Source organism: Rhinoderma darwinii, chromosome 13, assembly GCF_050947455.1.
Source record: "Rhinoderma darwinii isolate aRhiDar2 chromosome 13, aRhiDar2.hap1, whole genome shotgun sequence".
In the NCBI taxonomy this organism is placed as follows: domain Eukaryota; kingdom Metazoa; phylum Chordata; class Amphibia; order Anura; family Rhinodermatidae; genus Rhinoderma; species Rhinoderma darwinii.
Window position 1 is genome coordinate 41408405 of NC_134699.1, and position 120969 is coordinate 41529373.

The 120969-nt window shown below is 41.3% G+C and overlaps 3 protein-coding genes across 3 annotated transcripts in view; all 3 read left to right on the plus strand.

Annotated features, from left to right (window-relative positions):
* The window catches only part of LOC142665800 (protein-glutamine gamma-glutamyltransferase E-like), an 18049-nt gene extending 910 nt beyond the window's left edge, over window positions 1–17139 (plus strand). Inside the window, exons 2-12 of the mRNA XM_075845577.1 lie at window positions 895–1134; window positions 3159–3277; window positions 3473–3601; window positions 4320–4497; window positions 7354–7489; window positions 8673–8776; window positions 9783–10025; window positions 11598–12134; window positions 13412–13569; window positions 15717–15850; window positions 16992–17139. Of these exons, the coding sequence (XP_075701692.1) occupies window positions 895–1134; window positions 3159–3277; window positions 3473–3601; window positions 4320–4497; window positions 7354–7489; window positions 8673–8776; window positions 9783–10025; window positions 11598–12134; window positions 13412–13569; window positions 15717–15850; window positions 16992–17139 (2126 nt within the window). The remainder of the gene's footprint in view (window positions 1–894; window positions 1135–3158; window positions 3278–3472; window positions 3602–4319; window positions 4498–7353; window positions 7490–8672; window positions 8777–9782; window positions 10026–11597; window positions 12135–13411; window positions 13570–15716; window positions 15851–16991) is intronic.
* A 9212-nt stretch (window positions 17140–26351) lies between these two features.
* Window positions 26352–55725, plus strand: LOC142665802 (protein-glutamine gamma-glutamyltransferase E-like). Its single transcript, XM_075845579.1, has 12 exons — window positions 26352–26520; window positions 26701–26943; window positions 27551–27669; window positions 28431–28559; window positions 29553–29730; window positions 39769–39898; window positions 43011–43114; window positions 43187–43429; window positions 43682–44047; window positions 49997–50154; window positions 50489–50622; window positions 55402–55725. The coding sequence occupies exons 1-12, from the start codon at window positions 26370–26372 to the stop codon at window positions 55703–55705; spliced, it is 2259 nt and encodes a 752-aa protein (XP_075701694.1). The 5' UTR covers window positions 26352–26369; the 3' UTR covers window positions 55706–55725.
* A 4503-nt stretch (window positions 55726–60228) lies between these two features.
* LOC142665526 (protein-glutamine gamma-glutamyltransferase E-like) lies at window positions 60229–107589 on the plus strand. The gene is made up of 14 exons (XM_075845235.1): window positions 60229–60468; window positions 75780–75831; window positions 80524–80697; window positions 85042–85284; window positions 87835–87953; window positions 89111–89239; window positions 89328–89502; window positions 92739–92877; window positions 95118–95221; window positions 96089–96331; window positions 100372–100692; window positions 102486–102643; window positions 105748–105881; window positions 107439–107589. The coding sequence occupies exons 1-14, from the start codon at window positions 60229–60231 to the stop codon at window positions 107587–107589; spliced, it is 2382 nt and encodes a 793-aa protein (XP_075701350.1).
* The last annotated feature ends 13380 nt before the right edge of the window (window positions 107590–120969 follow it).

Below are 120969 nucleotides of genomic sequence, written 5' to 3' on the forward strand. Positions count from 1 at the left end.
TAGTTAGCGCAGAGAACAGCTACAAAGTGTCTCTCTCTTTGTATGACTTGGCACTTGTATACATTAAACAGGCAGCCCTTAATTTCAATGGACACCTTGTAATGCTTAATTTCACCTGTAGCGGCACTGCAAGGGAATTGAACACTTGCTGCCAGTTTCGCATTACAAGCAATCCCTGTGACGCGATCTAGGTACATACCTTATATGGGCAGATAGCTCAGGGTCCATTATCAGTACCCAGGCTAATGTACTGGCATATAGATATATGCCATTAAAGTTTAAAAAATAAATACAATAAATCAAAAGTAAAATCCCCCTATGGGATTTTAAAAAAAAGTTACATTAATTTAAAAAAAGTAACAAATTTACTGCATCATTTATGATGATCGGTGAATGTTTGTAGGAAAAAAAAAAAAAGAAAACTTCAGCAGAACTGGTAAAATAAAAATGTATAGAAATGAAAAAATAATGTGAATGTAGCAGAAAATGGCACCCACATAAAGTACAACCGGTCCCGCAAAAAACAAAGTGTCACACAGCTACGTCAAATAAAAAAGATATGAGCACTGGGATGCAAAGAGGAAAATATTTAAAAAAAATTGTTCTGTCCTCAAGGCCAAAATTGGCCCAATCCGTAAGGGGTTAATAGTTCAGAATGTAGTTATCCAATTTTGTCAGTCTGGTGCTTTTACTGTATTTTTAGATGACTAGATGTCAGTCTAATAGAATTTTGCTGTAACCTTTTTCATGTTCACGCCAAAAATAACAAATATTAGCAAACATGAATAAATTATTTTGCTGTGTGCTCTATGTTTCTAGATATCACCATTATTTTAATAAATTTGTATAAATCATTCTTTATCATTTTTTTTTTTCTATTTCGGTTTTACTAAGGCCCTAAGAACTCAGGATACAACACGAATATAGAATTTGCCATGTCCAGCTCATGGAGCAGTGGGATGTGGAGTGCAGTTTTGGAGTCCAGTCCTGGGAATTCTCTGCGCATCATCATGTCCAGCCCAGCAAACGCCATCATAGGAAGATATGACCTCAGTGTTCGTATAACCGTGATGGGACAAACATCCACATACTCACTTGGAAAATTTATTCTGCTCTTTAACCCATGGTGTCTAGGTAATACTCAAGTAAATAATGCATTGCAGTAGCCTACATATACTAAATAGAACACATGGACATTTGTATAGAGTAGCTTGACTGAATGCCATATTGTCCTATTTTTCTGTTGGGTAATTAAAATGGACACATTTCTGCCCAAAAACCTATATTCTGACATGTCAGACGAACGTATTATGTAGGTCTGGGTGCTGAGATCCCTACTGATTAAATAGTAACATGGTAAAGATTAGAAAAAACAGTCTATAAAATTCATCCTATTCCCTACTCCCGTCTGGTAATCAGAATAAATCCTTGGATCAACATGGCATCTCAAGCAATCTACTACACACAATGTGTAATATTATGCCATCTAAGATAGGTATCAAGACCCCTTTTAGAGTAATTTAACAATAACAATATTCCATGGTAGAGATCTATAGTCTTAATTCTATAGTCTTATTGCTCTTACAAGAAAAGATTGCTAGAACAAGGGAGCTGTGGGACTTAACAGAACACTTTGCCCCATTTATCTTCCATTGACCTATCGCTGCCTCACTCTAGGGAGACGTTGCATATACAATAAAAACAGTTTATGACCTAGTAGCATCGTTTGTGATTGAGGCCAAAAGAGGGTGACAGGAGTATAAGGGCACATTCACACGTGGCGGAATTGCTGCGGATAGTCTGCAGTGGAATTCTCCTGCGGCCGTTTTTTTACATTTGTTTCTATACATTCTATGGAAAGTTAGTTCAGACGTTGTGGAAAACTCCGCCGCGGACCATAGGCTGCTGTGCAGAATTTTCCCTCCGCAGCATGCACTGACTGTTGTGGAGAAGAAGCGGAATTTCACTGCGTATTTCAGCCTTTGCAATGCAAAAACTGAAATCTGTGGCAAGTCTGCTGTGCTTTCTGCAACGTCTGAATTACGTGTCAAATATGCAAATGTTGGTGCAGATTCGTTGCGTAATTGCCCCAAATCTGCACCAACATTTGCAGCGGAAGAACTCTGCCACGTCTGAACATGCCCTAAGTGGAACTGTTCTCTGACTGGCTCAGTCTCTTTATTATAGGAATAAAAGTGGTTCTCAGTGCTCAGGCCCCTTTCGCCCCTATCTTCTAATATCTCTGTATGTATGAACAATGGCTTGCTGATGGTTCTTATTGTAAGTGTCTTGGCACCTTGTATTTCTATGATCACCTTGGGTAGTATAGAGCCACTTTGGATATATTGGAGAATGAAGTTTATCATTCTTTCTTCTAACTGGAACACGTTAGAACTTTTATCTGCTAAATTGTAATCATGTGTTTAGTTTAGTTTAGTTGCATTTAATAACAGGTCTCATCTTTGCAGCATTTTAATTGGGTACCATAAATACCCCACTTCCATGATACAGTATATTCCAGTACTGTTGGCCCATGGCTGTTCACACTTACATACAAATAAAAGTCATGCGGCATTCATACCAGTCATTGTGGTCCTAATTGTCCACCAGGAATGTCGTAAGCATGTGGAAAACTAACCGTGACACATATATGAGCTTGTTGGACATCCCATTCCAAAAGCATGGCTATTATTATGGAGTTGGGCCCACTTTTGTGGCTAAACCAACTTCACAGGATTTTGGAGTGTGCCTGTGGAAATTTGTGCCCATTCAGCCAAAATAAAATTTGTGAGGTCAGGCATGGGTGAGAAGGTCTGGCATGCATTCTGCTTTCTAATTCCTCCAAAGATACTTGACGGGGTTGAGGTCAGCCACTCAAGTTTTTCCAAACCAAACTCACCAACAATGCCTTTAGGGACCTTGCTTTGTGCACAGGGGGACAGTCATGCTGGAACAGAAAAGGGCCTTCCCCAAACTGTTCCTACAAAATTGGAAGCATACGATTGTCCAAAATGTCTATGACCCGCAAACTGGGTACTGGAACCATGCTGTTTACCTATGATGAAAAGCTAGGATGGTCTCAGTGAAAGGTCAATGCACATATTGGAAGGGGCTCTCATGTGCATCCTGGTTTTCAAATCTGTTCCTTTTCTTTACAGATGATGAAGTGTATATGGCCAATGAAGAAGAGAGGAAAGAATATATTCTGAATGATCATGGTGTCATATTCATGGGGAATGATAAACATTTTGCTGGCATTGGTTGGAACTATGGTCAGGTAACCAAAACTATTATGACACATGTATAGAGCTGTTGCTCCTAGACCCTGATACAAAACATATATATGTTCTCTAATCACCAATAATGTTATGTATCGCTATATACTATGCAAATACGTATATCAATATCACTATGGGTAAAGAATCCATCTGTTTAATACCTGGGCCTAATGTGTACGTCTAACTTTTCCTAGTTTGAAAACAACATTCTTAATATTTGCTTGGACATCCTGGACAAAAGCCTGAATTACCAGAAAGACCCCGCAGCAGACTGCTCCCAGAGACACAGCCCTATCTATGTGGGAAGGGTTGTCAGTGCAATGGTAAGTAAAGGTCACAAGTAATGATTGACCCAAAGAGCAGAAGCAGAGCCATAGTGAGGAATCTCATATCCTGAAGCCAGATTTTTACAAGTATAAATTAGGAATCTACTGAGCATGCAAGAGAAAGCTGATATCACATCCTCACATGCTGTATACCCACACTATGACATCATGGTATATCTAACTTATAGTACATAAATGTTGTTTACTGAAGGGGTCAACTCAGGGGGTCAGACCAAAGTGTAGCAAGCTTTCCTAAACCTATGAACATTCTTTACATGTTTTATAGGGGTAAAGGCAAAAAATATGCCAACTAGATGCCATTTGAAAGAAAACCCCACAATGGTCACTGAAATAACTTAAAACTGACAGTAATAATACATTATAATTTACTGAAAATCAACTAATGTAAATCAAACATTGCTTTAGAATTGTGGATCAACAGAAAAATGTTAAAAAACAAACTAATGAAACTTCCCTGGACAAAAATGATGGTACCCCTAGAAAAGATTGAAAATAATTTGACCATAGGGACATGTTAATCTAAGGGGTGTCCTGTAATTAGCACCGCAGGTGTCTTCACACTTGTAATCAGTCAGTTTGCCTATTTAATATAGCATGTACCTGAATGTTTTTATCGAAAGTCTATCTTGTATTTTATAAAATGTAGCTACAAATATTACGGCAGTCAATTTTTCTGTTCTTCTAAATGTCTTAGGTCAACAGTAATGATGACTTTGGTGTTCTTGAGGGAAGGTGGGAAAATGAATTTTCAGAAGGTGTTGATCCAAATAGCTGGAATGGAAGTGTTGAAATTCTTTGGAAATGGTACAATGACGACTACAAACCAGTGAAATATGGCCAGTGCTGGGTATTTGCAGCTGTCATGTGCACAGGTAAGTAACATAACTTTGCGGAATGTGGACAAACTAAGGATTCTCTCCACAATAGTCCTTAAATCCTTGGCATCATTCAGGCTATTGATACATACAATAGAACAAAATCTGTTGATAATCAGCTATAATAAACATTAATGCATAGACTAATGGGCTGCAGCACATGAAAAAGGAGAACAACCCCTATGGCTTTTTTTTTATGATCGAGCTCTGGTTATTTACTTGAATAAAGCTGTGGTTGACCTCCACCGATCATACATTGTTGGCATATCACTTAAATTATCATCACATTATGTTGCGTAGAAGCAGCGGAATTTCACTGCGGATTTCAAAATGTGCATTGCAAAGCCTGAAATCTGCCGCAAGTCCGGTGTGATATCCGCAACGTCTGAATTACCTGTCAAATGTGAAAATGTTGCTGCAAATTCGCAAAGAATCTGCAGCAACATTTTCAGTGGAAAAATTATGCCACATCTGAACATGGCCTATGACTTTATTGGGGGAGGGGGTTGAAAGTAAACAGATTGATCCCCAACTTAATCAGATAAAGCATTTTAAGACTTTGCACAAATTATTGCTTTAAATGCTGTTCTCTATTATAAGACAGCAAGTTAAAATGAAATGGAATCAAATTGTGTTGTCAAAAGCAATTAGAGGCATAGCATTAGGGGGGTGTTAGGATCGCAGCTGCACCCAGTCTCCTCTTCCTCATGAAAACACACCAACATTATAAATGGAACATGGATGGTGGGGGAGGGGGACTTTGTTACAGATTTTGCATTGGGGCCCAGGAGCTACAGTTCCATTTTTATTATACTTTAGTAGCGTAATAGATTATGGATGTAAGGTGTAGCTTGCCTAATTAAGGGACTGTGGTTACATAAGAAAAATGGCGGTCCCATGAAAATGAGAGTCGGTTATTGTGCAAAAAAATACAGATCATCATCTCCAGAGAATGACAGACATTAATAATTTGAAACAAGCAGTTGACTTGTGCTCATACACATTAGGCAAAATCGCCGGGATCTGCTAACTATCCAATGTGTGATATGGTGTGATATATTGGGCCACCCAAGAGAAAGAAGAATCGGGCATGTTGGATTTCAATATAACTGATTCAGGGTTTTCCACAGAAGATAACCTGCTGCCTAGATGTGTCTGACAGCAGTTTATGCCCCTCTCCTCATTGATATAAACATGCATGTTCAGCCAACATTTATATCTGTGTATATTCGTACTATATTAAGACAGGATTATCTGAGTCACTTTAGTGCCTTTAGCTCATACTATACCTCCCATCCAGTCTGCAGGATTTCCGTGTCTACAGTAGTGTGTCGCTCCCTATAAGCTGCCTGCTCTGATTAGCAATAATTATATGTTTTCTTTTGATAATAAGATGCAGATCATTTTATTAAAAGCCTGAGGGTTAAAATCAGATTTATGGTTCATAATAAACATTTTTGCTGCTCTTTACGAAGAGTGGCTCCAAGTGAAAGCTCATTCCAATCTTTACAGATTTTCCCAAATCACCTACTTTTTATTATTATTATTTTTTAAATATTTTTGTTCTATTGCTAAATGCTCTTTAAGTCTTTGTTTCAGCTACCACCAAATATAAACTTATTGTATTTAAATGCAATATTTTACCCCCTCTATCCCAGATTATACTCACTTTACCATTTTCCTACATGTATTATATCACATAGGGTGGATTAGATGTTAGTAAAAGTATTCACGTAATGTATTTTTAGGTTTGGAGGGGTTTAGCTCAGTGGCATTCTCGTCCATGGGCTGTGTCTCATATTGCAGCTCAGCTCCAGTTCAATGAATGGCAATGAACTGCAATACCAGACACAGCCCATAGGCCTAACCTATTTTTTCAAGAAACTTGCGTTTCTTGAAAAAAGCTGACCTCCTTGTCTAATCCTCGGTTGAATTAAATAATTTCATTTTGGATTGGTGGGTGGTATTAGGGGCAGGCTTAGCCTATGTCTTTTTAAGGGATCTAGTAGCTAGGGCCAGTCCTTTCCACCTTTTTGCAGGCTGAGCTGCGTTGTGTGTGTGCAGAAGTGCTGATTCTCAGGGCCCAGGTATTTAAAATGGTGGATAATGGATCGTATGTTTATTTATTTATTTATTTAGTTGCAACACACACCCTTCCCTCCTGCACCCTAATGCCTTGTTGTAATTGCTGGCAGTTGAATTCCTTTTTTTTTCTTCCTCTGAGCTGCCCATACCGTCCGTCGCCAGGTGCTTTGCTGGCCGTGTTGGCCCTGCCTGGTTGGCAATAAAGCAGCAACAGAGCCAGCAAGGCACATAGCGAGGGGCAGTATAAAAAAAAAACTATCATTACCCTGGCAGCAATTACACCACCTTCAGCGTCCCTGATGTGCCTTGTGGGCAAGGAGGTGACCTTTCACCTGCCATGAACCACCTCCCTGGCGGGCCTGTCCCTCAGTCTTAATGAGACACCTCACTTGCCCCGAATGTACATTGCTCGCTGCCTTTGATGGAGCAGCACATCCACCCAGCATATTAGCGTTTACTGGGGGTGTTACTTTTGGTCATCAGATCGCCCACCATTGATGGAGACTCGCCCTTCTCCCTAACTGCCCCGCTCAGGAGCTGACAAGACTTAGAAGGAACATTATCGACCACCTCTTTGAAATAGATTCAGTTACAGAAATATGTGTGGGTTGCAGAACATACTCACTATATCTCAGAAACTAGGAAACGTTGGAACTCCGAGTTGACTATTTCACGTCTTCCCTTCCCTTTCTCTTTTCCATACTTAGATATTGCTATTCTACTCCACCCTCTGTAATTATATAATTCCTTGTTGTTTTTTTCTCCTAGTCTATAGGTGCCTTGGCATTCCAACCAGAGTGATCACAAATTTCAACTCTGCCCATAACACAGATGGAAACATGGCTATTGACATGCATTATGACACAGAAGGAAAATTTCTAGAGATCTCCAATGACAGTATCTGGTATGTTATTAATCTAAGTTTAATGAGTCAAATTGACGCCAATATTATATATAGGCACATGTACTATTTATATTGAATCTGATAGAAAAAAATTGTACTATAGAGCCCTAGGAACTCTGTTTGCTGCCGTACATGCTCCTCGCACACGGCACTGCCATGTGCATGACTTTTTACTCTTCTTAGGCTTTGATATTCCAAAGAAGTTTCCTAATACACAAGGCCTAATACCTAAGGCCTAGATCTCATGGAGTAATTTGCAGGCAGAAAAAAATCTTGCGCTTTTTTTCCGCGGCCTTCGCTATTTTTCGCCCGCGGCCGTTAAAGACCGCAGGCAAAAAAAATGCAGTGAAAACGCTTTTTCTGATTGATTTAACTGGGAGGTCAGAGGCGGAACCGCATCAAGAAAGGACATTACACTTTTTTTCCCTGCGAGCAGATAAAAGACGTCCCAGGAAAAGAAAAACATATGCCTCCCATTGAAATCAATGGAAGGTGATTTCGAACGTTTTTTGGAGATGATTTCGACATCGTTTCCGCAACAAAATCAGCGCCAAAAAACTGTGTGAACTGGGCCTAATTGTTCACTTTTAGTAGTCAATATAATCAAATTATTCTGACTGCTACAGTGTCTATGCTGTAGAGTGAGTTCAAAGTCACATAGCACCAGTGTCATATAGCAGAGCATACACACTACTTCTAGCCATAAAAGTCTTCATACAGTACTACAGCCATATGAGCCATATGGGCCAGAAAAAATGTGGGCGGTGGAAGTAGCGTACTCCTCTGCCTAAATAGATGCCCTATGTTGCCCGCTTCTCCAATGTGATCAACAGGAGAACGTATAGAGCACCCCTGTACATCGCCCACAAGGTAACAGTTGTCATATAGCAACCACTGATTCTTAGAATAGAAAATGTGGCGCCATACGTTCTAATATACGCTCTCCAGGTGAGCAAATCATGTCACAGATTTTAAGTAACTGTAAATTGAATATTACCATGTGATGGGACAGTTTAGATCCGAACACTTTTTGGCGTGACGTTTACAGTATGCCGGCAACTCTCTCTCATTTAACAACGGTTTGTTAATTCATAGTTTGCTCACATGTGTAAAACTACATCTGAATAGAAGATTGATCATTAGCGCTTGTGGTATAATTCACATTATGATATTTATAATGCAGGAATTTCCACGTCTGGGATGAATGCTGGTTTATGAGGAGAGACCTTGGTCTTTTCTATAGTGGGTGGCAGGTACTTGATTCAACTCCTCAAGAACAAAGTCAAGGTAAATAATCTATGGAAAGTTTATATAAATATAATAAATAGCAAACAATTATGATTTGCTATTATCAATTCTCTAGATAATAATAACTACCCATATTATGAGAGCAGTAGACGCCAATGGTATCTTTAAATGCAACATTATAAAGGTAATATAGTTAATAGGTTTAATGTAGTCATATTCTTAAGCTGGCGATACATTTGTGATTTTAGACGGCCATTTTCTAAGTACTAACGACAATTCGCAATTTCTGCATTGATCTGTATTCTGGTCTGGTCTTCTATTGATGGAATGCAAATCTGTTTGGCATGAACGGTTTTCCAAAGAATGCAGCCCACAATGACAAAAAAATCCAACATTGGAGATCAACTTTTCCACAACTTTCCTTTTTTGCAGCAAGTATAGCGCTAATTTTGCCATAACAAAATACTGGATCCCAGATGTAAACGTGACGGATCCTATAATAAGTCTATGAAGTTCATCAGGATTCTTTGGGATCTCTATCTGGCATAGCTGTCATGGCTCTAAATGGAATGTTATAAATTAAACTACTGTACACAGAGTCTTAAGGCCCTTTTACATGGGCCAATGATCGGGTTAACATGCTTCATATGAACGCTCGCTCCCAATCATTGTCCTGTGTAAACAGGGCAGCGATCAGCCGATGAACGAGCTGATCGTTTATCGGCTTATCATATCGTTTATTGTTGTTTGCAGCACATCTCCCTGTGTAAAGAGGGAGATGCGCTGCCAATATAATGAAACATGTGTCCGTATACATAACCAATCATTGCTCCTTGTGAAAGGAGCAAACGAGCGCCGATAAACCAGTTGTCTCATTGATCGGCACTTGTTATCATGGCCCATATCAAGACGTGTAATATTTCCTTTTCTTGAGGCTCAAGATAATAGTTCCTATGTTGTATTCTGCAAGTTTCATTATGGAAAAGTGTGTAAGACAGTATTTTACGCACATTGAGGATATAATAGATACATTGTTTTCTCTCAGGCGTTTATCGCTGTGGACCGACCTCAGTGATTGCAGTTAAAGAAGGAGATTTGCACGTCGGTTACGACACGCCCTTTGTGTTTGCTGAGGTGAATGCAGATCGTGTTACTTGGGTTATGCATAAAGACGGCAGCAAGGAGAAAGCCCACAGTGATAGCAAGTATGTTGGTCAAAACATCAGCACCAAGGCAGTGGGTTCTGATACCCGAGTGGATGTAACACACAACTACAAATATCCAGAAGGTAAGGAACAAGGAGCACTATAGAAAAAAAAAGTCAGATAACTTTTTGATGTCAACACTTGACGATTAAAGAAATAATTCTCCCTTTAGAATGTTGTATCCTAGAGGTTTTTTTTATCTTCCTCCTAAATATTAGTTTCTTTTTTTTTGTGGGAAAATGTTTTCTAAATTAGAGTTAATATATGTTTATTTGAAATGTTATGTTGAAAGAAACAGGCAGAATTATATATTTTTTTTAAATAGACTAGTTGGTTCAATCAATAGAATTTACCCAAAAATTAATTATCAGATTTATAGCAATTCATTGGACAATGTGAACATCATCCAATAAATGATGCTGGCATAGAATAAGAAAACAAAGATTGCTTTTTAGTCACCAATGATGGTGATATAACTATGGCGAAAACCTCCATATTTATTATAAAGGAAATTACTTTTTTGCCACCTTATACCTGTTAGAAACATTATTACGTAGTCACAGTTACGACCTGATTTACTACCTAAATACATTTTAGGGCGATTCCACTTTTATTCCCAGAACATAAAGTGATATCCTAGTGATATGCTATCACTTTCTGATGGGTTGGTGCTGAGGTGAATGCAGATCAGACTGCCGGAACCCCCACTGATCCTGAGAATGAAAGGGCCACAGGCCTGGTTTATTATTGCAGCCCCTTCACATTTTTTCCCTTCAACCCAGCTCCATTTAAGTGAAAATGTCAGACCCACACCCATCAGAAAGTGAGGGCATAGCCAATGTGGTGGGAATAACCAATCCCTTAAGAGCGTGAATCAGTGCAGTGTATTTTTCTGATTTTGCCTCTTTAAATTCCGAGAACTTTTTTATTTTTTCACTGATGCCATTGTTTTATTTATTTTTTTCAAAGTTCTTTAAATACCTTAAATTATATTTAAAATTTACTTTACTTTTTACTTTAAAATTTACTTTAATAGTTGTAACTAATTAAGGGATATAACATGTATTTTTTATATTTTATGACTTATTTCATAATGACTTTTTTTTACAACAATTGTTTAGTCTTTATTTTTTGTGCACTTGTTTTTTTTTTCTTAACCGATTATTTTATGAAACTTTATTTTATTTTTTGTTTGTCCCACAAGGGACCCATATAATATTATGATAATAATTATACATTTATATTTCAATGCATTTCTTCCTGTACATGTAAAATGTACAGGCAGCTGTTAGGGCATACATCAGGTATGCCTGAATACGGATTGTTACCGGACAGCACTGAGGACCTTTGCTAGGGCCAGAACTGATCCTTAAAACCGTCAGCTCTGGCCATTGCTATCGCCAGAGTTGATAATCAGGGAGCAAAGATATCAAATGGCCTTTTAAATGCCCTTTAAATGTTCCCTGATGTTTTAGTAGAAGATCAGAATAGTTATTTTTGGGTTTTGATTCTTTTACTCATCCAAAAATGCTATATCATTTGCACCAATGAATATCTTTTTGACTTATAGAATGGAGTATAATATTTGTAATACTGTAATTTTTTTTAATCATAACTTGAATAAGTAAAGACATTTAGCATGTTTATCAAAACAGGATCTCCTCAAGAAAGAGAGGTATTTGAGAAGGCCACCAGAAATATGTCATTATATAGACAGCCATCAGAAAATGTAAATGCAAACTACATTCCCATGAGAAACAGACCAAGGAATAATAATCCACTTGGACGACTTTCATCATCTACTCCAAATTTACTGACTTCTGTAAATGGAAGAGCAGCTGTTTTAAATGGAAGTGGAAGACCCCTATCATCTTCACCTTCCACAGGAAGCCTTTTCCGTCCACCGCATATACCATCAACAGGAAATTCTTTCCGCCCATCATCTCCTTCACCAATTCCTTCACGCCTTTCAGCACCATCATTTGATGGACCAGACATATCTGGGAAGTTTAAACTCCTCAGTCCTGTAGTGTTGGGAGAAGATATCAACTTAATTTTAAATTTACAAAACCTTACTCCTTATCACAGACCAGTTAAGGTGAATCTAAGCGCTTCCTCTATTCTGTACACGGGAAGGAGAGTGAATGACATCTTCACAGATCAGAAGTCTCTTATCATCAGTCCAAGTCAAGGTAAGTACAAAATATAGCCAAAGTGGCATAGCTAGCCGGTCAGCTAGTCAAAGGCTTTCTATCTTTTGTCATTAATCATTTGTGTGTTTATATGAGGACATCACCATAAAGAATACTCATACTTGATGTCAACCTTGATACAGCAGATTTCTTTTTATTTGCCTTTACATTTCCCTGTACAAAACACTACTAAATTAATTAAAACATTTATAAACTTTCATTCATAGCTACATGCCCTAATGTCCAGTCCTAGAACATGGAGGTATTGTACTTGAAATGATTGTACAAGACATTCAATCCCAATAAATCAGCTATATTGTGATATTGTGTCTTTTGAAAGGCTGTGTGTTGGGGTGGTGGCAGTATCTGGAGTCTTCTTACCTTCCTCCTAGTTACCGTGCCCAGCAACTACAGATTGCATAGTTTACACAGACTGGAGCTAATTTACAAGCTATAGATGGCCATAAAATGCACACATAGGCCACAAGAGGGCAGCATCAGTCTCAGTCCTCATGTAGATGATCGGCGCTCCATACATCTAGTAGCAGCCGCATGACTAATACTATAGTAAATGAGGACCTTGTGCTTACAGAAGCAATAAAATAATACAAACACTGCATAAATGCCCTTTTACACCGGCCGACACTCGGCTGGTGCAGCGAGCGCTGATCAACAAGACATCATTGATCGGCGCTCACTTGCTCCTGTCACACGGATCTATGGATGGGGATGAGCGGTCGTTACTCCGATCGCTCGTCCCCATACATTATTATCATGTCGGCAGCGCGACTCCCTGTTTACACAGGGAAATGCACTGCCGACAAGGATAATCTTTTACTTTTTTAAAACGATATGACCAGCAGATGATCGAGTGTTTGCTCGTTCATCTGCTGATCGCTGCCCTTTTTACACAGGGCAATTATCGCCAACGAGCGTGATTTGAACGCTCGTCTGCCCGATAATCGTCCTGTGTAAATCCCCCTTAAAAACACAACATTGTAAAAATCACAGCGCATATTGTGTAATATTTTATATTATTGTGTTATGTGTTTGTTTTATTTCTTTCTTTTCTAAACTGATAGTAGCTTATAGTAAATGCGATCTGACCATGACCACTAGGAGGTGCTATGTAGCTTAGACTTTTCATAAAACCATAAACTACAACTGTGAATGTTACATATATTAATTACAACCAAACAAGAGAAAATAATATGTAAAGTATAAAAGCATGTTCCTCTTTGGCAGATGTGAGTGTAATGACATACTGTATTTTCCAGATGCACACATCTCCTTGCAGATTCCCTACTCCCACTACTATAAATACATCAATGATGGGAATATGATACAAGTGGTTGCCCTTTGTGAATTACCTTTTGGAGAGAAAGTTGTGGTTACAAAGGATCTTGTCTTGGAGAATCCACCTATTACTATCAAGGTAACATGAAAAGACAGTAAAGATTCCCATGAAGGACTATAACACAATAACCTGGCTTGTCAGCTGGGATTCAGTGCAAAATATTTAAAGCGGCAGTCTCATAAAGACAACCCATATCCGTATGACCTGTTAGGGCATATGGACATCAAAGTGGGGGTTCCCTGCTTGGCACATATGTGAGGGTGGATCCTTCTCTGTTGGACAGCCATTCATTATAAAGGAAATGCCTTATTTTTTACAGAGGGGATGCCTTTGTGCCACCCCATATAATTATCATTGTTATGGTGTACTGCTCTTTATGCAAAAAATGTCAAGTTCTGACTTATTATGTGTCTCAGTCATCAAGATGACACAATAAATAAAACCTGATTGTCTCCACATTTGATGGCATGCAGCAACCAATATTTTAGGCGCTACCTTAATTTATTCTCATTGATGTGTTCGTGCTGCGTTTCATGAAGAAGTGTGCAAGCATGTGTCAACAGCAGATGACAGTCAATGGCCATAATATTAAAGCTATTAGAAGCCATTAAACAATTTAATATATAGACTCATCCATCTATAGTATCCATGTTTATTAAAATAATTGCCCTTCAGTTAGGAGATATGAAGTAACATATGGAATACAGTGACCGGATGGGGCGATTCACAGTTCTAAATAGGAGCTGTCAAAGATAAATTAAGGGGTTTTTAATAAAGCTTTTTTCTTGTATAAGGAACATTTTAATACGTAACTAACATTTTTCAAGATCTCTGCTCGCAGTAATCGAATAGGAACTCTCATTGTTTACTTCCAGAGGATGAAAATCTGCCCGTCATGTGACCAATTATAGTGCAAATATATAACTGGATGGTACAGAGATCTTTCTAATGATCTTTTTACACCTAGGCCTGTAACAAGGACAAGGGGGCATCCTCTGCGTCTAGAGGAAAAAAGGATTCACCATAATCATAGACGGGATTCTTTACTGTGAGAGCAGTGAGACTATGGAACTCTCTGCCACAGGATGTTGTGATGGTTGATTCTTTGAACAAGTTCAAGAAGGGCCTTGATGCCTTTCTTGAAAAATATAATGTTACAGGTTATGAGTACTAGATTCTGGAGATTGGACGTTGATTCAGGGATTTATTCTGATTTTCATATCTGGAGTCAGGGAGGAATTTTTCCCCTAAAGAGACAATTGGCATCAACCTCATGGGGGTTTTGCCTTCCTCTGGATTAACACTGTAGGATTGTAGGTTGGACTCGATGAACCTGTGTCTTTTTTCGACCTTATCAACTATGTAACTATGATATCCAGCTCATGAAAACACACAGTTCAGATAACTGTACTGTAACTGTAACGAGCCGTGCTTCTCTCTGTCTATCACATGACCAGGACAAATTTTTATCTCCTGGAAGAAAACAATGAAAGCTCCTAGTCATTGACAGCCAAAGGCGAGCTTCAAAATCACGTGGAAATGATCAATAGAATATATAAGAAAATTGCCCAGCTTTTCATTATACAATGGATAAGCTTTATTTGCTGACACTGGGGAACCACTTTATTGGAATTGTTGCATTTTGTCAACCCATCTAAGGCTACATTCACACGAGCGTGACAGATTTACGCGGGTAAAAAATGCGTGTAAATCTGTCCATGTGCGTTGTGTTTTAACATCAGTGTGCTTTGCGAGTGGCATGTGTTTTTCACGCACTTGCAAGCACTTTTTTTTTCCAGTGTAGTTGATGCGTGAAACACGGACAGCACACGGATGTGCGTTTGTGTGCTGTTCGTGGTTTTCATGCCCCCATTGACTTCAACGGGTGACTAGGTGTGTGAAAATGCACCAATATAGGACATGCAGTGAGTTTCACGTAACGGACACTCGCTGCATGAAAACTCACGCATGTCTAAATAGCCCCATTGAAATAAAATGGGTCCGTGTGCTGTGCGTTGTTTCAATGCACAAAACACGGACGAGATTCACGCTCGTCTGAATGAGCCCTAAGAATGATATTGCCAGAGGAAGTTGTCTCATAGTACTACATGGTGCTCCATGTGCCAGAAATCTCATCCGGCTTATTTTATAGATTAATATTTGAACCTTTACATAGAGATTTCATCAAGTTTTTAATTTGTTTCTTTGTTGTTTTCTACTTTTAGCCTCTTGGTAACTCTATACTGCACAGGACAATGGCGCTGGAGATTAGGTTTACAAACCCACTTAATATGGCCATCAATGACTGTATCCTGGTGGTGGAGGGCAGTGGTCTTATTGACAGGCAGCTTACCACAATGTAAGTATAACCCTTTGACAGGGGCCAAGTTGTGTTACCATAACCCTTGCCCAACAGGCAAAGCCAGTTCTAGATCCACTGAGGGAGGGGGGGGGTGATGGCAATAATAAATACTCATACCCTCAAAAATAACACTTGTTATTCATGGTCCTGTCCCATCTTCATTTCTCGGAAATGGGACTAGTCATTCTGTTAGGACAGGCTTGTGAAACATCTACCATACTGGTAGGACAGGTTGTTTGACACCCTAGGCAAAGACGCAGAACTGCACCCATGTCTAGAGATATATTATTACATTTAATTGTATCTTGATCGCCACTGCTAAACATTAGAACACTATAATTCACATTGAAATAAAGGAATCCTCATTGTTGACAATGGGCACATAAGACACCTCTATACATAATATTAGAAGTTCACCATTGAAGTTCAACACCATTATGAAGATGTTCTTCTTAGCCATTTGGGGCAGATATAAAGGGGTAGTCTCCTGCTGTCAACTCCTGTTCATATGCTCTACTAGGGCATATGAATGTCAAAAAGTTTCCCTGCTTGAGACCCTCTATATAAGCTCAGGCAGACTCCGCCTGGCCATGTATTACATGATTGCCCATTCATTTGAACGAGCGCCATGTAATACTACATCACCCATGTATTGGCCACTGCAAGAGAATTGTGTGGCCTGCCACATATAAACCAAGCAAACTCAGCTGTTTGCTGGATGTTTCAGATCGTCTGGTTGGCTACATTCGAAAAAGGGTTTTCATTGTGATACAACCTATTATTTTCCTTATGAGTAGACACGCAGTGGTCAAACCGAGATCATATGCATTTGACCAACAAGAGCATACATACCATATAGGCAGCCCATGCAGCAGCTATGGAGCCCCTGAAAATCGGGAACTCATTCCAGCTTGGTCATGTTCCCACTGGGGGTTGAAAACTGGCACACGTGGTGTCCACAGGTGTTGCAATTTTATAAATCAAAATGTAGAATCTCCACTTGCTGGTAGTTGGGAGCATGGTGGTGTCAAGCTATGGTGCCCCCTGTCAACTATTGTCCGCCACTGTTCACTAGAAATCTAATTTATTTGTTACTACTGTCATGGTGGTCACTAATATCATTTTCTGTCATTCACAGGGTGCCCTACTTGAAACCAAAAGAGAAAATAAGATTCAAGGTGGAGCTAACGCCTTACAGGATGGGCACAAGGCAACTTATAGTGAATTTTAAGTGTAAACATTTTTCAATTAAAGGCTACCAACTGCTGAATGTAGAGTCCTGGTAACCGACAGTCAATACCTGGCAATCATATTAGCAATGATATTTTTGTATTAAAATATGTACAATTTTAGAGCTCTCTAGTAAAGGCAAAGCAATGTTTTATAATAAAATTCCTTTGCAGTTGCCCAGTAATGGTGACTTAATGCCCATTTTAATGAACGTTAGATGTACAATAGTGTATAAATTAAAGTAATTGAGGTAACTAATCCCTAAAAATAGGATTAGCTAATGATTTATCCACATGGATGTCTGGGCAATATTAATGTAAGTCTACAACTATACTTTACTTCCAGGAGTGATGGATTTAACAGTAAATGTTCTGTCTCCCATTTATCACACAGTAACATACATAGTAAAACATTAATAAGGGTAGAGTATATGTATTCCTTATACAATGTACGGAGCATATATTAACAGATATACTGACATTGGCATTGCCCAGTCTGCAGATATATAAAATGCTCCGTTTTCCCACTACCACATATATGAGCCTCTAATACAAGGTATTAAAAGAAGCAAAATATGTAGCATTCAGTGATTATTTCATATAGTATCAGTCAAGAATCATGTGCTTTTTAATTATCATGTCGCCATCTCTAATCCTCTGCCTGGGTAGAAAGAAGGACAGCAGTAGGGAGCACCGTGCTGATGACATCATCCCAATGTATATTGTGAAATGATCATGTGATGCTCACAACAAGCTACAATGGAGTGACCTCGCATGCACGGTACAGCCGGCTGGTGTCTTCTTTCTAATTTCAAGTATTGGATCCATTATTGATATTCATTGCTTTTAAAGTACTTTTAGCAAACTGATTCATTTTACAATGTAGTTTATGTTTTTTTTTTCTACAATGCGTTTTTGTTTTATTGTATGTACCTTTCGGTTGGATTAGATTAGCGGTCTGACAGCGGAAAAATGCTGGTATCTAAGAAGATACTGGCATCAAGAGATCAAGGGGTGTAGCTAAAAGGGGAGCAAAGGTAACCATCACACCGGTGCCTAAGGGGGCCCAAAGGCCTTTTACCTACATATAAGGAGACCTACAGTATGAACCAAACATTATTTACACACATAGTATATGTATTGGGGCACAGGAACTTCCGGATGGATCCAACCACCAGTAAAGCTGTCTATACAATCGTTTAGATCTTGTTTTTTCATAAAGGAATTCTCCGAACAAAACTGGTACACTATGTTATGCCTAGTACAGGACCGGAGGAGGGAAGTGCATGTCACAGGAGTCTTTCTCCAGTTTGCTTTGTATCATTGTGTCGTGTACCGCCCCCTCAAGACCTGCACTGGTTATAACACGGTATATCAGCATTGCCGTGTTGAGTTCCTTTTATGAAGCTGTACTAAAAATGCTCCTAGAATTGCAGCCATGAAAAACAGCATTGTGGCACCACATCTAAGAAACATGAATGCAAAATGTGAATAAGAAAATCTTATTAGTGCACTGTCTGCAGAATAACTGTACAAATATACTGGACATCAAAAAGGACTTAAAAAGGTTGTCTTATGAAGACAACTTTTGGAAGCAACCACAGCGATCAGGGACTGGCTTCTAACACCCCCGATAAACAGCTGTATTTGCCGGGGAAATTTAACTTCAGCTATACATTCATCCCTGCAGCGACCACTACTGGGGAAATGCAGTATTACATGGCAACTATTCGGATGAGAGGAGAGCAGCTGTTTGTTAGTGGGACAACCCCTTTAATATGATTTTCTTAATATTGTGAGAATTCCTCAGTGGCATGGAAGAGTTTTGGTTGCTCTCTAAACAGAGATTGTATCACAGTAATGAAGAAAATAATATTTTTTGTATTCTTCTAAATGTTCACTTGCTGAATATGGATTTGGGCTTCAATATATCGTTATATAATAAACGGTCATTAAAACCTATTTTTAAGAAGGGAAATGCTCCCACATTAATGTTCTAGAATTTGTTAAATAGCTTTAGAAACACTGTATTCTGTGCAAACCATGTTATTTATATATTATTTATTATCATGAATGTATCTGCCTATTGCTTGTCCTGCTTGAATAAAATGAAATGTGTTCCTTAAGTACAGTGGAAAGAAAATATGGCCAATTGTTTTTCTTTATCAAGGAATGTTGATCAAATTAAGTGTAATAACTCCAGCATCAAGACAATTACTGTAGGTGTTCTTTTCTCGCTGTTGGTTTAGTAGCACATAGTTTATAATCATTTTACCCTTGCTGTAGGGGAAATCATCCCAATATGAACTTTCTTCAGAGCTGCAGGGTAAAGCATGGGGGAGGGACAGAGCAGCATCCTGAGCCTCTGACATGACAGGAGATAGATTTTAATCTACTGCAGACTACCTACAGTAAATACAGTGCTATGCAGTCATTGGTCATATGGGTAAGACTTATAAGTGAATGTTCACATGCCAAAGATATGTGGCAGAAAATCCATTACATACATCAAATGGGATTGTTTCTGCAGACGGAACAGTCACAGAACTTTCTGCAATAAATCTGCCACGTGTGAACTTACCCTAATGCTGCCAAGCAGACAATACTGAAGGCAGTGAATAGTAGGTTATCATTACCCATCGGGTACTGACTTATAATATCACTTTTAGACCCAGACATTTACTTTATGATTATGATATTATATAAACAGATTTTATAAAATGAATAAATTCTATTTAAGAAGGCAATAGGGGAGATTTACAAAGCAAAATGCGCCTGCACATGGGCCCAGGGGGGATGGGGACCCGCTCAGCTGCCCTAAACACTGTGCACATAGATCGACACATGGATCGGCACGGCCGTGCGGCAGACGAAGGGGGCCCCCTTCCCTCCCTGTGCACTTTCAGCAACTCACAGATCGGACCCCCTTCCTTCATGTGATGCCATCAATAACATATGTTAAGTTAGGGGGTCCGATCAGTGAGTTGACGAAAGTGCACAGGGTGCGAGGGCCGCGCCAATCTATTACTTAGAAAACATATTAGGAGGTGAGGGGCCTGCTCTGTATGGAGGTCTTCCTCACCTAGTAACCAGCGTCACTGTCAGATGCAGTGCAACATCTGACAGTGACGCTCACTAGGTGACCAAGACCACCAGATAGAGAGCGCCGCAACTAGCAAGCAGCATCACTATCTTCGATCAGTTATTGTTCTGGTATAGCGGCGCTGCTGAAATTAAAAATAATACTGGTTGGCTGAGCCTCTCGGTCAATCAGTGTTAGGGTTCTTCCTGCTCTACACCCTGATTTTGCCGGTGCTTTTACTGTAAGGTGTGTGTGCGGAGCATCGTGACGGGGACTGACTGAAAATAAAAAGAACTAGGAGGTCGTGGTTGCTGCCCTGTCTAGAAAATGTTTGGAGTGAAGTGTAGCTCAGTGGACAGTTAAAGGGGTTTGCCCTTTTTTAACATTTATGACATATCCACAGGATAAACCATAAATTTGCGATAGATGCAGGTCCTACCTCTGGGACCTGCGCCTTTCTGTGAAACGGGGCTCCCTATACCCCGTTCTGCCTTTCTCGGCTCCTGCATACTTCATGGCCACATTAAACACAAGAGGTCTATAGCTACATTGCCTGTGAGTTCATCCAGAGGCCGACACAAGCTGCAGAGGGCCCCGTTGCAAAGAATGTGCTTGGGCCCCCCATAACCTAACCACGCTTGTACACATATAAAACAACGCATATAGACCTCTGGGGCCCATACTATCTCTAGAACGGGGCACCCTAAACCCTGTTCTGCCTTTCTTGGCTCCCGATTCCTGATTAGATGGTCAGGAGTTACGAAAACAGCAAAGCTTGCTGAGCTACGCTGTTTCCGTAACTGCCATAGAAGTGAATGGCAGTTATGGAAGGAGCGTAACACTGCAGCTACGCTACCCAGAGGTCTATATGCGTGGTTTTATATGTGCACGGGCGTGGTTAGGTTATGGGGGGCCCAGGCACATTCTTTGCTCAGGGGCCCTCTGCAGCCTGTCGGCCTATGGATGAACCCACAGGCCATGTAGCTCTAGACCTCTTGTGTTTAATGTGGATGTTATGGCAAATCATCTACTTGTTTATGATGTTTTTATGTATTTTATGTCACATACTGAGTGTTTTTATATCCACATACACTTCTCACTTTATAGAAGTTTGTAATACGGGGTGTGTCTGCATTGACTCGCAGAAAAAGAGAAGGGGGACACCGCTGACTGGCAGGCACATTACTATCAAAGAGTACAACAAATCTGCGGTTAGGCAGAAAAGGGAAAATTTGCCCTTATTTCCAGCCAGCTACAAAAGTCATGGATAAAATAAAATGTAACTTTTATTAGATATAATTAAATAGGTAAATAGACCAAACAAACGACACACTGGTTTAAAAATAAGCCAAAGCTCACTGGCAGTAAGGGATCTGCATACTGAGGATGCAAAAAGTCAGCGTAGTGTAATTGATCAGCGTTTGGGAAGCGTCTGCAGTACGCTCAAGTTGCTGAATAGTATAGTGACAGTAGCTAACTGTCAGTGAGGCATTGCGTTAACATGTAACAGGAAGCTCCCTGGGGGCTTCCTGTTACATTTTAACGCAATGTCTCACTAACAGTTAACTACTGTCACTATAAAAGCGATCGGAGGATTGCATAGTGAAGTCCCCTAGTGGGACTAGTAAAAAAGTAAAAAAAAAAAGTTTAATAAAGTTAAGAAAAAAAATTACTAAATGCTTTATTATTAAAAAAACAAAAAAACTTGACACATATTTGGTATCGCCGCATTCGTAACTACCCCAACTATAAAGTTATTACATTATTTAACCTGCACGGTGAACGCCGTAAAAAATAAAATAAAAAAAACCCGCAAAAATAGCTGTTTTCTGTGAATCCTGCTTTAAAAAAAAATTGATATAAAGTGATCAAAAAGTTGCATCTACTCCAAAATGGTACCAATAAAAACTACAAGTCGTCCCGCAAATTTAAAAAAACCATCATACAATTGCATCGGCGGAAAAATGAAAAAGGTATGGCTCTTCAAATAATTTTGAAAAAAATGTGTTTTTCCTGTGTAAAATTAGTAAAAAACATACAAAATCTATATAAATTTAGTATTGTTGCAATCGTAACAACCCGCTGAATAAAGTTATTGTGTTATTTATACCACACGGTAAACGGCGTAAATTTAGGACGCAAAAAAGTGTGCCAAAATTGCTATTTTATTTCTACACACCCCCCCCCCCCCCCCCCAATTTTTTGTATAAAAGTTAATCAATAAATCCCCGCAAAAAACAAGGCCTTAAACAGCTATGTCGACGCAAAAAATAAAAACGTTATAGCTCTTTAAATGAGATGATGGAAAAACAGAAAAAATAGCTTGGTCAGTAAGGCCTAATATAGGCTGGTCACTGAAGGGTTAATGTAGTGTAGCTAAGCTAAGACATCATACATATCCATAAATAGCAAAACAAACAAACATAATAAAAAAAAATTAAAAACTTACTATTGTATTAATCTATTCTGAACTCCTCCCTTTCGGATTCCAGAGTGTGATTCAGAAATCTGTTTAAAGGTTCTTCCCTCTATGACCGTAACTCTCAAACCACCGAACCTGCCGAACAGGTAATTGCTAATCCACCAAATCATCATGCAAAGAGGAAAAACATATCGATGCAAATCTCTGCCAAAAATATAGGTTTCAGGAAGTCAATTGGGGTCAGGATCTCCTCCCACAATTGGTCACTGGCTGGTATCACTAGTGATATGTCTACATTCTGATGGGAAGGAGGTCTATGCACTTGTATGCCATCAATCGTCTTCTTCTAAGAACACATCATCATGGCCGGTGAGTAAAATGCAGCATCTTCTATGTCAATGCTTAGATTGTATAATTATATTTAACCCATACTTAATAGTCTGGCAACAGAACGATGATTATAGGATACAATGACAAGCGTTTTGTCAATGCGCATTACTCCCTTCTTGATGAAAGGTTGTGAAGTCTTTTTGATCATAGTGTAAAAAACAACTATGTCAGTTTATATTCTAGTACAATGGTCTACAACCTGTGGCTCTCTGGCTGTCTTGAAACTACAACTCCCATCATACCTTGACAGCCTTCCAGCATTACCTGACATCTGTATGTACAACTCTGCTTAGTACTTCAGCTCGAAATTCATTGAAGTGAATGGGGCTTAGCTACAGTACCAGGCACAGCCGCATATACGGACGAGTCACTATGCCTGGATACATATTGAACCCGCAGACCATTCGTTTGGAGAAGACCATGGTTCGTGGGGATCTGACTCTCTTCAATCGAACTTCGATGGCCTATCCTAAGGTGTTCTATATCTTTCTGTCACAAAGCGGATATAAAGAGGGCATTGTCTAGTTCTGAGTTTCCGAGATGGTGAGGCATATTTATCAATATAATTATATCAGGTTTAGGCAACTTCTTCTGCATTTGGGGGTTGCTAGGGAAACCTGGGATGTAATGGATGACATTATAGGGACACTTTGTATCAGAGAGGCTGAAGGGAATGTATAGGAGTCACAGACTTTGTCTTCTCTGCATGTTCCTGTTTATAGATTACTGGTAACAGGGGTCTAACGGGCATTTTTCATTAGAGAACTGTTGCTACTCATTTGTATTATAAGACATGCAGGGAACACAGAAATAATGTACATAATTTAGCAAATCTAGAAAAGTGAAAATAAATAAAATAAATATAGGGCAAAAAAATACAACAAAAAAAAAGTTTTACTCACCGCTTGCAAAAGAAAAATCATACACCTATCCAAAAATATACACACCCATATTAGACATTCTACATGATGTGGCATCAGTACGTTTATATCAGCCAGAATGTATGTTACCCCAAATACACAATAATTACCCACTGCCATCAATTTATGTCTGTTTGACCTATCTGCTCTTGCGCCTTCACAAAAGATGTCAGCACCTGGACGACTATCATCCATGTGTGACTGTGTGTAAAGCTAAGCGAGGGAGATACAAGTGCAATGTGCTGACATGCCGTGTCAGTATTGCGGAGCATTTCATTGGGCAGCCACAGGAGGTGGGAGGAAACAGCATTGTTACATTCTGTACGCTGTCTTCTCTTTCCTCACTCACAAGTAAATGTTGTACGAGGGGACAGGGCGGTGATGAGGTGGCGGGGTGGAGCTTTGTCCAGTAGCTCGGCCCGACGGCGCCATTATTAAACAGATTCAGCGATTCTGTCTAAACACAGAATCGTCAGAGGCCTCAAAGACTAATTAATCAAATTAATTTGATTAATTGTCCAGCCCTAATGTACAGTATGTATGTTCCAGTATGTGCCTGTCTATACATGTGGTTAATTTTTTATTTGTGGAGGGCAGCAATAGAGAGTCTCGCACAGGGCGCCATCCAACCTAAGGCCGGCCCGGAACATAATTACTGGTCTGGCAAAATGTGTATACAGTATGTATGTTCCAGTACGTGCCTGTCTATACATGTGGTTAATTTTTTATTTGTGGAGGGCAGCAATAGAGAGTCTCGCACAGGGCGCCATCCAACCTAAGGCCGGCCCGGAACATAATTACTGGTCTGGTAAAATGTGTATATAGCCACTGAATTGTTGGACATAATGGCTTAAAGGTGCTCTCTAGTTTAGAAAAAAAATAAAACTATTTTAATATACTCTATTAGGAAATTCTGCACTAATAGAAGGAGTCCTCTGTTCAGAATCCTTATTTCTTGGCCAGAGTGGAGAGCGGTTACAAAGAGCGTCTCTCTCTGTCTCTCTAGGGAAACTGTCCTGTCCAGCACTACGCAGACAGCCCATTGAGTTGAGCGGGCACTATGCGATGCTGCATTTCTCCAGTTTTGGCGCTGCAGGGATTTTGAACACTAATTGCCAGGTTTCCCCAGAGATTATTGCTGAATGGCCCAGCAAGGGACACTTTGTAACAAGCTTAATGTCAGCGAACCGTCTAACAAGTAGTGATTGTCCAAAGCGGAGAACCCCTTTAGTGCTGTCATATAGAAAACAGCAATTAACAAGGGGAAAAAAGCATTTGCAATGTTAAGGTAAGGAATACATATAAACTCTGTGATAGCCCATTTTTCGTTTTGGAATGGAAAGTTCCTTTATGTAACCATAGAGACAAACTGCATCATGACAGGAAAAACAAATGAAATAAAGCAGTTGATTGAGGATCTGAAAATGAAGAAAACTCTAACACAAAGTAGGAGAAGGCTATAAAAATAAAAGAAACCTACAGGCTCCCTGCTTAAAATTTCCACTGTTTGAAATGGAAGTTAAGAGAGATTTGCTGAAGACATAAGAATTGAAAGAATTTCTGACAAAACCATAGATCGTCCAAAACCTTCACATCACTGCCATGGACCTGCAGGAGCTTTTGGTTGTCATAGAAGTAGTGGTATATTGGTTCACTGTGCAGGGCCACATGCACACGACCGTATTTTTCATCCGTAATTACGGACCGTAGTTACGGACCCATTCATTTTTATTGGCCACGGACACATTTCTGTATTTTTACAGATGGGTGTCCATGCTGAAAAAATTATAGAATCTGTCCTATTCTTGTCTGTAAGTACGGCATGGACTCTCCCATGGAAGCCTATGGGCGCTTCCGTAAATACGGAAAGCTACGGTTGTGCATCCATAAACCGTCCGTATTTACAGAAGCATTGCTATGCAACTTGTTAGTAACATCATTTGCACCCTCCCTTTTTTTCCGTATATACGGATCAAATACGGATGCATTACGGACCATATTTGCTCTTACCATTCCGTATATACGGATAAGTTACAGGTGACTACGGATCCGTATTTACGGATAGATGAAAATACGGTCGTGTGCATGGGGCCTAATTGTCGTTACACAAAACTTTTATATGTCAGTGACATATCAGAAGATTTGATCGGTAGGAAACACTTAGGAAACACTCCAGCAAATATCAACAAATCTACTGTTATAATAACCTAGGGTTCTTCTTGCCTGTTAAATCAGAATAGTATTCAGGAAATACGTTTTTAATGATGGCCTCTGCTGGGAGGTAAAACAGGTCCAATAGTACCATGCAAAATATGAACCTTGCACTGTGGTCCTAAATGACTGTCTACAAGGTTCTTATTATGTTTACTTAAAATGTAACTATAGGAAACTCATCTATATGCTAAATGTACATAATCCTTGATTTCTTACGTACACAATTTTCTTTAAAGCCCTAAAACTGAAAGATTTCAATATGAAAAAGGCGTCAAACATGGAGGCGCACAGAACCAACTACTATAACAGCAGCAATCTTATTCTGAGAAGAGGGCAAGAATTTGGAATCAAACTCCACTTTAATAGACGTATCCAGAAATCAGACAAGATGGAATTCATCGCTGGCACAGGTAAGGATGCATGGCACGCTTTGCAATTTGAGGTGTTGATTCCATGTTGAGTAGCCTTTTTTTCATCATTGTTACCTAATTTCCTAATGCCCAGATAATTTGCATTTCAGTTATTTTGTTTCAACCTAAATATGTTGCTTGTAAATTCCAAATCAGCAGTTCTATGTTATGTTTTCATAGGCCCAGCCCCCGCGGAATCTGACAACACACTTACTGTCTTTCAACTCTCTGGACATAAAAATGACAGTTACTGGTCAGCCGTGATAGACTCCAGTTCCTCTGCTGAAGTGAATATCATCATGAAGACTTCTTCACATGCACCAATTGGTCATTACAAAATTAGTCTATACATCTCCTCTAAAAATAAAAAGAGTTATTTCAAATTAGACGATATTATAATATTGTTTAATCCTTGGGCTAAAGGTAAGTAACAATATATTTGTGATCAATTATTTACATAGAGGGGTTGTCTTGTTTTTTAAATACCACATTAGGGAATTCCTAGGTGGGGTGTGACCTGTTCAGCACCCTCATTGATTACTTAGAGTAAGAATTGGCTACAAAGAACTTCTCTTCCTCTGGAGGACCCAGCATCCCCTGCAATACAAAGAGATTGCTCAAAGTGGGTCACTAATTCAAAAGGGTTAAAAGGCCGTCCTTATACTACCTCGGTTTTGGCTTAGAGTGGGTTCCCAGAAATATGGGTTTGATAATTATTATATAACATTTATTCTGTAAAAGGCCTTTTTGTCCACAGCAACCAATCAAGGTCTATATTTATTTTATTTTTTTCAGGCCAAAAAAAAAAGTTCCTTCCCTTTAGAAACCATATAAGTTAGCTGTTAAGGGGGGTCTTACAACTGGGTCTTTCACATATAACACATACCATACAACTAATTGTACTAACCTACTATGGCTCACGTGTAGGCGCTGATATTGTGCAGATGCTATGTCAAAGATTTATCCTTCTCATGTGGTATTTTTGCTCTTCATAAGTAGGTATCTGAGCATGTACAGTATTTATTTTCAGATGACGTCGTATATATGGATGACGAAAATGAAAGACTTGAATACGTTTTAAATGACAGCGGAATTATTTATTATGGTACCGTAGACTACATTGAAGAAATGGGATGGAATTATGGGCAAGTAAGTGTCATTTTCCCTTACTTCTTTCTGTCCTGGTTGAAAAAAAAAAAAGTATTTTATACTATGATCAGAGCCACTTTCCCACTCCGGAATAGCTACCGCAGTAAAGTGTTCTATATTGATTAGGATTTATATCTATTACACCCTGTAAGTTGTAGATTACTGGGGTTGTCCAGTCTAGAAAACTCAAATTCAAATTCTGCATAAGAGGATTTAGCGTTAATAGTTCACAATCCTCATCTGTTAGCCAGAGCGGAGAGTGGCTACAAAGAATGTCCCTGCCTCTGGAGGATCTATCTTGTCTCTGTATTACAAGGACAAGCCATTAATTTCTATGGGAACTGTGTAATGCTTCATTTCACCTGTGAAGGCGCTGCAGGAAAATATAATACTTGCTGCTGTGTTTCCTCGCAGATTGTAGTTGATCAATAGGGAACACAAAAAAGATTCTGCAAAGTAGAAAAGAAGTAAACATTATTCATATTATTATTATTGAGATTTCCATATTAGTAGCATCACATAAAATATCATACTATAAGTACAGGGGACCCTCCCATCCCATATAACAGCAATCAGGAAATACATAAAAATGTTCTCATGCTTTTCCATTACGTACTTCTTGTTGGGGGTTTAGCATTGGAACCTTTCATTTAACAGATCTACTGAATGCCATTTGTTTATGTTGCACACAAGAATATTTTTCTTAGATTGCTTTTGCGCAGATGAAGTGAATGATAGATTATTTTTTTATTTTTTTACAGTTTGAAGAAGGAATTTTGGACATCTGTTTTCACATCTTAAATAGAAGTTTAAACTATCAGGAAAATAAAGAACTGGACTGCTCTAAGAGATATGATCCTGGATATGTGGGCAGGGTGGTTAGTGCGATGGTATGTATATTTGCAATATTTATAAGGGATTCACTAGACGACTTACCACTATATAAAGACTTTGTTTAGAAATAGATATAGCAGAGTAGATCTTGTCATTTAATATGTTTCTTTTGAGCACCATAATAACCTATTAAATTATGACAACTAAGGACATTTACCTGCAGCCCTATGAAAAGCACAGACAAGAAATTGTGGCAGATATAGAATATCTTACAAAATTTAAGTGCATAGGACATATTGATGTTAAGGAAAGAGGTCCACCACTCAAAATCCTATTTTGCCCTGTTCACTGGAGTTTTTTCATGCTGATTTTGACGCGGAAGCCATGTCGGAATCAGCATCAAAAAACGTCCGAAATCACCTCCCATTCATTTCAATGGGAGGCAAAGGCGTTTTTCCAAGGTGGTTTTTAGCCGTACACTGTAAAAAAAACAGTGGCATGCTCTTTATTGCTGCGGTTCCGCCTCTGACCTCCCATTGAAATCAATGGGAGGCAGAGTTCTTTGCAGCATTTTTTTGCCCGCGACGCTCAATGGCCGCATGCGAAAATCAATCGCTGCAAAAATCACGGCAAGAATTTGCAGGCAGGTCAAAATCTGCCTCAAGAACAGCTGATAGGGTAGGTTTCAGGACCTAGTCCCGGGGTGATGAGTTAACTGCTGGGGTGCTAATAGAAGGGGTTGCCTTCATGAGAGAACCCCTTATAGAGGACCTGCGGGAGTCACAAGCACAAGCAAAGTTGGAACCGTGAGGAATTTTAATGGTGAGTGTATGGCAAACTTGTTATTTGCTCATTTTACGTCTCTTGAAATGTTTTTCAGCCTCATAAGGATCAAAGTCTTAGTTATGTGAAGAAAATAACACTGATGTAGTACAGAGGTTATATATGTATATATATATATATATATATATATATATATATTACATGATTTTTTAATTATTCTATAAAAACAGCATTGAATGACAGTCCTACCTCTTATCTTATTGAAGATCAATAGCCATGATGATGATGGTGTGTTGGAAGGGAACTGGTCTGGTAGATTTCCACGCGGAATTCATCCTCAGGATTGGAATGGAAGTGTAGACATCCTCAACATGTGGCGCAAAGGAGGTTATAATCCAGTCAAATATGGACAATGCTGGGTCTTTGCTGGAGTCATGTGCACTGGTAATTTATATTTACGTATAATGACATAGATATTGAGATTACAAATACTATCCAGGTAATTCTCTCCAGCATTGATGGAAGCGAAGTCCTTGTACATATTATTTTTATTATCCATCTCATGTATGACACTGTATCGTCCTCTTATAAGACAATGAGAATCACTAGTCACATGGTATGACTTTTACTTGGCTTTGTGCAATGTTATGAGATATCTATTGTAAAGGTGTTTACTTGTGTTGAGTTGTTGAGCCCTGTAACATAGTAAGGTTGAAAAAAGTCACATGTCCATCTAGTTCAACCTAATGTCTTGCAGTGCCAATCCAGACAAAGGCAAAAAAAAAAAGCCCATGAAGCAGTAGTCAATTTTCCTCATCTTAGGGAAAAAATTTCCATCCCAACTCCAATATGGCGATCAGAATAAATCCCTGGATCAACGACCCATCTCCAAATTGTAGTGCAGACAACTCGTAATATTGTTACACCGAATAAAGGCATTCAGGATGTTTCAATGAATTAACCGTGACAACTTTCTCAGATAGACAATTCCAAAGTCTCACTGCTCTTACAGTAAAGAACCCCTTTCTATGTTGGTGTAGAAACCTTCTTTGCTCTATACGTAGAAGATGTTCCCTTGTTATAGTTACATTCCTGGGTATAAATACATCATGAGAGAAATATTTGTATTGACCTTTGATGTATTTATACAGTTAGGTCCAGAATTATTTGGACAGTGTCACAATCTTCATGATTTGGGCTCTGCATGCCACCACAGTGGATTTGAAATGAAACAACTGAGAAGCAATTGAAGTGTAGACTTTCAGGTTTAATTCAAGGGGTTGAACAAAAATATCCTGTGAAACGTTTAGGAATTGCAACCATTTTTCTACACAGCCTCCTCATTTCAGGGGCTCAAAAGTAATTGGACAAATTAACATTACCGTAAATAAAATGTGTTTTTTTTAAATACTTTGTAGAGAATCCTTTGCAGGCAATGACTGCCTGAAGTCTGGAACCCATGGATATCACCAAACGCTGGGTTTCCTCCTTTGTGATGCTTTGCCAGGCCTTTACTGCTCTGTCTTCAGTTGTTGCTTGTTTGTGGGTTTTTCTGCCTTAAGTTTTGTCTTAAGCATCTTAAGCAAGTGAAATGCAGCTCGATCGGGTTGAGATCTGGTGGTTGACTCGGCCATTGCAGAATATTCCACTTCTTTGCCTTAAAAAACTCCAGGGTTGCTTTCGCAGTGTGTTTTGGGTCATTGTCCATCTGTACTGTGAAGCGACGTCCAATCGACTTTGCTGCATTTGGTTGAATCTGAGCAGAAAGTAAATCCCTGAACACTTCAGAATTCATCCGGCTGCTTCTGTCTTCAGTCACATCATCAATAAACACTAGTGACCCAGTGCCTCTGGCAGCCATGCATGCCCATGCCATCACACTGCCTCCACCATGTTTACAGAGGATACGGAGTGCTTTGGATCATGAGCCGTTCCAAGCCTTCTCCATACTTTCTTCCTCCTATCATTCTGGTACAGGTTGATCTTAGTTTCATGCTGTTCCAGAACTGGGCGGCTTCTTTACATGTTGTTTGGCAAACTCTAATCTGGCCTTTCTATTTTTGAGGCTGATTAATGGTTTGCACCTTGTGGTGAACCCTCTGTATTTGCTCTCATGAAGTCCTCTCTTTATGATAGACTTAGATACTGAAACACCTACTTCCAGGAGAGTGTTCTTCACCTGTATAGATGTTGTGCACGGGTTTTTCTCCACCATCGAAAGGATTTCGCGATCATCCACCACTGTTGTCTTCCGTGGACGTCCAGGCCTTTAGGAATTCACCAGTGCACTTTTTTTTCAATGTTTGATTTGGCCATTCCTAACATTTGTGCTTTCTCACGGATGTATTTCTTCATATTTTTTTTTCAGCGTAACGATGGTCTGTTTCACTTGCATTGACGGCTCCTTTGACCTAATTTTGTGGGTTCACAGCAACAGCTTCCAAATGCAAATGCCACCCCTGGAATCAACTCCAGAGCTTTTACCTACTTAATTGATGATGGATTAACGAGGGAATAGGCCATGCAGCCCATTAAATAGCTTTTGAGATAATTGTCCAATTACCTTTGGTCCCTTGAAAATGAGGCAGCTACATATTAAAGAGCTGTAATTCCTAAACCGTTCCTCAAATTAGGATGTGAATACCCTCAAATTAAAGCTGAGAGTCTGCACTTTAAGCCCATATTGATTATATAACTGTATATTCAATATGTTTTAGTACAGCTAAAATGCCAAAACTTGTGTCACTGTCCAAATAATTCTGAACCTAACTGTACATAGTTATTGGGTCACTCCTCACCGTTTTGTTTCCTAAATAAATAACTTGATAATTTATCTTGGTACTGCAGTCTACCCATTCCATTAATTCATCTGGTGGTCCACTTTTGAATTTTCTCCAGATTTGCTATGTATTTCTTGTATGCAATATTCTATATGCAGTACGAATAGTGATTTGTAAATTGGTAAAAAAAAAAGCTGCCTTATAATTCCTTCATAAATTTTGAGACAGATTTTGTCCTGCCCGAACTCTCTTGCCGTGGTTTTCTCTGAGTTTTTAGCTTGCAAAGATTGAGCGTTGCGCTGCAAAAAATGCACCGAAAACTGCTTTCTCTGACTCCCATTGATTTCAATGGGGTGTCAGAGGCGTAACCGCGGCAAGAAAGAACATGCCGCTTTTTTTTCCTGCGAGCGGCTAAAAGCTTAAAGGTTTTGGACTTTTTTTGGCACTGATTCCAACTCGGTTTCTGCGTCAAAATCAGCACCAAATACTCAGTGGCACAATATCAGTCTCTGTGATAGGTGGATATTTGCAGACATAGGAATTTCCTCAGCTTCCACCTGCCACACTCAGTGAGAAAAGTCCCAGTAGTTCTTAGCCACACTCCTGTAGCTTTCTCAGTCTCCACAGCTCTCTCTGTAGACTTTTTTTTTATTCTCTCCTTCAAGAGTCTCTCTGTAGTCTCTCTCGCTTCACGCTCCTGTTCGCTCTGGAGCAGCTCCTCACAGCCCCTCCTTCCTGCCAGCACAGAGCTCCGCCTCCTGCTCCTTCCCTTGCGCTCTAGAGCTTTCCTCAGTCTCCCATGCTGGGCTTTCTTGGCATGCTTAGTACAATCTGCCAAATTACTCATTTAGTAATTATACTGTATGACTTCTAGACATATACAGTAACAGCACACACACAGTACATCGGAATACAGGTTACACTAAGCTCAATCATATCTCCCAGCTATGTTTACCACTCTTACAGAACTATGCTCTCGCCATGTGCATCTTTGCCACTTTTGATGCACCCCATGATCTTATTTTCCTGGACAGCAGCTACCTGACACTGGTTTCTACAGTTCAGTTTTCTATCCACTAATATTTCCAAGTCTTTATCCTATGCCTAACATTGTCAAAAGCACAATATTAGAGCATGATTCTGAGGACTATCTCTGGAACATATTATTGACTAGAATGAAGCTGATAACAAATATTGGCAGTGTATAAGGGTTAGCTTAAATCTGCGGACCCTTCTTCCATGTTCGCAGGCCTAGTTATACTTAATAGGATACAACTGCTTATTCTCAAAGATTTATATGACATGCTATGTACCTCTCATGCTTAAAATCTAAGCAATAATGTAACTCTCTCATATTACTTGAGAGCTAGGTGTATCCTTCATAAACTTTATGCTTTGATGACTTCCTTAGATTTGTACAATAAAAACACTATCATTCTATGGAGCAGCTATCCTAGTTGTGCAGTCTACATACCGAATAATAATCACAACCTCTTCTTACTAACTTATTATTAGTAAATGACACATGCAATGGCCGATTGTAAAAGATATATAAAATAGCCGGATTTATACAAAGCACATATAATTTCTGTTTGTGAAATGCTGAAGTCCTAAAATAAGCTTGTAGAACGCTGAAATTTATGGAAACAATAGCTATAAAGGGCTAGAAAAGCTAATAAAGGGCTTTGTGCCAAAATAAACTATTTCGTTATATAGGGGAGTGAAAAAGGGCTGGTATAATGGTGGGTTTCACCTACTTGTGTCACCCACTATTACTACCTCCTTTATATTCAGGGTCACTAGGGTTATGCCTAGTTCCCCTACCTTTTCCTTATACTAACATTAATCTGCTTGCTTTGCTTCTACTCAAGGAATAAGACCGTATAGTAAATAAAGGTAATATTTATTAACATACAGTAATCACTCTCATATATAAAATACAGTAACTAAATACAGAACACAGTACAAAGAACACAGTAACCGATTACCGTATATTATCAGTATACCTCAATACGTATAACAATTACTATACAGTATACTGAGTATACTCACACTATATGTAGTACAGTATAAACACGGTATCACAATCCTAATTATACCATCACCCACTTACCTAAACATACATAGAAGTTACGTTACAACACAATACACATGTACATGCTCACTGTTTCTGGTCCAAGGTTAGTGTGGTCTCAGGTGGGGAGAGCCATGAGGCAAGAGCAGACCAGGAAGGAAGGGGAGTCCGTTGGGAGCCGGGAGACGGAAATAAGAGAGAGAGAGGTGTGGGACTGTTTGTCCTTTTAAACCCTCCCATGAACATCTGTGTGACATCACACGCTCATGCACGTACAAAGAGGGGAGGGCATGGGCTTATGGCTACCTCATGGAATACCATTACCTGGTGAGGGGGGGAGGGCAGCTCGTGTGAATGCATTGGATGTCTTCTCCCCAGAAGGCAGTGATACACACCCAACTAATATCTGACATAGTAAACACTTCCCTTTACAATCCCCCTGTTGTCGGGAACATGACAATGAAATTTGTGGAAGTGTTTTTTCTGTATTACCCCCTCAACCTTGTTACTGGTAATAGTCGTAGATGGAATGAAGTGTAATTTTGAATATAGGTACTCATCACTTATCGCCTCAAGGACAACTTCCTGCCAGTCCTCAAACTCAAAAGTCCATATAAACGCAAAGCCCATTGAACTAACCTCAATGTCCATAGACAGAACCTCAAAAAGTTCATAGAAACTCAAAGTCTATAACCAAACTCATAGTCCTTTATCTTCTTTCTTGGATCTTAATCTTTCTTATGAATCTTTTCCTCTTTAGCGGCGTCAGCAGGTCTTTTTAGCGGCCGATCCCATTTTAGCATGCCGACCCGTGTAAGGCTACTTGTGCCCTCACACGGTTAGCCTTGGAGTGGCTTAGCCCGCCTTTCAACAACCTTTGTACGCAATCCGTTATCTTTCCAAATCATTTCAGTATCTTGATTGAAGACGCAATCTTTGAGGGCCGATATCCATGTCTCTATCACAGCAGGTTAACATCCCTGAGGAGGAGGTGAGGTCTTGGTACCTAGATCTCTAATTGTGGGGCGGAACATTATTCCATTTCCCCTCTACCTAACATTCAATCCATCATCTTATGAAACATACCAGTTCTAAGATTGAGGTGGCAATTACCTACCAGGGTGTGTGTGTGTACCTTACCTGTCCCTAAGGGTTCCTACACACTACCCAATCATACATACAAAATGTAAAATAATCAAACATACAAAAATATTCCCCCCAAACCATAGGTATATGTACATATAGAGATTCATGCTCAAACAGCATCTCTCACTACTCCTCCATAAACACGTGAAAGGTACACATGCAAATGGGGTGACTACAGGCTGTAAATATATGCCCGCCTACACGTACATACTCACTCGCTGTGGGACGGGCACGTCCTCACTTACTATGCCTATGTTGCGAACACATATCTACACCTAGAATGTCTATATGTACACCTTGAAAGTTTTTGTACGACACATTGATTGATATTACATTACAAAAATATATATATATATCATAAACTCGACAATTACGGGTCGCAGGACAGTAGTGGTATTATGTCCTTAGTCCAAGTTCATTATTTTACGCCTGACCTAGTTTATTTGGTCGGCAAGTCCTTTCACCCATCAATACTATCACAGGGTGGATGAGCAGGTTGAAGAAGAAAATTGCTTTGGGGTTGTACCCAAACAGAATGGGATGGAGGCTCGATTCTCAGACTCTTTAAGCTTCTCCACGATATCCTCTTCCTCACTGAACTCAGGATCATCTGGAGTCTTATAGGAGCATCAGTGCGGATATCGAGCCTCTACTCAGGGGTGACTGGAGTTCTTCTGTTCTGCTACATTGATACCTGTGATAATAGAAAAAGATACAATGCTCTTTGGAGGAGTATTCCTCTTCCGGTGCAATTAGTCGCATAGATGGTGTGGTAGACATATTGCACTCGGTACCAACTCCAATACCCTTGATCCATGTATCTTAAGCTTGAAGAGGGTATTGGGTTGACCTTCATCTCACAGGTCCCCTTTGTATCTCAACACTGGTGTCTAAGCAGCTGGTCCTAACTACCTTGGCAGAGGATCACATCCTCCTTCTTCCAACATCCATCTGTACAGACAGATATGGATGGCTTCACAATTCTCATGTTTCTGGAACTATATCCCCATCTTACCAAACCCATTATCTTAAAATCAAGATATGGGTGTAATGCCAGGGTTACCTCCCCCTTTCAACCTTTCCTAAAGGACCACTGCAGTTAAACACAAAAGAATCAGCCATACTGTTATTCGCTGTATTTAATTGCACTCGTATTAGGCCTCAGATGAAGTTGTGTTACCTTTCTGAATCCCCCAGGTCTAGGTGCACAGAATAACAAAAAACACTACACCGTGAACTTATGTTACCTTTGCACTGCTCAACCTGAGTTCACAGTATAATAACAACTTCAACGTTATCCTAATAGAGAGCAATTAAAACATTGGGCGCAAATACACCACTATTCATTTGCTGATTCTCCAGTTGTTTTTCTGGAGTTGCTTTCTTATGTATTATGAATACGGGCAACACCCATATAGTATAACTACATAACTACTGATAACCAGGAATACACCACAATAGAATCTGTGAAGGAACCACAAAAGAAAAAACAATGACAACAAAAGAACAGGGAACAAACAACAGACCATAAACACACCACTGTACAGACATCAAAGAGATAACACCTAACTGTGAACATGTAAATTATGGCCTACTTAAAATTCACAGCTGAATTCCAAACCAGTTGTGGTTCGTTCTTCAGATCTTTGAACACATGGTTTAGCAAATGTGTGGTGGAGATTCTCATGTAGCCATTTTGTCCTTTCCTAAATCCACCATTTGATGTAATATGGCCATTTTCTATTGCTTCATTACTAGGCTTTCCACGGTTGCTCATACCATGGCAGTTTCTAGCAATATGTCCCATCGGACCACATTTAAAATATTTAACAGGACCACATTGCTTAGTACCCAAAGACTTGCAGTACTTTGCAATATGGCCTGAGCCGGCACATGCAAAACATTTAACAGTACATGCTCTGCTGGACTTAGGGCAGTCACCAGTGTATGATCTCTTAAAGTTCTGCATGGCTAGGGACGCACTTCTGATTATCGTACGCTTACATTTCCGTAACACTTTCGTAACAATGTTACCTTCAGGTTTCTGGATGGGATCACGGTTTGGGACATCTGATCCATCACTCTTTCTACTCCCCCATTTTTGCCCTGTAGAGGGCAAACTTACAGCAGAATCAGGCCTTGAAAAAGACAAGGCCGGTAACATTTTTGAGAAATCTTTTATGATGTTTTGCATTCTGGCAACCAATTGTGATCTAGCAGCAAGCTCATCATTCAACTTGGCAATGATGGCATCCGTAGATGCCACCTTAACCTTAAATGCATTGATCACTGTATAAGACCCAGTCAGCCGTGCATCAATATTGTCACCATGATTTTCAAATCTATCACCTGCGATTCCAGCATGCAAATTTGCTTATCTCTATCAATTTTACATTGGGCATTCTCTGCCAGTTGTGTCTGCAAAGTACAAACCTGCTTCACATTGTTGACAAAACACTGGCAGTGAAAATTTTGGGAATCACTCTTCATTTCTGTGTTTTCAGGCTTCCACGTCTTCTCATTAACACAGATCAGTTTAGTGAGCATGTGTAGCCTTTTGGAGGTTTTGTTAAAAACACTCCTCTTGCTGATGCACATCTTGTCATGCGCATAAGCCTCGTCCAGCAGTGTCGACCACAGCAGTCCTGCTGACCTGTATGTAGTGGGGGGGGGTACTGGGTTGAATGTACTATGTTTAGAAAGTTGTTTAAGTGTGGAGAAATCCATACTCCCTCTATCAGAAGTCATCTCAGTCTGCAATGTCCTCCTTGTCCCCTGCTGCATGAAAAAGGTCCTTACTCCGGAACGCCTTTTCCCGACCAGCTGGACTTCACATGAAGGATACCGACATCGATACTTCCTTGCTTTTTCTATCTATCAGAAGTCATCTCAGTCTGTGTTGTCCTCCTTGTCCCTTGCTGCATGAAAAAGGTCCTTTTCTCCGGAACGCCTTTTCCCGACCAGCTGGACTTCACGTGAAGGACACAGACATCGGTACCTCTGAAACTCTTGTGTTGCTCGATCGCCCAACGATTCGTCACTGTAGAACAGCACACCGCAAAGCAAAATAAAAGACGTTAATACCTCAGAAAAGAAAACAAAAAAACAATAGATTCGCTGATATCAATTGTAACCTGTATCAAGCCTTAAATAAAATTGTGTTACTCGTCCAAACTTCAAGGTCTGGGCGCACAGTATAACACAACACTTCACCTTGTACGTATGTTATCAGTCCACGCCTCTCCGCCTATCTTCAGTTCACGTTTTGACACAATTTTATTGTACAAAAATACAGAAATAAATTGACAACAGTTCGGGCCTTGGTTCGCCAATGAAAAAGGGCTGGTATAATGATGGGTTTCACCTACTTGTGTCACCCACTATTACTACCTCCTTTATATTCAGGGTCACTAGGGTTATGCCTAGTTCCTCTACCGTTTCCTTATACTAACGTTAATCTACTTGCTTTGCTGCTACTCAAGGAATAAGACCGTATAGTAAATAAAGGTAATATTTATTAACATGCAGTAATCACTCTCACATATAAAATACAGTAACTAAACACAGAACACAGTAACCGATCACCGTATAGTATCAGTATACCCCAATACATATAACAATTAATATATACTGAGTATACTCACACTATACGTAGTACAGTATAAACACGGTATCACAATCCTAATTATACCGCCACCCACTTACCTAAACATACATAGAAGTTATGTTACAACACAATACACATGTACATGCTCACTGTTTCTGTCCCAATACCACCTAGCAATAACTATCCCTGTACAGTAAGGGTTAATCAGGTAACAGGAACAGCAAGGGTTAACTTAGGAACTCAGGAGGAAAAAGGGATAACAAGGGGAATGGGTTGCTGTATGCCAGGGGATAGCAGGTACTGCAGGGCTAGCAAGTTACTGCATGGGTAACAAGGTTGGTGTGGTCTCAGATGGGGAGAGCCATGAGGCAAGAGCAGACCAGGAGGGAAGGGGAGTCCGTTGGGAGCCAGGGAGCAGGAAATAAGAGAGAGAGAGTTCTGGGACCGTTTGTCCTTTTAAACCCTCCCGTGCACATCTGTGTGACATCACATGCTCATGCACGTGCAAGGGGGAGGGCATGGGCTTATGGCTACCTCATGGAATACCATTACCTGGTGAGGGGGGAAGGGCAGCTCGTGTGAATGCATTGGATGTGTCTAATGTCTTCTCCCCCAGAGGGCAGAGATACACATCCAACTAATATCTGACATAGAAAACACTTCCCTTTACAGTGAGACTCTCAGATTTCCGTAACTCCTATTAATTTTATTTGAGAATGACACCGCAGGCCACAGTGAGCTTGGTCTGAAGATCCATGGGGGTCCAAGAGCTTCTGGATTTGAAAGTGTATTTATCTTACTAATAGAAGCATGTAGTCTTTTAAGGAATATGCTAATTTTAAAGAGCTTGACACTTTTCTTTAATTAATTTCTAGCTCTCCGATGTTTGGGAATACCAACCAGAGTAGTCACAAATTTTGTTTCCGCTCATGACAAGGATGCAAATCTGTGTGTCGATAGTCTGTACAGTAAAAAAGGAAGATCGATGAGTAAAGACACATTGTGGTATGGAAGTTATTCTCTATTTCTGGTGTGGCGTGTGTATAGAGCATAAAGGTGTTGTGCTGCCAGTCGGCACCATATTATGTAAGCGTGGCACTAGATGATAATTAGTTAGTGACCAATATAACACTAATTATCTCTAACAAAATAACAAATCACACAGCTATGATTTTATATTATATTATGTTATATTAGTACATAAACTAAACACATACTGCTGCTAGACGTCACCTAAACTAAACTGCTATTGTAGTGATGCATTGCATTCTGGCAGATGTAGTATTGTCTACATTACACTCTATGGACTGGTATTAATGGGGTTTTCTGGGCTCAAAGATTTTTTTCTGGCAGCTGCTAAGGTGATAAAATATTTCCCGTTATTCCCCACAGGTTTCTGTTTACATTGCTTCAGTGAAGACGTGCCTTGCTTACAGGCGACCGCAGCTCCCAATCACTGGCTGCAGTATTGACACTTTGCACGCCATATCATATGACTACTGCAGCCAGTGACTGGCTGCAGTAGTCACGTGTCAGTGCGGCATGTCATTGCTAAAAAAATGTCATAAGAGACCTGCGGTGAACCATGTGACCAGAAGAGAATGGATTTATTTGTTATTTTATCATCTTACCAGCTGCCAGAAAATTACTAAAGATCAGCACAACATAATGTGAGGCAATGTGCATACAAAAAATACTAAACGTTCTATGTAGATATCTATATAATGTGTGAAAGTGAACTTATATTTAAAAATGAATGTCCACCATTTTTTTTTATTATTAAATCAATGTTTTAGGTGATTCTAAAAATTTTTTAAAAATGACTTCTGTTAATTAACTTAGATGTGATTGACATTATGGTAATCTTGTGCGTTAGACACACACAGGTCCCGCTCTTAGCCGAGCCATTGTCTTGCCTCCTGCTCCCTGCCGCCATGTACTTACCTGTCCCCAGCATCCTGGTCCATGCTGCTCTCCTCCTTTCTCCTCTGCGTCTGACGACCGCTCTCTTCACCGACGCGACACGCTGGGTCCTAGTCACGCTGACCCTTGGTTTATTGAAGGGCCAGCGCACGCCAAAATTCTAATTCTCAGCTGTCCCTTTAATAATGCCCTTCCCTCTCTAGACTCATTGCCAGAGCAATTTGGTTCCTACTGTTTCTCAGTGTTCCTAGTTCATCCCTGCTGACTTGTTTTTGATTCCCTTGTATTGACCTTTGCCTGTTTTTGACCATCCTTGCGTGAACCTCTGCAGCCTTCCCTGACCTTTTGCTCACCAAACTACTCTGCACCTGTTATGTCAGCTGTCACCAAGGGAGACTAGGAGTAGCGACCTGAGGTTCCCCTGCAGCGAATTCCTCATCGTGGCGCACCCGACAATTGCTAAAGGGTGAAGAACAAGGGTTCACTAAGGCTTCGCCTTCCAGATTAGCTCCAAGTCAAATCCCTTGGTGACAAGGTGGGTTCTCACCGCTCCGCTTGGCCAAGCGACAGTTTATTCCAGTGGCTCCGTGACAGCTATCAGTTCAGCTGAACTGATGGAATAGGCTCATAGCGAACAATACAACTTCTATGTATAGAGGATACAAAGAAGCTGTATAAGAAAAACTAAGCATAATTTTTAATAATAGCCAATTTAAAAAATATTTGAAATCATCTAAAACAGTGATTTAATAAAAACAAAAGCTTTATACAAAGCCTTTAACCCCTTGCCGCAGAATCACGTACATGCACGGCATATAATCCAGCCGTTAGCGCATTCCACCGTGCATGTACGTGTAGGAGATCGTGTGGGCACAGAAGCTATGCCCGCACGATCGCTGCGGGAGCCCGGCTGTGACTGGCCGTTTAACACCTTAAATGCCGCAGTCAATAGCGACCGCAGCTTTTAAGTTGTTTGACAGAGGGAGGGAGCTCCCTCTTTCACCGATCTGCAGCCCGCGAATACAATCGCCGATCGCCGACGGGTTGCCATGACAGCCGGGGGCCTAACATAGGGCCCCAGGCCTGCCCTGGCTGCATGCCTATCAGGCCGCACCAGAAGCATGGCCTAATAGATTTCCTGTCAGTTTTACACTGACAGGCAATAATGATTTGGTATACTGAGTATAATGGTAAAGTCCCCTATTGGGACTAATAAATAAAAAATTAAAACAGTTAAATAAAGTTTATTAAAAGATTACAGTAAAAACTAAAATAAAACAACTTTTTTCCATAAAAAGTAGTTTTATTTACTAGAAGTGCAAAAAAACACAAAACACACACGTATATTGTATCGCCGCGATAGTAACGACCCAAGTAATAAAGTTAACTTATTAATTAAACTGCTGGATGAATGCGGTACAAACAAACACACAAAAACGACGGCAAAAATTAAAAAAAATTCCATTCCCGCCAGCAATTTTTTTTTATAGAAGTTAATCAATAAGTCCCATGTACCCCTTAAAATGATACCAATGAAAACCACATCTCGTCCCGCAAAAAAACAAGTCCTCATATGGTGACATGGACTGACAAAATAAAAAGTTACAGCTCTTGAAATGCGGCAATGTACAAACAATAATTTTTTGTTTAAAAGGGTTTTAATTGTGCAAAAGTAGTAAAACATAAAAAAAACTATACATATTTGGTATCTCCATAATCGTACTGACCCATAGAATAAAGATAACATGTTATTTACACCGCATAGTAAACGGTGTAAATTTAAACCATGAAAAACAATACTGGAATAGCTGTTTTTTTTAATTCCTTCCCTAAAAAAATGAATAAAAGATAAGCATTATAATATATACACCCAAAAATTGTGCAATTGAAAAATACAACTCATCCGGCAAAAAAACAAACCCTCATATGGCTATCTCAACATAAGAATAAAAACGTTAGGACTCTTGGAAGGCGGGGAGGAAAAAAAAAAAAAGAATGCTTGGTCCTTAAGGCCGAAATAGACCTGGTCTTTAAGGGGTTAAACAGCACAAAATGTTAAACTAATTGAGATTTTAAAAAAAAGATGTTCAAGGACATTAACTTGAAGGTTACTGTAAGGACCTTCTTTATAATATTTTCTATGACTACTTGAGCAGACTATATAACGTATTTTAATATATTTTGCAATCTGCAGGAATTTCCATGTTTGGAATGAGAGTTGGTTCTTTAGAAATGAATTGGATTCAAGCTACGAAGGCTGGCAAGTGCTGGATTCTACACCACAGGAATTAAGTGGAGGTACGGGGTGAGGTATATTAGTACTTTCAACACACATGTTTCTTAAGTTACGGACTCATTTTTTTTCTATAGGAGTTCACTGCTGTGGTCCAGCCTCAGTCCGAGCCATTAAAGAAGGAGACATTGATCTTGAGTACGATGGACCATTCATTTTCTCAGAAGTTAATGCTGACCGCATAACATGGGTTTACTATGACAAGGATCTGAAGGAGAAAGTATACACTGACAGCGAATCGGTGGGGAAAAATATCAGCACCAAAGCTGTGGGAAGTGATGAACGGATAGATATAACGGACAGCTATAAATATCCAGAAGGTAACAAACTGCCCACAGCATCAAAAATTGCAACCAAACAATTACTATAATTAAACCCTAGTCTAACCTAAGGTCGGTTCCAATAACTACAATAAGAAAGACACTGGGCACAAGTTAGATCCATAGGAGAGTAATAGTGTATGGTGGAAACCATTGCAATCCAAATATTATCCACGTGGTAAAAAAACATAAATGTAAATTACATTCCACATGCAATATGTTATAATGATACTGTAACACTTTGTCTAATAGAGTCTGCAAAAGAAAGATCAATTTACTTGAAAGCTCGTAAAAAGTTAATAAAAATGGGCATTATCAACAAGGACAGCACTGAAAATCGAGGGATTGGAAAGAAACGGCGCAAAAAAAGAAGTGGTGAATCCGGGTTTGATGACCTAGATGAGGAGAAAGAAGAATTCGACATTCAAGGAAGATTTGAACTAAATTCATCCACCAGGTTTGGAGATGACGTTCAATTGACACTGCATTTAAAGAACATCAGCAAAAAAAGCCAAACTCTTAAAGTAAAGTTAAGCTCCTCTACCATTGAATACACTGGCAGGCCAAAATCTGAAATATTTTCTGATACTGCAACTCTGACTGTGCCTCCCAAGAAAGGTAATTCACTATTCAATCATAAGGTTCTATTAAAATGCCCGATTCCATGTTGATGTGGCAAACTTCTCCAAATCACCACTGCCCACACATTATCCAAATCAAATCATTACCCCGATTTGCTGGCCTGTCCCAGTGGTCCGACTATTTACTGTTTACACCTGGTGGTCAATTGCATTATTTTCTTCCCTGGTGATCTAGTGGTTTAGTGTTTTATTGTGATCCAGTGGTTCTTTCACCATCCCTCGTTATCCGGGGACTTACCTAGTGGTCCACTTGTTTGGTAATAATATATCTGGTGGACTCTGGAGTTAATATTAATGCAGTTGTTATCTATTGAGGCTTCTAACTTTGTCCATAGTAAATGGTCAGTTGTCCCTTTGATTTATCCTGTGTAAGTATGTCCTGAATTAGGAACATACAATATATTAGCAGCACTTTTGCATCCCTACTATGTTCCCTGTGCAGATATGAAAGTGCATGACATGTTCGATTACCGTGGCCATAAGCCACAATACTGAAAAATGTTCCTGGGATCTATGGAATAAAAAATAATACTTGTGTAATGTAGGGCTTCATACATATCCCTGGTGGCTTAGTGTGTTTTAGGGATTATTATTATTATTATTATTATTATTATTATTAATATCTTTGGTGTATTCCCAGGATATTCCTGGAAGTTTAGGTGGTATTTTACGAAATTCCTGACATGGTTAAATATTTTCATCACATCTCTTGTGGTCTAGAGTTTAACACATAATTATTTTTCTGCAATGTTAATATTCTTAATGGCCTAGGGACGATAATGGGTCTGTGTGGTGGTCTAAGGTGGTAAGTTCTAAATTTCCAGGTGCTACAAGTTTAGGGGTTACAAAATCATATCCCTGGTGCCCAGTGATTACTCACCTTTCATGCTTTATTATTGCTCCAGTGGCCCGAGACAGGAAGGTGACTGTGATTAGTTTGTTTTAGGTGTTCTATTTTTCTGTATGTTCTGCACTGATGATCGAGATTAAGATATTATAAGACAGTCACACATCTCTCTGTGATTGGACAGAGAACTCCGTTTACATGCTTTCTGGACAGTAACCAACCTGAGGGAGTCAACTGTACCCCATACGGTTTGCTTTTTCCAGCCTTGGGACACCAAGCAAAAGTTTTGAGTCACTTAATTAACCTGTCAATGATTATGTCTCTTATCAGTCTAAGACTGTGTTCACACTTTGTATTTATGGTGCAGCTATTAAACAATTTTTTTTTTTATTTTTTTTTTAAAGTTAAACCAGGCGTGACCCCTAAAGGGAGTATAAGGCCAGGATCACACACAGGGCCGGCTCCAGGTTTATGTGGGCCCTTTGGCGACACAGACTTAGTAGGCTCCTTTGCGGGGGAACTTACGGCGGCAGTAAAATGGCAGAAAACTTCACTTTGTGCCCCCATAGAGACGTTAAGCCATGTTTATGCCCACATATAGAAGTTAGGCCCACAGTTTGTACCCCCATAAATTTAGTTCCCCCTGTAGATAGTGCCACACAGCCCCCCTCCCAGGTAGTGCCACACAGCCCACTCCCAGGAAGTGCCACACAGCCCCCTCCTCCCAGGTAGTGCCAAACAGCCCCCTTCCCAGGTAGAGCCACACAGCCCCCTCCCTGGTAGTGCCACACAGCCACCCCCCCCCCCCCGCTAGTGCCACACAGCCCCCCTCCCTGGTAGTGCCACACAGCCACCCTCCCTGGTTGTGCCACAAAGCACCCCTCCCAGGTAGTGCCTCACAGCCACCCACCTGGTAGTGCCACGCAGCACCCCTCCCGGGTAGTGCCACACAGCCACCCTCCCTGTTAGTGCCACACTGCCCCCCTCCCTGTAGGTAGCGCCTTTGCGGTTCCCTCTAGGAGTGGAATCCCCAGCTAGAGCATAGCCGACGTTCTGGCTAAAGATTCCACTTCGGGAAAAGCCCCTGACATCATTGTCCATACATGGATAGTGTTGTCAGGGGCAACCCCAGAGCCATAGTCCTGGGTAGAGCACTAGTAGCACTCTGCCTGGGCCCAGGGGCGTAGCTAAAGGCTCATGGGCACTGGTGCAAGAATTCAGTTTTGGCCCCCTACCCCTCCCCAACACCACCAGACCCCTTCCCACGACTATGCCCAGCCGCCTTGCCCGACAGACAACATGAATGCCCCCACAGTATAATGCCACCACACAGTATAATGCCCCCCATAGCTGCCCCCCACACAGTATAATGACCACCACTGTAGCTGACCACCACAGTATAATGCTCCCCATAGCTGCCCTCACACAGCATAATGCCCCCATAGCTGACCATAACAGTATAATGCCCCCATAGATGCCCCAACATTATAATGCCCCCATAGCTGCCCCCCCATAGTATAATGCCCCCATAGCTGCCCCCAGAGTATAACGCCCATATAGCTGCACCCAAAGTATATTGCCACCCATAGCTGCCAAATACAGTATAATGACCCCATACAGTCTAATACCCCCCATAGCTGCCCATACAGTATAATGCCCTATCCAGTATGATGCCCCCATAGCTTCCCATACAGTATAATTCACCCATAGCTGCCCCATACAGTATAATGCCCCCCATAGCTGCCCCATATAGCGTAATGCCCTCCATAACTGCCACATACAGTATAATGCCCCCCCATAGCTGCCCCATACAGCGTAATGCCCTCCATAACTGCCACATACAGTATAATGCCCCCCATAGCTGTCCCATACAGTATAAAGCCCCCCATACAGTATAAAGCCCCCCATACAGTATAATGCCCTCCATAGTTGCCACAACAGTATGATGTCCCCCCCATAGCTGCACCATACAGTATAATGCCCCCCATACAGTGTAATGCCCTCCATAACTGCCACATACAGTATAATGCCCCCCATAGCTGCCCCCCACACAGTATAATGACCACCACTGTAGCTGACCACCGCAGTATAATGCTCCCCATAGCTGACCACAACAGTATAATGCCCCCATAGATGCCCCGACAGTATAATGCCCCCATAGCTGCCCCCCCCCATAGTATAATGCCCCCACAGCTGCCCCCAGAGTATAACGCCCATATAGCTGCACACAAAGTATATTGCCACCCATAGCTGCCACATACAGTATAATGACCCCATACAGTCTAATGCCCCCCATAGCTGCCCATACAGTATAATGCCCCATCCAGTATGATGCCCCCATAGCTTCCCATACAGTACAATTCACCCATAGCTGCCCCATACAGTGTAATGCCCCCCCATAGCTGCCCCATACATTGTAATGCCCTCCATAACTGCCACATACAGTATAATGCCCCCCATAGCTGCCCCATACAGCGTAATGCCCTCCATAACTGCCACATACAGTATAATGCCCCCATAGCTGTCCCATACAGTATAAAGCCCCCCATACAGTATAAAGCCCCCCATACAGTATAATGCCCTCCATAGTTGCCACAACAGTATAATGTCCCCCATAGCTGCACCATACAGTATAATGAACCCCATACAGCGTAATGCCCTCCATAACTGCCACATACAGTCTAATGCCCCCCATAGCTGCCCCATACAGTGTAATGCCCTCCATAACTGCCCCATACAGTATAAAGCCCCCATACAGTATAAAACCCCCCATACAGTATAATGCCCTCCATAGTTGCCACAACAGTATAATGTCCCCCATAGCTGCACCATACAGTATAATGCCCCCCCATACAGTATAATGCCCTCCGTAGCTGCCACATACATTATAATGTCCGATAGCTGCCCCATACAGTATAAAGCCCCCAATACAGTATAATGCCCCCCCATAGCTGCCCATACATTATAATGCCCCCATACAGTATATTGCCCCCCTTAGCTGTCCCATACAGTATAATGCCCCCATACAGTATAATGTCCCCTCAGCAGCTACCATATGAGCCCCCTTCCCATAACCAGTATAATGCCCCCATATGTATGTACCTAATAGAAAAATAATAACATAATTACTTACCTATCCCCGTTCCCACGACGGGTGGTGGAGATCCTTCTTTTCCTCTGCACTGTGCTGTGAATGGCTCGGTGCAGACAGTCGCGATGACGTCACTACATCACGCCTGCGTGCGCCGAGATGCTCGCGGCACAGTAAATGCTGGAGCAAGGCTCCAGCATTGAACCCAACTGAATGTGCGTCTTGCAGATTCATTTGGAAGCGGGACCAGCTCTGTTCGGCAACGAGGGCCATGCAGGCCCCCCAGGCTTAGGGGCCCGGTCGCAGTTGCGACCATTGCGACGCGTATAGCTACGCCACTGCCTGGGACACTGCTCTGCTCCTGACAACTGCTCTGCTCCTGACAACACTGTCCATATACGAACAGTGATGTCAGGGGCTTCCCCAGAGATGAAGTCCCGGAGCAGAGCCGCTTCTAGCGCTTTGCCTGGGACTCCTCATATTCTGACATCACTGTCCATATATGGACAGTGATGCCGTGACGACAGTGTAGCGGGCCCCGGCTCTTGCCAGGTTTCGCCCTAATCACACACACTGTTTTGATGCAGTTTTTGTGGCAGTTTGTGGCTTAATTTTTGAGCCAAACTCGGAAACGGACAAAAAAGAAAGAAGTTATATCAGTCTTTTCTTTATACTTTTCCTTCCTTTTAGATCCACTTCTGGCTCTGGCTCAAACAACGGAGCCAAAAACTGCATCAAAACTGTGTGTGTGATCGTGGCCTAAGTATAACGGAATGCTTCATACATTTTCTTTATTTTAGATTTTTATGGACTACTTTTGCGCCATTTTGAATATACTAGCAACATAGGCAGTGCACACCACACACAGCAGGGTTATACGTGCTCCATACATTCATATATAATTAAACTAATATCTCTCTACTAACTTAAAGGGGTTTTTCCTGTCCCTAAAATTTGATGGCTTATATCAGGCTTCTCCCATTCACTTCAATGGGAGAAGAAGGCTGTAATACTATGAATCGCCGCTACATGTGTGTGTACGATTCATAGTGAGCAAGATGAAATGAAGGGGAAGCAGCGCTCGTGCGAGCGCTGCACCACCTTAAAAAAAACAGCTGATCGGCGGGGGTCCTGGGAGTCGGACCCTGACACATCAGCTATTGATGGCCTAACCCGAGGATAGGCCATCAATTTTTAGGGACTGGAAAACTCCTTCAAATAAATTGCTAAATGGATGGCATAACAGAATTAATTTTCAGTTTAATGGTTCTACATTGCCGCCTTATGGTCATGAGATATATTGCAACTATGTGTCAACTATTCTGAGGGTATGTTCACACGGCAGCGTCCGATACGGCTGAAATTATGGAGCTGTTTTCAGGAGAAAACAACTCCGGAATTTCGGACGTAATGGCATGTTGCAAGCGGTTTTCGCAGCGTCCATTACGGCCGTAATTGGAGCTGTTTTTCCATTGTGTCAATGGAAAACGACTCCAATTACGTCCCAAGAAGTGACAGGCACTTTTTTGACGCGGGCGTCTTTTTTACGCGCCGTCTTTTGACAGCGGCGCGTAAAAAAAATGACCGTCGGCACAGAACATCGTAAAGCCCATTCAAATGAATGGGAAGATATTTGCCGGCGCATTGGAGCTGTATTTTCGGACATAATTCGAGGCTAAAACGCCGGAATTACGTCCGTAAATAGGGTGTGTGAACCCAGCCTGAGAGTCGCCTCACAGGTGCTGAATGGCACCGTATTTTTCCAGTTCAAATTTTACAGTGTAATGCAGTTTTTTTGAGTGACAGATTTTGGTTGCACTGCTACTACAATGTAAAGTAAGTTCTTTCAACTTGTTTCATCCGGTAAAAAGACGGGGCCATTCGCCACATGTAAAATGACTCTTGCCAAACACACACCTATATACCATTTATGCCAAATTCATCAATCTGTGACAATTATATAACCAATGCCCATGTGTTTATTACAGAGAAAACTCTTTCTTTAAGAATACCTGCGTCAGATTATGAAGCTAAATTGACGAACCATAATCTAATGGAAGTTGTGGCATTATGTGAAATGAAAAATAAGAAGAAAATGCTTGTTCGTAAAGTCATTGTTATTGAGAGGCCTCCTCTGGAAATACAGGTAAAATAAACTGCTCAAGATAGTGTACATGACATTTAAGAGCAGTTGATATGTACCTTATTGAGGGCGCTATCGTAGTACGAGATTGGAAAATCATGGCTACAGAAACAGTGCCACTCTTGTCCATAGGATGTGTTTGGTATTGAACTCAGCCCCATTTGATTGTCCATGTGCCACTGTAAAATCATAGGGTCACAGCTTGTAACATAGTGCTATTGAAATAGCTAAGGTCTGGTTCCCACTGTATCTATAGTGAAGCATGGTAGAATGCATGACCAAAATGAAAGCTAATAAAGACCCTTAACTGAAATTATCTGCAACATTTTTTTTACAGATCTACACAGATGCATTTGTCAAAAACCCTTTGGACGTGGAGATCACCTACACAAATCCTTTATCTACTGTGCTGAATGATGGGGTATTAGTCTTTGGTGGCAGTGGCTTGGTCAGGAACAAAATAAGGCGAAAGTAAGTAATAATTGGAACTTAAATTTGCTTATAAAGCCTGGAAATTGAGATATGAATGGATTTATGCACAATCTACCATTCACACTCATGTCATATATTGGCTTAGGAACAGGGCCGGCTCCAGGTTTAGGTGGGCCCCTGGGTGACACAGACTTAGTAGGCCTCTTTGCGGGGAACTCACGGCAGCAGTAAAATGGCAGGAAACGTCACTTTGTGCCCCATATAGGCGTTAGGCCCTGTTTATGCCCCCGTATAGAAGTTAGGCCCCCAGTTTGTACCCCTATAAATGTAGTGCCCTCTGTAGATAGTGCCACACAGCCCCCCTCCCAGGTAGTGCCACAGAGCCCCCTCCTCACAGGTAGTGCAACACAGTCCCCCCAGGTAGTGCCACACAGCCCTCTTCCCAGGTAGTGCCACACAGCCCCCGTCCCAGGTAGTATGACACAGCCCCCCTCCCTGGTAGTGCCACACCCCACTCCTTCCAGGTAGTGCCACACATCGTACTCCTTCCAGGTAGTGCCACACAGCCCCCTCCTCCCAGGTAGTGCCACACAGCCACCCTCCCTGGTAGTGCCACACAGACACCCTCTCCGTAGGTAGCGCCTTTGGGGTACCCTCTAGGATTGGAATCCCCAGCCAGAGCATTGCCGACGCTCTGACTTGGGATTCTTCTTCAGGAGAAGTGCCACACAGCCCCCCTCCCAGGTAGTGCCACACAGCCCCCTCCTCTCCTCACAGGTAGTGCAACACAGTCCCCCCAGGTAGTGCAACACAGTCCCCCCAGGTAGTGCCACACAGCTCCCCTCCCAGGTAGTATCACACAGCCCCCCTCCCTGGTAGTGCCACACCCCACTCCTTCCAGGTAGTGCCACACATCCCACTCCTTCCAGGTAGTGCCACACAGCCCCCTCCTCCCAGGTAGTGCCACACAGCCACCCTCCCTGGTAGTGCCACACAGACACCCTCCCCGTAGGTAGCGCCTTTGGGGTTCCCTCTAGGAGTGGAATCCCCAGCCAGAGCATTGCCGACGCTCTGACTGGGGATTCCGCTTCAGGAGAAGCCCCTGACGTCACTGTCCATATATGGACAGTGTTGTATGGGGCAACCCCAGAACCATAGTCCCGGGCAGAGCACTACTAGCACTCTGTGTGGGACTCCTGCTCTGTTCCTGACATCACTGTCCATATATGGATAGTGATGTCCGGAGCAGAGCTAAAGTCCGGAACACAGCGCTAGTAAAGGCTCTGCTCCGGTATATGGCTAGTGATGTCAGGGGCAACCCCAGAGCCAAAGTCCCAGATAGAGCGCTACAGTGCCTGGGACACTGCTCTACTCCTGACAACACTGTCCATATATGGACAGTGATGTCAGGAGCTTCCCCAGATATGAAGTCCTGGAGCAGAGCCGCTACTAGCGCTCTGCCTGGGACTCCTTCTTTCCTCCTGACATCACTGTCCATATATAGACAGTGATGCCGTGATGACTGCAGCGCCAGCATCCGGAGGCCGAGTGGGCCCCCCCCCAGGGGTAGTGGGCCCCGGCACTGACATAGGCCCTGCTTAGGAAGCAGAGGTATATGGAGCTGTTAGTGGGGTCCTCATATACAGTAAGAGCATTTTTTCATTTATCTCAGAATGCGTCCATTAAAAACCCACCCGTCAATGACAATACTGTGATGGATGGATTTCTAGAAGTTGTTACTGTACAACTTAGAAAATTAGAGGGTTTTGGTGGATTAGATTACAATCTGTCGAGGGTGGAGACGCGGAGCCTACAGACTTTGGAAAAGGACGATAGTATCGTTATAAATCCTTCTGATAAAGGCGGTAATATTGTCATAATGAATTTGGCACAATATAAAACTATGTGTTTAAACATTTTGAAAGACAGATTCTGTTATCGAATCCTAGCTAAAAACTCAACCATAGATTATGGAAATGAGCTAAAAAGTATCCTGAACGAGGCCCGAAGGGACAGAGTTATTGACGATAAGGAAATTACATTCATACTTGGTAGTCATCCACAATGTGCTACCTTCTACAGCCTTCCTAAGGTGCTTAAGGTACTAGTCCCCTTAAAGGGACGGCCAATTGTTTCTGGCACCGACAGTATCTCCCAAAATGCCAGTCTTTACATTGACAAGATTCAAAGACCTTTTGTCACAGCACTTCCATGGTATGTGAGAGATACGATGGATGTGCAGAGAAAACTGGAGGGGATACGATGTGAACCAAATGTCTTCCATGCCAGTCTTGATGTTGAGGCACTCTACAGCTCTATTCCCCACCAACTTTGGTGCAGGGCTGTAGAGAATTTCCCTAAAGGAAGAGGTACTCATTTTCAGACACATAATAGATTTGCCATCAGATTGCTATGGTCATCCTTGAACATATCTTCTTCATGTTTGATACCAAGATCTTCCACCAGCTCAGAGGAGTGGCAATGGGAAGTCCATGTACTCCTACGTATGCCAATCTCTTTCTGGGCTGGTGGGAGAAAGAAGTGGTATTTGGTGACAATACAGAAAGATGGGCATCTTCTATTGTGCTATGGATTAGATACATAGACGATGTATTTATTCTGTGGTCTGGTACTCAAACTGAATTTACAGAATTTGTCTCTGCCCTAAATGTCAATGACGTTGGTCTGTTCTTTACATCCGAGATCAAGAAGAATGATATCACATTCCTAGATATCAGTATACACAAAACGGATCTGGGATATTTACAAACCGATATCTTTAGAAAAGACACAGCAACAAATAACTTGCTCCGATGGGACAGTTGGTATCCAAAAGCCTTGAGAAAAGGTATACCAAAAGGACAATATATCAGAGCCAGAAGTAATTGTTCATTAATATCAAACTTTAAAAGGTCAGAAGAAAATCTAAAGGACAGATTTACAAGGAGAGGGTATCCCAAAGAGCTATTAAAAATGTCCTATCAGTATGCTCTTGCACCAAATAGAGATTCCATCCTAAACCCCAAAGAGCAACCTCATAAGGAGGAAAAAATTTGAGTTATTGTGACATATAATGCTGCACATGAGGAGGTCAGAAGGATCCTTGAGACCTATTGGGGGATTTTGAAGGCAGACCCTGATATAGGGGATCTAGTGGGGGATAACACCGCTACTACATTTTGCAAGGGATGCAACATCAAGAACAGAATTGTCCATAGTCATCTGGACTCTAGAGAAAAAACAACCTGGCTAACAACCACATTGAAGGGTACTTTTCAATGTGGTGGATGCAGGGTTTGCAGTTCTATATGTAAGAGCAAGAATTTTAAAAGCAATACTACTGGAGATACTTTTGATATAAGGTCCTTTATCAACTGCAAGACCAAGGGAGTAGTGTATCTGATCACCTGTCAATGCAAGATGCAATAGGTGGGGAATACAAAACGAGAATTTAGAAGGAGAATCAGAGATTATATTTGTGACATTGATAAGAAAGAGAATACCCCGATTTCCAGACATGTATAGGAATATCATCAAGGGGACTCGACGATTATTAAATTTCAGGGTATGGAACATGTTAGACCCTCAACAAGAGGGGGAAACTGGGATAGGAGGAACTTGCAAAAGGAGGCCCAGTGGATTTTCAGCATGCAAATCATCAAGCCACTCGGTCTCAATGAACACATCTCCTACACCTTTTACCTCTGAACCAAATCCAGTGACATATGTCTCAGCTATTGAGTTTGGGAATGTCATATCAATGGATTTGAGAATACAGACATAGATCTCTTATAAAGATGCCCACTACAGCGAGAATTTGTGATAAGATATATTGTATGCTGGAATGTTCCATATTTGGAAGCGGTTCCTTATTTGGAGCATACAGGATTGTATTTTGAGATATTCAACCCACACTATTCATCATCAAATCTGCCAGGTTAATGCCAATACCGAGAGAATCTGAGCCGCTTGAAGCTCCCTAGTTACTTGTAATTCTGCTGCATATTTACCTGAGTGGCCGCGCTGTCACAAGGGGGCCGACCGCACCAGCGGACGTCACTCTGACGCCTAACGTGCTGATTGGTCAACGGTTCCGTTGACGCGACCAAGGAGGTGGGACTAAATCTTGATAGCTCCAGCGTTCTCGCGGTGCATGTACGGCCAGATACCAGTGTCGTATACGCGCCAGAGAAATTAACAGCACATTTGTGCTGAACAGCAAAAATAACTATTATTTGTGTTACCCCTAAGGACGCTCCCCTAAGTAATCGGGGTGCAGAAACGCGTAGGGAACAAAACACATCAGTGGCAAACAGACCAGTTTAAATTTGCAACTGCTGATACAGGTGTTCACATTAAGAAATACAACAGCAACATTGAGCAAAAGCTCTGGACACATTGTATCAGTTGTTGGATCTGTCTGCCAATGCCTGTTACCAGATCTATTTGGGCATAAGTGCCTAGGTTTTAATATTTCTAGAATAATATTATTTTAAACGTTCATTCAGGCAGTTAAATATTTTCAATACTTGAATGTATACATTTACTTGGTTGTTTATAGATAATTGTTTTACATCTCCTTGGGCAGTAATATTTTTTTTTCTCCTGACTTTAAGCTGATCACGGGTTTTCCCTCTGCTGGGATCCCAGCGATAAGCTGTAATGTGTGGGGGAATGCTAAAGCACCACTACAGGAGATATAAAGTATTACACAGTTCCCATTGAAATCAATGCTGGGTGCCCTATGGCAAGAGAGGCTCTTTGTAGTCACTAGGTGCCATGCTGACACAAATATTAACCATTTATTGCTTATTACAGAGTACCAAAGTTGAAGCCCAGAGAGTCAGGCAGAATGATAGTGAAAATTACACCACATCAAAGTGGAAGAAGACAGCTCACCGTGGATTTAACGTCCAAACAATTTGTAGCTATTAAAGGATTTCACACAATAGAAGTGGTAGAAGAGGGTGGATCCCATGAGGCAGGTGAAGCCCATGAGGAGGAGGAAGTCCATGAGGAGGAGGAATCTCATGAGGAGGAGGTGGAAGCCCATGAGGAGGCCGAAGTTTATGAGGATGGTGAAGCATATGAGGAGGATGAAGCCTATGAGGACGCTATGTAATGAATATGTACCAATTGTCATTAACTGAACCATGTACAGATGTAGCAGAACTGTGTTTAATAATGTAATAGAGTTAATGTTGTCATATGCCACAACACATCATGACAGTCTAATATGTTATCTGTGGGCTTCCATAGGATTGCAAGTAAACCTTCTAAGTTATCCTAACTCTGAGTTATCTATGCATGACAGAACCCCTTAAGTGACAAATTAAGCTCTGCTGCATTTGTATGATATTATGTATATTGATGTGCCAGTATTTATATCAAATGTTATGTAAGGTAAACCTTAACGCCCTACATAAAAGAGGTGTGGCGTTGCTAGTTTTTTGCTAGTTTTTAGGTTTTTTTTCTCAGATCACATCCAAAGTTAAACTAAATGCCAAATCTCAAATCAACTAATCAAAAAATGCACCACACTGTGTCGTGTGAACCTGGCCTAATTAACTGTCATCTGAGCTCTCACAATGCCCTGCATTCTGTTAAAAAATATACTAGCAGAATTCTGAATTTAGAGGGGGCACGGAACAAGCGCAGTGTCACAGTGGACCCACTGGGCTGTACCTCCATAGCGGGATAGCAGCTGGCCAACAGGATACCAAGTCAATGTCTATAGTTCGAATAGCACGGCCTTTGGGGACTTTCTGCAGATCTGGCAGCAGACTCAATCCTCCATCCTGCTGGTGGTCGACCGCATGAAACGGAAGGCGGACACTAGGAGAAGAGAACCCCCTCAGTTTCTTCCTGGCACAAAGGTCTGGCTGTCTTCCAGGAATATTCGACTGAGGGTGCCGTCATACAATTTTTCTTCCAGGTTCCTCGGTCCCTTCGAGATCCTGCCGCTGGCATCTCGGACGTAACAGGGACCGGGAGAGGAATTTGTGAGTGCTGGCCATAGACAATAAGGAACGGTGTCTTCTGTGTGGACTCGCTGGTATGATTGTTGTAAGGGAACTCCACCCAGTCATCATGCTGCTTTGAGATGAAGTGGCATAGGTAGTTCTCCAAGATCTAATTGATCCTCTCGACCTGACCATTGGACTGAGGATGGTAGGCCGAGGAAAAGTCCCACTTTATACCTAGGAGTCCGCAGAGGGCTCCCCAGAACTTCGAGGTGAACTGAACCCCCCGATCAGACACAATATGCTGCGGCAAGCCGTGCAGGCGGAAGATGTGTGCTCCATGAGTCTTTAACGGAATCGGTCGATATTACGCATGCGCAGTTATCCAACGCAGGCGCACTAGGACTGAAAGCCGCCACGTTATTGAGGTACTGAAGCCCCTCTGGCTTCTGTATTCCGGACAGGCGCAATGGTATTGTTTAGACGCAAAATGAAAATATGTAATTTTTTCATTACCTTTAGCGGCCATGGATCAGTACACTCAGCGGTTGTGAGGTTTGTGGACGCCCAATATTACTATTGTCTATTATGCATGTGATAGAAATGAATAAATGTGGAGCTTGGGAGAAGCATACACCAGTGGATGGGATGTTTACTGGGGTTGCTAAGATACTAATGGTGACTAATCCGCACATGTGTTGTGAGTGCTAGATGTAGTGGGTGGCAGTTTCTACAGCGGAAGTAAGTGGCACTATTTACAGAGGGAGTATGTGGCACTACCTACAGGGGGAGTATGTGGCACTACCTACAGGGGGAGTATATGGTACGATCTATGGAGGGAGTATGTGGCACTATCTACAGGGGGTGTGTGTGGCATCATCTACAGGGCATGTGTGGCATCATCTACAGGGGGTCTGTGTGGCATCATATACAGGGGGTCTCTGTGGCATCATATACAGGGAGTCTGTGTGGCATCATCTACAGGGGGTGTGTGTGGCATCATCTACAGGGGGTGTGTATGTGGCATCTTCTACAAGGGGTGTGTGTGGCATCATCTACAGGGTGTCTGAGTGGCATCATCTACAGGTGGTCTGTGTGGCATGTACAGGGGGCTGCATGGCACTATCTACAGATGGCATTGTGGTATTATCTACAGATGGCACTACGGCACTATCTACAGGGGGCCATGTGGTACTATCTACTGGGGGCACTGTAGCATCATCTACAGGGAGCAGAGTGTGACACTATCTAGAGGGAGCAATGTGGAGCACCATCTACAAGGGGCACTGAGTCTGGCGCTATCTATGGTGGTTTTTACGCTACCAGTAGTGGTCAACACATATCGCTTAGCCCTAGTGATAAGGTGAGACATCACTTGCCTGTAAACAACCGGATAACCAGAGACATAGAAGTTGTCAGCCAAACTAGTGCAGAAATTTTGTTTGTTTCTTTCTTTGTTTGCAGAAATTCTGGAAAGCCACGTCACACTAGTCACACCCACCAGATAAATCACACCCCCATTAAACACACCCACCAAAGACGCCACACCCTAAGTGTTCCTGAAAAACAAATTCAAATGTTGGCAACTATGTGATACTATACCGTGAATATATTTACTGTGTTGTGTATTTTGTGTTTTATATCTTTACTATACAATTGTGTTTAGACTTACCGCATACACACACGCTTAGTGGCAAAGCAATTACATAAGTGTTATACAAGAGAAAAGGTAGGGAAACTAGGCATAACCCTAGTGACCCTAATAAAAGGAGGTAGTAAGAGTGGGTGACACTAGCCAGTGAACCCCACTAATTATGAGCCCCTTTAACAATAGTAATCGCAAAATAGTTTCTTGGAATGTTAAGGGCCTTAAGTACCCCAACAAACGGATTAAAATCCTGAGACATCTGAAAAGGCTCTAACCAGATGTGGTCTTTTTGAAGGAAACGCATCTAGCTACCCCAGATTTGAGCGCATGAAGAAGATTGGGGGGGGGGGTTTGCGCATCCCCACTGGTGGGAGGCAAAGCGGGGGTCATGTTTTTGCTCCATAGAAACTTTGCATATAATATCATATCCCAGGAAGTAGATCAGGACAGTTGGTGGATACAGGTGATCATAGACAGCAAGGGGGAGCTCTTGAGTTTATACAAGGTCTATGGCCCTAATGCCCTAATGGAGATAACGAAGTCTTCCATCAGTCTCTAGATCTGAAGATCCAGCAAGGCCTAAACCCTATGAAGTTAGTGGGGGGGGGGGGATGTTAATTCAGTTATCCATGTAGGTTAGGATAGGAAGAAGCGGTCTACCCGAGATCTCATCCCACTGAGAGGTTCTGACACAGTATTGCCTTCATTTTTTCAAGTCACGTCTCTGAGGGATGACTGGAGGGAGGCACAACTAGACGGTAGAGAATACACACATTTTTCACATGTACACCATTCATGGTCTTGAATTGATTATATTTTTAGTAGTGTCAGACTGGTGGGACGGGTGGTGGACTGTGACATCGGCGATTATATTGATATCTGACCATTCTCCAGTTTAAGTTTCTCTTCTAGACACATTCCCAAGGGGAAGTGACTATATATGGCAGTTCCCTTCTTTCTTGGTCAAAGATTATGGTTTCTTAGAAAGTATGAATTGGTGGTGGTTGGAGTTTGAACATACTAATGGGATACATAGAGATGACACTTCACTTTACTGGGCCACTGCAAAAGCGGTTATGCGAGGGAGATTGTTAGCATACTCGTTCTCACACAAGATAAAGGTGAATCGGCACTATCAGTGAGCATCTTCTAAATACATATACCACGTACCTAGCGTCATGTCTGGAATCCGATAGGATAGCTTGGAATTCAGCAAGGCAAGACTTTGAATTCTGGTTGGAGAAGAGGGAAATGATGTCTAGGGCTCACTTCGAAAATGAATTCTTCCGATATGGAAACAAGTCGGGTAGGCTTTTGGCCAGATTGGCCAAGGGTAGAATCTCGGTTTCTCACAACACAGCAATACGAGATAAGGAAGGCAAGACATGTCAGGATCCCAAGACAGTTAACTCGGTGCTATGTGACTTCTATAAAACCTTATACAAGGATGATAATCCGGATTCTCAGGGTGGAAAGGCCTTCCTTGACTCTCATACTTTACCATCTCTCACAGCTGACCAATTGGCCCATCTAAACGCGGATATCTCCTTAGACGAAATCAGTGGGGACATTAGGGCTTTGCATAACGTCAATTCTCCAGGACCGGGTGGGTACACGGGGGAATTTTACAAAGCTATGTTGGAGCAAATTTCTCCGGTATTATTGAGTTACTATAGTACGGTGTTGGCCACAGGTGCTTTACGGATGGGATCAAATCTAGCATACATTAAGGTATTGCCCAAACCGGGGAAAGATCTGTTGAATCCAAGTTTATACAGACTTATCTCCCTTATAGATCAAGACTTGAAGATCCTTACGAAAATTATGGTGGACAGATTGGCAATATTGATGCCAGTTTTGGTAGGATCGACACATGTGGGATTTATTAAGGGCAGGTCAGCAGTGGCTAATATCTGCAAGGTTTTGGCGGTCCTTGATAGGGTTCGGCATTATCCCCAGCCAGGAGAGTTGTCTGCTTTGTTGACTTTAGATGCTGAAAAAGTGTTTGATAATGTGAAATAGCGCTAACTGGGGATGATGCTGGATAAAATGAATATAAGGGGAATTTTCAGACAGCTATTGAGGGGCCTCTACGATTCTCCAAGGGCCAGGATCCATACTTCAGGCTTTGTATCGGAAGCTTTCACACTGGAGAAGGGGACTCATCAGGGGTGCCCTTTGTCCCCCTTACTCTTCGACTTAGCTCTCGAACCTCTGGCGAGACTGTTGGAAGCAGGGCTCATCTTTACGGGTATCACAATTGGGGAACAGGAGGTAAAGCTTACAATTTTTGCTGATGATATCTTGCTTGATCTTTCTGTCGGACCTGAAGGCTCACCTAAGTTCTTTGCTTGAGGAAATCACTGCTTTCGGATGGTTCTCGGGCTATAAAATTAATGTCTCAAAGAGTGAATTACTGGAATTGGTTCACCCTCAATCGAAGGGGTTTTGGTCTAACTTGGGGATTCCTATACAAACAGCCACACCATACATAACTTATTTGGGCATCAGGATCGGGAGGACACCCGATACCTTGTACAATTTGAATTATAAGCCCATTACAACTAAAATATCCCTAGAGTTACAGAGATGGCAGCACCTCCTGCTTACATATCTGGGTCAGTGCCACTTAATTAAAATGATGAGCTTCCCTAAGCTACTCTACCCATTGCAAACTCTCCCTATCTTATTAAAGCACATGGACACCAGGCAGCTTAACAAAGCTTTCACATGTTTTATTTGGAATGGCCAGCGACCCAGAATCTAAGTTAATGTTTTGCAAAGCGGATGGGGGATTTAATTTCCCTAACGTAAGAGGGTATAATTTAGCTTGTCTTTTCCGTCACTTATTGGATTGGTTTCATGGTACTAGTTGTTTTTCTAATTGGGACCTAGAGAGACAGCTAGCAGCCCCATTGGATCCTATAGCCTTACTGCATACTAGGTATGCCAAGCTTCCACACCATGTGAAATGTTCCGTTTTGCTTAGGGATCCTATAGCTTCATGGAAGATATTGAGAAAACGAATTCACTTACCATTCCTGCTGTCTAAAAGGATGCCACTGTGGGATCACCCGGAATTTACACAGGGTAGGGATAATGGTCTATTCAGAGAATGGAGGAAAAAAAATATTATGATAGCCCATTACATGATGTACACTGATTGCCCGCTATGGCTTTCCATGTCTGCAAACTCTCCCTATCTTATTAAAGCACATGGACATGAGGCAGCTTAACAAAGCTTTCTCATGTTTTATTTGGAATGGCCAGCGACCCAGAATCTAAGTTAATGTTTTGCAAAGCGGATGGGGGATTTAATTTTCCTAACGTAAGAGGGTATAATTTAGCTTGTCTTTTCCGTCACTTATTGGATTGGTTTCATGGTACTAGTTGTTTTTCTAATTGGGACCTAGAGAGACAGCTAGCAGCCCCATTGGATCCTATAGCCTTACTGCATACTAGCTATGCCAAGCTTCCACACCATGTGAAATGTTCAGTTTTGCTTAGGGATACCATAGCTTCATGGAAGATATTGAGAAAACGAATTCACTTACCGTTCCTGCTGTCTAAAAGGATGCCACTGTGGGATCACCCGGAATTTACACAGGGTCGGGATAATGGTCTATTCAGAGAATTGAGGAAAAAAAATATTATGATAGCCCATCACATGATGTACACTGATTGCCCGCTATGGCTTACCATGTCTGAGTTGAAGGAAAAATATGGACTTACCAGTAGACATAATTTCCTCATAATTCAAATTTTGACATTCTGTAAAAGTAGATTGTACTCTCTGCAAACTGAGGCGACTATTCATACTTTTGATGAAGTTATGGGTCCCAGAACGGAGAAAGCCTCGATTTCCACATTATATAATGTACTCCGGAATGGGGTCCTCAAACTAAAGCCGACTGACAAGGCCTGGGAAAGGGTGACGGGTGATCCAGATATAGCTAATGTCATACTCAAAGGATGGGAGATAGTCCGCAAAGAAATCATTCATGAAAAATAGAGGGAGTCTTATTTTAAGATGATGCATAATGCAATCTATGGATTTAATATCCCAGCCTTTATCTCTAATCCGGACAGGATCACAGCTTGTCTGAAATGCAACATGGCCAAAACTGATTTATGGCATGGGATTTGGTCGTGCACGACAGTCCAAATGTTATCTGGTCATATACCCTGCCATCGTCGCCACAATGTATGCTGTTTCATCAGGCAAGGCCCCCTGATGATGTAGAGGACCACCCCAATAATCCGAGGTGTAAGTCATGAGGCGCAACGTGACTAGCCAGGTAGAAGCCTATTTGTGACGCCTTGATAATTCATAGAGCGGGCTACCCTGCTTGCTAGGCCAAACAACAACACACCATGCTCTCCCAGCATCATGACTTACACACTATCCCTCCATGTTTCACACACTTGCATCCCATTATTCATTTATTATTTTTTAGGCACTTTACTCATTACTGCCCCCTATATTTCACTTACATTATTACACTTGCACATACACTATTCATTTATTATTTCTTACTACACATCCCATGCACCACATACCACTCCCCTCAAGACTAGTGGGAGTGGCTATTATTATTTAAAGCACCTGCTCACTCGTCTTCATCAGCGTTTCTGACCTGGCTGTGTCCATTTGTAAGTATGGCCTTTTTCGGTGTTTTTGCATAAATGTCCTTGTTTTTATCTGTTTTGTCTGTACATCAGGAGCTTTTCGCTCCAGTTAGGGACTCGCGAGTCTGGGGATCCTTGTCGTGGATTGCGAGCTTGCGTCCTTTTGGCCAAAATGATCACTAATACCCCATGTATTTTTCATTATTACTTATATTCGCTTCTTTTGGACACAGCCGGGTCTTTGATGCTGGGAGAGCATGGTGTGTTGTTGTTTGGCCTAGCAAGCAGGGTAGCCCGCTCTATGAATTATCAAGGCGTCACAAATAGGCTTCTACCTGGCTAGTCACGTTGCGCCTCATGACTTACACACTATCCCTCCATGTTTCACACACTTGCATCCCATCATTCATTTATTATTTTTTAGGCACTTTACTCATTACTGCCCCCTATATTTCACTTACATTATTACACTTGCACATACACTATTCATTTATTATTTCTTACTACACATCCCATGCACCACATACCACTCCCCTCAAGACTAGTGGGAGTGGCTATTATTATTTAAAGCACCTGCTCACGCGTCTTCATCAGCGTTTCTGACCTGGCTGTGTCCATTTGTAAGTATTGCCTTTTTCTGTGTTTTTGCATAAATGTCCTTGTTTTTATCTGTTTTGTCTGTACATCAGGAGCTTTTCGCTCCAGTTAGGGACTCGCGAGTCTGGGGATCCTTGTCGTGGATTGCGAGCTTGCGTCCTTTTGGCCAAAATGATCACTAATACCCCATGTATTTTTCATTATTACTTATATTCGCTTCTTTTGGACACAGCCAGGTCTTTGATGCTGGGAGAGCATGGTGTGTTGTTGTTTGGCCTAGCAAGCAGGGTAGCCCGCTCTATGAATTATCAAGGCGTCACAAATAGGCTTCTACCTGGCTAGTCACGTTGCGCCTCATGACTTACACACTATCCCTCCATGTTTCACACACTTGCATCCCATTATTCATTTATTATTTTTTAGGCACTTTACTCATTACTGCCCCCTATATTTCACTTACATTATTACACTTGCACATACACTATTCATTTATTATTTCTTACTACACATCCCATGCACCACATACCACTCCCCTCAAGACTAGTGGGAGTGGCTATTATTATTTAAAGCACCTGCTCACTCGTCTTCATCAGCGTTTCTGACCTGGCTGTGTCCATTTGTAAGTATGGCCTTTTTCGGTGTTTTTGCATAAATGTCCTTGTTTTTATCTGTTTTGTTTTTTGAAATGTTAAAAGTCTATTATGAGAATAAAATGTGCCTTTCCTTTTAAATGTATTGACTTTGTTTTACATTATAATATATGAATAAACTACAGAATGAATACACGTCACGTCCTGGCTGGAGTTAATGTATATTCATTGTCATGACACATGAGTAGCATTATAGTGTGTTTATGTGACTGCAAATAGCGATATAACTATATCGCTATCTGCAGTGTAAATGAATGGGGAGAAGTGTATGATGCTGATTGGTCACTGATTGGTCAGCGTCATACACTCCTCTGCACAACGTCCGCTTGGTCATATAGTAAAACACGCCCAGTTCTCCATTGAGAAACTCATTAGCATAAAGCTAATATAGGTCATAACTCCGTCAAAAATGATCGTTTTTCTAAATAAAAAACACTGCTGTAATCTACATTACAGCACCGATCACATCATGTACAAGATAGGCCACTTATAATGTGGTGACAGAGCCTCTTTAAAAACATGGGGTTTTCTGATGGTGTGATTTCAACTATTTCAAATAGCCGAAGGAAAGTCACTTCCAAGATATATCTAAGAGTCTGGCAGAAAGCCATCACCTTTTCCCAGCGTAGGTGGAATAGTTTGTCCAAACCTAGCATTGCATTGATCTTAGACTTTTTACAAAAGGGTCTGGAAAAAGGCCTAAAAACCAGCACTCTATAAGTGCATAAATCTGCTCTGAATGCCTTTTTAAACTGTAAATTAGCTGAGAATTCTTTCATTAAGAGATTCATAAAAGGTTATCCGTAGTTTCACCCCTTAAATGCTGCTGTCAATAGCGACAGCGGCATTTAAGTTATTGATACAGAGGGAGGGGGCTTCCTCTGCAGCCCATTGGCCCGCAGCAAAAAATTGTGGGGTGCCGATGGTTGCTATGGCAACCGGGAAGCGTAGCAACGACTTCCTGGTCGGCCAGGGACGGAAGACTATTAGGTCCTGCCAAATCATACAGTAGTTCATTCTACAGTCCCCCGTCCCCCCCCCCCGGGACTTAAACCTAGTATGCGCGCCCAACAACCAATCCAGAATGAGGACCAACGTCACGAAGAGTTCCAAGCCTGTGATGCCAGGATGCTCGAGAGCTTCTTGATTGGTCCATCAAATGGGCGATGGCCGCTACGCATCAGAATTGTGCTGTGCAATCACGGCAGTAGATGGGTTATTTAAAGCCCTGTTTTTAGCCCTGTTTTTAGGTCTGAAGACGCGCCGTCGGGCGCAAAACAGTATGTAACCGTACTTGTCTGTTCATTCTCCCTCCACAGTCCATGTTGATGCCAAAATAAAGGATTTTATTGCATCTGGGCGAGGGTCACACTTTTTTCTTTTCTAACTCTGATGCATTAATTCACACACCTGAGGCCGGTTCACACTGATATAATATAGCTGCATTTCAATATCCATTTTACAATGACAACACAAGTCACACTTTGTCTAAAGCCATACCCCAAAATTACACTCCTTTTGGCTGGGGCTTGCCATTATCCTTATCTGCGGGGTTGGTCCGGAGGATGCTGGTGCTCAGAGCAGTACCACCATTTGACCTTCTTTGAAAGCATAAGCTTCAGAACCTGCCCCTTCACCGGAAAATAGTTGTACACTGATAAAGGGACAACCCTCAATAAGAACCCAACAAACACCCACTGCCTTTGAATCGCTGCCTGCCCTGACCTGTATCTGTCTTTTTGTGTTGATTGAGCCCTGACTTTGGATTTGTACACCACCACTGCTGTTGTTTGATTGTACCTTCAAAAAATACCATCTACAACCCATCACTGGTTGCTATAGAAGACTACTCCGTGGACGTGACCTCGGGATTTCCTGCACGAAGTCCATAACCCTGTGAGGTTTCAAGGTAGAGATTGAAAAATACCTTAGACTCTTCTCCCAGTTTAGCCCTAGCAGAGAACTAACTATGACACTGTATATAGATGTGTAATAATATGCTATATTAAAAAGTATATTTTTTTTTTGCTCAGCCCTAAACATGTATAAAATAATCTCAACCAAAGATCCGTACTGAAAAATATATTATATTATAATTGTTTGCTCAAATAAAGCTCTTAAGACTTATTCTACAGCAAAGTGACTGTGACAAATGTCTTTGCTACCTGGGCTACAAGTTGGGAATTGAGCCGAGCCAACAGTGAAGTGGTTAATGCACTATTCCATTCTTTTTTGCTGCTTGTCAGCATGACTTATTTTTTCCCGGAGTTCTGACTCAAGAATGCTAATTATTATCCTATTAGCATGGACTAAACTTGTACATTTCCTTGTATCAGTCACACTCCTTTTTACAGCTATGAAAGTATGAATGATAAAAGTAATCACTTCAATTGTGAAACAAGCAGTAAAACTCATGAAGATACTTTATGACGTCGGACCATGTAATCAAGCTACTAATTTATAATACACTTAAGTTTTCTTAGTTTTCAACATTTCCAAAGTTAAATCTATGCCTCCTTTGCAGATGTAGTCAGTATTTTGAAGCCGAAAAAAGAAATGTATACATTTTCCATTATATTTGTAGTCCAAAGGCCCTTTTACACGGGCCAATTATTGGGCAAGTGAGTGTTCACAGGACGCTCATTCCAGATCATTGCCCGGAGTAAAGAATGAGCTCGATCATCGGCCCATTGTACCGTTTTAGCAGCCTAAAATATTATCATTGTCGGCAGCACATCTCCTTGTGTAAACGTAAGGAGACCAGCCATCGTAGTAACGAGCGCTCGTCCCCATACTAGTTTCTTGTGAAAGAAGCAAACGAGCGCCGATCAACAAGCTATCTCATTGATCAGCGCTCGTTTTACACGGCCTACGTTGGGCAGTGTAAGAGGACCTTTACAGCAGGAATGCAAGTGAGTAGAAAGATAAAAATGGTAGATTCGGAGTCAGCGTCTTTTAAGCCATTAATGGATTAGTGTAGTTCAGGGAGAGTTACGGAGGTGACAGATTTTTAAGGCACACAACTGCTAATTTTGGATGTAATTATGCACATTACCTAGGCATGTACTAATTGGTAAAGAAAATCTCCCACAGGAAATTCTTCCAAGAGATAAAGATAGTAGTTACTTCCTAACATCTATAAGTATTATAACATATAAATATAGTAGTAATGTAGTCAACCTGACCGAACTTTCACTTGATGAGGACTCCCTTTGGATTTTGTCGAGAGGTTTACATTTTTGTCTGTTTGAGCGATTTAATTCTGTTGATTTTTTTTTTCTCGAATCTTTATTTTCAAAAAATAGAACACGTACATAAACATACAGTTTGATAAAAGAAAAACGACCAATTGCATCTTCATATTATACATGCATATCACATAGTAATAATGAAAACATTAGACCATCTGACAAAATAATGTCCAGAAAAGTACCATCCGGTCTATATAGAATCAACTATAAGTCAAGAAGCGAGGCCAGCAAAGAAAATAAAACAACAACACCAACATTCAAGGTACATCATATTGTACTATTACTGTGTATCAAATAAATTTGGAGAATATAATTTCGGCAAATACCGAGTGCTATAAAAAATAAAACAGTAACATGTCTACGATGAGATCAAGGAGGCAAGGCCGATACCCAGGCAGTCCACTTAGACCATTGTGTCACAAATGTTTAGTGAGATCGTCTCTCCCAGCTTGAAAATTCCTCTAGACCAGGGGTCTCAAGCACGTGGCCCGCGGGCCGCATGCGGCCCCTGGGGCTGTCCTCTGCGGCCCGCGGGACACAGAGCCACTAGTACAGACTCTGCTTCGGGACTCTGGAATTCCCTGACATCGCTATCCACATATGAACAGCGATGTCTGGGCCTTCCCCAGAGCACGAGTCCCGTGCAGAGCGCTAGTATAGTATCTGCTCCGGGACTCTGTGGAATTCCCTGACATCGCTGTCCATATATGGACAGTGTGTCAGGGTCTTCCCCAGAGCGGAGTCCCGGTCAGAGCACTAGTATAGGCTCTGCTCCGGGACTCTGTGGAATTCACTGACATCGGTGTCCATGTTTGGACACACGATGTCTGGGGCTTCCCCAGAGCGGAGTCCCGGGCAGAGCGCTAGTATAGGCTCTGCTCCGGGACTCTGTGGAATCTTCTGACTTCGCTGTCTATATATGAACAGCTATGTCTGGGGCTTCCCCAGAGCTGGAGTCCCGGGCAGAGCGCTAGTATAGGCTCTGCTCTGGGACTCTGGGGAAGCCTCTGACATCGCTGTCCATACATCGACAGTGAGGTCAGGGGCTTCCCCAGAGCAGAAGTCCCAGTGATGTCAGGAGCACAGCTGGAGTCCCAGGAAGAGCCTGCTAGCGCTCTGCCTGGGACTCCAGCTCTGGGGTTGCCCCTGACATCCATCTCCATATATGGACAGTAATGTCAGGAGCAGAGCTGGAATCCCAGGCAGAGTGCTATAAGCGGCTCTGCTCCGGGACTCCAGCTCTGGGCAAGCCCTTGACATCACTGTCCATATATGGACACTGATGTTAATGGCTTCCCTAGATTTCCGGCGCAGGGCCTATACTAGTGCTCTGCTTCGGGACTCCGGCTCCAGGGTTGCCCCTGATATCACATTCCGGTCCAGGAGGATCCCCTGACATCACTATGTATGGACAGTGATGTGAGGGGCTCCAACAGTAGAGGAATCCCCAGCCAAAGCGTCAGCAACTTACCCGGCCAAGTTTGAGACCCCTGCTCTAGACGGTATATTTGCTTCATCCTGTCCATCCACATAGTTAGCAAAAGAGTTACAAGTAGCTTAGCCGCCATTATTAGGTGCGTCGGAAGACTATGTTTAGATAAATGACATTCTGGGGTAGAAAGGTTTAGCAAAACCAGAGAAGGAGACAAAATAATAGAAGTAGCACAGATTATATTAAAAAAGAAGGTTACTCAAAGAAATCATTAGACTTTACAATGACAAAAGCTCTTTAAAAGGATCGATTTGATCTGTTACGTAAGAACCATCAAGAGGATAAAAGCAGTATGTGAAGACTTACTTTCTCTCTTCAGTTTAGCCCGCTAGAGCAGGCTATTAGGTCAGCTATGAATAAAAATTGACATATTGTAGGGAAAGATTTAGATCTTAAGAGGTGGCGACCAATAAACCTCTGATAAGTTTCAGAAGTAGTAGTAATATCAAACACATGATATTCAGTAGTATCTTACATAAGGACCATGAAATTGGTTGGAAAAATTTGCCCTAAAAGGTGTGGCCATTGTAACCATTGTCGTTTTATGTTGTAATGTTAAATACTTTTGTGTCAAAAAAAGACAAAAATATAGTAGGTATGAAACCTTTTATCATCGTTTTATGTTAAAATCCAAGTTTCTCAAGATTGGATACATAAATGTCATTGTACGTCAGTTCATTAATTGTAAATCGACTTTTGTGGTCTATGTAATTTTTTGTCCATGTGGGTATTTCTACATCGGTAAGTATCATCTTTACACTAGGTTTAGGGAACATTGCAGATCCATTGTGACAGGTAAGGGATCACCAAGGCTGATAGAGAATGTTAGGAACACACATTGAGGCAACTCAGATGTCCTTTTTATTTGCAGGGAAAGAAAAGTTTTATATACCGCATGCAGGTGGCGATCGCCACAGAATTGTACTTCAAAAAGGAGGCTAGATGGATAATTAAGATGAATGGCATTAGGTGATTTGGGATTCAATGATCACAATGATTTTAGTGTTTTTAAAAAATAAAATAAATAAAATTTAAGTTTGTATTGTGTATTAATGTTTCCATGGCCTGTTACGTGATGCACGCTTATTAGGGGTAATGGGTTATTTTATTGAGCAATAAAGATAAAGAAAACATCATTGAGGGTGATTTCCGCTCCTTCTTTCTAGATTTATACATATATAAATATAGTCTGGAGCAAACTGCTCTTTTACAGTATGTTCTGTAGATGATTTTACCCCTGTTTAAGGTGCATGCATGTTTCTGTATTTCCCATAGAATTGTAGGGAGCAGTCTGTGCGTGTGTTCGTCCATCATTTAATACAACTTCTTCTTAACTGTAGACATCCATAAGAGGAAAACGGAGATGGATGTCCACCAACTTGAGAATCTAGAAGGTCTACACAACCCAACCCAGGCCAGGTTTTCCAATCCGCCACACTCAGGGTTTTCCTGCCAGTTATTATATATATTACCCCCACCTCCTATAGCTGGCATTTCTGTTATGTTTTCCCAAATTGACTTTAGGGGAAAACCCCACTTAAATAACAATTCTATGGTTTTTAAAGGAGTTGTCTTATGAAGAAATCCCCTTTTCAAGAAGCCAATGTGGCGATTAGCTGATCGCTGCGGGTACAGCTTTCCTTACCCTGGTGATAACAGCAGCAACCAGCTACACATTTTCCCTGCAGTAAACACATGTAGCATCACATGCCGGCCATTCAAATGATTGGCCGTTCATGTAATACAAGGACGCGCCAGGTCCACCGCCGCTTTTACAGTGTTCTCCTACACATAAAGGGGGATCTTCAGTGGAAAAACCCCCTCTGTAACGTTCATTTGCCCTAATAGGGCATATAGATAGGGGTTGTTCTGATGGAACAACCCCTATAAATTCTATACAATTTTTCCTAGGATTTGCAAGAGCTGCTTCTGGTCAATGTGGCCTAATTTCTGCTATGTGCTAAATCACAATTTGCAATTAATTTTCTAATCAAAAAGCACTCTGTGACAGAATTGTTAGTATTGAGAAAAGTCTGAAAAGTTTAATTCAAATTAGACAAGCACTATTGGATAGCAGCTTATACAGTAAGGGTATGTGCACACACACTAATTACGTCCGTAATTGACGGACGTATTTCGGCCGCAAGTACCGGACCGAACACAGTGCAGGGAGCCGGGCTCCTAGTATCATAGTTATATACGATGCTAGGAGTCCCTGCCTCTCTGCAGGACAACTGTCCCGTACTGTAATCATGTTTTCAGTACGGGACAGTAGTTCCACGGAGAGGCAGGGACTCCTAGCATCGTACATAAGTATGATGCTAGGAGCCCGGCTCCCTGCACTGTGTTCGGTCCACTACTTGCGGCCGAAATACGTCCGTCAATTACGGACGTAATTAGTGTGTGTGCACATACCCTAAGAGTTAAAAAAAAAAAACAGAACAACCAGGGGCATGGATATAGGGAGTGCAGAGGTAGCAGTCTCATCTGGGCCATGGTAGCTTTGGCGTCCCAAAGGCACCTCTGCCACATAAAAAGAAACCACTATTATAAATGGTAGTGGGGCCCTGTTACCAGAGCAGGAATAAGGTTAGATGATGCCCCTGGGCAAAACATTGGTGGGTGCAACCCATCCCACAACAAACCCGGACTATACCTTCCCCCCTATCATGGCCACACATATAGGAGAGGTGGCCTTGTATGTGCATGGCCCTTCCTACTGGAGTCTATGGGTGTTTATGAGACATCTGTGGCAGTGATTAAACTTCAAAAGAAAGATCCGCATGCATGCATTGCCACCTCTCCTTGGCTGGATAGGACCTCTGACTAACTCTCAGCGGACCCACCTTTATACCAGAGGTAAACAGTGTATATAAATAGTGACAGAACTAAAAACGTTGCATGGGAAGGAACAGAAGAACCTGCTTGGACAGGAAGCATGGAAAGTTAAAGTTCCCCTAAATTCTCAAAGTGGTGAAGACCCTGTGACACATGTCTGATATGCCGTCCCTATAATCCGCCCCTGAAACCACTATTGTCACTCAGTGGACTTTTATAATAAAAAGGATCAGTTTTGCTATAACATTGTCTTTAATGACTCATTTTTTACCTTTTTCATTCAGCATTGAGTCAGTGAAACTACCGGTAATATGTTTCTGCCAATTATTTGTAATGATGAATCAGCTTAGTTCACGTGCTACATTTCTCCCTCAATTTACTGATGAAATCATTGAACACCCAATCTGTAACTGCCCGTTCATATTTGGCAAAGCCCAATATCTGAATGTTCCTGTGCTGCACTGTGACAGAATGCTTGTTTTTGTGGTTAGCCACTAATTACTATAACAGCTCAATCCAAGCCCTGGAGCACACAGTCTACCAGATGATGAAGATGTTGAAATAAAAAACACATTGAAATAAACTATTACATGTAATTGGTACACAAAAAGTATGCAAGCGCTTTTCTTATTGGATAATGCAGAACATAGTGCTGTGGTAATCTTAGTCTCTGTTCACATCACGTTTGGTATGTACAATGGTGTTTATGCAGAAAAAAAATCTAAAGATGTATACACAGGAGTTATCCATAGACCCATATGGACCAGAAGACTGCCTAAGGGGTATAATTTTGCCATACAGTACTCTGGCCGGTATGCCGGTATTTGTTGGTTTACCTTTTTACAACTGTATTGGAAAGTGTAGTCAACTATGGTTTCCAATACAAGTGCACCATGCAAACATAATGTATGGCACGCTGTATACATTTTTCTTTACAGTGGGAGTAAATGGCAAACATACTCAACTCTTTGGCATGCAGTTGCATACATTCAGCACATACCTCTGGAGATATACTGTACGTCTTCATAGAAGTTCAGTAGAACACCAATGGGTCTGTGTATTGCGTTTATAATACAGAGGTTAAAATGTGTAGGTGTCACGGCCGTGTGGGATTGCCCTTAGGCTGGCCTTTGCAATCTAAAGACTGTGAAGAAAAAACAATCAGACAATTAAGACAACCTTATGTGTCCTAATGAAGGGGCAGTGTTGACCTGAAAGATGTTTCATTGTAATCCAAATATATCTCTCGCTTTACTCTTGTGTTGTTGGGACTTGTATGGGATTGACAATCATACACCGAACATTAGATGGTGGGCGCTCTTTTAAATTTTTTTATTTGTTGTTCTTTAAAAGACCAAGGCTTAGGTTTGAGGTCAGGCCTACACTAAGACTTTTTGAAGCGCTAATGATATATTTTAACTGTTGAGTGACAGCTACAGTCCACAGGATTGAAGGCAACTCAATGTAATCATTTGCAATGCAGCTGAAGCTCAATAGTTAAAATCAATCAGTAGCACTACAAAAAATCTAGGCCTAGCCCTGGCCTTACTGTGGTAAGAGAAGGAAGAGGAAGAAGACTTATTTTACTGCCTTTCCCACCCTTCAACCTCTCCTCTTTTGGAGGAGCTGAGAATTTGCAAATTATATGTATGAGTCGCTCGCATTGGTATTTGGTATGTTAGTGGACTTTTATTGCACTTTACATTATATGTTATAATTTTTGCAAAGTATAATTCTAGTTAATCAGATCTACCCAAGAGTTACTTTTTCATATTAGTTAAGACCTTCCCTCCCATCAGATGTAATTTAAAAGAAAACCCCTCTTTAAATTATAGTCAGTCAAACTATCAGCTGATCACTGGGGATCTGGATTCAGAAGCTCCTGGCGGTCTACCATTTTACGCTGGGGAAATTGTAAGCTGCCATACATTTCTCCTGCATGGATGGGCCAGGTCCACCAGAGCGAGACAGATTATTCGTTAGCAGCAATCCCCTCTGGATAATTGTGAGGGTCCAGAGCAGGGGATCTCGTTCTATGGCAGCCATATGAGCTAATAAGGTATATGAAAAGGGGATGTCTTGGTGAGACAATATTCAAATGGAACAGTCCTTTTTCATAAGGATGTTAGTTTATTTTATCTGTTATATGACGCGGCTGGGTCAGGCTGCCACAATGAGAGTTCAAGACCTATAGCGTGATAAGGAACTAAAGAATTCAGTTATTATCTGTTGCTGGAATCTCCAAACCTGAATGAGGAAGCCGAAAACGAATCCACTGTCTCCAAAATTTTCATCTATTTCCTTGCTGTCTGACCATTTTTAATGTCCGTTTGCCATCTGTTTTTCACGTAGATAGTGCCACTCACAGTGCCCATGTAAATAGCACCACACCCCCTGTAGATAGCACCACACCCCCCTGTAGATAGCACCACTCCCCCCCTCCCTGTAGATAGCACCACACTCACCTGTCCCGGTTCCTGTGCCGTGCTCCTCTCAGCGATGCAGGCCTGGTCTCTTTTGTCCAGGCCTGCTCCAGCAGAGTGACACAGGCAGCATGATAACGTCATTGTGTCACCTATATCACAAAAAAGCTCTGAATGGCGCTTATCAAAAGAGACCAGCCCAGCAATGGTTCACTTTCCTCGCCAGTGCTGTCAATTCTATCTCCAGTCTAAGCGCTCCAGAATATCGGTCCCCGGTTCTCTTCATCTCTAGTGGTCCTAGTTGTCAGACCGCCAACAATCACGCATGCATTCCCTATCCTTTAGATAGGGGATACATATGTTTCTTAGGAAAACACCTTTAAGCAGTGTATGCTAGTGTTTATGGAGTATTTTTTCCATTACTTTATATTCTGCATTATAAGCTGCGACAAAATTATGATTTGTCTTAGGCTACATTCAGGCGAGCGTGTCCAATTTGTGCGCTGAGAAAACGCAGCGGTTTTTTTCTACATTTAATGTCCGTGTGCGGTGCATATTGGCATCAGTGTGCTTTGCTTGTGGCATGCGTTTTTCACGTCCGTGTAAGCACTTCTTCTTTTTTTCTTTCTCTGCATTTCTATGTAATTGATGGGTGAAACACGGACAGCACACGGATGTGCGACCGTGTGCTCTCCGTGGTTTTCACGCTCCCATAGACTTCAATGGGCGACTTGGTGCGTGAAAACGCACCCATATAGGACATGCAGTGAGTTTCACGCAACGGACACTCGCTGCAAGAAAACTCACGCATGTCTGAATAGCCCCATTGAAATCAATGTACCAGACAATCACTCGGTGAATAGCCTGACACTTTCCTAATAGACCCTTGTATCAGGCTCTCTGGAAAACGTCTGATCAGTATTTTGCATTGTGCAGCATATGTATCATTGGTAGAGCAATTCTTCCTAATTCTTGAAACATTTTCAAAATGGAATATTCCTGAGCCAGGGCTGGTGGTGCGCAATATTAAAATAGGGATAACTATTGACATCAACTTGTTGATTTGGTCCAAATCTAGAGCCCATTGAACAGCCCTTGTTTATACACATTATTATTAAAAGTAAGAGCATTGTGATCTAAAATAAAACGGACACATTCAACAATACAATTGCTCTGACCTGCTTGCATAGAGGAGTCTTTTCTGAGAAAGAACTCAATGGCCTTCAAACCATGGGGTATATTAGAGTAAAGGGCCGTAAGATTAGCCATTAGGAAATGTTCAAAGACCTATTTAAAGCTTGTAATTCTGTAATCAGCTGCGTCGAGTCCTGACGGAAGGCTTGTTACCCATTTGTGTATGTATGAGTCAACAAAACGGGAGAGATTACTGGTTAGGGACCCTATCCCTGAAATGATAGGCCCTCCAGGTGGCACAATTAGTGTTTTGTGGACTTTTCGCAGATGATAAAAGCATGGTAAAACCGGATCAAGTATTTCCAGGAATATTTTCTCTTTTTTTGTCGGAAGCTGATCACTTACTGTATTTGATATTAATGTCTTATATTCCTCAATGTACACACTTAACGGGTTGGCCTTCAGCACTTTGTAGCATGATTGGTCAGACAGTATCCTGAGAGCCTATCTTGAATTACAAACTCCCGCCCTTGTCTGCTGACCTAATGACTATGTTGGAATCATCCCCCAGAGACCTTATAGCAAGCTACTCATCTGGGCAAAGGTTATTGTTAGTGAGGCAGGTCTGTCCAAGTGATCTATACTTCTTACCTACTATATTAAAAAAGAATCACTTCCCAGACCACGATGGTGTGTCGGGCAGAAAGACGATTTTGGATGAACATGCACTAAGATAGCAGTTTGTGTTACGGTGTCCAAAATGGGGGGCAGGGGTAGGGGCGAGTCATTTAGAGGCCATAATCTTAGCGTCGGGTTAAAGTTAAGTTACGGATGTATGCATTGATTTCAATGGTAATGCTTCCATTTGCCTTGGTTTACGTTTGTTTCCGTTTGTTTCCGTTATGTAAAGTTTAAATTTTTTTCGTGGAAACAATAGCGCAGTCGACTGTTGTTTTCAGTGAAAAAAAAACCTGAAACCTCACGGAATGGAAACAAACGGAAACCAAGGCAAACGGAAACATTACCATTGAAATCCATGGTAATGCAAACGGAAGCTTTAGATTCTGTTTGGCTTTCCGTTTATGGGTTCCTCCGACGGAAAGCTGCAATGGAACCCGTAAAAGGAAAACCAATCCTAATGTTAACACCGCCTTACCTGGGACTTTTGTAAGGGTTGGAAAAAGTGTGCGATTGGGTGGCTCTCTGTGAGTAATGGTACAACTACTGTAGTTTGACGAGTGAGGAACAGGTGGCACGGTCAACTGAGATGAAAGACCACAAAAAGAAGCCACAGATGAGCGCTACACCTGCTGCAGCTCTGCACCATGAATAACAAAATCTCACTCTAGAGCAAAGCAGAATGGGCAGCCATACTTATCAATGCAAGGAGTTCTAACTGTGTTTTCTATTTTTGGTTAGAGATTGATTTTGGGGCTAGGCCCACCATTTTAAATATAATATATAATGCATACACAACTTGTTTAAATACATTGATGTCCTAATCCTGATTAACAGAAAAGATTAAGGCCTCATGCACACGACCGTAGCCGTGTGCACGGCCGTGATTTTCGGGTCGGCCGGCAGCGGACTGTCAGCCGCGAGCCACCCGCAAATCGCGGGCCATGCACATGGCCGCGGCCATTATTTTCAATGAGCCCGGACCGCAGAACACGGCCGTAATAAGACATGCCCATTCTTTCTGCGGTGCGGGCCATGCACGGACCGTAAAAACTACGGTCGTGTGCATGGCCCCATAGAAATGAATGGCGCCGCAATTCTCCCATGGATTTTCGGGAGAATTGCGGCCGCAAAAGCACGTTCGTGTGCATGAGGCCTTAAGCTTAGATTTGTATCCATAATTCTGCTAGTCATCATTGGAAACAGTCAACAAGTTTGTTTTCAGGTAAATTCTTAACAGTTTAGCTGAGCTGCTCTAATCTCTGTACGGAATGCAAATCACCAAATCAAGCTTTGTGAATATGTTGAGCTAACAAGTACTGCTTAGAAATTTCAGCTCAAAATCCTGCAGAATTATGAATGCAGCTCCAGACTATTATATAGCCTGTAATTCAGTATAGGTAATTCAATGTATTCAAAAATTCACTCTTTTTGTAGATTAATTCTGTAATGGTGTTCAAAAGTAGACTTAGGCCATGTTCAGACGTGGCGGAATTTTCCCGCTGAAAATGTTGCTGCAGATTCTTTGTGAATTTGGAGCAACATTTGCATATTTGACAGGTAATTCAGACGTTGTGGATATCACAGCGGACTTGCTGCAGATTTCAGCCTTTGCAATGCAAATGCTGAGATCCGCAGTGAAAGTGCGCTTCTTCTCCGCAATGGAATGAGCATGCTGCGGAGGGGAAATTCTGCACCACAGCCTAATTTCCGCACAGTTATTTTCTGCAACGTCTGAACTAAATTTCCTAAAAATGTATAGAAGCAAATGTAGAAAAACGGCTGCTGCAGAATTCCACTATACGCAGAGGAATTCAACAGCAATTCCGCCACTTCTCAATGTGCCCTTACACTTTATAGTCCTCATATAGCAATACTTTATACAAGCAAAGCTACAAGTCATTACTTTTGGTTGTCTTAAAGGTAAAGTGGGGTAAGCAATCTCTATTTCGTCATAATTGCATGCATTACTACCATAACTTGATTTTCCCTTAATTATCCACTGAAACTTGTATAGAATATATTGCAGATTTCTGAGCAGCTCTGACAGGCATGTCCCCGGACGGGCTCTTGCAATTGTCTCTTAGGCAAGGTTCTGCACACACCCAAACGTGAGCAATCCCATATCCCATTCTCAGCCTATGTTTATAGCTTTTAAATTATCAGGAGACCTCACCCATATGTTTTGCATATATAAGTCATTGTCAAAAGGAATACCATAAATTTGGGATAAACGTGGTGGAAAGTCATCCAGGACCAGGATTGATCTTTCGTCAGTACTGCATCTGTAGAGCTCCAGTTGAATCACAATGACAAGTATGTATACATTCATGTAGCTGGCTTCCTTTATACTTTAATATGTTCTCTAAAGATGGATATGGGATTTATAATTTAATTGTTCAGCAATTGTTATTTGTATTATGACAATTTATTGCATTTACATAAAGATGACCATGTTTGACGGGCAGGTGACTTATTGTCGGAGTTCTTAATTCATTATTTGTTGGACTTATTATACAGTATGTTGAGTAGTGTCAAATAGACACTTGAAATGTTAGCAATTTACCAGCTAGAATAGCATTACATTTCATGATATTTAGTGAACCTTGGACGTTTACATTCAGATTATTTTTATTTATTTTTTTGCATGATATCGCTGTTATTGACAGTGGTCCATGTATTGTTACAACTTTTTATACAATTCATTTTTTTAGTAATAATAAGAATTTATATTTTTATAGAGCCAACATGTTCGTATTGTTATAGAACTCTGTCTAATGTAATTAGATGTAGAAATTTTTATTGAGATTTCCTTTTTCTTATCATAACTAATTACAGTATTGTATGTTATCTATTGAACCATCTTGTTTAGAAAACTCATTATCATATCCACTATTAGGTCATTCCAAATTAATAGATGGGCTTCTATTAAAGGGATTATCCAGTTCTTTAAAATTGATGGCCTATCCTCAGGATAGGTCATCAATATTAGATCGGAGAGGGTCTTACTCTAGGCACACCCGCCAATCAGTTGTTCGATATTCCTTCGTCCCCTTCATTGTTTACCAGGCACAGCTCTATACTCTTATTAGTTTCTGTGCCTGGTGCTGCAGCTCAGACCCATTCACTTGAATAGGTCTGAGCTGCAGAAAGCTGCAGTACAAAGCACAGCCACTACTAAATCTATGGAGCTGTGACTGTTAAACAATTTGTGCCTGGTAAATCTGGTGGGCCTGGCATGCCTGTGCATTATAGGGTTGACCAATTTATTTCAACGGGCACAATGCAATGCTGCATTTCTCCTCTGCAGGCAATGTAGGGGAATAGAACACTTGCTGAAATGTTCTTCTGCAGATTAGGCTGATTGCTATTCCCAGCAGCAGGACACCATGTGATCATCTTATTTTTGGGGGAACATTCAAACAAATTGGCATTGGTCTTATCTCCCTCACAGCATTGCAAAAAAAAGAAAAAAAGAAAATGCCCCTACCCAATGCTTCCTCCTTCAGTCCTTGTGACTGGTAGCCATCTTCCCTTGTAAAATACAGAAGGTAGAAGTGAAGGTGACACACAAGCAATATGTCGAGCATGCGCCCTGCCTCTCCAATTAAACTCTAGTGCACTGACAGAAACAGTTGTGTACAGCGAAAATTACTTATGGACACCCAGTCTATAAAAACCACACCTTGCTTCATTTCACCTGCCAAATCTAATCAGTTTTAATATTACCCAACTAGTCTAAATTATAGAGGGGCAGGAGCTTAAAAATGTCAAATAGTTTTCCTGAACGGTGTGCTTTCATCTCATGGACCGCGTGGGTTGGATAGGTGTGGTTTTGTTAGCACACATGTTCACACTGTACAAAGATAATGTACACAATCAGTCCGGAGAGAGACATAGTTGTAGGGGTGTAGTGGATGCAGCGAAAACTGGGCCCATACCGAGTGTGAATAATACCAAGTGGCAGGGATGCTGCATTGGTACAAGCTCCCCGTACTAGTTATCCTGCAAAGTGCCTGTTATCTCAACTCGGTTCTGACCCTGGTGCCAAGTTACACTAATGCTATGACGACTCTGGTGATATTAGTGGACAGTTTTGAGGCCACAGAACATCATCACAAATGGAGTAATGCAAAGTCATGTCATCACTGGACAGGTGGTGGTAGGCCCAGGCATGTGCACTGGGGCCCAAGACATTTAAACTTCACCTCTGTTCCATATTATACGCAAATCCGTACAGTTCAAAGCATCACGATCTTTGTTTGGGAACCAAATCACAACGCAATGTAATTTAGAAAGGTTTAGCACTTTCATTGATTTATTGTCACATATGTAGGTACCTGATAAATTCAAATAAACATTACTACAATAAAAACGACGTTCAGGTGGTGCATGCCCAACATTTGCCCAGGACATTCGCATGTGATCAAAATTGGCATTAATGCGCGAAAGAAGAGCAACATTTTCATAATAAAATTTTGTGACCACCTACAGCCATGAAAGTGGGACCCTGTATCACAATGAAAGGATGTAACTATTGGAAATCAGCAGTACCCCGTAATAGACTTTCAGTTCACAGTTTTGTTGTGCATTTTGTTTTTTGGGGGGTTATCATATATTTATCTTATTTTTTTCAGGTCTGCAGCTGAGCAATGTAAACTTTCAGCTGAGCACAAATACTTCAGCTCACAGAACCAGGGACTATGATACCACAGAACTGGTTGTCAGGAGAGGCCAAGGCTTTACTATCAGCTTCACGTCCAACAGAGCGGTTCAGTCTGGAGATGGTGTCACCATCACTGTGGAGACAGGTGAGCTTCTTCTAGCTTCATAATTGTGCATGGACTCTGTATGGTCTAGTCCAAAAATTCAGTGTAAGAAGTGTACATTTCAATCTGATAAGTAGAAATTTACTGCTTGGGTAATAACACAGATTATGATCTGTGATGCCAACGCCTGTACTCAGATCCTTTGGCATTAGTGCCCAATCTTTTAGATAAATTAATTAATTATTTTAAACGTTTACACAAGCAGTGAAAGTCTACATGGCGGCACACTGAGTTCCAATGACTCTGTATTATGGAGCAGAAGGTACTACAAATGCCACTGTAAGGCACCATATTGTCACCACGTAGCAATGCTTCTAGGGCAGAATACCCCTATAACAAATTATGAAACATGCCACAATTAAATAAATATTCTGCCTCAGACGGAACCCCTCAACCGAAGGGCAACGCTGATGTGAACACAGCCTTACGTCACAAAGGAACAAGACTGTGTTGAGGCATGAACCTGAAAATGATAGTAAATTAATGTTATTTTTTTGTGTAATAAAAAGTTATACAATTTTCCAATATACTTTTGTATTAATTCCTCATGGTTTTCAAGATCTCTGCTTGGTGTGATTCAGTAGGAACAGTCATGGTTTACTTCCAGTGGGTAAAATTCTGTCCATGGTCATGTGATGGACACACAGGTGCTGAGATAATTAGAAGACACAGCTCCGATACACGTACTGTAACTGTAACAAAGCATGCACCTGTGTGTCCATCACATGACGATAGACAGAATTCTAACCATTGGAAGTAAACAATGAATGTTCCTACTAAATAACAACAAGCAGAGAACTTGAAAACCATGAGGAATCAATAAAGTATATTGGACTATCCTATAACTTTTTATTATATAAAAAATAACAGTAATTTGCTGAAAGTGAAATACCTTTTACATTTGTTTTACATCAAAGTCATCTGTCAGTGTTGTACTTTCTATGATGTTTTATAGATTTCACCTAACCAAAAGGAAAGGTTGTGGTGATTAAAAACTCATGTGCTTTATGTTTCAAATTTATAGACTCTTAAATTGTGAGACCCGCAATACATGGCTGAGCGAAGAGCTAGATTTGCAGTCCTTGCATACTGTATGTTTCATTTTGGTTCTCCCCAGCATCTACCGTAATTATACAGTATTGATATTGGTAGTGGCCTCAAACTCTCTAGGCCACCCTCTACTTATAGAAATATTTGGAACGGCTCAAGAATACCAATTGACTCTAACCTAGTAACCATGCTCTTCGGAAATGTATATCATTTGTCATTTTTTATGAACAGCCTATGATCCTTTGAATTCTTACTCTACTTATACCTGTCCTGTCAATTGTCCACACCACTAGCTCAATAAGGAGTTCCTATTCTGTTCCCACTATATCATGCATACCTTTGGACCATATCACATACAGCCTTATTGTATGAAGCTCATCATACAGTACAGAAAAATACAACTTACAGAATGGCTTTGTTGAGAGGCAACATTAAAAGGGTAACTAAACTTTCCGAAAACTTCTGAAATGTCATAGCTCAAACGAAGCTGCAGAAGTGCTCGGGTAAGCGCTGAGCTGCCTTGTTTCTGATCGGCTTTTCTCGGAAAGCCGAGCAGTGGGTGTATGGGCTCATAGACAATATCACAATACCAATAACGATTTATATATACTACACAGTAGATATTAAATATGGAATAATACATATAGAAGTATATAAAAGTTAAACTCAATATCAGTACTACATCTAAAGTGTAGCTTAGAAATCAATACCACTGCATTTCTTCATACTGTAATAATTTGACTGTTGGCTTGTTTTTGGGACACGTTCATCCAGGCATTGTGAAACAAGGTGTACTGAGATATAATTACCTGTTTTGCAGTAAGGTGTGTATTTAGTATGTAGTATTTCACAGACAACTCCTAAGTCCTAACCCTACTCTGTAATGAAATTTATAAGTATGGAGAAATGCTCTTGGACGTAGAAGTACCTGTAACAATTATATTTATCTCAAACCGGTTCTTTAGATTTCATATTTTCTCACATGTCACTTAGACAAGTCATAAAAAAACATGAATGTCACGGCTATGGGGTATGTGGACTCACTAGGCCGCTCCGCCGAAGCAGAGTATCAGCTGACCAAACAAGAGTCAATAATAGCTTTTAGGACTAGAGTATCTGGATAGAAGACTTGGCAGACACTTGACTTGGCAGACACTTGACTTGGCAGACACTTGGCACAGATGACACTTGACACGGACACTTGACACGAACACTTGACTTGGCACGGACACAGAACATGAATAATATAGTCGTCTAAGACACTTGACTTGACTCGGACACAGATACTGGATACGGTAAAGCAGGATACGAGGTACAGCTAAGGAACCATTTGCTAGACAAATATGGGTAGACACAACAATGCTCATGCAAGGAGGAAGTGGGCAGAGTCCTATTTAAAGTCCAGGGTCAATAGGGATTGGGCAGGGATAATTTTAAGTGGTGCGTGCGCTGGCCTTTTAAGACCGGGGGCGAGCACCCGCACAACCTAGAGTAAGCAGAAGGAGGCAGATGCAGTAGCGTGTGCCGGTGTCTTCAGGGAGGGAGACGCTGGCAAGCCCCGAGTGTCCTGTGGTCGCAGATGCCGGTGAGTAGGGCATGCTGGCAGTCAGCGACCAAAGGCATAACAATGGACAAGGGAATGAGGACCAGGATCTGGTACTGGTGGTACCTACCATGCTATAAATGGAAAAGTCTGGGCAGTTGATTCAGAGCTGAACCTCTTTGGATCTGATAAGGCTCTGACTAGGTTTCCGATGCCTAACCCCAATTCATTCAATTGGATCTATGCATTCAAGAAAGCTCAATTGAATTAGGTTTCTTATGTTCAGCTGTTCAGACATATCCAAGCAAGTGGCCAATAAAAGTAGAAGGGGTATGGTTCTGAACTGTATGTAACAAACTTTCTCTTCAATTAATCAATAGGAATCTGGGAGCTAGTATGTAACGTCCGCTGCCGTGGTCTGTCGTCCCTCCTCATGCCTCGACAGCCACGACCGCAGACTTCCTAGTTTGGGCTGGCATCTCCCTCCTAGGAGACGAAGGCACTCTGTTCCGCTCTGCCCTGCAGTGTTCTCTTGGGCGCGTGCGCTCGTTCCTGGCCTTAAAGGGCCAGCGCGCACACATGAATTTTTTTTACTAATTAGCCCCTGATCAACCTGGACTATAAAAAGGACTCTGCCCTTTCACTCCTTGCCTGAGCATTGTTGTGTATTCCCATGTTAGTCTTAGCAAATGGTCCCTTAGTGTTATCCCGTTCCCATTGTTCTCGTGCCCTGCTACCTGTATCCTGTATCCCGTGCTGTGTTTGCTCCTGAGCCTTATCGAGTGTTGGAGTTGTGTTGTGCCACCTGTCACACCTGCTGTCATACACCACATCTGGTGTCATCTGCCACGCCTGATGTCATTCGCCACGTGTGGCGTCATCTGCCTTCAAGTTTCATCTGTGCCTAAGCCCCTGCTACTGTCTGGACTATTACAGGTACTCTAGTACTAGGAATTTGTATAGACTGTTGTTTGGCCAGCTGCTACTCCGCTACGGCGGTGCGGCCTAGTGAGTCCACATACCCACGGATCGTGACATAAGACATGCCAGAGACTATTAAAATGGAAGAGAATTCTTCCTCGGTGTCTTGCTATCTGTAATGGCCAACTCGAAAAATTAGCCTTACATCAACCCAGATGCTAGTGGAATATAGCCTCCTAACAAAAACAGTAGTCACTCCAAAACTTCCAGTTTATCAGCCCTTCACTCGTCACATGTCGGATAACACAAATCAAGATATATATATATATATATATATATATATATATATATATATATATATATACAGTTTTGACTTTCTATTTATTTCCTGTTGTCTATATAGCACAAACATATACTGCACCACTGTACAGAGATTATGTTTGCTCAAGTCAGTCCTTATTCTTAGTGGGATTCACAAACCAAGTTACCTGTCTCAAACACAATTTCGTAGGGCGTGTGGAGGAAACCCATGCAAACTTGTAGGGAACATACCAATTCAACGCAGATGTTGTCGAAACCAGGACCCACTAAGCCATTGTACACCCACCATGCTCTTGTTATCAGACAAGATTTGTTAATAGTGGGCAATACTTACAGTTTTCTTAAAGCTTATAATAAAAGTTTTTAGACCTAAATAAGGTTTTGGTCCTATAAATGAACATTCCCTCTCCTTCAAACAAATCCTGCAGGTAAATTCAGTAAAAAATATCTTTTGCACATGACTGATTAAATACTTTGTATGTTATTGATAGGTTCTAGGCCATCTGAATCCAAAAACACAAGGGCTGTGATGGCAGTTTCCAGTTCTGGCAGCAGAACCACTTGGAATGCAGTCCGTGGATCCAGTACCAACAACTCTTTGACAATTACCATCAACCCACCAGTGACGGCAATCATTGGTCGTTACCGGATGAATCTACAGGTTACCAGTGGAGGACGCACCTCATCTTCTAATTTGGGAAGTTTTGTTCTGCTGTTTAACGCCTGGGCATCAGGTACATATGCTGATAACTGTGTTTTAATTAAGTCTGACAAATGCTTAGAGATATTATTAAAAAAAAGTGTAAGCAGTCACTACAAGGAGATCAAGTCTACAAGATTGACACAAAAAAAAAAAGAAACAAAATAAGCCTCACATCTATTTGTAGTCCAATTCGGCCAGCACGGGGGTAATTTATCTAATATCTAATTTTAGTCACAATTAGGACAGCAGGGACGTGGGTAAACTGCTAATTAATGCATGTGGTTGGCCACACATATGGGGCATCGTTTTCTATCAAACCAGCACTTGGTAATAGGTGGTAAATAACAACTTTTCTTTTTATTTGGGGGGGGGAGCAAAGATATCCACCACAAAGTTCAGAAATAACGGTAATAAATGGGGAGACAGCCCAGTTGTTTCCCCAGCTTACTAGTAATTAACATTTATAGCCCCTTATAACGACCCTATCCCCGCCTATAGCATTAAAGAGGATCTGTAAATTCTCCTGACATCTCTGTTTTAGTGAACACTAAAATTAATTCCCAATAAAATCACAATTCAGTCTTAACTTTGCATTGTATCGTTCCTCCTAGAAATTTATGAATAAATTGACAACAGGGTGTTACCATTCTCCTTCTCAAAGGGGCACACAGTATAAGGCTGGGTTCACACTACCTATTTTCAGACGTAATGGAGGCCTCAAACTACATCTGAAAAAGCGGCTCCAATACGTCGGCAAACATCTGGCCATTACTTTCAATGGGCTTTAGGATGTACTGTGCCGACGACCTGTCATTTTACGCGTCGCTGTCAAAAGACGGCGCGTAAAATTACAGCCTCATCAAAAGAAGTGCAGGACACTTCCTGGGACGTTTTTGGAGCCGTTTTCTCATAGACTCCAATGAAAACAGCTCCAAAAACGGCCGTAAAAAACGCTGCGAAAACGCTGCGAAAAACGCAGTGAAAAACGCGAGTTGCTCAAAAAACGTCTGAAAATCAGGGTCTGTTTTCCCTTGAAAACAGCTCCGTATTTTTAGACATATTTTGACTCTGCGTGTGCACATACCCTAAGACTGTGAGCACTAATTGGACATTGTCCGTCTCCTGTAGCGACACTCCCTCAATTGGGAAGACCCAGTTGTTAATGTATTCATAAATTTCTAGGTGGAATAACAGAGGAAAAGTACAATCTAGATTTCTAAGAAAAGATAGCACAAAATCGTTTTTTTATGGGGAATACAAAAATTTACTAAAATGGACTGCTTGTTGGCACCCTAAGGGCATGTTCACACGCAGTGTTTTAGTGTTTTCAGGCGTTTTTTGGGGCATAAACACCTCGTAAAACGCCTGAAAACACAGAAGCTAAATGCCTACAAACATCTGCCCATTGATTTAAAAAAAAAATGGGAAAAACTGCATTTCGTTCAGACGGCACATTTTTTAACGCAGACGTTTGAAAAAATTCCGCTTAAAAAAAAGTCCCCGTAAAAAGAAGTAGCATGTCATTTTTTGAGCTTTTTTTGGATCTGCTTTTCATTGTGTCAATAGAAAAACAGCTCCAAAAACGTCACCAAAAAATGCATCAAAAAACGTTTGTGGCTTCAAAAACGGCTGAAAATCGGAGGCTGTTTTTTCTGAAAACAGCTCCGTATTTTACAGCTGGTTTGGATTCTGTGTGTGAACATACCCTTATCCGATCCCCAGTAGCAGAGAAGAGAAGCAAGACCATCAGACTGGTTCTTGTTTACTAACACATTGCAGAACATGTGGAGGGAAAAAGTCCTGCCAAGGATGACAATACCCAATGAGAAGAAGGATAGTACCAACCAGAGTTGGGTCATCTCTCCATAGGACATGTACTAGCTGAAGAGACTTCCTCTGTGGTATGTATGTCCTTGTTGCTGGGCCTAAAATTAATGTTACGTGATACATTGGGCTTTATGCATTAAAACTGTTTTTGAAAAAAGGGGTGTTATTGCCCATAGCAACCAATCATAGTCTGTGATTTATTTTTCCAATGTAGTTTAGAAGAATGAGTTCTAAACGGATTGGCTGCTAAGAGTAATAAGGAAATTTTTTTCATAGATATCTTTCATATATGAGGCCTACTGTGTATTCTGTAAGTGTTGGTTAACCATATATTTGAGGATCTATCATAGATGGACTTGGAACTGTATACCCTTTGGTACCAGACTCAAGTAACCAACCCAGTCATCATTCTTCAAAGGTATTGGTATCTTGCCTCAGTGTGTCTATCTATAGATTTGTGCACAGACACACGGGGATAAAGACATATCAGTTGCCAAGGGGGTCAGAAGTGTAATCTTCAGAACCAGGCCAGTATGTTCAATGAGAGAAGAATCTTTTGAACCATGGGGGAACATATTTGATTAATAAATGCGGCCTATGACAGATCCTCTTGAAGTAAAATAAAGGATGATACGGTTAATGGACATCATAAAACAATATACTTTGTCCTTCCATGGTGCCCACCATATCCAGATATTTAGTGCCCACCCTATTCTATGATTTAGAGGCTCATGAAGTTTTCTCTCTTTCTTAGGTGATGAAGTGTACATGAACAGTGATGCAGAAAGGACAGAGTATGTGCTTAATGATGTTGGACTATACTGGTATGGAAATGCGAATAGCTTTGACAGCAGAAGATGGGACTATGGTCAGGTAATAAGAACGTTACTGCAATGTTTTATTGTTACTGCTTCAAACCTAAAGAGGTTGAGAAGATAATTGAAGATCAGGTTTGCTGTCACCCAAACCAATGAGAACGCCAAACTGTAACCTATTACATATCCTCTCTTAAAGTCTAAAATAGAATAATGTGTGCTGTGCAATGCCTGGCACCAAACTCTTGGGCAATGTGAGTGGCACGATGTGACTTTCATGCAACCCATGTTGTGTGACTGTTACACCACTCTTCAGGTAGGTCTAGTTGATGCCTTTGGTGCACAACTTCTGCCTGTTTAGTTATGTAATATCCAATAGAAATACATTGAGACATGCTATGGGGAAAATGCACCAATAGTGGAGTGGATGAATTTACAAATCAGTGATAATGGCTCAAGTTGTTGTACCATATTTATCAAAATAGTGGACCTCACTAGGCATGTTAGACTCTTTTTCCTTTTTTTTATGTCATCGCATGGCTGGCATATGTACTGTCCAATATCTTGCTCCAAATATATGTATTTTGGAAACATTTCACTACTCCTCTTAGCCGGACCCCGTATTCCAGATTCTGTTCAAACTGTCAAGGCGTAAAAAGTGTCTGAAAAACCTAAAACATATTAAAGAGATATAAAATAAATACATTTTAAGGAGATATAAAAATGTTAGGACACTCATGTAAGTCATTCATTTGTTCATGTGATTTTCCCAATACTACCTAAATGTAGCATATCAGAGTTTATCATTTTTCACACAATTTATTGATATGATATGGTATTCCATAGAGCTGCATGTAAACCCAGATTTATAACTAGGCTTTCCTTCAATCAGGGCAAAGATTCCATTTGCCGACCTAGGCTTGTATCTAAACAGACTGTCTAATGTAAAGTGGTGTGTTGGCAAAGCTCTGGCACTTAGCACCTGGGGCACGTTGCCCACCAGCCTCCCCTAGCTACATCTGTGTAAGCAGCCTGCAATTTCTTTATTTAGAGAGTTAGTAGCGGAACCAAAACATTACAGCCTCTTAGAGTAATATGACATATTACTCTGCCTCATCCGTACTGTACATTTTTTTGTCTTTTCATCTTGCGTGTGTATTATAAGGCATTCGTTTTCTAAATGTACCATTTTGTTTTCTTTGCTCCACAAAACAGTTTGAACAAGACATCCTGAACATCTGTCTTACCTTATTGGACAGGAGTTCAGTCTACGCATCAGATGCAACTGCAGATGTCTCTCGCAGAAATGATCCCCTTCATGTGGGGAGAGTACTGTCCGCTATGGTGAGAATTCGATTTTTATAATAAGATGAGGTCACTTAATAAAATGTCTAAATATCAATTTAAAATTACATTATTATTCATTTAAAAGGTGAACAGCAATGATAATGACTATGGGGTCATTGTGGGAAACTGGAGTGGGAGCTACAGTGGAGGAGTGAACCCTACACAATGGAATGGAAGTGTTGCTATCCTCCGCCAGTGGATGAGGAGTGGACCAGTCAAATTTGGGCAATGCTGGGTATATGCAGGAGTACTCTGCACAGGTGTGTACAATTGTTACTGGGGAAATACTAGTTCAGTGTTAGAGTTAGTTCATATGCAAAAAGGATTAAAGGGGTTTTCCGAGTTATTCCAAAAACTAGCAGGGGTAGGAGGGATGCATTTAAAAAAAAAAAAGGAGCCATAGTTTACTTCTCAGATCCTTGTCGTTCCAGCAGCGGTCGTCCCCGCCGCTGTGTATTGACATAGCTAAAGCGATGACGTGCCCTTATACCCAAGTGATTGCTTCGGCCAAACACTGGCCTCAGCAATCTGTGTGTGTATACCCACTGAGACCAGCGATTGGCTGCAGCAATCACGTGGGTATACGGGCACGTCATGGCTGCAGCTATGTCAATAGAGAGAGGCGGGGAGGACCGAAGCAGTGGCACTGAAACGCCTGCGATCTATGAGGTGAGTAATGGCTCTTTTTTTTAACGCATACCTCCTACCCCTGCTACTTTTTGGAATAGCTTCAGAAATAACACCACTTCATTTACTATTGAATGTGGCGTCACTATCGATGTAGCAGCCATAGAGGCTGTTAGTGGCGCCACTAGGCATGGCGTGCCCCCTCCTGCCGCAGGTCCCCGCTATGGCTGCTACTGCTACTTACACAACTAACAGCAGGATGAGACTACACAGAGCTCTTGTTTGTAGCCTGTAACCATGGAGATACATAGATCTGCATAGGAGCTGTCAGGGACAGTTTTATACAAAGTGTGGCCCTGGGCAAAGTTAAAAGTGGGGCCCCAAATGCTGAATTAGGGCCTGTTCACATCTGCGTCAGGGTCCCATTAATGGCTTTCGTCAGACCTTTCCGTCAGGGGAACCCATGAATGCAAACCAAACGGAAACCATAGCTTTTCGTTTGAATTACCATTGATTTCAATAGTAATGCTTCTGTTGCAAAGTTTCCGTTTGTCTCTGTTCCGTAAGGTTTCCTTTTTTTGACGGTAACAAAATACACAGTCAACTGCGCTATTGAGTCAGTCAAAAAAGCGGAAACCTTACTGAACAGAGACAAACGGAAACCATTTACAACGGAAGCATTACCATTGAAATCAATGGCAATGCAAACGGAAGCTATGCTTTCCGTTTGCCTTTCCATTATTGGGTTCCTGATGAAACCCATTAATGGAAACCAAACGCTGATGTGTATCAATAATGCAGTCAATTCAGAAGACGGTGTGCAGATAACTGCACCACTAATTTCTAGCGTGTCTAGGAGTGTTGCAAGACCCAAAGTATATGTCTCCCCTCGCACACAAAAAACACATAGTGACTGAATAATACCCACTACTGTTATTAAATAATACCTCCACACCATAACCAGTGGCTGAATAATACCCCCATACTGTTACTGAAAACACTGCCACACCATAACCACATAGTGATTGAATAACACCCCCATACTGATATTGAATAAAAGCCATTATACAAAGACCAATATTGCCACCATGTAGTGACCATATAGTGGAAGATTCCAGTTATACATAGGAGCTCTGCAGACGATATAAGTGGTTACAGTACATTTATATCGTTCACTTTCCCTTTTTTTCTCCATCTGGCCCAGACCACTGTGACAACTTATTCCAGCCACGACTCGTCTCCGCAGAATTTGACACACAGACATGTTGGTTTCTCGCTTTTGCAGCATTCACCCCACCTATACCCCATCCTCTAAACAAACTCCACAAACCCTATATTGTATAATTCACAGTGACCCAGATGGTATTAATGATCACTCAGTGCTTGACACAATAAAAGTGCCCCAACAGTAACTTTCCCCCGATTGTCCCCCCCCCCCCCACAGCAGTAATGCCTTCTTTGTGCCCCCCTCTGGATAGCGCTACACACAGCCACCCGAAGATAGTGCCACACACAGCCCACTGTAGATAGCGCCACAGTCCTCCCCCCTTGTATATAGTTCCACACAGCCCCCTAGTAGACAGTGACACAGTCCCCCTTAGTAGAAAGTGCCACACAGCCCCTCTTGTATATAGTGCCACACAGCCGCCCTTGTATATAGTGCCACACAGCCCCCTAGTAGACCGTGCCACACAGCCCCCCTTTGTAGATAGTGCCAGACACACCCCTGTATATGGTGCCACACAGCCCCCCTGTATATAGTGCCACACAGCCCCCTTGTATATAGGGCCACACAGCCCCCCTTGTATATAGTGCCACACAGCCCCTCTTTGTATATAGTGCCACACAGCCCCCCTCCCTTGTATATAGTGCCACACAGCGCCCCTCCCTTGTATATAGTGCCACATAGCGCCCTCCCTTGTATATAGTGCAGGACAGTGCCCCTCCCTTGTATATAGTGCCACACAGTCCCCCCCCCAAAAAAAAATTATACTTACCTTCCCTCATTTCCGCGATGGACTAGGCACTGCACAGCCTCCGGGCAGGTCGCTTGCACAGACCAGCGTGATGCAGTGACGTCATCACGCCGGCCTGCGCAGGGAGTCTTCCTAGCGCCTTATAGGCTGCAGGCCTGACATGGCCTGAAGCCTATAGTATTCATTTGTATCTGCGTCCTGAGGATGCAGATACAAGTGAATGTGGCTGTCGCTACCACCGGAGCTACAGGGCCCCATCATGCCTCGGACCCCATAGCAGCCGCACGCAGGGTGCCCTAAGAGGAGGTCCTGGGCAACTGCCCAAGTTTGTCCCCCCCTAACACCAGCCCTGGGAGGTGTATAGTCATGAAACATGAGGATATTTTGACTGCAAAGTTTCTTAATTGTCTTAATAGGCATTGGAGCAATACAATAAAAAATAAAAACATGCTTGCATGTTAGGTCTTATGCAAATCTGTGTCACTATAGCTTATGTATTTCTTAGGCCCCATGCAAACGAACGTGTTTTTTGCGACTGCAATTCACCCGCAAATCTGCAGGTGAATTGCAGTCCCATCCATTTCTATGCGCCTATGCACACGACCGTGGTCTCCATGGTCCGTGCATTGCCCGGGAGCCTGGACCGCAAAAAGATAGGATAGGTCTTATTACGGATGTATTTTTGAGGTCCAGGCCCATTGAAATGAATTTACACGGCCATGTGCACGGCCCGTGATTTGCGGGCGGCCCGCAGCTGAAAATCTGCCGCCGTCCGAGGCGCAAATCACTGCAGTACACACCACTACGGTCGTGTGCATGATGCCTCAATATAAATGACTCTAAACTTGAGATCTTCTAATATCTAATAATTTTTTTTCTCTTGTACTATTCAGTACTTAGATGTCTTGGGATTCCTGCTCGTGTGATCATTAACTTTGAATCTGCTCATGACACTGATAGGAATCTTGTTGTTGATAACTATTATGATTTAAATGGGAAAAAGGACAATTCAAGGACGAATGATAGTGTATGGTAAGTAGATAATACACAGATAAATCTAGTCCAAGAAGTGCACTGGACTGAGTGCTAAAATTTAGCAACAAGTTTTGATCTTGTGCAAGGGATCATTCTCAGTAAAAGACTTGTTGTGGGCTTAAAGGGAATGTGTCATCAGAAAGGGACATATTAAAATCAGGTTTTTATTTTAAATATATTTATTTACAACATTTTCGTAGCGTTTTTTATTTTTTTATGTGACTATCCGTAAAACAAAAATCTTGTATTATTAAATTTTTTCAGATTCTTTTTGTTTTCTGCAGCTCACTTGTCAGCTTTGCTGTGTAGACTGGGTCAGGGTCAACAGAAGCCAGTGGATTTAATGACAGCTCTATTATACTGCTGGAGGCCTGTCAGTATAGTAACACTATATACTGTCACTCCCTGTTCTCTGTGGGAACAGGATGTACTCCATCATTTTATGAAGACTGAAATAGCAAATTATATTTCCCTGTTTAGTAACTCCCATTCATTGCAGCTGCCATAAGACACACGCAGATTTTCGCCATAATTTACACCACTTTCTGGTGGCCGCACCCCCTCCCTTTAAACTCAGGCTCCTTTTTTAAAATTCTGTGAGCGTCCGAATAAGTCGCAAATCATTGCACAGTTACAGAATGCGCCATAATTTGCAACTTAATACCATAATACTGGCATATAGCTGTTTTTAAATTCTCCTATTTCTTTTTTACAGACCAAAATCCAATTAATTAAACTAACATTAAATACATGAAACATTACCATAAAATGTTAAAGGTGATAAAGAATTCTTTAAAAAAAAACTCTATTGTCTCACGGTGAAAGTAAATGAAAAGTTTATTAAGAAGTAGAAGTAAGAAATAAGAAAAACATGGCCACAGAGATCCTCTCAAGAGTTAGACAGAAGAGCTAAAGATTGTCTTTTAGATTAGCCTTTTGAAGCTCTTTTCTGGCTAACTGCTATCAATGAACCGCGATACAAGTTATTGGCTACATAAGAAATGCGTACTAAAAACACATCATTCTATATGCAAGCCTTATGTTGCCTAGACTATTATGTCTGTCTCCAGTAAACTTGGCAGTCTTATATTAGAACGGCCTTGAAAGCCTGGTAAGGAGGCCAGCAGTCTGATATTCAGAGAATACTGTTTAAGAACAAACCTTAGCTAGCAAGATTATATAGAAAACATTTAAGAGGCAAAGTATAGATATATGTAGCATAAGCAAATAATATTGGCAATTGATTAATAGAACAAGCTACTGTATAATTATTTTTATTTATCTAACATCACTCATTAGCTTTGGATAGTGTTTATCTATGATTAATTTTCTTCAGTATTGACTGTAATGTCGCGTTTTAGTTTAGCTTTACTAGGGCACAACTATAATAAATGACTCCAGCTAAGGTGCACTGCTATGAGATTTTCAAATCCATGAGTGTTTTGGCTGCTGCTATGTCCCTTCAAATGTTTTGCACTGCAGCTCTGCTTGTTCAAAATGGTGGCTGTGGAAATAAAACAACCCACGATTGGTTCTTCATGAAGTCATCGCATCGCATGCTGATTTCCACCACAGCAAGCATAGGATAATTATAAACTAAAAGCAACTAAAGTGAGAAAAAAAATCCCTAAGGCTGGGTTCACACGACCTATTTTCAGGCGTAAACGAGGCGCATTATGCCTCGTATTACGTCTGAAAATAGGGCTACAATACGTCGGCAAACATCTGCCCATTCATCTGAATGGGTTTGCCGACTTACTGTGCAGACAACCTGTCATTTACACGTCGTCGTTTGACAGCTGTCAAACGACGACGCGTAAAAATACAGCCTCGTCAAAAGAAGTGCAGGGCACTTCTTTCAGACTTAATTTGAGCCGTTCTTCATTGAACTCAATGAAAAGCAGCTCAAAATTTACGGCTGTCAGAGAAGCCTCGCAAAATGCGAGGAGGAGCATTTACGACTGAAACGAGGCAGCTGTTTTCTCCTGAAAACAGTCTGTCTTTTCAGACGTAAAAGCAAGCTAGCGTGTGCACATACCCTTAAAGAAGACAACGCCAACATATATCTCTAGTTTTTACATGGGTAAATACTTTCTAAAAGGTTCAATATTTATACAGTTCTCCTATTTACAGATATGCTATATTCAAATGGCAATCAGGGCAACATATTGTAAAAACTGTGAAAAGTTACTGTACTGTAGGTGATAGAACCATTGCCTTGTTTTATATCTTCTCAGGAATTTCCATGCATGGAATGAGGCTTGGTCAGTCAGAAAGGACATTGGATCCTTTTATAATGGATGGCAGATTCTGGATTCTACTCCTCAAGAGCCAAGTGGAGGTATGAACCTTAAATATATATATTAGGTAATGAATAATTGTAATACATGGGTGCGTTGAGTCTGCATAGTGTAAGTTGTTCTATTCTCTGCTCCGGCTCAGGGGGGTTCCTAAAGGGGTTGCCCCCACTTTGATGTCCACATGACCGAATAGGTTTTATGGGAAGGGTTATTCCTGATGGGACAACACCATTAAACCTTCACTATGTGCTCCAGTTGTGTTCCTTCCATTGCTTGCACGAATAACAGATGCAGTCTATTTACCTAATGCTATACTGTATTTTGAGTAAGGTGTATGTAAATGTTCAAAAAATATTTTGGAGTTTACATATCTACATAAAATTGTAACTTTGTAAATACTGTACATTGCTTTACTAATCTTGCATTGTAAAGTCACAGCCTATACTATAAACTAGAGCTTCACTCACAATCCAGCTGGCTTCAGAGCTAAAATCTTCTTGTATTACTTGCTGGCTCAATATCTACCCAAAGCCTATTGATTTGCATTCTGGGAGGTATAGATTTTACACAAGGAACTATACAGAAATATGATGCAGGAAAATCAAACTGTCCCACTGCATTACAGGAGCCAAGTTTAGCTGCTAGGGATGTGTCTGACATCAAGCTTATCAAATATTTTCAATGTTTAGCAGCAGAATTGTAAATACAGCTCTGGAGCATAATACAGGCGGTAACTGAGGATCAGTATGAGATAAGTAATCAATGTATTTACAAAGGCACTCAACTTTTAATATAGATTATAATTGTGCTCAAAGGTGGACATACCCTTTAAGTTGTTGGTATTGGTAAGATACTGCCTTAAGTTGGTTCTGTGTATTAATTTACTAACGTCCTGTTTTATCCACTAGGTGTATTTCGATTGGGGCCCTGCTCTCTAAAAGCTGTAAAAGAAGGAGATGTTGACCTCAATTTTGATACCGCATTTGTGTTTGGTGAAGTGAACGCTGACACAAAACACTGGTTGGTAAATGAAAATGGAAAAGACACGATAATTTATTCTGAATCTCAAAATGTAGGATGGAACACCAGCACCAAGGCTGTTGGTTCTTTCACACGTGCAGATGTCACTAATGACTACAAATACCCTGAAGGTGACTATAACTGACTCTCATTGTTGTACATCATTTGTAGTGGTAATATGTGATAACAAAAAATACAGATGGGCCAGGTACTTCTTTCACATATGGTCCTTTATGAAACACAGCCTCGCAGAGTGGTTGTCAAGAGTTATTGTGCTAATGACACTGCTGACGCATTAGATGACAAATATCCTATGTAGCATGAAGGAAACGATTGCTCTAAACATGTCTGGAAACATAGTGTCATATACCTCAATGCAACCATGGGACTTTTCTGAGTACAATACATAGTAGACACAAATACTTCCTTTTACTTTTAATGAAATGGTAATGATAGAAAACTGATGGAAAATCCCAGACAGCTCGAGTATGGGGAGCATTAGCCCACACATTCATCCATCAAAATATCTCTGTATTGGCACAAGAAATTATCATTATTAATTAGTTGAACTTCTTCATGAAAGCTGTGCCCAGTGGTGTATCTCTTATAGAGGTAGGGCATGGATCGGCTATGGGGTCCAAGGTGGGAGAAGCCCGGCACTGAATTGTTTCTCCTGCTTTCCAACATATGGTCACAGCGGCTACCTGCAGCCATCACTAGAATGAATGTCACTGTATGCAGATTTATACAGCTCCTATTAAATTCATTATTAGCTGTATAAATCCATATGCAGAACTATCTAATTTATTAAGTCAGACAAATAAGGTTCCCCTATACAGTTATGTTATGAAATTAGTCAGGACAGAATTTGGCAACTTAAAAACAGAATGGTGGGCATTGACTTGTAATAAAGGTGTAATGCATTTGGCTGAGCTCTTAGTCGTGTGTTGGGCCCAATTTTAGCTATGGGACCCTGTTATCTCTGTATATGCCCCTGAATGTGTATTGTGTAAGATTTTAGATGCTATTCTTGTGAAGAAAATTAATTTACCAGGTCTTAACACTGGGATGTGATAGATGAAAAAGCTATTAGCAGGGTCAGATTGGCCCACTAGACCAGCAGAGATTCCTCCAGTGGGCCCAGGTTGGGATTCAATAATAGGTCCCTAATACAACAGGACCCCAATGGTCTGGTAGAGGGCAGCCCCATTAGGAGCTGACTTTGGAGCCAATCACTTGCCAGGTTTCAGTCTTAGATAAAGCATTAGCCATGTATGCAATGATAACAACAAAGATTGCAAAGGAGGACATTATTCTTTTACAAATGGTTTTGAAAAATTTGTAGGTTTGGCCAGAGAAGTGGCAAATGAGATTGTAACACTGTTAATGTAAGGTTATGCACTTGGAAAGGAGAAATATATATCACCGTATTTTTTGGACTATAATACGCACCTGACCATAAGATGCACTCAGGTTTTAGACAACAGAAAATAGGAAAAAAATAGGACAATATTTTTTAATATTTTTTTCATCGATTGAGCGGTGTGACGGCTTATTTTTTGCGGGACGAGCTGTAGTTTTATTGGCACTATTTTTTGGTACATACGACTTTTTTGATCACTTTTTTTTTTATTTCATGTTTTAAGCACTAAGGTGACCAAAAAACTATTTTGATGTTTTACATTTTTAAACTCCCCGTGCGAGTTCAATAATGGTATATTGTAATAGATCGGACTTTTACGGACACAGCGATACCAAATGATTATTTTTTACATTGTGCTTGGGGAAAAATGGGAAAAGGTTTTCTTTTGAACTTTTAATATATATTTTTTTTTTACACTCCTGAAAATGTATCTAACATTTTTTTTTTTTTACACATTTTATTAGTTCCCCTAGGGGACTTGAACCAGCAGCCACTTGGTTACATGTGGAGTTACTGAAACAGCGTAACTACGCGGTTTCCGTAACTCCCATAGTAATGAATGGCTGTTACGGAAGCAGCGTAGCATGCGAGCTACGCTGTTTCCGTAACTAATGTTTAGTTCTATGGGAGTTGCGGAAACAGCGTAGCTCAGTGAGTTACGCTGTTTCAGTAACGCCACATGTAATCAAGGTTTTGGGGGCCCCGTTCTAGAGATAGGTGCTGGTCCCAGAGGTGGGACCTGCATCTATCTGACATTTATGATATATTCTGTGGATATGTCATAAATGTCCTTCATATAAAAACCCCTATAAATGCCGCGGTCGCTATTGACCACGGCATTTAACTAGTTAAAGGGGTTTGCCATAAAACACATTTATCCCCTATCCACAAGATAGGGGCTACATGTGAGATCGCTGGGGGTCCGACTGCTGGGACCCCCAGCGATAAGGAGAACAGGGGAGCGAAAGTCACCCAAAGCGCTACATGAGAAGCCTGGACTTCTGGATTCTGTGTCCGGCTTATCTGTTCCGCAGCTCCATAGAGATCAATGCATGCGCAGAAGAATCCCATTGATCTCCATGAAGCTGCAGGACACAGAACGTCGAAGTCACAGCTTCTCATGCAGCGCTCTTGGTAACTTTCTGTCCCCGTTCTCCTTATTGATCACATGTATCCCCTATCCTGTGGATAGGGGATATATGTGTTTTATGGCACAAGCCATTTAAGCTGCCAGGAACAGCGAAATTGCTTTTCCTGGCCGTTATAGCAGCGAGTCAGAAGCTGACACCTGCAGTGTATATTCCAAACATGGAATATTGTGTACAATTTTTGTGTACAAGAAAGACATAGTGAAGCTTCAGTGGGTTCAAAGGCAGGAAACTAAAGTAATAAATGGAATGGGTAGACTGCAGTACCCAGTAAGATTATCCAAATTAGGGTTATTTAGTTTAGAAAAAAAAAACGTATGAGGGATGATCTATTAACTATGTAGAAATAGATCAAAGGTCAATACAGACATCTCTCTCATGATCTATTCATACCCAGGACAGTAACATTACAAGGGGGCATCCTCTACGTCTAGAGGAAAGAAGGTTTCTACACAAACATGAAAGGGAATTTTTTATTTTGTTTAGTCCATATTATTGCAAACTGAGTGCAATTCATAATTTGGAAAGTTTTGCAAACTCATCCCATGTGGAACCGCAACTGTAAAATGATTTTAAAAGATGGAAAAGCACTTTAATTTATTTATATACTGTATTTTTCGTACTATAAGACGCACCTGACTATAAGACGCACATTTTATTACTTTCCCCTAGGGGACTTGAACCAGCGATCATTAGAACGCTGGTACAATACACTGCAATACATGGATGAGTTACGGAAACAGCGTAACTCGCTGAGCTACGCTGTTTCCGTAACTCTCATAGTAGTGAATGGCAGTTACAGAAGCAGCGTAGCATGCTATGCTGTTTCTGTAACTACTATTCCGTTCTATGGGAGTTACGGATACAGCGTAGCTCAGCGACCACGTACGATGTTTTCTTATCTACCGAGTTCTGGAAACAGCATAGCTCGCGGTGCTATGCTGTTAACGTAACTCCCATTAACTTCTATGGGAGTTATGGAAACACCGTAGCTCAGCGAGCACTCGGATGTTTCAGTAACTCCCGACCACCTAACCAGGAAGTACTCGGGAGACAGCGGAGCCGGGTAAGATAGAAAGGGGTTTAGGAGGCCCCGTTCCAGAGATAGGTGCGGGTCCCAGAGGTGTGACACTAATGATCTTCATGGGAAAACCCCTAAAAATGCTGCGGTCGCTATTGACCGCGGCATTTAACTAGTTAAACGGCCAGGACCAGCTCCATCGCTGTTCCTGGTCATTAGAGCAGCATATCAGCTGTAGAAAACAGTTGACACCTGCAGTGTATGGAGTGGGCTCAACGCGTGAGCACGCTCAGCTCCAAACATCATTCTCTCCTCGCTCCATGATGTGCCGGGGTTAAGTAAGAATCGGTCAGGGGGCCCGGCGCTGCCGGGTCCCTTGACTGCATTCTATAAGACGCAGGGACTTTTTAGCAAGATTTATTTTTGCTAAAAACTGTGTCTTATAGTCCGAAAAATACGGTATATTCTATTTATTCTGGATTTTGGACATACTGTATATCTAAAATCCCGAATAAATAGAATAGGATAAAAACACTTTTAAAAATCCTCAGACTTTATATTTATTCTACTCTTCTATAGGCTCTGCAAAGGAAAGAGAAATATTTCAGAAGGCTCAAAACAAATTGCAACCTCCAGCCACTACTGCACGTTTTCGTATGGCATCAGTTCGCGATGTAATTCCAGAATCGCAAGCAGTTAAGCCTGAATTTTCTGGCACTTTTAATCATGGTGAAACACAGGTTGGTGAGGATTTGATCATGAAACTTACTCTCAAAAGCACAGCTGCTAACACTAGGACTGTGAAGGTCAACATGACTGCTACAGCCATAATATATAACAGTACACCAGTCCAGGAGATCCTTACTGAATCACAGTCTGTTACACTGGGAGCAAATGAAGGTGTGTACTTTTCTATATAATGTGGATTCTTATTTCGCAGCTGTATCGAACATGTTGTTCGGAAAATGTATAGGGAATCTCCCTTGTTAAAAAATCTAATCAAGTGTGAGTACATTTTTTTTAATTTTGTTAAGGCCAAGTTTGGGTAGAGAGTGGATAAAGAGGAAAAATTGGGCAAGATGTATTTAAACTAATACAAATGGCCTGTACGAGCATGTAGTAGGACCCTGGAGCTCTTGCATGGAAACATAATTATCCTAATATTTTTCCCGAATTACCTTCATTGAATTACAGTTCATTGCTCCTGCTTCATTGTTTTGGCCAGGGATTCCGCTCCAGGAGGAGCCCCTAACGTCACTGTCCATATATGGGCATGGACGTCAGGTGCTCCCTCTAGCAGCGGAATCCCCGGCTAGAGATTAGGCAACTCTCTGGCCGGGGATTCTGCTCCAGGAGGAGCCCCTGATGTCACTGTTCATATATGGACAGGGACGTCTGGGGCTCCCCCTAGGAGTGGAATACCCAGCCAGAGCATTGGCAATGCTCCGGCTAGGGATTCCGCTCCAGAAGGAGTGAATGGCAGAGCAGGGAGTGGACAGTTTCCTGCTCTGCCATAATATTCAATTGTATCTGCGTCCTGAGGATGCAGATACAATTGAATATGGCAGTTGCCGGGACATATCCAGGACAGTTATTTTCCGGGATTGTCTCTGTAAATTCTGGACAGTCCCGGCAAATTCAGGACTGTTGGCAACTATGCCCGTTCCGCCCCGGCGCCTCGCCCCTTCCTGTCCTTCTAGTTGCGCCCAGGGCACATGCCCCTCCTGCCCCCCAACTATGCCCCCGTTTAGTAACACAATTAGAATATCTTCCGAGGACATTGTCCGACCATGCCCTGCTTAAGATTACCATTGGTTTTGATAATCATGCTCTGACTGGACCATGAATGTGGAAGTTAAATCCCTTCTGGAACAGGTTAGTCGACACACAGGGCTATATTGCTAAATGTATTTTAGAATATTTTGATATTAATCAAGGCTCTTCCTCGATTCCTTATGTCTGGGATGCTAGGAAAGCATATTTTTGTGGGTTGTTCATACAGGCAATTAACAGGACTAAGACCACCTCTAAAGTCCTTAACAGGGCATTACACGAGAAGCTTCAAAGGTCAGAAGCGGCCTTTATATCAGACCTAAGTATAAATCACCAAACTAGATTGAAAGCTGCACAAGTTGTACAGAAACCGCACCTTTTAGAAGTTGTTGGTAAAAATAAACAGTTTCCCATGCATAGAAATTTTGAGGAAGGGGAGAAAGCTGGCCAAAGGCTAGCAACGAAAGCGAAAGCACGACAGGGTATCTCTCATATAGGGAAATTGAAAACAGCGAACGGTAACCTAGTAACAGAAACATCTGACATATTGAATGTCGTGGAGGATTTTCATTCTGACCTATATACCTCCAAGGTGCACCCCTCGGAGGATAATATACACCTGTTCCTGGCTGGGGCACAGCTATCTTAGCTGTCTACTGAGGCTAAAGAGCTTTTAGATGCTTCGCTTAAATTGGAAAAGGCAGTCAAGTTGATGTCTAATGATAAAGCTCTAGGGACAGACGGCCTTTCAGTAGAAATGTATAAAACGTACACTGCTAAACTGCACCAAAACTGTTTGTGAGATCCTGGCCTAATGTACACACATTAGAATGGGACATGCTATAAATTTAATACGTGTGTTATAAAAAATGTTTGATAGAATGTCTATTGTTTTAAGTTCTTGTTTTTTCTTTTATCAGAGAAAAGTATCTCATTTAACATAACATACCCTCAGTATGAAAATGCAATAACTCCAGACAATATGATCGAAATTGTGGCCGTGTGTGAAGATGAAATGGGAGGAAAATTACTGATAGACAAAGTGGCTACGCTGAAGAACCCACCACTGCTGTTCAGGGTGAGATGACAATCAGATATACTATCAGACATATGTTACATGTACAATATATGTCCTCATTTACGAGTGTATTGTACTCATGTTTAAATGTCTGTATTCCAATTGTAAACCCCGGACCCCCTGCAGGTCTACTGAACCAATTTTACAAAATCAAGAAGATCTACAGTATGGTGCTGTAAGCTTGGTGTAGTAGAACCGCGGAGGGTCCAAGTATTTAATCCGGAATGCAGACACAAACATGGGAGGTCAGGATTAATCTATTCATCATGGTAATAATGCAAATTCTAATGCACTTCCAAAGAAAAATTTTAGTATCAAGATATCGATGAGGTAGATTCTGCACCCCCCATTACCCCAATAAAGATGTTCATTTTCTGTGCAGTAAACATTCCTTCCTTACCACCCTTCGTGATAATTCTGCAAGCCGACATTGTCCACTTTACCTTAGGATGTATATTTATATATATATATATATATACATATATACATGTGTGTGTGTTAGTGTATATATATATATATATGTATATATATATACATATATATATTATATATAATATATAGTAATAACCCGGTTCCTGCGATACCCAGGAAAAAAAATAATTGGACAGTGCAAAATCACCTATAGCACCCCATTTTCCCAAGACTTTGGTTAGGGTCGAGACTCGAGGTACTCCAGAGCTTAGACATCTCTTGCTATTCTAGTGATGAATTCTCTGGATAACGTTTAGCAGTTGGGCTATTAGACCAAATGAGCGTAATAGGTTGTTATTGGCAACAACACGTTAAAGTCATTATTATATACCAGGAAAGGTATACAGGAGACAAAATAGAAGTAAGGTCAGGCAGTCCAAAAGTCGGTAATGAAAATCAGATACAGATGAGGTACCATCAAACAAATGTAAATGTAGTCAGATAGCCAAGGGTCGGTCACAGAGATGTAGAGTACAGTAGAAGCGTGTTATCAAAGGAAATATTTCACCTGCATAGACCGTGTGCCAATATGATACTAAATGCAGGGTACATTACAGGGAACATAAAAAAGGGATTCACTATAAACACTAAATGCATTGTTCATAAAGTGGACCCATTCTACACTAGCAGAAGTTACACAGCCTGATGTATGTGCAGGCAAACTAGGATATAGTTACTTATTTAGGGATGGACATAGACAGTAGAAGGCCCCGTCGCAAAGGTTTGTGAACCCCTTAAGTCCAACAACTGATTTCTCCCTCAAGAGCCTCTTTGTTCCAGGCATTGAGGACATCGTAGTGTTAGGACTTCCACAGTTCCATACAGGGGCGTAGCTAAAGGCTCATGGGCCCGGGTTAAAAATTCAGCTTGGGCCCCCCTACCACTTCCCAACACCACCATCACCAGACCCCTGCGCGCGCCTATACCCAGCCGCCTTGCCCAACAGCCCCCATAGTATAATTCCCCCACACAGTATAATGCTCCCATAGCTGCCCCCATACAGTATAATGCCCCCATAACTGCCCCATACAGTATAATGCCCCCACATAACTGCCCCATACCGTATAATGCTCCCCATATCATCCCCCACAGTATAATGCCCCACATAGCTGCCCCATACAGTATAATGCCCCTCCATATCAGCTCCCCATACAGTATAATGCCACCCATATGAGCTCCCTATACAGTATAATTCCCCCCATATGAACTCCCCATACAGTATAATGCCTCCCATATCAGCTCCCAAAACAGTATAATGCATCCCAATATCAACTCCCCATACAGTATAATACCCCCCATACAGTATAATGCCCCCCATATCAGCCCCACATGCAGAATAATGCCTCCCATATCAGCTCCCAAAACAGTATAATGCATCCCGATATCAACTCCCCATACAGTATAATGCCCCCAAATCAGCCCCCATACAGTATAATGCCTCCCATATCAGCTCCCAAAACAGTATAATGCATCCCAATATCAACTCCCCATACAGTATAATGCCCCCCATACAGTATAATGCCCCCCATATCAGCCCCACATGCAGAATAATGCCCCCCATCTTATCAGCCCCCATGCCATATCAGCCCCTCATACAGTATAATACCCCCCACCATATCAGTCTCCCATTCAGTATAATGCCCACCCACCATATCAGCCCCCATTCAGTAAAATGCCCCCATATGTGCATAATAGAAAAACATAATTACCTATCCACGTTCCCATGCCGGGTGGATGATCCTCCTCCTCCTCCGGTCTCTGCTATGAGTGACTTGGCGCAGAGAAGCGTGATGATGTTGCTACATCGCGCCTGCCTGCATCGAGCCGCTCAGGGCACAGTGGATGCTGGAGCAAGGTTCCGTCAGCTTCTTGCTCTAGCACTGAATGGAACCAGGACCTCGGTGAGTGACTTGCGACCCCTTGGAGTCACTCACCGAGTGTTTATTTGTAATGAATTGTGTTGTGTTGTAATGTATTGTGTTGTATTGTGCAGTTTGCAGGGGAGAGAGGAGGGGGGGCTGTCATTTAACGGGCCCCCCCCCCTCCCCACTGCAAACACAGACAGCGCAATACAACACAATACATTACAACACAACACATTTCATTACAATACAGACTCTGCTGCTCACCTGGAGTCCTCTGCATTGTCTCTTCCCCGCTGGCTGGAACGCCGCTCACGTGACGTCACGGTCACATGATACACTAAGTGTACCATGTGACCGTAACCAGGAAGTGCCGGTTTCACGGCACAGAAAATGTATTTAATCAGCATGCTGTATTGCAACATGTGACCTCTGCGACCACTATAGCTACGCCACTGGTTCCATATGTTACATTATATCCTAGCAATATGCTATAACCTACTGTTGTGCGTAAACCGACTGGCTGTAGTCATGCTAGATACAAATTTATGCAGCTCCCATTGATTTAAAAAATAAATGTATAAATCCCTATTGAGTGAGCTTCCACAATATTTTAAATTATGTGATTAAATAAAATTAAGTTAAAGCTGTTGCTGTTTCTCGTTTAGTGTCGTCCTATGACAGTCTTATTGAGTCCTTTTTACAGTCTATGAACAGCTTCTAAATAACTGGTTAATAATATAATATTCATATGTTATTTTTTATTTCTAGCTCAATGACCAAGCCAGACTGAATACTCCATCAACTGTGGACATGATATTTTCTAATCCCATTCAAGGCAATGTTGATGACAGCGTTCTCAGAGTTGAGGGAAGTGGCCTCATGAAAGAGCCAGTCATTGTTAAGTAAGTGTGTGGTCTACATGGTTTGGTTTATTTTATCAAAATTTGCATAAAAGTTGCAAATCTATTATATTAATAGTAGTAATAATAATAGTAATATTATTATTATTATTATTATTATTATTATTATTAATAATAATAATAATAATAATAACAAAACAACAGTGTACTAGCATTTATATTGTATTTGGTTATGATCCACAGAACCCAACACTAAATCATCATTTTCCTTACATTAATGCTGCAGGGAATGTAAATTGTGTCACTCGGTGCTCATCGGTGTAATGCGTGAATGGACAAGATCCATCAGATCAGAGCTATTCTATTAACCAGGGCATATGAAAATGGGTTGCCCAATCTAGATAATCTTTTTAATACAGTCTTTTCGGGAAAATCATTCCATGAGATGATATGAAAGGCTGCAGAGAGTCTTAAACAGGCTACCGTTTACAGTAGTGGTAGCCAAAAAGTCAGCCATAATGTACTGCTAGAAATCAGGGCAGGGACCAATAGATCTTGATGTTGGGCCACAAAGCTGTTCTTTTGACTTAAACACAGGAAAACTGCCTCCTCATAGGTTCATGTTTCAGCGTGCCACCATCTTTTTCTAGTGACATGTTATAACACCATAATCAAAGGGGTAACTTGAAGCTCCTTGGGCCCCCAACAATCACGTCATTTAAAGTACTGGTCTCCTTATATGTGGCAAAGGGACCTTTTTGGCCTTCTCGAAGCCTCCAGGTCTTTTGTGCATTTGCACCCTCTGTACCCTGTATAGTCATAGTCATAGCACATAATGAAAAAGTTTGGCTACTCCTGCTTTACAGTAGAGTCTCATTGTACCTGGATTCCCTTGAACTGGGCATCTGTGAAGGGCTAAATGACAGAGAGATATATATTAAAACTAGAAAACCCCTTTAAATATTTATATGTCAACCATGTGACCAATTTCTCACATGACAATCTTTATGGCTGATATCATCATAAACATTTACAACCATGCATAGGTAAAGATCACCAGATACAGTAGAAAGGGAACTGTTAAAAAATACCATAGACTTCAGGTTGGAACCGACTACCAGGTAGAACAATCCAACATGTGAAATGAAATGTCTGTGGTTTTATGGCATTTGCATGGCTGAATGTGACCTATTAAATGGGTTATCTCATCAACATTATGGCATATGGACATCTTAGAGGGGGTAAGAACAGTTCTGTAAGATTGGCCACCATGTAATACTACATTCCTCCTGTAGTGACCGCTGCAGGAGAAATGTCTCACTGGCCGTGGCCTTCCCCGGCATAATCAGCAGTTTGCAGGTGGTGCTGGAAACCATGCACCCAGCCATTACCTGATCACCAGGGCAGCTGCCATCTCAAAGATGTTGTCTCTTATGGCCGACATAGTCAGGATCAATCCTTTGGCCAACAATCATGTCTATTGCCAGATGAAAACAGCCCTCATTATGTAAAATGTAATTCAGTACAAAATTGAAAAGAACCCACATGTTGCAAAGTGTCATTCAGTCATTGATAATTTCCGTACTTTCTCTTTTACAGGGTACCAGTTCTCAAGCAAAATCAAAGAGTCACCATTAAATTTGAAATCACACCCTACAGAGTCGGAGAGAAGAGTCTCATGGCGGACTACTCCTCTAAGAAGTTCCCAAATGTAAAGGCATTCCAGTCTGTTGCTGTTTCTCCATGCTAAAAGAGTCATGTTCCTATAAGAGATGATTAAATGAAATATAAATTGACTGTTTATAGTAACAATTCTCCATACAGTCTCATATTGTTTATATGTAAATAAATAAAGCAAGTGGACTGTATTATGTACTTTTTTTTTTTTATATATTAAAACATAAGGGTTATATTTGTTAGTATACAGGTGTAGTAGGGCTAAATTTGGCATTCAACTCTTCAGGGATGTTTAGTTTGTGTCTTGTGATATTTATCGTTTAAAGGGCGTGTCTAGTGTGGACATTGGTCACTCTACGGGCATGTTGACCTGATGGAGGAAAGTTCCCCCTTTATTAGCTAAAGCTACAAATCATGTCAAAAGTATCTACCTGACTAATAACATCCGTGAACACCTGTTGAGTTGAATGGATGCCATCCAATGCTATCCGTTTTATTACAGAAAATTTAAAGGGATTGACAAAATACAATCTTTTTGCAGTAGTTTATCCAAGACCATAACTAATCCACTGAGAGATTTTTTTCTGGCGCAAATACATTAAAAGTATGGTGTTAATGGAGGTTGACGTACAAAGGGACAACCCAGTTCTGACACATCTGATTAAGAAAGCTCTGCTACATCTGCACTTATCATAATTACATTGCTTAAAGGGAATGTGTCGTTAGTAATAATTTTTATTTTTTTCAGTTAAACAATTAGTATTTGAGTGATTACACATTGATTTAATTTTTTTTAATTTTTTCACAAGTCAGGGAATATTATAAATTAGATTCTAATTTATAACATGTCCATGTGCTGGCCACTAGAGGGAGAAGTTCCCAAAATTGCAGCATGGTCACTGTGGTAAAGCAACCTCATTGATTTATGCTGCAAATTTGGGGTGGACACACTCTCCTCTAGTGTCCTCACACAATTCCCCCTCCCATCTTCTGGCTAGTGCCAGGAGAAGGAAGGTTTTGAATGTCTTCAAACCTCTTACACTGTGTGCCGCCATTTTCTGAGCGACTGGGCTCAGCAGATAGTATAACACAAACATACACGAACATAATACACACATCACATCCACGAACATAAATTACCTGCTCTTGCCGCCGCAGCCGCCTCCGCTGGTCTATGCTCCTCTTCCTTGCGCCTTCGCTTCGTTGAACATATAGCCGGAAGCCGTGGCCGGAAGTAGTAATCTTACTGCCCGGCAGCGGCTTCCGGTCCACATGGAAATCGCACCGGATTTCACTCTACGAACGAGCTTCGTTTTTTTCTGTGTGGCAGCGGCGCATGCTCCGTTCCCACACAGACGGCGTACGGTTCTGAGAATGGAACGGCTCCCGTTCGCATTCTCTATGGGGTTATATGTGCCATATTCCATCTCTGTATGTGTCGTTAATCGGATGAAAAAGAAATGTCAGCCCCCATAGAGAAGTAAAAGTAAAAATACATTAAAAAGTAAAAAATGAGAACACAATTAAATAAAAATTTTGTTAATATTATATTAAAAGCAATATAATAAAAAAAATATAAAAAAAATCATGACACCTTCCCTTTAAGGGATTCGGAAGCACGCCAATAACGCAGATAAATGTTGTACAGATAAGTAATTTTACACCCATCGAATCCTATGAATCCATACTTCTTGGAAGTTTAAAATAAAATACAATGACATAGAAGAAATATTTTATTGAAATAAAAAACCCACACAACCCTCGTTAACCATTTTATTGAAAATAAAAAAAGCTGTCATCGAATTAGTCCTCGAATCCGAACTAGTCCAACAACCGAACCTGTAAAAAAACACAAACACAAAAAAAAACCACATTAGTAAAACAGGTGGTAGGCTTAGATACAGGGCCCATGTGTGATCCTGTCTGATGGACAATGTATCTAAGCCTACCACAGGTTAGTCTTAGATACAGGGCCCCAGCAGACAGTAATCTTATACAGTATAAGATTACTGTCTGCTGGGGCCCTGTATCTAAGCCTACAATGTGGTAGGCTTAGATACAGGCCCATCTGACAGTATCATACATAGCCATATATCTAAGCCTGCTATGTTGTAGGCTTAGATATAGTGCCCATGTGTGATAATGTCTGTTGGACCCTGTATCGAAGCCTACCACATGTTAGCTTAGATACAGGGCCCCAGCAGACAGTAATCTTATACTGTATAAGATTACTGTCTGCTGGGCCCTGTATCTAAGGCTAACATGTGGTAGGCTGAGATACAGGGCCCATCAGACAGTATCATACATGGTCATGTATCTAAGCCCACCATGTGGTAGGCTTAGAAACAGGGTCAATGTGTGATACTGTCTGTTAGACCCTTTATCTAAGCCTACCTCAAGGCAGGCTTAGATACAGGTCCTCAGCGGACAGTAATGTTACACTTACCCTCTTCTTCGGCTCCGAGTGCAGCGGACGTCCCGACACCTTCCAGCATCATGACGTCATGTGTGGCGAACAACGTCGTGACGTCATGACTTGAAAAGACGTCAGGACTTACGCTGCGCTCGGGAAAGAGGCTAAGTATAGTGTTATTACTATAGCAACAGGGGCCCGTGTATTTTATGACATAGGTCCCAGTTACTATAGTAAATTTTTATACACGCGGTGCGTTGGGCCGTGGCCCGGTCGCAATTGCAACCGCTGCGACCCCTGTAGGTGGAAATCTGGAAGATCTTACCATAAAGCTTCCATAATGTCTCCAGTCTTTTTTTGATGTTTGATGCAATTTTACACTTTCTTGTATGTTGTTCCTATGTGACTGGCCACACATAACTGCATGAAAGTTTGTCACACTGAAATCTTGTATGACTTTGACAGCCATCCAGATAATATTAACATATACATTAAATATTTGAATGATTATTTAATTAAAGTAATGCTTCAAAACATTGTGAATAAAACATGTGCTCATGTTATTGCAGGTTATTGCATGTTTTATCTTGTGTTATAGGTAGTGGGGAGCTATTAGTAGAAATGCAGTAAAAAAAAAAAAAAATAATATAGGAGGGAGGTCAGATTAAACTCAAACGTCATAGAAGTAAAAATTTCCAAGGCACCAGATACCATCTAGTATAGAGCTTTTATTTTTGCCAGGCATAAAAACAGTATACAATTGCATGATATAAGCACATATACCTGTATATACGCTGAACAACTTAGGCCTGATTCACACAAACGTGTTTAACGTCCGTGGGACGGCCATTGAAACAGCGGCCGTCCCACGGACCTATGTAATTCAATGTGGCCGTTCACACAGCAGTTGTTTCAACGGACCGTGTGAAGGGTCCATGGGAAAATAGGACATGTCCGTTCTTTTTACCCATCACGCATCCCTCCATAGACTCTCAACTATGGGGGATGCAATACATTGCATCCCGCAGTGCTGAGCACGGATGCACCTCGAACGTGAAAAACTGCTGGTAACATGACACTGCTTCCTTCTCTTCAAAACACCACACACATGTTATGGTATAAATATATGTATAATGTATCTGGGGCCCCAAGGAGTGAAATGTTATAGAGGAGAACATGTGTTACAATAGAATGGGTATTTTAGAAAGGTTAAGAGAGGAAATAGTTTGCAGCTGCTTCTGCCGTCTCTTGAAATTGCGAACAGATGGTGGTCAATCACTTGACCAACCCCCCTAAGCATAAAAGGAAACCTAAGGGAATACCTTGTGTTCCACCAATGGGTTTTATGGGAAAGAAGGATGTAAGGATTGAATATACAGATGACTCATATGTTATGGAATGTTCTTTGTTCTGATGCTATAAAAGCGACCACTACGGTTAAATAAAGTCAGAAGGATTTTTACTTTGAGAAACGTCTCAGTGTATCTGTTGCTTCTCCGAGCTCGCCCCCCCCCCCCACCTGATTTGAACCTGCATGGAGATCAAGGCGTAACGTGACTCAAATTGCGATCACAGAAATTGGCGCCCGAACCAGGGACTTGACCAGAAGGACGGCACCCCACCTAGGGGATCTCCCGGGACTAGAGTGGCGACTCTCCAGACTAAGGAACGGGCAGACCACTGCTGCAGCAAGGTAAGAAGACTTAATTCTTACAAACTCTGCTCTGCACCTTCCTGTCTGGTAGGTCACCTTCCCGGTAGTACTCCTGAGGGATAGAGGGGCCACATGAGGGTATTTTTAGTGTAAAAATCTGGTCAAGTCTATATGTAATCCTACCCTCAGGATAAAGTGCCTGATCTCCATGGCAGTATTTGTATGAATGTTGTAGAAACCCAGTTTTGTGTCACAAATGCATTTTAGAATAAGGAAATTGTTTTTGGAAAAAACTTCCGATAATCCGGCATATTACCATTAACATGTGTACATGCTATAGGTGACTACTGGGATTATGATAGGCTAAATTTTAGGCCGGAAATCGAAAATTTTGTGCAATCTGATAATCCGGCAAAATACCGAAAATGTGTGTACAGCATTGAGGTACTTGCAGAGATTATCATGCACTGATTTTCAGCTCAAAATTCCAGAATTTTGTGCAATCTGATAATCCGGCATGTCAAAAGAACAGCTTGATTTTACGTTTGCCTTGTTATTTGGATTAGGAATATTTGTCATGGTGCGGAGGGCACGTACTCGAGTGGTGTCTCAGACGAGGAAAGTAAGCTAGTTATAAAAGGACTGTGAAAGGGAAAGATTCTCTGGCCAGAGTAGAAGAGTAAGTACGGAAACTAGAACTGTCTAAAATAGATGAGAAAGAAATTCATCTGTCAGTAGCTAAAATCTGTAACAAAATAAGAAGTATCAAGTGGATAAGTAACTGTCGAAAATAGGCAAGAAAGAAATTTGCCTATCAGGAAAATTACCCCTTGAATTACTTAGGGTGTGCCAAAAAAGGCCACCACTTACAGTCACAAGATGAGGAACTTGGTGTTCCTATTAAGAAGTTTCGAGGGGATAAGTAACTGTCTAAAATAGGTGAGAAAGAAATTCACCTATCAGGAAAATTACCCCCTACGTAACTTAGGGTCTGCCCATAGGCGACCACTTATAACTAGTGAACAATGGGGAACTTGGTGTTCCTATTACGAGATGAGCACCCACAAGGACTGACAGCCAAACAGGCAGTAGCAGAAAGAGAAGGTAAAAAGGCAACGCAAGGAACGAATCAGTTAATGAAGGCATGTGGAATGGGAAAAGCGGGAAGATTAGATCGGGAAAAATATAGATGATATAATGAGCAGATCCTTTGTGGGATTATTGTTTAGTTGGTTGTAATTTGGCTCAGTTGGATAGTGTACAGAGTGTACGTAGGAGATACGTAGTGTGGGACTTTCCCTAACAGCCAATAGCCATAGTGTTTGTTAGTGAAGATAAAAACTGAGAGAGAAGGGTATGAGTCCCCTCCATCATAGCAGGGCTATGGGCAACAGTCACGGCAAACGAGAGTCGTCCGCAGGCTTCTCTGACCCCACAGGAGAAGATGAATTTTGAGGTATGGCATATGGGTGAGCAAGCACCTGTTGAAATGGTGTAAGTTTACTAGGGGATTGTAAATCCAGAACCACACAGAGTCAAATGACAAAGCAGATTGGAGTAGATGGATTGTAGCATCTTTTAGAAAGCAACAAAGAGCCTAATGTATCTGTAATGTTAATACACTGAAGTAAAAGTGCAGGAGGTTGTCAGAGGAAATTCATATATTATAAAGTAAAGTTTAAAGCAAAGGAAGTTATAGAAGTAGTAGCTGTTTTAATGTTGCAAATGACCTTATAGTAAATTCCCATATGGTATAATTTAGAATCAACTAGTGTGATAAGAGAAGGGGGAGGTGAAGAACAGCTGCTAGTGAGATAAGAAATGTAATCTTGTTCTTGAAATGAATGGACACAACATTAAATGCTGATATAGATATTTTGTATGACTTTGTGTCATATTGTATGTATTAGAAAACAGGACCAGCCGACGCCCGGTAATGGCGTCCGTACCTCATGTTGAGTGTGTCCTCATTGTTGGTGGGAAACCCCCTGCGCACTGTTTCCAATGGGAGAGGCTGCCCCCCCCTGCCCCTGATGTGGCCACGCCCGGCCCATCCAAATCAGTATGAAATAATCACCTTGTTAATTTTGTCATTTGTAGTGTTTTTTCTATTTACAGAAGTTCCAGTCTAGTTCACTGATGAAACAACACGTCATCATAATATAGAGATGGTGGCCGACAGATTGTACGGTTAAACATTAACGTAGATAATTCCTATACAATGGTGTGATAAATGATTGCAGATACGTATGTTGTTTTGCCGGCATTGAAAGTGTTAAGATTGTGAGAGAAGAAGTTGTGAGAAGCTGCGAGTTTGTGACCCCCCTCCCTCCCCTCTAAAGTGTGCTGTGTTTGGGAGGAGGAGGAGGGGGGCTGACTGGGTGCAGTCTGCAGGGCTGATGAGACAAAGGGATCTCAATATGCACTGCTGAGATATATATATCAGTAATGTCTACAAACCGAAATAAATTTCTTCTCTTTTGCGCAAGCGCTGTTGGTTATAAAAGTTACGATATTTATGTGTTATGATGTGATCAGATTTCATGTGTTTTGATGTTAATTCAGATGTATTAAACTACAGATACTGTGAGACACGGGGTTTTGAAAATGTATGTGCCCCCACCGTTATACTGTTTATTGGTTTGCAGTAATTAATGTTATCAGAGATAATATTTTCTGTTTTGTTGAATAACTAACTACAATTGTTTTATTTTTGATTTCACACATGAGTTATGTCATTGTAAAGATCAAATGTTTGTCAGGAAAAAGTCATTTTTGTTTCAGGCTGTTGTACATTACAGAGGGTTAAACTAGTGTTATGTTGAGATGTAGTTTTGAACTCTGCTACATCACTCTCGCAGAGTCCACAAAGGGGGGAAGGGTGAAGGAACTGATCAGGTACAATTGTGGTTTATGTGTAAGAGACCATCCCCCTCCAGCAAAGTTACACAGGAGGCGATGTGACGTCACTCACATGAGTTTTTATGGATTTAGATGAGGGAGAAGGCAAAACAAAACTTGTCTGGACATTGTTAATTTGATGTAAAGTTTTTGGGAATGTTTTATTTTTATTTGTTTTTGTATTAATCAAGTATTTGCAGAACCTGATAAAAGTGAGATTCTCAAAGTATTCTGGATTATCAGCTGAATGAGGAGGAGTTGTGTTTGGTAGCGGCTTGTGACACCAATCCATGGAGTACCTCTACGCAAGCATATACTTTGTACTGTACTGAACAAAATGGACATGACACTGCGGTTCTCACACAAAGTCATGGACCACAGCAGCGCCCGGTAGCATGTTATTCAGCTAGACTAGACCCTGTGGCCCGAGGTTCCCCATCATGTGTGAAAGCTATTATTGCTGTAAATTCAATGTTAAACAAGGCCTCAGATTTGGTCCTGGCATTTCCACCACATGATATTACTGCTATTCTAACTCAAGTACAACCTAAGCATTTGTCAACTGCAAGACATTTGAGATTAACCTGTGCTCTTCTTCTTCCTGAGCAGGTTACTTTACACCGCTGTACTACATTGAACCCAGCTACCTTACTGCCTTTGGAGCAAGGGGGAGAAGACGTAGGTAAAGTATGGTCACAATTTTTGCCTGAAACTGATGAACATGATTGTATGGCCCTTATGGCCCAGGAAACAGTGGGGTTTGCACATGTGAAAGATACCCCACTCCAAAACCCAGACCTAATACTCTTTGTGGATGGTTCAAGGTATTGTGTAGAAGGATCTTTTCTTACAGGATATGCAGTAACACCGAAGATGCAGTCCTAGAAGCAGCCTCCTTACCAGCGTCCCGCTCAGCACAAGAAGCGGAGCTTAAGGCCCTGGCAGCAGCATGCCAACATGCAGAAGGAAAGACAGCAAATATATACACTGACTCTCGATATGCTTTTGGGATTGCACACGATTATGGCCCCATATGGAAGGCTAGACAGTTTTTGACCTCTGCAGGTACACCTGTAAAGAATGCAGACTTTGTAAAATACTTGATGGAGACCCTGATGTTACCTACAGAAGTAGCAGTAGTAAAAATTAAAGCTCACACTAAGGTGAGTTCACCAGAGACAAAAGGGGAAATGCCCTGGCAGACGAAGCAGCAAAGCAAGCAGCACAGAAGCTACCCGTGTTAGCAGCCGTATGTCAGATAAAAGATCCAGAGGAAACAAGACCAGCTGTAAGCCCGAAACTACTGCAAAAACTTCAAGGACAAGCAACAAAAGAAGAAAAAGACAAGTGGACGGCCCAAGGAGCAACGCTACGAAAAGATGGCCTCTGGCAGTGCCAGAATAAACTGTGCCTGCCTAAGACAATGTTCCCAATGATGGCCCAGATAACACATGGAGAGACACACCAGTCAAAAACGGCAATGATGGACTTGGTAAACAAGGTGTGGTATGCTCCAGGGTTTAGTGTGATGACCAGCAGTTTTACACAAGGATGCATGATCTGTGCAACACATAATATTGGAAGAACTGTAAAAGTACCATAGAAGCACACACCCAGACCAATATATCCGTTCCAGAGACTGCAGATAGACTATATTCAATTACCAAAAGTCGGTACCTATGAGTATGTGCTTGTTTGTATTGATCTCTTTTCAGGATGGCCAGAAGCTTTTCCAGTAACCAAAGCTACAGCCGTAGCCACAGCAAAGAAACTGATCAACGAGGTGGTGTGCAGATATGGAGTTCCAGAGGTGATCAAGAGCGACAGAGGAACTCATTTTACGGGTGAAATCATGAACTATGTGTTGTCAGCTCTAGGCATAAGTCAAGCCCTACATACACCATACCATCCACAAAGTAGTGGGAAGGTTGAGAGACTAAATGGGACTCTCAAATTGAAAATCCAAAAAGCAATGGTAGAAACCGGGAAACCATGGACCGAGTGTCTACCATTAGCCTTGTTCTCAGTAAGATACACGCCCACAAAAAGAACAGGTCTCAGCCCATATGAGATCTTATTTGGGTCGGCTCCCAGATTAGGATGTTATTTTCCACAGGTGCTCCAAATGCAGTATGGTAGACTAACAGATTATGTATCAACGCTGAACAAACAATTGACCAAGGTGCATGCACAAGTTTTTGCTTCCATTCTAGATCCCGATTCAGTTGAAGGGACGCATAAGCTAGAACCAGGAGATTGGGTCGTTGTCAAAAGACACGTGAGGAAAAGTCTAGACCCAAGATTTGACGGACCTTTTCAAGTCCTACTCGTTACAAGCACCTCAGTGAAGCTCGAAGGAAAGGCAAGCTGGATTCATGCCAGTCATTGTAAAAAGGTTCTTCAGCCAGAAGAATGAAGATCTTTGCGGTTGTTGCGGCGGTTGTTGCGTGTGCTCTTATACAAAAAGGCAGAACTGCTACTCCTGTACACGTAATCAGTACAGAATCACTGGAACAGTTCAGGACAGGGTGGGCGAATGCCACAGTGGATAGAAAGCAGGGTAACTACACCTGTAAGGCCAATGACCCGTGTTATACTACAAATGTGACTACAACCGAAGGGACTTGGAGAAAAGGACCACATGGAGGGACTGTGTACCTTCACATAGACAAAACAGCCAACATTAGCATACAAGAAGAGACGCCGGGGCTGTTGTTTTGTTGTTATGAACCAGATTTACAGTATCTATAGAAATATACAACCAGTAAAAATAGAAATGAAATGATAAATAAGATTTATGAAAGATGCAACAAGGAGAGGCTCAACTCTACGATTGTAATAAAAGAAACTGATGGGATGATATTATGTATGAATAATAGCGAAATAAGAAATAGAATATATTTTGTATTCTTGATAACAATTTTAAGAGATAGTTTTAAGCCACATATAACAGTACAAAGTCTGGAAAGAATCCCACACACTTGTAAGAGCGCTGTAACCCAACAGCAGAAAAAGAATGTACACTTCAATATTTCCTTCCCTGAATCCCCCAGCTGTCATAGACAAAAAAGAGAATGGTATGACACGCTATTAGGAGGGGTAGGAACGGGATTAGGAGTATTGAATGGTATACAGTTAGAAACAGTTATGAACAAATTAAACTCAGTGGGAGATGACACATCTACTGCATTAAGGATAGGTGCGTCATGGTTACCTACTACCTTTCACTTACAGCAAAAAGGGTTAGCTATAGATGAACTGTTTCTAAATGTTTTTAATGAAAGTATGCTAACCGAATATAGAACATTACAGAATGTATCAACTTTTGTAAATTGGACAGTATGTACGCTTAAAACGATGTGGCAACAAGAACAGATGAATAATTTTAAGAATAAATTGTTTAGTAGTCATGTTAGGCAATGGACAGACATTCTGCCCATAGGAAAGAGAAATGATACGTGGTTATCGTTCCAGCCTGAGTATACTGAGTGTACACCTAAATGGTGCGCAGGAAGACTAATAGCATTCAATGTGAAAAATCCTACTCTATTATGCAAATTTATTGTTATGCCAATGGTAATGATTGATCCGGTGACATTATTAGGACAATATTGGATGCCGGAAATGAAAGGAACACACATAGATTCTCAAAATAAGACCAGGAATATAGATTTGTGCCAGTTAACAGAGCAAGGATATGTATGTAATCAACAGTCAGGGATATATGAACCCTGTCTAATGCAGCACCAGGATAATGTATGTGCACTCACTATAATCCCAGAAGCTAACCTACAGGTTTATATTGAAGTAGGTCCACAGCATGTATGTTTAATAACTAACGACAAGCAGACCCTTAGCCAGTTTAATCTCATAGGACCATTTTCAGGATGTCTATACAATGTGACGCATTTGACTGGGGGGAACCAAACTATAGTGTTCCTGCCTACTTTAGAAGAAATAATGTCCACTGTATGGGTACCTGAACCTTTGCCCTATGGAAATTTTAGTTTGCCACTGGAAGAGTTAAAACAAGTGTTACAAAAGTCTAAAGACGTAAAGAAATTGATAGCAGCCCATAATGTAACTCTAAGTAAAGTGAAAGTATTGGCTACAATAGCAGCTAGGGAAGTAATAAATTTATCGTCAGCAATAAAAGATGCCAGTGCCCATCATTGGTATGACATATTTACAGGATTTTCCCCCACTGCCACTAAGATACTGCACGTGTTATTCCAACCCTTGATATGTTTCATAATATTGTTTATATTGCTTACATGTTTTAATTGTTATACATTTTGCAAAATAAGGGAAGCATTCAATCAGAGGCCTATACATTATGATGAAAGAATGTTGTGAGATTACCCCACCTACATACCTGTGTGAATCAAGTGAATAAATGGATCGAAGCCTTGCTATCAGGAGATAGAAGTAGCATTGGAATTTAGGTGTTGGTAAAATCACAAAAGGAGGGATTGTTATGGTATAAATATATGTATAATGTATCTGGGGCCCCAAGGAGTGAAATGTTATAGAGGAGAACATGTGTTACAATAGAATGGGTATTTTAGAAAGGTTAAGAGAGGAAATAGTTTGCAGCTGCTTCTGCCGTCTCTTGAAATTGCGAACAGATGGTGGTCAATCACTTGACCAACCCCCCTAAGCATAAAAGGAAACCTAAGGGAATACCTTGTGTTCCACCAATGGGTTTTATGGGAAAGAAGGATGTAAGGATTGAATATACAGATGACTCATATGTTATGGAATGTTCTTTGTTCTGATGCTATAAAAGCGACCACTACGGTTAAATAAAGTCAGAAGGATTTTTACTTTGAGAAACGTCTCAGTGTATCTGTTGCTTCTCCGAGCTCGCCCCCCCCCCACCTGATTTGAACCTGCATGGAGATCAAGGCGTAACGTGACTCAAATTGCGATCACACACACTACAAAACATCATAAAAATAGCAACAAAATCAACTGTCATAAAACTAAATTCTGTGTCACAAAATGCAGCTTATGTTTGCATATCAATACAATAAAGCATATCATTGGCAGGACACTTACACTTTATTTGTAAATGACGTATGTCACAAAATGTCATTGTAAGCAACAAAATAGTAGTCTGTCACAAAATATAATTTCTTGCAAAATTGCATACTGTGTTACAAAATGTCACGTGTGTTGTATCATAAATTAGTATCCTGTGTCGTTTGCAAATACTTTACGTATATTGAGCATATTATAGTGATTGTAAGATACAAACATACACATGATTGGTCAAACATGGTCTATAATTACTCCCCGTTTTAATAATCAAAATATGGGAATTGATACAGGACACCATTTTATAACACAACTTATCATTATGTGTAACATATTGTAAGACAAAATACCATTACTGTATAGAGTAAAAGCTCACTATTTAAATACCCAATTATGTGTTGTAAGGCCCCATGCAAACGACTGTAGAATTTGTCCGTAATTACGGACCCATTCACTTCTATTGCCCATGGACACCTTATATATTTACAGGAAGGTGTCCATGCCGTAGAAAAGCTCCGCAAAAGATAGGACATGTCTATAGGACTTTATATGGGAGCACGACCCGCATAATAATTAGAGAGTATTAAAAGTTAACTTACATGCTTCTTCCTCCAGTCCGGCCTCCCGGGATGATGTTTAATCCCATGTAACCGCTGCAGCCAATCACAGGCCAATCACGGGCTGCAGCGGTCACATGGACTGCCACGTCATCCAGGGAGATCGGACTGGATGTCAAGAGGGACGCGTCACCAAGACAACGATACGTATGAACTTCTTTTACTTACACATTGCTTCTCCATGCATTTTAGTTCCTCAATTATACGAGACAGGACAACTGTCCTACCTCTGTGTAAACCCGCTGTGGCCAACATTGCAGTGCTGCTGTGTTAGGCAATTCAGCGAGGAATGATGTCCGTTGCAGCCAATTATGGGCTGCCACGTCATCAATAGGGGGCAGAGCCTATTCCCTGATTTTAAACCAATGAAAAATCGGGCTTCAAACAAACTTTCGAAAATATATATAAGATTTGTGCCATATAATATCATTAGGAGCCAGTGAACAGTTTTGTGTCACATCATGTAACATGACACAGCACATCTTTATAACAATGTTGGCGCTACGTTCAGCATTTGAGGGAACTGAACCAACCTCAGCTCAGTTCCTCAGTGCCCCCCATTCAGCCTCACTCCACCAGTGACCACATCCAGGCCGGGAGTGAAAGGAAAGTTGCCCGTTCATGTGCGTTGGCTCTTCACATTCTGAGCCTGCTCGACGTTTTCCGTAACTCCCATAGACCTGAATGGAGACAACTGCGCACATGCATGGCCTTTCTCCATTCAATCTTCTGGATGCAGTGGACCCCTTACAATAGGTGGTGGTCACAGAAGTAGGACACCTACCTATCAGATATTTATGGCATATACACAGGATATGCCACAAATGT

Coding starts and splice junctions, on each gene's coding strand:
- LOC142665802 (XM_075845579.1), top strand. CDS start 26,370: ATGAAAAAGGCGTCAAACATGGAGGCGCACAGAACCAACTACTATAAC. Junction 28,560..29,552: donor GCAGGGTGGTTAGTGCGATG/GTATGTATATTT, acceptor ATCTTATTGAAG/ATCAATAGCCATGATGATGA. Junction 43,115..43,186: donor ACCACAGGAATTAAGTGGAG/GTACGGGGTGAG, acceptor TTTTTTCTATAG/GAGTTCACTGCTGTGGTCCA.
- LOC142665526 (XM_075845235.1), top strand. CDS start 60,229: ATGATGCTGGATAAAATGAATATAAGGGGAATTTTCAGACAGCTATTG. Junction 60,469..75,779: donor TCACAATTGGGGAACAGGAG/GTAAAGCTTACA, acceptor ATCATCCCCCAG/AGACCTTATAGCAAGCTACT. Junction 96,332..100,371: donor TGACTACAAATACCCTGAAG/GTGACTATAACT, acceptor ACTCTTCTATAG/GCTCTGCAAAGGAAAGAGAA.